Source organism: Prinia subflava, chromosome 8 (genome assembly GCF_021018805.1).
Source record: "Prinia subflava isolate CZ2003 ecotype Zambia chromosome 8, Cam_Psub_1.2, whole genome shotgun sequence".
Lineage (NCBI taxonomy): Eukaryota > Metazoa > Chordata > Aves > Passeriformes > Cisticolidae > Prinia > Prinia subflava.
This window is the reverse complement of record NC_086254.1, coordinates 8,218,189-8,336,994: the sequence shown is the minus strand read 5'-3', so window position 1 is coordinate 8,336,994 and position 118,806 is coordinate 8,218,189. Positions and strand designations below refer to the sequence as shown.

Here is a 118,806-nt window from a genome sequence, read left to right as displayed (position 1 = left end):
CAGCAGGACCAGCCCAGGGGTGTCCCAACCATTTCCATCCAGGTTTGGATACCTCAGTGCCACTGAAAGCGCTGCAAATGGCAGGGATTTATCTCTGAGTGCTGACCTGCAAGGTGCAAAGAGCCAAAAAACCCCAAAGTGCCCTTGGATTAACCAACCCGAACCCATCAGCAGCAACGAGAGCAGCAAATCCTGCAGGGAAGTTTTTCCTGGGATGCTGTGAGCTGGAGCAGCCCCCTCTCCCCTTTTCTCCTGCACACAACGATGCTGCCAGGTCAATAAAAACTCAAATTGTGTTTTCAGGGTCTGCTCACCCAAACCAACCCACTGCCCCTGCTGCTTGCTGTGTCCTGTCCTGAAGAAACTGGAAAAAAAGGAGCATTAAGAAACTGCTCACTGGGGTGAATCCAAGCCTGGGGGATTGGATTGAGAGCCCAGCTCTGTTCTGAGGAAGGTGAGGAAGGTGAGGAAGGCACCCACCACCTTTTCCACTCCCTGCACAGCTTCAAAGCCTGGCATTTAGCACATCTCTGCTTCAGCCACTCGGGCTGTTAAATGGGCTGTCTTCACTCTAAAAGCCATGGTAAGACCCTTCAGGAAACTTTTATCTTCATTTCAAGTGGAGTGCATTGTATTTCACTCCAAAGCTGTTCCCAAATCTGGAAACTTCTGGGCTCACAAAGGGAGAAACACAAACGAACCCAGCAGAGGGGTGGGGGGACCCTCACCTCGACAGCAGGGACACCACGGGAATTTCCCTGGCTGGAAAACTGCTCTGGAGGGGAACAGCCTGCGGCTGGTGGTGCCAGAGCCAGCTGCTGGTGACTCCGTGTCACAGGCAATGAGGAGAAACCCAAAACAGGAGGAGGGAACGTGCTGGAGCATCACTGCCAGGACCTGGGCTTGGGCAGGGCACTAAAAACACCCCTGGGACTCTGGGTGGAGGCCACTGCAGGGTTTGATGGTGGCTCACAGCCAGATACACCAGAGAAGAGGAGAAAATCAACCCCAGCCTGTCCCTCTCTGGGGAAGGAGGGAGGAGAGCAAGGCCAGGTCAGGAGCTCTGCTGCCTCCAGCCCTGCACCTGTCCCAGGCTGGAGCTCAGCAAGGTCCTGGGGGATGTGGAGGTGCAGGATGAGGGGTGCAGGCCCTGGCACGGGTCTGGAGAGAGCCCAGGGAGCAAGGCCGGTGTGATTTCCAGCCCGGGAGGAGCAGGACCAGCCCCAGACCTGGATCACAATAGGGCTGAGCTCCCTGGGGCATCCACCGTGGGCTGGCTGTGCTGCCCCATTGAGCAAAACCCCTTTTCTGCCTCTCCCACCTCCAAAATTCATCAGGACTGAGCTGCAAAAATCTGCTGCACGCCTCCTCTCTCCACAGAGGTAATGTACCGGGCTGCAGCTGATTTCTCCTCTCCCTTCCCAGCCCTTTCACCCTCCTTTCTCTATCTTCCAGGAACAGATGCACCCATTCATAACCACGCAGAGGAAAGTGTGAATTTGCCTTCCCAGCCCGCAGTGCAGCTGGCAAAGCACGGGAGGGAAAAGGATGTTCTGCACGAATACACAAATTATCTGCACTGATCTTGTTAAGCTTGAATGGGGAACCGACAGGAAAAAGAGAAAGGAGGGAAGTGAAAGGCATTGTTTGGGTGTAGCACAACAATAAGTTGATCCTCCCTGAGCACTCCATCATGCTAATGCCAGCATCTCCCACGGTGACAGGTCAGGAGAGGGGTCACAGAGCCTGCCAGAGGGGTGCAAACCTGGCCAGGCACTGCACAGCACCCCGGGGAAGCCTCACCTGAAATTCCCAGACCCAGCATCCAACCCCTCACAGATATTTTTATCAGCGTTGAAAATATTCATGTGGTACCAATTAGCACCTGGGAAGGGCGGGGGTGAGGGAGAAACAAAGGCTCAGGAGCTCCCCAGCCCACACCCCAGCAGGGATATTCTTATTTATCACACGAATAAATTCAGTGCCAAATGCCCAGGACACGAGAGCCGATTCCTCATGCTACAGGCAGCACAGCAACTCTGGCAAAGTACAGAAAAAACAGTCACAAAGTGGAAATTAAAACGGAACACAAGTCACCTGCTAGCAAAACGGGGAATTTGGCAAGTTTCCTCCTTAGCACTTACCACATCAAGGCTGCTCAGTGATGCTAATTAAACAGGTACCTCCCAGACACAGCCTGCAAGATTTACATCCCCAATTTGCATTTGTCAGTTTATTTTCCTGTCCTCCAAGGCACCATTTGAACAGGCACGGTGTGATTGCTTGGAGGGGTTGGATTTTGCACGGGTGATATTTGAAGATGTCCCGATGGCTGCTCCTCCTGCCCCTGCTCTCCCATGGTGGGGCTCAGCTGTTCCCGGAGATTTTCTGGCTCTCTTGGGCTTGGCTTCACCAGCTGAGAAATAAAAAATGCTGGGCTCAGCTGCTGTGGGTCCCAGGGGCTGGGAATGGATCAATCTGGGTTTTTTTTTTGAGGGTGAGTCTCTGAAATACCCAGAGCAGGGCAGAGTTGTTAGGACCAGTCTCAGAGGTGAGATCTCTCACTCAGATCCCAAATCCAGCCCCAAAACCTGAGACCAGGGCAGGTCCCACACCAGGGGCTGCTCCCAGGGGATGGGAACAGAAGTTTTGTGTAATTGTATTTAGCTCAGAGCAGCAGTCCTGTGGTGAATTGTCAGCTCTGGAGTCAGAAATCAGCCACACTCGGGGGAGGTGTCTCTGCCAGCCCCCCTGTCCTGATCAGGCTCTCACTAGCAGCGAGTCACAGCCTGATAATGAATGGGAGGTGACATCTGTGCTCCTGCCGTGGAGTAAAGGCAGGATCCTCACCCTGTGCAGCTCCAGCACCCCCTGAAGGTGCTGCTGGCAGAGGCAGTGCCCAGGGAGGCTCTGCAGGAGCAGCTCGGGATGAAAGCTTCCCACGCTGACCCCTCACCTGCTGAAAGTGTCACTGTGTGAGAGCAGCACCAGCCCTCCCAAAAACCTCCCAAAAACCCACACCCACCTGCAGGGCAGGTGGGAGAGCAGTGCCCAAGGGGGAGAGGAGCAAAGTGAGGGGAGGAAGAGGAGGGAGAGGAGAGCTGGGGAGACACCGCTGCTGCCCGTGAAGGAAACAGCTCCAGGGAGGGCAGGGGAGGAGCTGCTGCCAAGTTTAACTCCACAAACGAACCCCAGAAGTTTTTTGCCAGTTTGTGTCACTGCCCAAGCACTCCTGCTGACCCTCCAGTGGCCAGAACTGCCTTGCCCAAGCAGCAGCTGCTGGCCCCTTTGCTTTGGCTCTTGGGGGGAAGCACTGCTCTCCCCTCCCAAAACACAACCTAAAAACCAACCAGGGCAGCCTGGCAGGCCAGGGCAGCGTTCCTGACTCGCAGAGATCCCACGGGCAGCTCTCCCAGCTGTGGCTGTTGTCATGGCAAGCAGAGAGGGGAGGCAGCCACACAAGAGCTGCTCAGTCCTTGACACGCTCCATCCTTGGGCTGATGGCAGCTCCCCAGCAGAACAATCCCCACAGCAATTACAGAGGGGCTTTTAGAGCTGGGGAAAGCAAGAAAAGAACCGGATTAAAAAGCTGTTTGAAACCTTGAGGCTGAATGCTGAGGGAACAGGAGCAGCCAGGGCTCGGCAAACAATGAGGAGGCTCAGAGACACTTCTGTGTGGGCCAGGTTTGATGGAGCCCGGTTGTCACAGACCCTGAGGAGGCTGTGGGGACAGCGTTTGACAGAAGGACAATTGGTGCTGCTCTGTGAGTGGTGGTTGCAGTGTGGAAAACCTTCACGGAGGGGCTGAGGAGCAAACCTGTGCCCAGCCACAGCCAGCACTGGGCACAGAGGAGGGGACAAGACAAAAGGTGACTTTCAAGTGCAGAATTCAATTAAACTCCAGCATGAATCACAATTCCACTGGCTGGGTTATTGTCTTGCCTTGCTGGAGGATTTGGAGAGTATCTACAAAAAAACCCTTTTTACTGTTTCACAAATAGCAAGAAGTTGTTACTGAACAAAAGCTTTATTGTTTCCAGTAGTAAAACACCACATAAAAGTTGTGAGGGATGGAGATGAGAACAAGAAAACAATAAACACAAAATGACCATGAGCACATTCACTGAGCCCTTCTTGTCCACACTGAGCCAGCTCAAAAGACAGGTACAGGTTAAGGACGATATTCCAACAAAAGCTGCAAAACAACCAAAGAATCACCACGAGGGGAAATGTGGCCTTCAAAAACAGACACAGAGCTGCAGATGTTCCTCAGTCATTTGTGCCTGGATCACATTGCCCAGCACCAGATCCTTCCCTCAGTCCAAGAGAAATCTTTCCACAGCCGATTGAACAATTCTGGCTGGAACTCAGCTGGAATTACCCCACGGAGTTAAAATACAGAGGTAAGAAAGTTCTCAGTCTCGCTGGCACCAGAGCGATGTCAGATTTATCCCTGAGAATGTTTTACAAAAGCTGGCCTCAGTTCAAAATCAAGCTCACAGTGGCACAGAGGATTCCCAGGCTCTGTGCAGAGCTAGCAGTGGGGATGGGGGCACCACTGCCCTGCCACACTGCCCAGGAGTGAGGCACAGGGGACTCCAGGAGGGTTAGAAATGACACTCCCCATTTCAAAGCTCTCTCCAACTCCTTGAAGAGCTGATGATGAGAAAGTAACAGGTTTAAAGAAAACAGAGCCAATTGCTAGAAGTCTTTTTCCTGCTCCTTCTGCTGCAGAATCCACTTTGGCTGGCGGGCCAGGCTGGCTGCAGTAATGAGCAGAGACAAACCTCACTCGGACTCTCAAAAGCTTCAAGGCAAAACACAACTCTTCTTAGTGCCTAAACACTTTGGAAAATGAACACCCTGCAGCTCTCAGAAGAAACAGCTCTGAACCCACACCAGTATTTCAGCAGAAGCTGACAGCTGGAGTTCCTTTTTCAGATACAGCTGATGGTTTTGGCATTACCCCTTCCGTGGATGCAGCTGAATGGCCAGGTTAACAACACAGGCCATAAAATATCCCTCAGTGCAGAACAGCCCCATCCCTTGCTCTCTGCAGCACTGATGGCCTGGATCCCACATTCAGGGGTTTCTGTTCCTGCCATCTCAGGGAGCCCACGGGGCCCAAAGGTTTTGTTTTCATTTGTGAAAGGGCAGGAACAGATCACAGAGGAAGGGCTGGAAGCATTTCACCAGCAACCTGCCACAGCACATTAACTGGGAGAGCAGTGAGGGAATGGTCCTCTGTTGGGCCATGTTCATTTAAAAAGCAAGTCAGGGATTGATTTCCCATCTTCTGCTGGAGTGTTCCAGCACCCAATCTCATTTATCTTCATGCTGCAGCCATCTGTAAGAACACACACTACATGCACACAAAGTGCCCAGTGCAAAGGGAAACAGAACAAAAGAGTAATAACCAGGGGGAAGGGCTGACATTAATGGGCACAGATTGCCTTTAACTCCGTGATTTCAGAGGGAACTTTTTGGAATCCTTTCTTTCTTCAGAACAGACAGGTCAGCTCCGGAGCATTTAATAAAATCTCCTACCAGCCCAGTGTGGGTTTTGTTGAGGTCTTCAAAATTCTAATTGCTCTAGAGATGTGAGGAAATTTGATTTTCCTCATCTGTCAGGCCTGAGAGGGAAATTGTCCGTCCTGGAGAATGAGCAGGACTGGAGCAGAGTTTTCAGCAGCCTGACTCACGATGACAGCACCACAGCCAGCCAGATGCTCGAGACTTCCAGGAAAAAAGGCAAAAGAAAGGCCCTTGCTCATGGCAGGTGTGCAGAGCTGGACAGGATAAAGACATTTGAAAGCTTTTATCCCATTTGGGGACTCACAGGCAGCCAGCAGGGCGAGGGGTGGGGGTGTGCTCCCAAAACAAACACAGCACACCTCCCCTGAGCCTGCACAGCCAAGAGGGGTGGGAAAACCATCCTAGCAAACTCCTTGGAGTGATTCCTTACCCTGAGCAGAGAGAGAGGGAGGGAACAGGGGCACAGCCTCAGCAGCCACCTCCTCCTGCCCCCATCAAACCCACTCCAACCAAGCAAACACAAGGAGCACCTTCCCTGGTGCTGTCCCAGGTGTCACCAAGGCCTGTGGAGGAGCTGGCACCACAAAGTCACCGCTGGCAGCAGTTCCTGCCTGCACTGAGAGCTGAGGAATGGATCCAGGGGAGAGCAGCTCCATCCTCAGCCCCGTCAGAGCCGTGTCCTGCTGTGGACTCGTCGTTTGCCTTCAAAACAAAGAAAGGGAAAAGTTCTGTTGGGGAAGCAGTGGAGGGGAAAGAATCCACAGAGTTGTCCCACGTTGCTTTTGTGTGCTCAGCGCTGTTTTAAGAGCTTCCTAAAAATAATAAAGAGAACATCTACGCATCATTAGTCCGGCAGTCGGGGCACATTAGACTTGATTAAAGGAAGAAAGGACGGGGGAAGAAAATGTGGAAAGAAGGAGGAATGAGGAGTGGTGCTGCTGGGACTGGGCCTTCAGCCCCTGCTCCCCAGCTCAGACAGAAAGCCAAACCTCAGCTCTGAGGGGTGACAGAGCAGATCTGCCCCAAAACCTTTCTGCTGTCCCTGTGCCCTGCAGAGCAGCCACAGCAGGATGTGGCCCCTGCCCATGGCTGGGGACAGACACAGGACAGCCCTGCCCTGGATTTGCTCTCCTGTTGACTGAACAAACCCGAGGTGATCCCTGCAGCCCCCCTGGGCACCCTCAGGCTCTGCTGGGACACACTGCTCCTCCTGAGGAAAGGGCAGGGCAGGAAAATCCTCAGTGTGAAATCCTCAGTGGCACCTGAGGCCATCCCAGCAGCTCCTGCCTGACATCCCTGCTCACAGATAACCTCCCATCAAACCTCTCTGTGTGTTCACAAAGGCTCCAAACCCAGGCTTTTCACTCCTGTCTCACTGCCTTGCCCTGCTCTTTCCTTTCTGCTTTGTTTGCACAGATGACATCAACTCCTGCCTGGGTGATCTGAGCAAAACGCTGAATGGGGAGCCTGAGCAGGGAATGGATTGAGAGGGCACAGGATAAGTCTGAGGAGGTGGGGACAGGAGACCAGACAGGCTGTCTGATCAAAGCCCAGAGCACAGACCTCTGCACTGGCAAGGAAAGCACAAAAATAGGAGTTTCATCCTCATTTCACTCCCTGATATATGGAGTGAAAGAGCCGAGAGAATGGATCTTTGTCATGCCTCTATTTTGAAGGAAGAAGCCTCCAATTTAAAACTCCATAAAGAATTACAGGACTAGTGAAAGTAATTTATTTTTTCAGTTACTCGAGCCTTTATTCACTTAACTTCAAGGCGGGCTTGAAAGAGCTGAAAATGTTTTGCTTCTGCCACTCGAGGATGAAAATATTTTAATTCCCTCAGCCATGGGAGGAGGCACAGGCTTCTCCCGAGGTTCATATTTACAAGTGCATTGTATCTGGAATGCAAACCTTGAATCATTTCCCAAATTTCCTCTACCCAAAGCTATGTTTTATTTATAAGTACAGCAGGACCACTCGGTGCTCTGTGGAGATGAGGAGGCAGAGACAGCTCAAAGCTCCTCAGCCATGAAGGCACAATTCAATTTCTTTCACTTTGGGGAAGACTGACAACTTCTCCTCCTTGGCAGCAGGAAAACTCAATCCCAGCAAGCTCTGAGCATGAGAGGATAAAGAACAGTGTCCAAAATTTGATGAGGCAGCCAGAGAAAGAAGCAGAGGCTTGGATGGGAGAGGCTGGGTGTGGGTGAGGGTCTTTCCTTCATATCTGACCCCTCTGTCCTTCCCAAACTGTGCCCTAAACGCAGGCAGAGGGAGGAAGAGCTGGGATTTCCCACCTCCTCCAGCCTGCTGCAAAGCCAGCCCTGGAAATCCACACCAACAAGGAACAAGTCTGAAAACATTTAAGCAACTTTCTCACCAAGCACAGGACAACAAAAGTCAGCTCCCCAAAGACTGCCATGAAGCAAGTCATTAAAGAAATTACTACCCCATTTGGAGCCTAATTACTGTTAGGACAGGGTTTTTTTTTTGCTTCCTACATGGAATGGAGTAGTCAGACCCACTGAAGCAAAGTGTTACCTCCTCATTGTCCCTGAAGGAGCAAAGCAGACATCTGAGCAGCAGAATGGAAGGGAAAATGGAAGTTAATGCTGTAACTTCAAAGATGCCCACAGAATTTCCTGCCACGAAAATAATGCTGAATGGCTCTGCCTGGATATGTCTTAATAATTTGAATATTTATGAGCAAAAGTGGATGCCTACCCCAGCCAGGGAGGCACTGAGCCCACGGAGAGGCATCACCTCCTTTCTAAATCCAGTCAATTCCTGAACGACAGGGCATAAATCTCCCCAAATTAGGAGAGCTGGAAGGAACATTCCCTGCCCGCCTCCCTCTGCTCTGCCCAGCCTCTCCCAGCACAAAGCAGCTGAGAGGAGCTGCCCAGGGGATGCAGGAGGAGGCTTCAGGCTGGACCTGATGACACCTGGGCGTCTTTGCAGCCACCCTGTGACTGCAAACCCGGACATTTCTCACCAGGCAGTGCCCCCTGCTCTCAGCTTCTGTTTAACGTGGCTCTGTTTAAGTGCCAGCTGCTGCTGCACCACTCTTTAAGTATTAATGATTTAGACAGCAGAGATGGGGAGATCTGCACTCACTCACCAGCTCCTCCAACCTGATCTGTGGTAGGCAAGGACACAGGCGCCGCAGAAGATTTCAGAATGTAACAAGAAAGCAGCTCAGACTCTTCCTGCCCCTCATCCACAGCCTCATCCATAGAGATAAACAAAAAAAGTCCCTCTGAGGTATGCAACTCCCTCTAACTTCAGTAGTTTTCATCTCCCTACTAACTACTAAGACCCACCATCCCTTTGTGACGTAGCGAAACCCCTTCAAGTATTTAACCCCAAGATACAAGCTAATAAATCACCATTTTAACCATCCACCACACTGGTGTCAGTGTTTGTCTATAACCCGAAGAGCTAAAGCGAAGCTCAGCCGCTGTGCTGTCCTTTGATACCAAGTCACAGCCTTCTACCTAAAAGCAACACTGATCCCAGCAGGAACCTGAGCTTCCTCCACCCCTCCCCAGCAGCCTCATGGAGCAGCCAAAAGGATCCCCCATTCCTGGGACAGAAGGTGCTGGGCACCCCACCAGTGCAGAACTCGCTGCTGATCTGAGGGGAGATAACTGTGGCTTAATTCACTCCCTGCAGCAGTCCCAAGCTCAGATTTGTTATCTCCCTTAAAAGCTCTCCCTGGGCTAATGAAAACCACTGTAAAATATTGATTATTTCTTTGTTTCATTCTGTTTAATATTCCCCTTCCTTAATAAAAATGTCATAATCAACACAAGTGAGGGTTTTGCTCTTTTTAAAGGCATCTCTCAGCATCAGAACAAGGTGAGTCACCTGCCCTAGCTGGGAGCAAATAAGAGGGAAAAGGAAGATTTGTGCTTCTTCCATATGTGCAAGTTTAATTTTCTTTAGGATAAGGCATTCTTCAGGAAAATGAGTGTGTGACCTTCCTCTTGAGAGCTGTCATGTCAGAGCAGGCCCCTCCAGGAGCTTCCTCAGAAGAAGAAGAAACACCAGCCCCACAGAAAAACGGTGTTTTCAAAGGCTTTGAGAGCAGGTGGTAAAAAAAATATTTAAAAAAATAATAAAATTGGCAGCCTCTCAACTCACCATTCCTCTGAAACTTTGGCTCACGGGCTGAGGTTGCCTAAATCCCAGCACAGCTCTGACAAGGAGTCATTTTGTGACAAACTCCAGGCTTCACTATCTGCCTCAGCAAACCGGGGCTGCAGCAGCGAGCTGGAAACCTCCAACCCCTCCTGAAGAGCTCCTGGCCCTCCCTTGGCCACCACCCTGCTGCTGGCTTGGCCTGCAGGCTGGAAGGGCTCAGGACTGTCAGAGCAGCTGATTTTGCCCCCCAGCTCCCTGTTCTGGATGTTCCTGGGATTTCGGGATGCTGGAAGCTGCGCCAGAGTTGGGGCAGAGGTGAGGAAAGGAAGCACAGAGAAAATCCCTGGTGGAACAACACCTGAGGGGAGGATATGGAGCCAAAACTGCTCCTGAAGTGCTTCTCTAAAGGTGCAGAGCCTTTCAGAGAATCATCTTTTGACAGCCCCATCCTGCAGCTGAGTTTGAGTGGTTTGAATGCCCTTTGCTCTGCCCTTGGGGCTGGGCAGAGCTCAGGTCTCACAGGCAGGGCAGGGTCCTCCAGCCCTGACATCCAGCACTCATCACCCCCAGCACTCTTTAAACACATCAAGAGCAGGAGCAGCCTCTGTGTGCTGGCAAAGAGAGGCACCCAAGGCACTGAGGCACTCAGGGCTGATTCCTGCCTCCCTCCCCCTGGATTTGGGAGGCCACGGAGCCGCTGTGGCAGAGCTCTTGTCTGAACACAGCAGCCCCTGCTGCAGGAACACTGAGAAATAAATGACCCCAGACATAATAAAGACCTTCACAGAAACTCCCAAGGCAGCCAACCTGGCTTAACCTTTTCCTTAGCAGGATCCTCTCTACATCTCAGGGCCAACTTTAACTGGGCTCAGGAGATTGCTACATTTTTCCTTTTTTAAATGTTTGCCCGTGCTGCCTGTCATTTTAGCTCTCCCTCTCTACGTGGGGAGATCCCACTGGAAAGATCTGACCCCTTGTGCCAAGCTTTGCATACGGAGTTTTTAGCAGGAAAAAGGGTTTCTTTTTCTGTTTTTTGGTTTTTTTCCCTCTTAAATAGTGTCTGCACTGTCATGGCCAGGCAGCAGCTGGCTCAAAGAGCAGGGTACAAAATGCTGAGTACAAACATTGTCCAGGTGTGCATCCACCCACCCATCAGCACCCAAAGGTGACCTGCATCCACCCATCAGCACCCAAAGGTGACCTGCATCCACCCACACCCATTCCAGCCCCACAGGACACCCTGCAGCTCAGCAGAGCCACCCACAGCAGGAACCCACCCCCTCCAATTCCACACAAAACCGGAGCCTGACACAAACCACCCAGTCCAGGCCAGGCTCTGACTCAGAGGGTGGAAGGACAGAGCAGAAGAATCACTTTGGTTTGGTTTGCCTGGTGAAAAACTAAAAGAGAACTGCAAGTCCCTGGAAGCTGGGGAGGGAGGGAAGAGCAGAGAAACAATTCTGTGCTGCCTGTTTCTCTCAGGAAGGGATGGACCTGCACGGAAGGATGAACCTGCTCTGTCTAATCCAATTTACGCCTCAAAATGCCCCAGGCAGGCTCAGGGACAACAGGAGAGGCAATTCAGAGGGCAGGAGAGCTCGGGAGGGAGCGGTGCTGGGTGATAATTTGAGGGGTTAGTGACTAAATTAGCGGGAGCCGCAGAGGGAACACATTTGCATCTCTTTCAGCTGCTTCAGGTGTGATAGGAGCCTCTGCTTTCCCAGTCACTTAATTGTTCTGAGGTTTTTGAGGGGGAAAAGTGTCTTTCTTCTGCACTGCAGAGCTGTGGGAAGAGCCATGCTCGGCTTTGAGAGCCACCTCACTTCAGGAAAAATGTGACTCAGTCTGGTAAAGCTGCTGGACTGCTTTGCTTCAGGAGAAGCTCAGTGTGCTCTGCTGGCTCTGCAGGACAGAGAGGAGCTCCAGGGGCACAGCCCCGGGCCCTGGGTGCTCCTGGCCCTGGGTGCAGGCAGATCCCACCCTGGACAAGGATTCCTCACGTCACAGAAAAGGGCTTTGCATTCAGGGAGGAAAGTGTGACACCGTGACAGCGCCTATACACAATACAAAATATATATACACAATAAACAATACAAAAAAATACAGAAGCAGGGAAAAGTGACTCCAGAGGGTCACTCAGCGTGCCTCTGGGCAAGCTGTGCCAACAGGAATTCAGCCCCAAGAAGCAGGAGGTGCCCAGAGAGGGGCACAGGGAATTCAGACCCCTCAGAAGAAGCAGGAGGTGCCCAGAGAGGGGCACAGGGAATTCAGCCCCCTCAGAAGAAGCAGGGGGTGCCCGGAGAGGGGCACAGGGAATTCAGCCCCCTCAGAAGAAGCAGGGTGTGCCCAGAGAGGGGCACAGGGAATTCAGCCCCCTCAGAAGAAGCAGGGGGTGCCCAGAGAGGGGCACAGGGAATTCAGCCCCCTCAGAAGAAGCAGGGTGTGCCCAGAGAGGGACACAGGGAATTCAGACCCCTCAGAAGAAGCAGGGGGTGCCCAGAGAGGGGTGCAGCTCACCGGGGGTGCCGGCGTCGCGCCTGTCCGGGGCTGGGTCCGAGGCTGGCTCGCTCTGGCCGCTCTCCGTGGGGCTCAGCTCGGGCCCCTGCTCGCTGCCCAGGCTGCTGTGGCTCCCCCACAGCCGGGGCATCCCCGGGGCTCTGCTCAGGGCTGGGCTGGCTCCACTCGTGGGTGCTGCAGGGACAGGACAGAGATGCTGCTGAGGGAGAGAGGAGGGTGCAGAGCTGGATCCTAAAGGAGCAGGGAGAGCCCAGGGCCAGCCAGGAGCCCCCAGGAGCAGAGACACCCCCTGTTCTTGTGCCCTGCTCCCAGCAAACACCAGAGATCCCAGTGCTGCAAGGGCAGGATGAGGAGCTGGCCAGGGCTGTGCTGCCAGGAGCAGCTCCCAGCTGCAAGGGCAGACCCTGGAATGAGCCAGGGAGAGATCCAGGACTGAGCCAGGAGCCCAAACATCCCAGCACTTTGCACTTCCCACCCTCCAGCCACGAGGAAGGGCAGCTCCTCACCCGTTCCTGCTTGGAGCTTTCTCCCTGGAGAGCCCCTGGGTGCCACGGGGACGGGTTTGTCATCCAGGCTGCAGGAGCTGAGCTCCGAGTCGCTGTCGCTGTCGCTGGAAACCACTGCAGGGAAGATCAGGGGGAGGAGAGGAGAGAGACACTCATTCACAATGTTCACAGCACTTCCCCAAGAGCTGCCAGATGGATCCCAACAAACCAGGAGCAAGTGCTGACTCTCCTCTCCAAAGCAGACCCTACCTGCAGCTCCCCCACAGCTGCTCCTCTCCAGCACGACGTGGATTTGGTTTTTGCAGGTGATTTATAACTCTGCTGCTCACACTCCAGTGCCTCTCTCCCAAAGCTGAGTGGCACCACAGGGCTCCTGTGGCACTCTCTGCTGCTCCAGGCACGGGGCTCCCACTGCCCCATCCCAGCCCCCTCCTCCTGGGATTTGCTGCCTCCCACAATGAGTGACCCTCCAAGGGATGGGTCCTGCTCAGCTGCAGCCTGAGGGGTCCTGGCTGCACCTTCTCCACCCCTGGATGTGGGGAGAGGGGTTGTTTCCCTCCAAGCTGCATTTTGAGTGTGGCAGGATCCAAGAGGAAAACACCAGATAAATCCTGAGCACATCAAACCATCCCCACCAGCAAACTCTGTTACTCCTACACCCCCAAAGCTCCAAAGGCAAGGGTCACTCCTTCTCCTCAAGGAGATTTTTCTCCTCTTTCAAAGCTTCTTTTTCTTTCCTCTGTGTTTTTCTTCCCCCTGAATCCTGGCTCTCTTCCTGCTGCTTTCCACTCCCCACATTTTCCAAAAGAGCTGAAGGAGCCTCATTTTGCCAGACACAGCTTCCCAAACTGGCAGGTTCTTTCCACTTTTCCATGCAATTATGCAAACACCTCTCCTGCTTACGCTGGTGTAAAAGATAACTCGACTGCCAGCTGCTCTGGGTAAAATGAGAAAGGTGTTTTTCCCAGTTCCTGGGTTTTTTGGGATGGTTTGATCTCAGAACAGAAATGGTGGGGATAAGGAGGAAGGTAATGGGGGAAAAAAAAAAAATCTGTCATTTGTTTGAGGGATTGCACCCACAGCACTTCTCCATCTGAGCAGGCAGATACCAGCTCTGCTGGCAGCTCAGCAGCCACTTCAAACAGCAGGTCACAACTCTGGTGAAAAGTACAAAATCATGTACTTTTTACCAGAGTAAAACATGTACATCAGCCCATGGGGGCTGTGAAGTGGGTAACACTGCAACCTGCAGCACCTCCTGTGGGAGGAGGAGGCCCCAGGGATTTATTTGAGATCCATCAGGACATCCCTAGAAGCTCACACTCCTGGGAAAAGTGATTTTCCCTGTGCCTGAGCACCCCAGGCTGCCCCCACGCCGTGCTCCTCACAGTGCCCAGCCCCAGTGGGTGCAGAAGGACAAGGTGACAACGCAGAGCTGTCACCTCATCCCTCAGTGCCAGCACAAAGCCTCCAGCACTCCCCAGGGCAGGAGGGTGGGGATCCCCCCCTTGCACAGAGCAGGAGCTGTCAGATATTTCTGCCAAGCACCTCCTGCGTTCGAGGCAGCGATCTGTACTACACAAAATATTTCATTTAAAAAAACCAGAAGTGAATGCCTAAAGTACTGCTAACATCTCTGAGGATATTGAAGCTGGCTGCCAGTGTTATTGCAGAGCGTTATTGAAGTTGCCCTGGCAGGCAGCTCCTCACACACGCCCTGCACAGCCTCTCCCTGCAGGGAAAGGGGCTGTGGGAGGGGAAAAGGATCCTTTATAAACTGGGGGGCTGCAATGCTGGCTAAGAGCCCTCAGAGGAAAGGTTTGTCTAAAAAACATCTTCATTACTAGCCCAGAACTCCCTGGGGGAGGTGGGGAGTTCTATATAAACTCTGTTAAAAACAATCCATACATACCAGAGTGTTGTTTGTTTTTTTTTTTTCCTATACAATCCAAATCTCAGCTGTGAGACTCATTCTGACCCTCTTATTGCTCAATTCTCTCAGAAAATGAAGTCCTGTTCCACTTGGTCATCACTTTCTTTCTTTCTTTCTTTATTTGCTCTCCTGGATTCATAAAAGCCATTGCTTTAGAACAGCTCCTTCCTCCACGAATCCTCTGGAAATGCTGGGAGCCAGGATTTATTTGGAGGAGGCCCCAGTGAATCAGTGGAGGTGACTTTAGCTGCCTGTCCTCCTGCCATCCAGCACCTCAGAGAGAACCAGCACAGGAGGAGGAAAATATTAATGACTCCAAGGCACAGGACAGCTCTGTCTGCTCTCATTTCCTCTGCTGCCAATAAGAGTGTGTTTTACTCACTGCACCAAAGTTTCCCTTTCAGATAATCCTTCATCCAAAGCTCCCACACCTTCTGCTGGCACTTTCCAGAGCCCAGAAGTGTTAAATCTGGTGTTCCAGCAGTTGCTGATATATCAATAGGAGTCGCTGGACAGCTGTTCTTCCAGAGAACAGAACAGATTTATCCCCATCTCCAGCTGACTGTGGAAAAAAAGCTCATAAAATCAAATCTGCCCAGATCAAACTTGCTGGAAAAGCAATATTTCCACAGGGAATGGGTCATCCTGAGGGCCTGGAGCCCTGCAGCTGCTGGCAGAGCCCAGAGCCCCTCCAAAGTGGGAAGGAGCACTTGGCAGGGGCTGGGATTTGTTGTTAAATTTGTGGTTTTGGCACGGGAAGAGCTCGGGCTGCCAGGGCAGGGCTCAGCCTGGCACACACACAGAGCCTGGCACACCCTGCAGTGCCAAAACCACGGGAAAAGCACACGCTGGTGTTGGGAATCACAGCTCCAGCACAAGGGCAGCACAGCCAGGACCAGCACAACCCCTGAGCAGGGCTGTGCCCTGCAGCACCCGCGTTTGGGAGGGCACTGCAGGTGGGGAAAGTGAAACCACTGCAGAAATGAGAGAAGATGAGGATTGTCACAGCCCAGGGTCCCCCTGAAGGCAGCTCCTGTGCCAGATCACACCCAGAGCTGCCCCAAGAAGGAAGAGGTGGGTGCACCCAAGCCTTGTCCCTTCCAGGAGCAGCACAGGTTGCAGCTCTGTCCCTGCAAAGCTGGCGAGTTTTGTGTCCCCCTTGGTGGCCTGAGGAGCTCTGGACACTCCCCAGCACATCCCTCTCTCTCTGCTCCATCCCTCAGGGGTTTGGCCTCCAGCTCCCAGGCACAGGATGATGCCACTGCAGCCCTCTGGCACATCCCAACGCTTGGCAGCACGGATGGAACAGGAAAATCCCCCCGAGGCCCAGGCAAGCCCTCCTGCCAAACCCTGCAGCAGCTCAGGGATCGCCCTTCTGCTTCCCACCCAGCTGCTCTCCACGTTTTTCCTGCAGAACTCAGAGCCTGGAGGAAGGAAAGCCCTGCTGCTCTTGCTCCCACCCCCTGACCCGGCGTGGAATCCCACCCACATTCCAGCACGTGGAGCAGAGCTGCTGCCCAGCACAAGAAATATTGCTGCTATTCTCCTCCTGACAATACATTTGTGCCTTAATTAATAGCAGGGTTCCCATGGAAACTGCTTGTTTGTAACAGAAAAACCAAAGGCACCAGCAAATCCCAGTGTCAGCGAGCACAGGAGAAATCCCGGGCGTGCAGAAATAAAACTTCTGCCTGCTGGAGTTGGCTTTTCTTCCTGCAGGCACATCCCTGCCCTCCCTGTGTCCTGCTGCCTCCCACCCTCCTGCAGTGGGAGCAAATTCCTGGGTTCTGGCACTGATCCCTCGCCTTTGAGGGGGAAAAGGGACATTTGAAGTTTGTCCCATCTCTGCCCAAAGGGAGCTCACGGCATGGAGGGTGTGCAGGATTGTGAGCTGACAAAAGCAGGCACAGAGAGCTGCCTTGGGGAGCTCAGCCCAGCTGCAGATTCACGGGGGATCCACATCTCCACGGGGGAAGGAGCTGCCCTGCCCACGGCAGAGCTGGGGATGACAAACAGCAGGAGTCCCAGCACTGGCAGCTTCAAAAGAGCCAAAAGAGGGGGAGAGGCACAAGCTCCCCGCTCCAGAGATGAATTGCAGCCTGCAGTGCCCACTGAAAGCTGTCCAGAGGACAGGCAGCCTCGCAGAGAAGGGCAACAGGGAGAGAAAGCACCGGAAAATAAAGCTGTAAATTAATATTACCCAACTCATAAAACAGCAGCCAGGCAAACGTCAGAGGGCAGGGACAAAGGCAGCTCATCACCCACATCAAAGCTCACCAAAGGGCACTTTGCTGTCCTCCCCCTGCTCCTGCCTGTATTTATGGGGGAGCCTTCTCCAAAAAACAAAACTCAGCTGAGAAGCTGAACTAAGCAGCAGGCCAGGTCTGGGCTCAGCAGCTTCAACTCTCAATGTTTTCTCTATCATGTGAACAAAAAACAAGCTCATAAATCAGTCCCTCTGCTCAGACAGCTCCTTCCAAGCATCTCCTGGAGGGAAACACAACTGTCTATTGTTGATCTAATTTGTCTTTAATTACCAAAGTTACAGTAGGGCTGGGAGTGCTTTCCTAGCTGGGCCCTGCAGAGGAGGTTTGTAAACCCAGGTCTCCTGAGGTTCTTTTATTAAAAGGTTATTTTCCCCCTGCACCTCTGGTAAGTGGAAGAGTGGTGGTTCACTGGAGAGGTCTTCTCCAGCTGAGGGGATCTAAGAGCAAAAACCAGAAGGGGAGAGGGCAGACAGTTCTGCTAATCCACACAGAGAGGAGGGAAATCAAAGCAGAGCGGCAGCAGCTCTGATGCTGCAGCTCTCACACGCTGGCAGAGCGATTTCCAACTCAGCTCACAGTGACTTGAGGAATCTGTCCAAAAGTAAGGAGCAGTAGCCCCAAGGAGGAGGGGATGAGGCCAGCCCTGGGTCAGCCTGGGCTGGCAGGGATGTCCAGCAGGGCACAACCCCTGGAGTCCAGCGGGAGCGGCTCTTCAGGCTGTCCCTGCAGGCAGTGTCTGCTCCACGGCTCATCCCAGAAAATTAGAGGGGTGAGGGCTGCCAGAAATGAGGGAAAGCAGGGGTGGACTGAAGGATGGGCAGTTCAGGTGGACTGGGACTGATCTGGGCCACCAATGTGTGCTTCAATACCGGTGAATCCTCAAAAACCCACCTCACCGTAAAACTCCAACACCCACCCCAGAAACGCCACGCCTTGTGGGGTGACACCTCCAACAGAGAGCTCCCCTGGCTGTGGGGATCCTGCCAGCAGCAGGAGAAGCCAGGTCCTTCTCCCCGAGTGGGACAACCAACCTTTCCCCCTGGCCCAGGTGAAGGAGCGGCTGCTGCCGACGCTCTGCGGCTCCGGCGCGGCCGCCTCGCCCTGCCAGGGCTGGGGCTGCAGCTCCAGGGCTCTGCTGCTGCTGCTGCTCCTCAAAGGCCTGATGTACTTGGGCAGCCCTTTGTAGAACCACGCCCCAGACCTCTTCCAGACCTGCCAGGGACACAGACAGGACAGCCTGAGCTGGGCTTTTACAGCAGAACATCACAAAATGAGCTCCCCTCCAAGCCGCTCCCGCTGATCCCAAATCCCTCCCCAGTCCTTGTCAGCCCAGATCCATCTCTGGGCTAAAACATCCCAGGTGTGAAGAAGCAGCAGGTGCAGACTGCAGGAGGAGCAGAGGGTGATGCAGAAGTGCTGCCTCGTGCTGTACCTGCAGCACAAGCTCAGTGCTCACCTGGCAGAGCAACCCAGGCCAAGCCAGATCGTGTAAGGAGCTCAAAAACCCCAGAACAAGAACAAAAACAACAAGAACAACTCAAAAAACCTGAGCCTGCAGCAGGAAATGGACCTCGAGCACTAAGCTGTAATATCTGCTGCAAGAACAGCCTCTCCTCTCCAATTTAGCTTTAATGCAGCTTGTGATGAAGGCACTCTATTAAGTATATTTAATATGAAGCCTGCTGGAAGCCAGGGGAAGGGAGAAGGGTGGCTGCTCAGACAAGGAGAAATGGCCTCTTACAAACCTAATTCTTGTGTGCCTTCCAGCAGCCTGATAATGAGCTAATGACACAGCCAGGGCAAAAATAAGTTAACATAGTAAAAATATCATTTTTTATTCCTTGCACTTCTGCTCAGAGTGAAGGAGATCATCGGTGTTTCCCCTCCAGGTTCCCAAAGCATTTCACACACAGCGTCATCACGATGGCAGTGGGTGCAAATGCAGATATCCCTAATTGCAGCAGTATGGATGCAATTTGCCTTTAGAGCTCGATCAAAGCAGAGGGCAGTGACAACACCTGACATTCAGGAGCTGTTCTCAAAGAGCAGGACACCAGCACTGATGGCTCCCAGTCCAGAGCCACCAACAGAGAGAGCTCAGATCTCTGCATTTGGGGTCTTGAAAAACAAGTGCAGGTGATCTGGATTCAGAGGGGGATGTGGTAATTTGGTTTTTAATGTGGTTTTTTTGGGGGGTGGTCACCCAGCAGAAGAAAGAACATTGCTGTGACCCAGCACACATGCAAGGGGGAGGATCTGCAGACCAGGAGAGCATCCCACAGCTGCAGCAACATTCTCCTGTTGTAACCACCCAGCAGGAGGGTGAGCCTGCCATCCAGGAAAAAGCTGGGAAGCCAATTTCCCAAGGCTGCAGGTTGTTCTTCTGCAGGGGGGGTTGGCAGGCAGGACACCTCGCCAGCTCCTTCCCCGCTGTGCCCACAGCCAGGGTGACCCAGGCAGGCGAGGCACAGGCTGGCACAGCTCCTTCTGTCCCTCCTGCTGGCTCAGCAGTTGGTCCAGAGTGTGGAACAGCACATGGCACTGCAGCACTGCAGGAGCAGGCTCTGCCTTCCCAGAAATACGGCAGATTTTCAGAGGGTGGGACAGACATCCCTGCACAGAGCCCAGAGCTGTGGCTCTGAGCTGTGGCTGCAGCTCGGGGACACATGGCAGGAGCTCAGGCCAGGCCTCCCTGAGGAAGGCTGGAGGTTTTGGGAGCAGCTGCACACACAGGGCACAGCAGAACAGGGAATCGTCCATCCCTGACACAAACTGGGAACCCGGTGCTCACACACCTCCCCTGGTGAAACTGCTGGGGGGGAAACAGCCCTGTGGCACAGGCACTCTCTGAACAGACCTTGCAACATCTGTAATTTAATTTGAAGCACTGGAGAGACCTATTATCTTCAGGCGAGCTCCAATTTAGACACACCATAAAACCAATCAGACACAGCACGCATGGCTGGAGCAGAGGCTGGCCAGCCCCAGGTTTCTCACCAGCCCAAAACAAGTCACTACAGAAAGAGTTAATGACACAACACCCCCAGCTCTGATGCGGTAATACTGCTATAAAATTGATTCTCTGCATACATACTCCCTTTAAATTGGTGCTTCTGATAGAGTTTGGTCCTATTATGGCAGCAGGGAAATTGTTTTGAGATCAGCTCTCAAACAGCTGCAGCAAGATGCTCTCCCCTGGATGGATTCAGTCCCTCTGCCCCTCCAGCTCTGCAGCACAGCCCATCCCAAAGTGCTGGGATCACATCCTGCTCTGCAGTGGGGCACTTTGAGCATCCTTGGATCAAAGCAGGTCGGGGTTGATGGCCTGACAGCACAGTCCTTGCTTGATTTTAAATTACTACATCTGTGACAGAGCCTTGAGGATAAAATTCCTGTTTATCAGCAGGAGTTTGCTCTTGCCAAGGAAGGGAGGATGTTTCTCCCAGCAGTTCACATTAAGGTGAAATTTGTTCCTCACAGTCTGTGTTTGGGTGGAGCTGGGATGTCACCAGGGAGAGGGACAGCCCTGGCCACGACAGATAAATGCCTTTTATAACCCTGATAATATTCCCATTAAAACTGCATCAAGCCATTATTGCAGCTGTGGAGTGCCACAGGCAGAAGCAGGTGGGGATTTTATGGGGCATTTTCAGTACAGCCTGGAAATGGGACCCAACAGGGAATCACTGGGACCTAACAGGGAATCCCTGGGACCTAACAGGGAATCCCTGGGACCCAACAGGGAATCCCTGGGACCTAACAGGGAATCCCTGGGACCTAACAGGGAATCCCTGGGACCCAACAGGGAATCCCTGGGACCCAACAGGGAATCCCTGGGACCCAACAGGGAATCCCTGGGACCCAACAGGGAATCCCTAGGCCCTAACAGGGAATCACTGGGCCCTGGTAAGGCCCACATTGCTGCTCAAACCTCCCTGAGCACACAAGTGCCAAAACAAGCTCCTGAACAGGGAAAACATCAGGATTTGCTGCTGAAGAGCTGGACCACAGCTGGGGGAAGGATAACAAACCCTCACAGCCTGCCCAGTGTCCTCCTTACCAAACCACATCCCCTACACAGAGATGCTCTGGACAGATTTTTGCAAAGCCACGTTTTACTCTGCCCCTCCTGCCTGTGCCACGCAGGAGCTGACACAGGTCCTTCTGTCCCTCCTGCTCCTTCTGTCCCTTCTGCTTCTTCTGTCCCTCCCATCCCGCAGCCCTTTCCTTCACAGCAATGTGGGTTTGCTGAGAGGAAAATCAACCCCTTGGGCTTCAGTGCCAGCACCAAAAGTGACACCAAATAATGACAGCAGCACCAAAAACCCAACACCAAATAATGACAGCAGCACCAAAAACCCAACACCAAATGATGACAGCAGCACCAAAAACCCAACACCAAATAATGACAGCAGCACCAAAAACCCAACACCAAATAATGACAGCAGCACCAAAAGTGATACCAAATAATGACAGCAGCACCAAAAAACGACTGCAGCTCCAAAAGCTGGGGAAGCAGCTTCCTGCAGGCTGCAGTGAAGAAAAAGGCTCCTGCAGGTGCAGCAGCCCCGGAGGACCCTGCTGGCATCCCCATCCCCAGGGAGCCGCTGTGCCCCGGCCCCGCCGGCAGCGGGGACAGAGCCAGCGCTCTCTCCAGCCTCGTTATTCGCATTCATCCGCCTTTCCCCGAGCGCAGAGGATTCCAATTCCATTATTTACAGCAATCTGTTGTCGGCTCCCACGTTCGGCGCTTGAGGACGGAGGGAATTGAAAGGCGGTGAAATTAGAATCGGCAGCTTTGTTTCCGCAATAACAAAAATCCATCGCTCCCCCCGACCCCGGCGCCTCTCAGCGCCTGCCAGCCTTCAACCATTTATCATCCCCCTTTCAATCAGAACTCCTTTTTTTCTCCCCCCACCCGTGGCTCTATTCTAGAGGACACTATTTTGAGTCTAACTACTCGCTGCCACCCCCAAAATAATCCTGCAGAGGCTATTGAGGAGCTCTTTCAGTTCCCAACACCTGCACATGGCTCCCGTTCAATCCGGAGTCACCCAAAATAAACACCCCTCTCCTCCCGCGGGCTGCTCTGCCAGGAAATCGCCGTGCCAGGCAGGAATAACCCCGAGCTCTGTGGCTTTTACAGTGTTCCAAGTGGTGGCAGTGGAGATGTGGAAAGGGAAGCCCCGGGGGCAAAAGGGGAGGAGAAGACTCCGTTCCTTCAGCGCAAAAAAAATAAATTTTTGCGTGGTTTATTGTGGTAAACTGAGAAATGCAGCCAGCCTTGAAAATGCTGTGTAGTGGAGGAGAAGGAATGAAAAGGAAAGTGAAGCAGAGAGGGCAAATTAAAACTTCTAACAGGTTCCTGGTAGCTGACGCTCTCTTTCATATTTGAGGGAGTGTTTAAAAAAAAAAAAATAAAAGCTCTCTCCTCCCACCCCACCGAAACTGCTTTCATTATCCCTACAATTCTGGATGTGTCAATTCAAATGTAAATGTGCACGAATGCTTCCAAGAGGATTTTAATTACAATGATAGCATCGCTAATTATGGATATATATATAAAAAATGCATATATAAAGGGGAGTTTTGGGAAGGTGCTCTGCAGAATCTGGCGCTATCAGTCAAAAGAAGGCTGTGCAGAGAGTCAAAGGGCTGGGCAGGGATTTGACAGAACCCAGCAGGTCCCTTTTCCCCTCCAGGCCAGGGGGTGACAGCAGATTTGGGCCAGGCACAGCCAATTCAGCAGGGCACTGAGCTGTCACCGAGCTGGCTGCAGGGAATGGTTCCAGCCGTGCATTCACCCACCAGCACTGCTGCCAGGCAAGCGCTGCTGCCCCGGCAGCTGCTGCAGCCAGCCCTGGGCACTGCAGGAGCTGCTCCCTCTCTGCCCTAGGATCTCCCTCCCGGGGGAGTTTCACTGCAAACCCACGGGCAGTGCTGGCTGCAGCCAGGGATCAGCACCCCTGAGCATCCCCTGAGCACCCCTGAACATTTGTGAGCACCCCTGAGCAGCCCCTGAGCTCCCCTGAGCATCCCTGAGCATCTCTGAACACCCCTGAGCACCCCTGAGCATTTGTGAGCACCCCTGAGCATCCCTGAGCACCCCCAAACACCCCTGAACATCCCTGAGCACCCCTGAGCATTTGTGAGCACCCCTGAGCACCCCTGAGTGCCCCTGAGTGCCCCGAGTTGCCCCTGAGCATCCCTGAGCACCCTTGAACACCCCTGAGCACTCCTGAGCATCTCTGAGCACCCCTGAGCATCTCTGAGCATCCCTGAGCACCCCTGAGCATCTCTGCAGGGATAAATAATAACCTGGGAATGAGGGCTGGAAGCAGGCGTGGGCAGTGCTGGTGCATGGGGATATCCAACCCCGCCATCCTGGGGTCCTGCTGGGCCACGTTTGTTCTGATGTGCCCCAACTTCCTTGCCCTGGCTGAGGTGCCCCAAGGCTGATTGCCAGCTCCCAAATCCCCCAGATGAAGGCAGGCAGAGGGGATGTGTGATCTGCTGTCTGTGTGCCCATGCCGTGACCCTTCCACCCTCTCCCTGCCCAGGGCACCAGCAGCAGAGAAATAAGAGAGGAGACAGACCTGAACCCACCTTGAAGGGAATTGAGAAATAAAGCAGGAGCTAAGTTGAGGGGCAAGTTGAGGCCATAATTGAGTCTAAGAGGGAAAGGTCCATCCATTTTCATCAGGGATGCACTTTGGCTGCATCTCAGGACTCACAGGGTGAGTGCTGAAGGTTACCCTACCCTCACACTCTGCCCACACACAGCACGTGCTGGACACGTTAATACTCTCTGTCCAGTGACCAGGTTGCTTCTTATTTTATAAAAAACAGGAAAAAACCCACAGTGGACCCACGGAGAGATTTAAAAAGACAACAGAATAAAAGAAATAAAAGCAAATTTTAGTCCCTGCGTTTCCCCGCAGAGCACAGAGAATTCCTGCACCTGCCTCGCTCTCTATTTTGGGATCTCTATCTGGAATTCAAAACACCTAGATGATTCAGTGTATCGAATTGTTATCAAAACCCAGGGAGTGCTCTCTTCCTGCCCTACCCACACTGCTGCTGGTAATTTAAAGACCAGCAGCTTCCACCCTCATTTTACCTGGACAGGGACTTTGCAGGTGCTCCCACACACACAAAAAATCCCTCCAATGTAAAAACCTAAGCAATGCAAAGTTTCCACAACTAATAAAATAAAAACAAAGTTCGTCACCTCCAACACCTGCACAAACACTGTCACTGCACTTCCAAATTTGATTTAGCAGAGCACCCAGGTTGCACAGCTGGGTGCACTGCTCAGAAATAGCTGGGCTGGATTGATGCTCGAGGACCACAAGCCAAAGCCCAAAATAAATTGATGGGAACAAGTGAAAATCCATCTGTAATCACAAAACAAATTCACAGACTTCAGCACAGAGCAGCGAGCCCTGATGTTGGTGGGTGCTGGCTGGCAGACAAGAATTGAGGCAGCCCATTCCTTCTTTTTTTTTTTTTTGCGGTGTAAAGTCAAGGATGAAGGATATAAAAATTTAGAGACCTGCATTAGAAGTCTCACACACTGGCAAGTTATGGGATTTTGCAGGCGGGGAGGGAAACAGATTTAAAGGCTGCAATCCCAGTTATTTTTAGTGGGACAAATATTGCAGTTATGCCCTACATCTCTCAAGCTGTATTAAAGAAACCAGCTAGCCAAGTTTACTTGCCACAGAGTGAGGAGGGAAAGGGTGGACAGGAACAATCTCTTCATGGCCAGAGCTAGAAAAATCCCACAAAGCCAGGCCCAGGTGTGGTTTTTCCCTTTCACCCCCTCATAAAACAAAGTTGTCACCACTGTGTGTGTCTGAGCCTGCCTGGCCTCCAGCCAAGCCTCCCAAATCCCATTTTCTGCCTTCCAGGGCCCAGGGCTGTGTTTTACCTCTCTCTGCTCACTGCAGATCTTGCACAACCACAGAGGACGTTTCTGGGCTCCAACAGTTTCGATCCCACACTTGGTGCAAACTTTCTGAAACGAGGAGAGAGAAGAAAAAGAAAAAAAAAAAAGAGGAGGTGGTGTTAGCAGGTCCCCACAGTCCCTGGGGGAGAGAAGGTAGAGAGGAAACAGCTCTGGTTTGTTTTCCTTAATAATTTAAAGCATGGCACAACTTTCCTGTTTTTCCTGACTGCAGGAAGATGCTTCAGGTCTGTGAAGACACGAGCCAAAGGCAAATCCACAGCACAGCCCTTGACTCCAGGGTGAGGAGAGAACTGGACAGGGCAAACCAGACCCCACCACCCACAGGTGTATTCCCAGTATTTCCAGAGTGGCTTTTTTATTCCTCTGAATCCCAAACCCAGCCTCCCTGGTGTGGAAAGCAGCTGCAGCCAGGCACAAGTGCAGGGTTGGAAATGTTCTCCTCCCTCCTCTCACACACTTGTGTAAAATCCCACACGTTCCCCTCCAGCTCAGCTCACTCCCCTCGATCTGTGGCTGTTCAGCAAGTGGGCATGGCCATGGTTACACACATTTCCTCACTGTCTGAGGGCTCTGCACAGTCCTTTTTGCTGCATGAGGGAAATTTCAAATCTCTGCTGGCACGCCGAGCCTTTCCCACCTGAATCACCCAACATTACATAATGAAGCTGGTGCTGTCAGCTGGAGTGAGAAATTGGATGAATCCTTTGATCCTCACAGAGGAAAAGCCACTCACAATAGGAGAGCAAGAGCTTGCTGAGACATACACGAGGATTGGATTTACATCCCCAGATTTACACATCCCCCTCGCCAGGCTGCTCCTGTGCCCAGGGGTGAAGGTCTGATCTCCATCCCACTCTTCCTGCCCTCATCCTCATCCTCATCCTCATCCTCATCCTCATCCTCATCCTCATCCTCATCCTCATCCTCATCCTCATCCTCATCCTCATCCTCATCCTCCCAGAGGAATAATGAACAACCTGTTGAGCCTGGAGCATCAGCCCTCAGCATGGTGCTCCCCAAGCCAAGGGGGATTGGCAGACTCAATTACAGACCTAATTACCTAATTAAAGACCCCGAACTCTGCCTCCCCCGACCCCAAACCGGAGGGAGCAGCTCAGCCTGAGGTGACGATCCCAATCCCCACACGGATAGAGCATTCAAACGCTCCCTCTAGTGGGACTTCCCAACAGGTTTCACTCCCAGCCGTGAATTCTGAATAAAAACCCCGAGATTCAAAAGGTGTTTTCCTCCTCCCCTTCTCCGCAGAGCAGCTGGGAAACCGAGCATCCCTCACAACCCCTGGGAAGAAGAGATAAAAACCACGGGGGTTAAATGCAGCCCCATTTCTCATTAAACACAAGACAGAGCTTTTCCCTCTCCCACTCATCCTTCACCTCTCACACCCCTGCGTGGCAAATGGCACCTCGGGCTCTGCCTCACCCCTGCCATCGTTAACACATCTACCTTTGTCTTGTCACAGATAATATTTATTTCCCAGATAATAAAAACTGATACCCAAAGCATTCCTTATAAAGCAGGAGGTGGCACTCAGAAGATCCATCAGGAATGCAGAAGCCCTGTTCAGCAGGAGGGACTTGCTGCAGGGAAATTCTCTGCTGCTGTTTCAGGTGCACCATTGCAATCCCTGCTGTTGGATTAAATGGGCTGCAATGACACGGGAACAGAGCAGAGCCTGCCAGAAACAAAATGAACTTTAAAAAAATCCATAATTCCCTGACAAATTGCTTGTTGCACACAGCACTCCGTGAGTGATGGATGGCCCTGGACAAGGGGGAACAGGCAGTCCACTCTGTGCTATGCTGAAGGGCTGGCTGTTCCCTCAGTTCACTCCACAACATTAAAAAGCAGAAGGGGAGAAGCCCAGAGCACCCAGGGAGAATTACCTTGGGCTAGCACGGAGCTGAAAAGTGCAGCCAGCCTGAAAGCAGCTGCAAAATGCACCCTGGAAATGCAGGATCTCACTTGAATCAACCTGGATGTGAGTGCTGCTGAGCTGCCCAACAGACTCCAGACAAAATGGGAATAAACATTAAAAAAAAAAAAAAAAAAGAAAAAGTAAAAAAAAAAAAAAAAAAAAATCAAAACAGCTTTTCTCTGGGGTTTTCTGGTCACAGCCCTCCCAGAGCCTCAGGCTCACACTGTCCCACCAGCTGAGGGTCACTCCTGCAGAGGGACAGGGCTGTGTCTGAAGTCTCTGGGTGGCTGCAGGGCTCACAGGAAGTTTAAAATGTTTAAAAGCCCCGGGGCTGAGCTGGCTCCTGACGAGGTGAGAGCAGAACTGCCACGGGAAGGAGGCAGGGATAGAGCACATCCTGTTATTCCACATGCCTGAAACACAGGAAAGAGCCAGGAATCTGCAGCCTGCCACCCAACCCTTTACTCTCCGCGGTGCACAGAGACCACGCTGCTCCCAGAGCTGCTCCCACTCAAACCACACTTTTCACTCCCTGCTGCTGCTTCCCTCCACAGCCCTTCCCTAAAAGCTGCTTTCCCCATGGCTGGGGAGCTCCAGGATTTGTGGTTTTTTCTCCCAGGCACTGCCTTAGAAGGAATCTCCTGCGTAATCCCTGCAGCAGTGCAGGAAGCAGCCCTGCAGCAGAGCCTGCAGCAGCCCGCCCTGCACCACTGCTGTGTCCCACAGAAGGCAGCAGGGCATGGAATGTTGTCCCCCGTGGGAGGGCAGCAGGTTTTGCTCAGCCAAAAACACTCCAGCACCCAGCAGGTGCCCTCACCTAGACAGGCTGGGATGAAGGAACCCCCAGGGGTGAGTTCCTGGGGGAAATGCAGGAAAATCAGCGTCCAAGCAGAGGTGGTTGCCTTGGAGATCATCATCTCCACAGCAGGACAGATGAACCCCTGGGCTGTGGAGCCAGGGGCTGCAGGAATCATCCCTGGGGGCTGGCAGAGCAGGGGGGCCCTCCCTGTCAGCACCACACACCACACAGGCAGTCCCTGAGGCTCAGGGCTGGAAAACTGGCACTGGTTTGGGATTGGGGATGGGCTTGGGTCCTCTTGGAAGGTCCCAGGACAGCAGCAAAGCTCACAGACTCTTGTGAGTGCTCTCTGCTGGCTGCACATTCTCCCCTTGTCCCAGCTGGGAGATGCAGAGGGGCCCATCCCAGCACCGAGAGCAGCTCAGGCACTTCAGGATCCTCAGGAATCTTTTATTATCCCCAGGCTGTGACAGAAAACTCCATGGTCTGACAGCACCCGGGAGAACAAACCAAGTTAACCCTGCAGAGCTCTCCAAGGGGCCTGCTGACCTTTCCTGGAGAGTTCTACTGGCCAGAAAGGGGCATGTGTGACCAGACCCACCTTTTTGCAGTCCTGGCAGAAGACAGAGGAGCTGCCCAGCAGCCCCAGGGTCTCCCCGCAGAGCAGGCACTGCGAGAGGCCGTTCCCCATGGCGTTCCTCCTCATGTTCTCCAGCCGCTCCACCAGGCGCCTGCGGGCCAGGGGAGAGCAGAGGTCACAGCAGGAAAAGCTCCCAGGGCTCCCACCAGGGCAAAAACACTGGGAAAGGGCAAAGGAGCCTTCTCCATCCTCCCATCTCCCTGAAAGTAGCAGTGATTTGCCCACACCCCATTAGAAGCCAGACTGAGAAAGACCAAAATGAGCCAAACTGAAGCCATCAGACCAAAATGAGCCTGGCTATGGCACAGGAGTGCCAGCAGCTGCTCCCTGCTCCATCCCACAGCCCGTTTGGAGGGCAGGAGGCACATCTGCATGCACATCTGCATGCACATCTGCATGCACAGCGCCTGCAGCAGCAGGGCTGGGAGAGGGGAGGAAGGCGGGATGAGCGATTGGGATGCAGGGTGTGGAGAGCATGCAGAGCAAGGCTGCTGTGCCGTGAGGTCACTGCTGGGCAGCCTCCAGGCCTCCATCTGCAGCAGGAGGAGATGGTCCTGCCACCCATGAACCCCACCCTCATCCATGCTCAGGTCCCACCAGGGCCCTTCTGAGAGCAAGGCAGGGGCTGATTGAGGGGGGCCCTGCCCATGGTGGGGGGCTCAGGCTGCACTGAGCTGTCATGGGTGGATTTATGATCAAATTGGCACAAAGGAACTGCTGGGAGTCAACAAGAGGCATTTCAGAGAGTGCTTCAGCACAGGAGCTGCGAGGGTGGCACTTGCTGCAGTCACACGGGAGCAGCCAGGCCCTCAGGTCACTGCTGCTGCTGCTGGGGTCTCCCATTTATCACAAAAATGTCGCTGTCACTTCTGGTTAGCCCTGGCTAATGAGCTCTGCACAGGGAGGGAGAGGCTGGGCCTGCAGGACACGGGCTGGGGGTCCCTGGGGTTTCCAGAGAACACAAACAGTGCTGGGAGAGGCTGCAGGGCTGCCCTGCTCCCCGGCTGGAATGGCAGCAGATCACAGACAGAGCTCAGCCAGACCTCCAGCAGCACTGAGGGCAAGTGGGAGCCTGCAGCAGCAAAGGGAGGCCTGTAAATGAAATAATTCAAACCCAATCCAGAGGGCTCAGCCAACTAGAACATAAACTCACTCTCTGCTCCAGAGGACAAGGGAAAATCTGAGTGTGCTGCCAGCAGCGATCCTGAGCCACCCTGCAGCAGCCCTGGGCACTGCCCTGCCTCTCCCCAGCCTCTCCCTGAGCCTCTGCCTCCTGCATTTTCCAGGGGCTGTGTCAGGGCTGCAGCCTCAGCCGTGCCCCAGGCTCAGAGAGAGCAGGAGGAGCCTTCAGAGAGAAGGAGAACACAACACCCTCCCCAATGTCATCACCTCCAAACCAGCAGTGTGGGAGGGAAAAACCGAGCTGAGGGATGCTCGGAGTGATGGAGGCTGAGCCCAGGCAGCCCCTGCTGCCGGTCCTGCCCTCTGCAGGGAGGGAAGGGGCCGTGGCCGTACCCGATGCGCTGCTGCTCCAGCACCTCCAGCTGCTCTGCCTTGCGGATGACTCCCAGGATGACCTCGAGCTCCTTGGGGCTCAGGGCCTGCATCCTCCTCTGCTTCTCCGTCTGGAATGTGTGCACGGACCAGCCCGTCTGGAGCCTGGGGGAGAGGGGACTCAGCTGGGAAAGGAAAGCACAAAACCCCTGCCCTGCCCTGCCCCAGGGGCTGGAGCTGCCCGGGCACACAGACCCACGCCAGGTCCCACCAGGGACATGTTCCACGAGCAAAACCCAAAGCAGGGGTCTCCCCTCGCTGACCACATCCCCACATCAGCCCCCAGCAGCACCCAGAGCTGCCTCTCCCTGCCCGCTCCCCTCCCTTGTGCCCCTGTTTGTGTCTCTGCACCCCAAGCCCCCATTCCTGTTTGTCCACGAAGAGGAGCAGCACCCCTGGGGCTGCCTCTCCTCGCAGGGATGAGAGCAAACTCCCAAACACAGGGATCACCTGCACCCTCCTCCCTCCGAGATCCCACATCCCCGAGGCCCTCAGCTCAAACAGGAATCTCTGGGAATGCCTAGAAATGTAAATTTGGCAAGGTCCTCCCTTGGTCTAGCCCAGGTTCACACGAGGACTCCAGCAAACCCTCTGTGCCTCACATGCAGCAGCTGATGCCTCTCCTTGGCTCGCTTGGCAACAGGCAGGAGCTTTCACAGCTCAATTAATTAATTACCATTCAGGAGGGGTTTGGAGGTCACTGGATAAAATTATGGCTGTGAGGAGAGTGCACTCCTGGGCACCAGTGCCTCGCTGAGGCTTTCTGCAGGCTGGGGAAGTGGCAGTGGGGTGCACTGCTCCCACTCACCCCAAAAACGTGGAGGGTTCCCCTCTTTTCTAACACTGCAGCAGCAGCTGAGCCCGGGGGGTCAGGCAGGAGCAGAGGAGGCAGGGGAATGAAAGCATCCAAGAAAAATCCACTCCTGGTGCCTGACTCATCCCCATCCTCTCAGCCTTTAGGTTATGCAGTAATTTTAACTCCAGGGGAAAGCGAGGACCGGTGACAAAACAAAAGGGTGCTGGGGGATGCTGCCAATGACACTCAGGGTGCTGCAGGGACCTGATGCTGCCTCCAGCCCTCCCTTTCACCCCGGGGAGGGCTGTGGGGGCTCCCAGGGGTGCAGGGTGAGGCTGGTGCTACACAGAGACACCAGAAGACCTGAGGAGGAGGAGGAGGGTGGGGAGGACTCACTTGGCTCGCAGGGCCAGCTGCCGGTCGTTGGGGCAAACCCAGGGGCCCGTCCCGCTGCCAAAAATCATGTCAGCCATGGGGAGGGGCAGCACTCACACCTGGAAGAAGCAAACGGGAGCCGCTCTTGCAGCAAAGCAAACACAGCATCGCTCACGGTGGGAGCAGCCAGGCTCTCACCCACAGACAGTGATAAAACAAACCATCATCCTCATAAAATGTGAGCCAATAAATACCTTCAGATACCTTGAAGGCAAGGCTGGAAGTTTAGGTTTTATGGTATACTCTTAAAAAAAAAAAAAAGAGCCAGACACCCTCTGTCAGTCCTGATTTTTCATTTCAAACTAGAGAAAAGCGTTGACTGCAGGAATAACCTCTGCCTTCCCACCTCCAGAGCCCCAGTGCTGCAGCTCTGACAGAGAAAACCACTCTAAAAGGACACAAAGAAGCTAGAGTTGCCTTTTTTTTAACCTCTTAATGGGGTAACAAACAAAAACCCACGCGACGATCAGCATGAATAGTGGCAAGTCATTTCCTTCATTAAAACTGCCTCCATAATAGCCTGATATTTATAACTGCAGCCTACAATAGCAGCTTGTTTGCATTCTCTGATGCTCAAGACAGCACCTCTTGCAGCAGATCCCCTGCTGTGGCTCCTGTCCCCGGCGTGGTCACACCAGTGACTCCTTGTGAAAGGAAAATTTCCCAAAATTTTCTGAAAATTCCACTGAGTGATCAGGAAAGGCAGCAAGAACCCAATCCCAGATGTTCAGGGGAGAAAGAGACTCTGCAGCTGGGCGGTTCTGAGCCCTGGCAGCAGCTCAGGTGGATGGAAAGCACCAAGGGACAGGCACAGCCAGAAGATTTCAGGGGATGCTAAACCAGACTTGATGCAGGGAGCTTTTAACCCTCTGGATTTGCTCTCCAGCAGAGCGAGCGTCTCACAAGCCCTGATGCATAAATTCCCGGGTATTACTGCTTGTCCCCAGCACAGACACTTGCCAGCTTTGAAGCCACACCTGCTGGGCAGAGATAAGGTGTTTAATGCTGCTGGGCCAGCAGAAAGCAGATCCCGTGGCAGGCGAGGTGTCTCACCTGCCAGCCGTGCTGGGCTTCCCAAGAAAACACTTTTTTCCACTCTGGGTGCCCAGCAGTGCTGTACCCAGCCCTGCTATCTGCTGCTGCCACCCTGAGCTCTGTGCTGCCGTGCCAGGCACAGCCTGCTGGCTTTGCTCTCACACAGAGCACATCAAACCCTCCCTCCTGGGCTGTCCCCAGCGCAGGGACACTGAGCTGTGGCACTGAGCTGGCAGCTCCCCCCTGCCAAAGCCCAGCACAGCCCCCAGAGCCAAGGCAGCTACAAACAATGAACCAGCTCCCCCCTCTCTGGCTGTCCCAGCTCCTGGGAGTGAGCCTGAAAATGCAGGGATTGCAGCAGGCAGGAGGGGAGAGGGGAAATTCCACACGGATTTCCTCCAGAAAAAGTTGAAATGTGTGTGAAAAAGGTGAAGGCTCAGCACAGTCTGACTTCAGCAAAGGAGATGCAGGAAGGACAGACAGAAGTGTCACACACGGCTTTTTAAACCTTTTACTGCATTAGTCAGTGATGGCTTTTGAGAGGGACTGTCCCTAGAAGAAACCCTTGAGCCCTGGCACCCCCTGCCCTCCCCACTCTGCTCAGTGCCACACTCTGGGCTGGCATTTCCATCCATCCCCAGGACTCCTCCTGCTCTTTTAATCTCCCTCACAATCTCAGGAGAGGAGAGAACACAGAGAGCACCTTCCCCACACACGTCCCCACACCCCGGGGAGCAGCCAGGCATGAACAGCAAAAGAACACACAGGCTTCCACCCTCAGGCCTGGGCTAGAAGCAGGAAAAAAGCTACAATTGGACACAGAATGGCTGGTCTGGGATTTTCCAGAGATTTCCCAAGCCTGTGATGTGTGGTTACAGGATTATGCACACGTAGCCCCCCACACAAACGCATATATTAAATTTCTCTTCAGCTGCACTGTGAGTTCCTCCCTCGCACCCGTGAACACCTGAAGAGCAGCACAGCCCACTCTGTGTCCGTGCAGGGCTCCTGAGCTGCCTGGGATGGGTTTTTGGAATAAAAGCTGCAGCCACAGCACAGCCAGGCCAGGGGAGTCTGCTCTGCCAGCAGCTCTCAGGGTGGAAAGCTGTGCTTTCCTCCCCAGCAGAGCTTTATCTGCTCCACCAGAGCTGCAGGCGAGTCAGAACAGAGCACACGAGCTGAGCATTTTCCTCAGGAGAGGCTCCCAGGCGTTCCCCAGCCTCAGAGCACGGCGAGCTGTGCTCAGCGTGACTGAACAAAAACAAGCAATGTCACGGTCCTCTGCCTCCTGTTACTCAGCAGATGCTCCCTGTCCTCCACCGTCCCCTGAGCAGCATCTGCAAAGAGAGAAGGAAGGCAAAACAAAAGCCTGAAGAGCCACCAGATCCCCAAAGGGTCTTCAGAGAGATTATTCCCTGAAATATTTAACAGGAAGGGTTTTTCTCTCTCTCCACCTCCTCTGCTGGGAGATGCTGGCTTTGCACCTCTGCAAAAAAAAAAAAAAAAAGCCTGCTGGGGACACAGCCTGAGGAAGGAAAAGCAGCTTCCTGCTCCTAGGGAAGAAGGCAGAAGGGAATTTTGGAGAGAATCAAAAGGAATTCAAACATGCAGAGCTGAACGCAAACAAAGCAATTTAGTGCCTTGTCTTTGGGTAGTTCCAGAACAAATTTGGGAGAAAACAACAAAACAGAATGTTCTAAAAGATTTGCTTAGAAATTAAAATTAAAAAAGAAAATACCTCAAATCAAAAAACAACAACAAGACATGAAGTTAAATCAGGTATCCTGTTCCTATCTAGTTTTGTTTGCCTTCAGCAACACAACCTTACCTGTCAATCAACCAAAGAAAAGTTTAAAGATCAGCAGCATCGTAAAATTTCTTTGTTGGATGACAGTTTAAAGGAAATATGGAGTTCTATGGAATTTTATGCTCATGCTTTTCTCTTTCTTGCTTTTAGTAGTGCAAATTTACTAGTTAGACAACCTGAAACAAATATTTGAGAGGTTTTAACCAATGCATCAGGTTTAGATATCATGTGCATTTCCTATACACAAAGACAAAGCAGTCAAAGGGGTTTTCATAGTTCAGAGAGAAGGGGGAGATGTTGGAGCCCTGGAGGGTTGGGATTTGGGGTTTTAGTGTGTAAAGGACTGTCCCTCATGGGCAGGGGAATGATGCCAGAGGAGCAGAGGGCGTGGAGCATCTCCTCCCTCTTATCTCAGACCAGGACAAGAAGTGCAGGGAAATCAGAAACACCCAGATAACAAAACCACGCCAGCCTGGGGAGTTGTGTCCATGTGAAACACCCCCTGGTGCAGGGTGGCATTTTCCCTCAAAAATACTCCAGTTAGCACCAAGCCATGCCCTCCTTGTCCTCCCCTCAACAAACCAAGGAAGGGTAGGAGCAGCCAGTGAGGGAGCAGAACCCAGAGCTGCTGACCCACAGGGTGACAGCAGAGCACCAGCCCTTGTGGTGCAGAAAAACCTCCCACTCCAAGCTCTGCTTTTTACCCAAATTCAGAATTTAAAGGGGAGTTCTTATCGATATTCTGTGACCTGCTTTAAAACCACTCCACCTGCTCGTGCCTTTCCTGCCATGGAGGAAGTCATGTGAGACAAAAACCTCATTAAATCTGAGTGCACCCGGCACAGAGGCACAGGGGAGGAGCAGTGCCCTGCAGGGCTGACCCTTCCCGAGGGGCCAGGAGCGTCCAGGACCCAGCACATCCCTGCCTGCAGCTCTGCCTGGCTCTGCCTGGCTCTGCCTCTGCTGTCCCCAAGGTAAGAGCTGTGCTCTGGCAACCAGGACTGAGAACGTGACTCCAGTCTGGGAGGGAGAAGCTTTCCAGTGGGGCCTGAGTGGAGGGAACAATGCAGGCAGGCACAGCCCTTGGACACGGTGCTCTTCAAGGAGTTTCTGAGGAGGGAGCCAGGTTTTCTCAGCAGAACATCAACAATCATTTATCTCACCCCAATAGCTGAGCACAGACACGGCAGGTCACACCTGCCACCTCCCCTGCTGCAGGAGAGGTGCTTAAAGAAGAATATCAGAGCAAAGCACAGCACAGCAACACTTACCCAGAACAGCCTCCCCTCCTGCAGGGATCCCTGGATCCTGCTCTGCCTGACCCCTCCTGCAGCTCTGTTTAACACCCTCAGCATTTTCCTGGCCTGAATTTACCAGCCTGCTTTTCCAGCAGCCTCTCACTCCAAGTCCCCTCCCTGCTTCATCTCAGACATTTTGACCTCACCTTGGCTACACCAAAGTTAAAACTGGAGGGTCTCACTGACACTGAGGCACTCCTGAAAGCAGAAAAACCTCCTGATGCATCACAGCTGCCCACGAAGCATCAATTCCTCAGATCTTTGCAAAGACAAAAAGTCCCACACAGCCCCACGAGGAGGCCTCCAGTCAGCTTTCATCTGCCTGCCTATTTCAGCTGAGCAGCCCAGGTCTAGATTAATTTGTTTTCATAGGAAATTAATTAGACTACTATTTTTCCCCCTTAAATACTTCATTTTACACACATACACACACACAAAAAAAATCAAAATTAAAACATCTGGCTAGAGCCAAGCTCCCAATTCCGGTGTGATTCCCTCACCTGCTCCCAGGGCATCCCCTCCCCCAGGATTGCCAGGTACCTGTTTTCCCTCCTGGAGGCTGCTCCCTGGAAGAGCTCGGTGTAATCGCTGCCTGCTCCCAGCCAGACCCCATTATCCCCGGGAAACCCTGGCAACGAGGGAGTGTTTGCTCGTGTTGCCATGGCAGGGGTGAACGAGGGATTGAGGAGGTTAACCCAGCCCAGCCAGGCTCCTCTCCAGGGAGGTTCTGAGCTCCAGACACGGCTCCAGGTGTTTTTTCCAAGCCGGGTTTCTGAGCTGGGTGGCACAAGAGCCCCCGGGGCTGCAGGAGCCTGGCAGGAGAGGCTCTGAAGGCTTTGAAGGTCTGGCCCAGTCCCAGAGCCAGAGCAAGGCTGAATCAGGGCTTTAGGGAAGATTTTTCTTGCACATGAACCATTTTGAGCTGCTCGTTCACCCTCATCCTGCAGCTCATCAGCAGGAACCCGCTGTGGGCACCAGTGGAGTGCTGCAAAATGATTTTGGAAGGGCTGAGCGGGCAGGGAGCAGAAGGCCAGCAGGGGCAGGAGATGTCTCGGGCACAGAGACACCTGGGCACGGCTGAGGAGCAGCGTTTTGCCTTCCCTCCACACCCCCAGCAGCAGGTGGGGAGCCAGGAGACACAGGGAACCCAGAGTGATCAGACCTGGGCCAAAACAGAGTCCAAATAAACACCACCAAGCTCTGGCAAGCTTGGGCACAGACAGACAGACAGACAGACAGACAGACTTCCCCTGGTCTGTCTGCCCATGGAAGCTCCATCTAAGCAGAACCAGTGCCAGCAAAATGGATCCAACCTCATTCAAAGCCTCTTTCTGCTCGGCCCAGCCCAAATTAATCACCAGCTAAAATACCAAATAAGAGGAATCCTCATGGTGAAAGGCCAGGCTGGTGAAGAACCGGGTGAGGATGAGGTTTGGGGGGGAAAACCAAGAAGTTTTCTCTCCACCAGAGCTGCTTCCCAATCCCAGCAGCAGCAGCAAGAAGCCAAACTGCTTTGAAGATGGATCTTATAAAGAGATTTTTTAAGATGCAATGCCCTGGAGGCCCATGCCAGTGCTGTGAGTGGGAAGATGAAATCAGCTCTGCAGGAGAGCCGACATCCAGCACCAACAATCCTTTTATTAACGAGAGGCACTCGTTAGTGTGGCTACTTGAGATATGGTGAGCTGTAAAAAAAAACATTAAAAACCCAAAAAAACCCCCAAAAACCAAAAACCCACCAGGTTTTGCCAAAGCAAAGCAGCTCCCGGCACAGGGGAGGAAAGCCAGCGCTGTTCCACCTGCCAAGGTGTATCTTTATTTCTCAGACTTTGGACCTGTTTCCTCCTGAGCCGCGGCCAGGCAGGTGCCTTGTGCAAAGTGAATAATTCATGAAGGCTCGCTCTGACTCCGGTTCCGGGCCAGGTTGATCTGGCACGGGCCTGGGAGAAGCAAATTAGCATCTAAATGGCCAATTAGAGAAAACTCATTTCGCTCTTCTGATAACGCTGAAAAAGCTCGGGAGGGCCGGGGCTGGCGTGTGGCACCTCAGCCTCCAGAGAAGCGTCGGGTTTCTTAGAAAGGATTGGGCAGAGGAGGGGAGCGCTGAGCACGGGCCAGGGTTTGTCAGGGGATGGAGAGGAGGGAGGAGGCTCCTGCCAGGCTCCGCTGAACCGGGGAAAGAACAGCCCGAGGAAACTCTACTGAGCAGCCAGGCCCTGCCAAAAACCTCCCTGTCCTCTGAGCCACCGGCCTGCCGGCACATCTGGAGGATGGAACCGCTTTTTGCAGCATCCTTAAAGGCGTAATTCTGGTTTTAGGCATCCTTTGAGCGGCGCCACAAACGCGCCACAAAGGCTTTTATCACCCTGGACGCGGTTGCTACGAGCAGAAGGAAAGCTCTGGACTTTGACCAGTGCTGGGGAGCACCTGAGCCAACCTGCAGGGCCCAAAAAACCCTGCCGGGGGTGGGCACAGCGTGTCGCTGTGACCTGCACGCCCAACACCCATCACCGGAGTGCCACAGCGCCTAAAATCCAATTTACAAACCGATTTAAAACCCAATCCGCCCTCCCCCAGGCACACGCGGCTTCTCCCCCTCGGGACCTGCACAAGCCCAGCAGCAGCTCCCAAAAGCAGGACGTGGCTGGGAGCTTTTGCACGGAGCTCGTCGCTCTCACCTCTCTCCTCTGGCTCGTTTCCCTCCTCGCCTTTGCCGCTTAATTCCCCTCCCCTGCATTCCCTGGGGGAGGGAAGGGACCTGCGGAGCCCAGCCCAGGACAGGCTCGCAGGGCTCCCGGAGCGCTCCCAGCAGCCTTTCAGGGGGCTCTCCCACCCGCGGGTGCTCCGGGCTTCTCCCCATTCCCATTTCCCACAAATCCCGGCCCCGGCTCTTTTCCTACAGGTGCCCGACAGCCGGTGCGCGCCGAGCGCTCCAACTCAGCCCAAACTCAGCTCAAACTGAGCTCAAACTGAGCTCAAACTCCTCCCGGAGCGCCCCGAGCCGAGCTCTGAGCCGAGCCCAGCAAAGCCGGCCCGCACCCACCTGCGCTCCGGCCTCGCTCCCGGCCGCTCCTGGAGCCGCTGCCCCGGCGGGACGAGGCGGAAACGGAGCCGCGGCCGCGCCCGCCCCCGCCCGCCCTCCGCGCTCCGGGCCGGGGCCGGCGGCGAGCGGGGCCGAGCGGAGCCAGATGTGCGCTGGGAGAGCCCAGCAGGGGATGGGGCACTGCCAGATGTGCGCTGGGAGAGGAGGAAGGGATGTGGGCACTGCCAGATGTGCGCTGGGAGAGCCCAACGGGATGTGGGCACAGCCAGATGTGCGCTGGGGGAGGCTGGAGGGATGTGGACACTGCCAGATGTGCGCTGGGAGAGCCCAGCAGGGGATGGGGCACTGCCAGATGTGCACTGGGAGAGCCCAACAGGTGATGGGGGCACGGCCAGATGTGCGCTGGGAGAACCCAACGGGATGTGGGCACCGCCAGATGTGAGCTGGGAGAGCCCAGCAGGGAACGGGGGCACGGCCAGATGTGCACTGGGAGAGCCCAACAGGGGATGGGGCACCGCCAGATGTGAGCTGGGAGAGCCCAGCAGGGAACGGGGGCACTGCCAGATGTGTGCTGGGAGAGCCCAACAGGGGATGGGGCACTGCCAGATGTGAGCTGGGAGAGCCCAGCAGGGAATGGGGGCACTGCCAGATGTGCGCTGGGAGAGCCCAACAGGGGATGGGGGCACTGCCAGATGTGCACTGGGAGAGCCCAACAGGGGATGTGGGCACTGCCAGATGTGCACTGGGAGAGCCCAACAGGGGATAGGGGCACTGCCAGATGTGCGCTGGGAGAGCCCAGCAGGGGATGGGGGCACTGCCAGATGTGCGCTGGGAGAGCCCAGCAGGGGATGGGGGCACTGCCAGATGTGTGCTGGGAGAGCCCAGCAGGGGATGGGGCACTGCCAGATGTGTCCTCTGTAAGCACATGTCAGCCCCTCTGTCCTCTGCAGGACACCACGGCCACGAGCTGAGCCTCTCCGAAAATCCGCTCTTTGTTTCCCGTTCCTCGAGAAGGGCTCAGCTTGGGGCATCCCCTGTCAGCAGCGCTGGCAGGGCTGCAGGAGGAGGTTGTTATCCCTCTCTGTCCTTGTCACCAGGATATTTAAAATCTCTGGCAGCTGCGATCTGGTGAATAATTCAGAGAAAACCCATCATCGATAAAAGAGAGACTTTGAAGGGTTCTTTGGGTGGAACTGGAAGTGCCTGGCTGCTGAGAAACGAGTCTATTAAAAATTGACTCCGTGCTATCAAAGATAAAACCTGCATTTAGCCTTTAAATTTTTTTTTAATGTAACATTGTATTTATTCCCTGTGCCCCCCGGGCTGCCAAGGCCCAGCCTTGCAGAATCTGTGGGGATCCTGACAAGCAAACCCAGCAGCAGGATGGCTGCAGGCTCTGAGATGTGTGTCATTTCCCTGCCAGCACAGATGGTTAAATTAGGTGATTTATCTTTCTCCTGAAGCTGGCTGAACTGCGTGTTTAATTTATTTATATTATTGACTGTGTGGAAGAACCACCCCGATGCGAAATGTCATCATCAAGTGTTTTCTTCCACAGAGCTGCAGGCTCTGTGTGCATGCAAAATGCTTCCCCTGGTGTATTTTTCAACAAGCTTTGAATGATCCAGGCTGGAACGATTCTGGAGGTGATTCCCAGTTTGGGCACTGGGCTGGTGAGCACCAGGAGGTGAAACTGGCCGGATCCTGGTTTTTGGAGGAATATTTCCCAGGAGAGCAGGCTGAGAGCCGGCCAGGAGCTGGCACTGCTTCCCCCCTTCCTGACTGCCCCAGCTCAGCTCAGCTGCTTCACAATTCACAGCAACGTCCAGGGCTTTTCTCCACGCTGTGGCTCTGATTGCAATCCTCTGATTCAATCTGTGTTCGTCCCTCTAATTACCTCTCCTTAATAAAATGTCAGCGATTCCATCCCTGATCTGAACCAAAAATTCTGGTTTACAGAGCTCAAGGGTGCACAAGACAAAGCAAACGCTGGAAGAATATTGATGCCTCATAGCAAAACCTGCTTCTTTTTTAGCCTGCTTTGAAGAAAAAAATCCCAATTTTGATCCACCTGTTGCTGGCAGGGCAAGGCTCAGGTGTGACTCTGCTTTCCCTGCTCACACTGAGCCTGCAGCACCCACAACAACAATTCAGGAGGGTTCCTTGGTGTGCAGATCCACACACAACCCCTGGGCCTCTGTGGCACAGGATGCACATTTGGGACAGGGACAGGGATAGGGGACAGGGGACAAGGGAAGAGAGACAGGAGACAGGGGACAGGGACAGGGAACAAGGGAAGAGAGATGGGGATGGGACAGGGGACAGGGACAGGGGACAAGGACAGGGGACAAGGACAGGGGACAGAGGGACAGGAACAGGGATAGGGGACAAGGGACAAAGAACAAGGGACAGGGACAGAAACAGGGACAGAAACAGGGACAGGGGACAAAGGACAAGGGACAAGGGAAGAGCGACAGGAGACAGGGGACAGGGACGGGGACAAGGGAAGAGAGATGGGGACAGAGGACAGGGAACAAGGGACAGGGAATGGGGACAGGGGACAGGGGACAGGGACAGGGGACAGGGACAGGGGACAGGGACAGGGGACAAGGAAGAGAGATGGGGACAGAGGACAAGGGACAGGGGATGGGGACAGGGGACAGGGACAGGGGACAAGGAAGAGAGATAGGGACAGAGAACAGGGGACAAGGGACAGGGACAGGGGACAAGGGATGAGGGACAAGGGACAGGGAACAAGGGACTGGGACTGGAGACAGGAGACAGGGGACAGGAACAGTGACAGGGACAGTGACAGGTACAGTGACAGGGGACAGGGGACAGGGGACAGGGGACAGGGGACAAGGCACAAGCACAGCCCAGCCCTGCACAGGCAGGGCCCGAGGGCAGGGCAGCTGCTCCCAGTGGCGAGCCCAGGCTTGTCCCTGTGCCACCACCGCCCTTGGGGACCTCGGGCAGGGCAGGGCAGAGGGAGGGCGCTGGGATGGAGGGGAGAAGGCTGCAGGGAGGAGAGGGGAGAGGTGAGCGGGAGGAACGGGGCTGAGGGGAGACGGAGGGGAAGGGAGGGAGGGAGGGACGATGCAGAGGGGTCAGACAGGAGGGAGGGCTTGAATTTCCTTACCCTGCTCCCTGCCAGGAGCCGCTCCCCTCGGGCAGCACAGGGAGAAGGGCAGGGAGCCGGGCACGAAAGCACCACGGAGAAAGAAGGCAGCAGGCAGGAGTGCCACCACTGCCACCGCTGCCACCGCTGCCACCGCTGCCACCACTGCCACCACCACCAGCACGAGGGCAGGTGAGAAAAACCCAGCTTTTCCCAGGAAACCACCGGTGGCTCTTTAAAACCTTCCCCTGAGCCCTGTCTGTGCACGGATTCCCCTCTGGAGCTCCAAACCCATCGCGGAGGTGGAGCACGTGTAACTGCAGCGAGCCAGCAGCAGGAGGCACAAGGCACCTGCCGGGGACTTGAGATGCTGATAATGTTTAGTGGATATTTAAATATTCTCCCTTCTGCTGGCGTGGGTTATAATATTTAGTGGATATTTAAATATTCCCCCTTCTGCTGGGGTGGGTTATAATATTTAGTGGATATTTAAATATCCCCCCTTCTGCTGGGGTGGGTTATAATATTTAGTGGATATTTAAATATTCCCCCTTCTGCTGGGGTGGGTTATAATATTTAGTGGATATTTAAATATCCCCCCTTCTGCTGGGGTGGGTTATAATATTTAGTGGATATTTAAATATTCCCCCTTCTGCTGGCATGGGTTACAGCACTGATCTGTTGGGGGGTGAGGGGTTGGTAAAACTTACAGGAAAGGAAAGGTGATTTCCAAAACTGTTCTCTGTAAAGGAATAATTCCATTAATTTCCACTATCTTAGTGTAAAAGGTGCCTGAAAGTTTCCAGAAATTGCACTATTAAAACAAAAATAAAATCACACAGCTCACTGTAGTAAAGGGTGACAGCTTAAAAAAAGAATCCCCTACAACTTAAAATCAATTTCCTGCTTAAATTGAGTGAGGCAAAGCCGGTGAGCTTGAAGCCAGTGCAGAAGTGCTATTAATACATTAACAGCTTCAATAAATACATTTTACAGGTGTCACAATCCCTATGCTGGCCAATCGGAAAAAATATCTATTTCCTACTTAAAAATGAGATTTTTGGGTCATTACCACTTTTCCTGTAGACCTGGGGTTTCATTAAGCCACAGCAAGGAGTTGCCTTATTTTATTTCTGTTTTCTGAAATAAAGCAGGGAAGCCTCAGAGGCAACCCTGTTTTATTTTTAATTTTTTTATTATTGTTTTTATTTTTATTTTTATTTTTTTTTATTATTTTTTATTTTTATTTTATTTTTAAACATGTCTTTGGTTTGTGGTTTTTTTGGTTTTTGTTTTTTTGGTTTTTGTTTTGTTTTGTTTTTTGTTTTGTTTTTTGTGGGTTTTTTGGGGGGCGTTTTTTGGGTTTTTTTGGGTTTTTTTTGTTTTTTTGGTTTTTTGGGGTTTTTTTTGTTTTTTTGACAGCATTTATGATTTTAACAGGAAAACAGCACCACAAAAGCAGAAGACAGCGGGCCCACTCTCCTCCAGCACTTCAAACCCCAGCTCCTGGGAGGAACCCAGCCCAAAACACTGCAGAGGAGAAAAAGGAAGATGCAGAAATAAAAGAGGCTGGCAGAATTTTGGGTCTCTGCTCCCAGCTGGGCGAGAGCCTCCGCTGGGATGGGATTGTGGAGGATCCCCGGGCAGAGGAGGAAAGGCTGCGTGTGTACAGGGGGAACAGGAGGAAAAGGTACGAATTTTACCTCCAGGAACAGCTCCCAGCCACCAGGAATTCCTGCAGGGATTCCTGCAGGGGTTTTTTGGAAGAACAAGAGTGAACTGAATGCTGAAGGAGCCTCTGAGCTGCACCAGGGGTGCCACCCAAAAAACCCCCAAAATTTCTGTGTCTTAGCAGTGGTTACTCCCTGGCTGTGTCTCTGTTGAGTAAACAACATTTATATTAAAAAAAAAAATCAAAAACGAAAACCAAAACAAAACAAAAAAACCCCAAAAAACCCCAAACAAACAAACAAACCCCCCAAAACCCCAAAACCAAACAAAAAAAACCCCACCCCAACCAGACAAAAAAATCCAACCTGTTAAAATATGCACCAACAATTAGAAGTGCTCCTTTCCACTCTGTGTGTTTGTCCTGGGGTATGGCTGATTATTGCTGTTGGTTTTTTCCAAATAATACTCTTGAACTTTCCAGGTATTCTCGTTGTTCACTGCAGATTTGTGAGCAGATGAGGGAGCAGACACCTCGTTTAGAGGCTGAAATAATTTCCAGGCAGATGAACTTACCTTCCCTGAGCGGCTGCAGAGTCAGGATGGGAATCCAACCCTCACCTCCTGGCTTTTGAGCCAATTGTTAGTGTTTTATTTTGTTATAAAAACTCCTTATCCCAGGCTCTCAGATGTGACATTCTGGAGGGCACACACAAAAGGGAAACAGCACATGCAGAACATCAGGGTTTCCTTGGAATGGGAGCTGCTAATTAGAAGCTCATTGGGTCAATATTAATTAAAAATCACATGGAACCGCCCTGTACTTCCCTACTTCAAAATTTTAAAGTAAAAGAATATTTAAATTTTTCATACAGAGTGTCATGATAGTACTTGAGGAGAACAGCCCAGCCCTCACTACAGGAAGCATTTCAAACTTAGGTGACATCTGAAAGTCTCCCTGAACTCCCCCGTACTGACTTTTAAAGCTTTTTCTTACTGGCCTTTAAAATAGAGCCTTTTATACAGAATTGATGTTTATGTGTGCCTTTTCTCCTGTTTCATACTTCAGGACTCCAGGATACCCAAAAGCTGTCTCAGAGCCTTTGCTGGAGGCAGCTCCACGGCTCCCCAGACCCCAATAATGTCATTACAGGCAACTCTAGAGCTTCCACAGGCACATAACCAGATCAACAATAAAGAGTGAGCAAAAAACCCCATTAGGAATTAATTAACTGATGTTCAATTACATCCATCCCTGCTCTGCCAGAGTCACTAACGAAATCAGCACGCCTGCAAAATGTGGAAAGGTTAAAAGGAGAGATTAAGCATGCAGGAAAACACCACAGCATTTCTCTCCACACAATTGCTTCCAATCATCTCTTTTGGTTTTATAAAGTTTAATGCATAGCACACTCCAGTCTTATTTACTAATGCAGCATTTGAGCATCCACATTTTAAAAATTAATTCCTGCCTGGTTAAATACATGTTCTATTTGAAAGGGATTAGTTCTTCACTTGTAGGATATGCTGAAATTCATACCAGAAACTCTCCTTAAAAATAAAACTGTACCAGATGAACGACTCAAACCCATTAAGGAGAGGATTTTCAGCTGTCTTTAAAGCACTTTTTCGATGTCTTACTAAACTGACAAATCCACAACATTTGGTGTTGGTTTGGTTTTTAATATAGACAGTTTTATATAGGCAACACCCTCCTAGAATATGTAAACAACAAATAGAAGAGAAAGGAGGGGAGCTGGGATTGGCAGGAAATGTGATGTATTTATCTCTAAGTAACTACCACAATAAACACTGAAAATCTTTGAATGAGAAATAAAGAGACTTCCATGCAGGATGGTTTTCAGATCATTTATTACCAATAAAGTAAAAGACAAATTGAAAATCAGAAGGAGGGGCTGGGAAACATCACAGACACCAGAACACTTGCACAGAGCTAATCAGAGCTTTGCAAATGTTGGAACATAAATAATTTAAAAGGTATCTCTACCAGTTAAAATATTTTTAAGAGGCACATATTAAGTCTGCTTGCTTTATAAAAATCAGGTGCTTTATCCTAAAACCAGAGCGTGAGGGGCATTTTGTGGGTTATTTGGCTTCTAACTGGGAACAACTAATGGCTACAACTTAAAACCTCCTTTTAGACCTGTCCCAAGTGGATTCATTGGGAGAAATTCGTGGGAGCAATGCAGGGTCCCTGTTCTCCCAGCCCTGTGTCCCTCAGTAGCGAGGGATGGAGCAACCCCACAGGGGAGATGAAACCCCTGGGGCTGGGGGGGAGCTGGGGCTGCTGTTACACCACAGGGACATCCTGGGGCAGCAGTTTGGGCAGGATTGCATCATCTGGTTAAGACACATCTCCCTTTGCAGCCTGAGACAAAAATGTTTGAGGGCTGTGCTGCTCTGAGCTCCGGAGCGCCGCCTGCCCGGCCCTGTCCTCTCTCACCCTGGGGTTGCTTCAGGAGCTGCCTTTCTGAGGCCAGCACCAGAGGTGAGGGATGTTCTTTTCTGAGCTAATAAATAAGTAAAAAACCCCAACAACAACAATAAAAAGCCCCCAGACCATACAAAGCCAAGGTTTCCTTCCTGCTGCGCTCTTTGTCTCCCAGCTCCTTTCAGCTCCCTGGGATCCACTTCCACACCGCCCATCACACTTGCACAAACACGCCTCAAGCACAGCCCAGGAACAGCCCCCGAGGCTGCCACGGACCAAACTCACCCCTGGGGCTGTGCATGGCCAAATCCTCCCCAAGAGCTGCTCCAGGGCTGCTGTTGCACACCCACAGCTCGGAGGAGGTTTGGAGCACATGGAAAAGCCGTGTCAGGCTAAGGCAGGTCTGTCAGATATTTCTGAGAGACTGCACCACACAAAAAACCAGCACAACCCACCCTCCCCAAAGCAGATGCTCTCCATACTGCGCTCTGTCAACACAGGAAAAAAAAAATCTGGGAAAAGAGGAAACCTCTCAGTCTTATTTTCATCAAGGCACACGACAAACGAACGCACGTAACACCCAGACAGACTTCCACGGGATCTGAAGCTTTTCCCTTTGGTCCCCAAACTCACCACGCCCTCAGGAGAGGCTTTTCAGCAGCCTGCAGACAGGCAGAGGCTGCCCCATCCCCGTGGCATCCCCGAGCACAAGGACAGGGATTTGTGCCGTGACAGGTTCAGTGGGGAAGAGCAGAGCTACAGCTCTACAGTGGATTTTGCTCTGCACTACAAACCTGCCTGTCCCTGTCCACCTCCTCCCAAGCCCACCACAGCCCTGTCCACACCCCACCCAGCACCTCCTCTGCCATTCTGGGTCCCGTTTGATCTGAACCTTGCTTTGGTTACGGCTCCCTTAGTGCACACAGCCAGTGGTGGGCAAGAACAAGGCACTCGTGGTTTTCCACCTCCACTTCACCAGGGGTCATTCCTGGCCCGGTGTTCTCTGTTACAGGCCCTGCTGCAGGCACAGAAACGCTCGTGTGTCACACAGAGCACAGGTTTGGTGGGTACAGAGACTCCTCATCACCCAAGGAGCTGGAGTCACACTGTGCTGTCTCTGCTGCCTGGAGCAGTTCAGCTCCTCCTGCTCGGATCCCCTCTCCCTCCCAACTCACACCTCCACACAGGACGTGGGTGCCACATGCCAACACTTCTGATGCTTTAAATGCAGAACTCTGGGGTTTTTCTCTGTTAGCCCTTTCCAGCAATCTCCAGGGGATGGTTCTTCTGGAGAAAACACGACCTGAACTGGAAATGCTGCCAGCTCTGCGTGTGACCTGCTGGATCCCCCCAAGAGAGCCGCCCTTGTGTTCTGCACACCCCACGAGGCATCGAACAGATCCCCACCCGCCAGCCACCACCCCACGCCCTCCCTCACCCACCACCCCTCCCCTGGGAATGCCCTCCCCGTGCTTTCCATGGGGGGAAGAGGAGGGACCCCACAGCTTTCAGAGGCGAGGAGACAAAAAACAAAAGAAATCCCCTTACTAAGTGACGTTCCCGCAGAAAACCGCGCTGGGGCCGGCCACGGCGGCGTTGGGAAGCAGGAGCTGAGGGCTGAGAAGGGAGGGTCTGTGCCAGCTTTTAGCAGCACAGTTTGTCAGGGATGGCCGAGGGAGGAGAGGGGCAGCCACGGTCAGCAGCCCTCCAGACCACCATCAGCACCCGGGCACTCGGAGGCCTCCAGCTCCACGCTGGAGAGGAACCTGCGGGCGGCCTTGCGGCAGTTGTAGTCCAGCGTGGTGGTGTAGACAGTCTTGGCGTGCTTGGGGTAGATGATGGTGGTGCTGGTGAAGTGCCGGGGCTGCCGGCGCGGCTCCAGGCGCACCTCGGCCTTGTAGCTGCGCCAGGAGCAGTCGGGCACGCAGACGATGGTCTGGCTGCACGAGGCCACGGCCAGCCCCGGCCGCAGGTAGACGTCGGCGATGAAGCGGCGCTCGGAGCCGTAGCGCACTGAGGAGGTGTACCTGGGGCAGAGACACGGCGTGGGATGGCGTGGGGTGGGGACAGGGAGGGGTTCATGGGGTTCACGGGGTCTGCAGGATCCACAGAATCCACAGAATCCACAGAATCCAGACTCTGCAGAATTCACAGGATCCACAGAATTCACTGAATCCGCAGAATCCGCAGAACTCACAGGATCCACAAGATTCACAGGATTCACACACTCTGCAGAATCCACAGAATTCACAGAATCCACAGACTCTGCAGAATCCACAGAATTCACAGAATCCACAGACTCCGCAGAATTCACAGAATTAACTGAATCCACAGAATCTACAGAATTCCCAGAATTTGCAGAATTCACAGGATCCACAGAATTCACAGGATCCACACAATCACCAGGTTGGAAGAGACCTTCAAGACCATCGAGTCAAACCCAGCCCCAACACCTCAACTAAACCACAGCACTGAGTGCCACATCCAGTCTTTCTCCAAGCACATCCAGGGATGGTGACTCCACCACCTCCCCAGGCAGCCTATTCCTGTATTTTATCACTCTTTCTGTGAAAAATCTTTTTCCTGATATACAACCTGCATTTCCCTTGGTGCAGCTTGAGGCTGTGTCCTCTCCTTCTGTCAGCTGTTACCTGGAGAATTCTGATTCTGTGACTACAGAGGTTTTGTCACAGTAGGGATGGATAAATACACCTGTTTTTTTTATCCATCATAGCCAAATCTTTACTCCTCATATTTATCAGAAGGCATGGTGTTTAATTCTAATTAGTAGCTTATTGCAGCTCAGTTCATTGGTTAGGAATGGCTCAATGTCCATCAAAATCTTCCCTCTCTAGATATGTTCACATTCTCATCTCCTGGGAAGAAGATGTTTCACACAGGTAGAATCTTTCTCCTCCCAGGTGCAGATTGGTTCCCACAGCAATGGGTTGATGTGCAAGCTGGTTCTCAGTGTTACAATTCCTTTCTCACCACGATTTCACAAGGCCTTTCTTTTGTAAGGTTTCACCCGCATGCCACAAGGTTTAACCACAGCACTGCAACTGCACCTTGTAGCTGGGAGAGCATTTCTGAGGAGACCAGCTGCAGCCACAGAAACACAGCCTTAGAACACTGTCAGCCTCATAAATAGAAAAAACTCTGTGTAGTCTCAGGCCAAGGATTCTTTACTTTTATAAATAACTGGAGTCAATAAAAGGACAAGGTTTTGTATTTGTATGAAGGCATCAGCACGACTGATGTCCTGCAGAACGTGGCACATCTGAGGTGGGAGAGGCAGCCTGGGGATGGGCTGTGCAGGGGATTTGTGAGCTCTGCTCGTGGGGGAGAGGAGCTGTGGGTGGCTCCTCATCCCATCTCACGCAGAACCATCTGCTGGTGCCTCACACACTCACAGGATGGGAAAAGAGCCTTCTGTTAGCAGCATTCCCAGGATTATCACCCAGCTGCCAGCACCACCACAACTTCTCCTCAGCCCCGAGCTCTGTGAACAAACCTTCTGCAAACTCCTGAACCCAGAGGCTCTCGACCACCTTTAGGCTCTGCACACAAACTCCTGTGCAAGCACACATTATCTCCTCAGCTCTTCCCTGCCAGGAACCCCACGGGAGTGCTCTGCTATCACCCCTGGCACGGGGCACTCTCTGAAGACAAACCCCTGAAGATTCAGCTGGCAGGAGAACGCTCCAGCCTGCACAGGAAAACCCTCCGTGCCTGGGCTGGAAAGGAAAGTTTTCATCTCTGTGTTGGCTTTTCCACCAACCAAGGAGTTAACAGCCTCCAATTCCACAGCACAGGCTCCTTCCCCACGCCAGGACATAATTCTCCCTACCCTCCCCTGCATTAGGCTTCCATTTGATTTTTATCAGCTTCCCTCTAATTGCGCAGTCATCAACCGGGAGCCTTCTTTTCTCATTACTGCAAATCATGGTGTTCAAAGGAATAATTCACAGGCTGTGAAGTGATGCAGAGCATTAAAAAAAAAGAATTATGCACTCCTCTGAATGTTGCCATTTCCTTTGGTTCACACAACCAGCCGCAGCTGTTAAGATGGAAAGGGCTTATTATAAAACCACGAGGCTGCAGGAACAGAATTTCTTTCCCTTAATGAAACAGTCCTAGAAAAATCTTTGAAGCTCTTCCCTCAGAATTACCTCCTGGCTAATCAGCTGAAGGGCAACGCTCTGGAGCAGTGCAAGGAAGGAAAAGCAGGAGAGTAAAATATTAAAAAGCCTTCCTGGAAAAATAACCAACAAAACAACCATATGGGTGGGATTAAAAGAGGCTGAGCACTCCTTTGGACTGTACAAATGTCCAGGTCCAGGAATGTACAGCTGTGGTGAACAATGGCTCTGCAAACAAATTAACTTGACTCACAGGCACTGATAAGGCCTAGAACTCCTCTGACTCCCTCCAAACGAGACGGCTGTAACACAATATTTACCTTATTTCCTTTGGTGGTAAAGGGTCAAACTCAACTCCTTCGCCAAAGGATAAAGGACACAATCTTGGAGGGCAGCTGGAGAGAACGGGGCTGGGGGAGAACAAGGAGCTCTGCAAAAAAAATGGCAAAATGTTTCATTTTGTATCATATTCCTGTAACTTTGATGTTACAATGCAGTGGTTTCTCAGGAAAACAGATTTATTTATGCCTTGGTATGGAGCTGTTGAGGCTCACATTTATGTGCAGGAGAATCTGCTAGACCAAGATGTGCTGCAGGTGCATCCTCTAGGCCTGACCCCACGCTGGTCTAAAGCATCCTAGAGGTGGCCAGGAGCATTTTTTGAAGATAAAATCCAAACTTCAGGAGTCTAATTCAGAGGAGCCACTCTGGGAAATGAGAGAGGAATTCCACCCCTGGGTGCAGTGTAGCCTCTGCTCCCTGTATTAACCCACGCTCAATTATAACCATTATTTTATGGGTGTGGGAGATCTCTCCTTGCTGAATTCACCCCACACAGCCACGGGCAGCAGGAAATCAGCACAGGGCACCTCGCCGTGAGCCACCTCCTCACTCCTCAGCTATGCCCTGGCTCCAGTTTGAAGGCATTAAACCCAGCCTAACTCACACACCGAGCTTTGGGAAGGATTAACTCACTCCCGCCGAGCGGTGATTCCCTGCCTGTCCCTGTGCTCCTGTCCTGACACCCCGAGCTGACACCGAACCCACAGCCCGAGGAAACCAAAGCAGCCCCGAAGGGATGGAACCCAACCCGTGCGTGGTTTTACAGCCACCTCTGCACGTGTGTTCACTATCCAGGGCTGGGGGGCCGTGAGCATCTTTCCCTCCTCTGGCCTTTTCCAATTTCACAGCAGCACCCCTGCAGGAAAAGGATTTTTCCTCTAAATCTGCATTCTCCAAAGTATTTTGTACCTGCAGCTCAACATCCAAAAGTTGTTTGGTGAAAAAATCAAATTAACTGAAACCATAGTTTATGCAAAATAAAGTTACTGCTCCGGGATAACGGGAATTCACTTTCCACAGGGATTTCCGAAGACGTGCTGCCGTCCCAGCCCCGACCTGGGGCAGCACGGAGAGGAGCTCCCCTTGCAGCCAGAGCTCCGTGAAAATCCCCGCTCACCCCGGTCCCCGGCGGGATCCCTCCCTCCCGGTGCAGCCCCACTCTGGGCCACGACAGAGGGCTCGGTTACACCGGAGACAAACTCGTTCCAACCCATTCCCGCACGGGCCAGACGCGGCTTTCCGCGCTCCTTTCCCCGCGGGATGCGCCGGGCTCCGGGCACGGCGGGCACCGGGGGGAATGAAAGAAGGATTTTTCTCTCTCGGGGCCCCGCACCTGCCGGTGCCGGGGCTCGGGGGCTCGGGGAGGGCCCGGTACTCACCGCGGCGGAGGGCGCGGGCGGCTCGGGCTCCGGGAGCCCGTTGGCGGCGGCGCGGTCGGGGCTGCCCGAGGAGAGCAGCCAGGGCGGCGGGGCCGGCCCGGGGCTGGGGGGCAGCCCGGAGTCGGGGCTGTCGAGCCCGGAGTCGCCGCGCTTCCTCATGTCCGGGAGGTCGGGCACCTCCCGCAGGCTGAGCCGCCCCACCATGGCCGAGCCGCCGGTGCCTGCCCCGGCCCGGCCCCTGCCCCTGCCCGCGCTGCGCTCCCAGCGCCGGCTGCGCCCGGGCGGCGGCGGCGGGCGGGGCGGCCGCGGCCGGGGAGGGGCCACGGCGGCGGCGGGGCGGGACCGGCCCGTGTCCCACCGGTGTCCCATCGATGTCCCCGTGTCCCACCGGTGTCCCACCTCTGTCCCCGTGTCCCACCGGTGTCCCGTCTCTGTCCCTGTGTCCCACCGGTGTCCCACCGGTGTCCCCGTGTCCTGGCGGTGTCCCCGTGTCCCACCGCTGTCCCACCGCTGTCCCCGTGTCCCACCGGTGTCCCCGTCCCCTCTCTGTCCCTGTCCCCCAGGCTCTCCCTGTGTCTCACCGTCTCCCCGTTGTCCCTGTCCTGGTGACCCCATCCCTGTCCCCGGTCCTGCCTCCCAGCCCCAGCGCCGCACAGAATTGGACATTGGAGGGTGGCGGAGTCGCCGGGTACAGACAGACCCGGGTAAAGACAGACCAGACGTGGTGCTCTGGTGTGGTTGACAAGGTGGGCACGGGTCCCGGCTGGACTCGATGATTTTGGAGGTCTTTCCCAACCGGAATGGTTCTGGGATTCTGTCACACCGTGCCCCATGAGCTGCCCTCCACACGTCCTGGTCCAACCCACAGTGCAGCATCCCAATGCGCTGCCAGCACTGGATTTTGGGGAGCACTGAAAGCGCTGCCAGTTCCCGGTGGGCTGCCCTCCCCTCCAGTGGTGCTTTCCCCAGCAGCAGCGATTTTGGCAGCCGGGTTAGGCCCCCAAATTCTCCCTCCAGGCTGCTCCTTCTCCCTCCCCACTCCAGGCTGCTCCCCCTAATTGCATTTTTCAGGCAAAGCTGCCGGAGCTGAAACAAGAGAACAGAAGGAAAACGGTCTCGCTAGCACTACAGGAGACCCAGGGAACCTTTTTTGGAAAATCCTAATGAAATAATTGCGCCATGTCATCAGATTCGGTGGGGGAATACTCTGGTGGAGGGAGAGCAACTCTGCAGCCGGCCAAAGTCAACACTCCCCTGCGCAGAGAGCAGCAGTCTGGGCTGACGGGCCCAGCACAAGTGAACCCAAACCTCCGAAAAAAATTCCTTCCCTGCCCCAAAATTAAAAGCAGAGCAGAACTTTCAGCCGTAGGCGTCTGTGGTTTGCAGCTATGCGGTGCTGGGAACTCCGGAGACTTCCTCAAGGAATTTACATTCCTTTGAAGAAATACTATGAGGCTGTTTGTCTTCGCTGAAAAATGCAGATGGAAAGAAAAAGAACATTAAGAATTCTGACTGAAATGTTTGGGGTCTGAGCAAATGTGCTGGACAGGTGTTTTCTTCCTTTTAATTTAAGTGTATCCCCCCCCAGAAAAAGGGATGCTGGTCTCTGCAAGCAATAGGAAAAATGATCACTCCTTGCTCCAAAATCTCCCATAAAAGCTCTTTATGAAATCAGATGCCTTGGAAGGCACTGGAGCAGTTTCCAGACGAAGACAATCATCATTTCAGAGCTGCTGTGCAGCTCCTGGGTGAAAACCCACGCTGCCAGCAACCCACTAAATGCAATTTAGGAGGGGGAACTTGTGGCACATCCCAGCAGTCGCCTCTGAGAGCTGTGGGTGCTCCCACAGCCACTCCCAAGGGGAGCAGGGTCCAAGGGAGAGGGATCTCAGTGCCTGGGATAAGCAGAGCTCCTGGGAATCGTTCTGCTCCTTACTTACTAGCAAAAAACCCTCCCATTCTGGCACGGCTTGACACACAGGGTGATTTTTGTGCCCTTCCAGGTTCTCATTTCTGGCCTTTGCAGCCAACCCGAGGGTCTCCTGCAGCACCAACATCCAGACCTGCCAATCTGCCTGCTAGGATGAAAAGGAAGTGTTTAAGCAGAATTTTAACTGCTCAATCACTCAAATACTATTGAGTCACTCTGTACAGGGGCTCTGCTTTTCTGGATGTGTACTCTGCCCTCTCCGACTGCTCTTAAAGCCTCTCAAACCGTATCAACCTGTGCCATCCCTGGATTGGAAATCTTTTCCCCTGCCTGTTTGTCCACATTATTTACTCTTTAACTGCCCACACACAGGCAGGACAGGGCAGATACAAGCCTCTTATCAAGATCCTCCTTCCATAAAGGACTTTCCACCAGGCTGGGCGTGCTCGGCTTAATCACCAACCCAACCACAGGCGATGCCACGCGGGGGCTGTCGCTGGGAGAAGCAAACCAGAAGGATCCTGTGTTATTTGAAAACGATGGAAAGTTCTTTCCAGAGGATGGGAATGTCACAGAGGAGCTGTGCCCACCCAGGGATTGATGGTGGGGACAGGCGCCGACAGCACGCGGCTGGAGCTGCTGAGGTTTCATCAGCTTTGACAGCCCTGCTGCCACCGCCCTCGTGGAGCCAAGCAAAGGCTCGTGGAGGCTGGGACAGCATCACTGGGATGCTCAGTCCTGGCTGTAAATCCAGGGAAAGAAAGGAACACCCAGCGCCCGGCGCGGGCGGCTCCTGCCCAAGGGCGGAGGGCGCCAGGAGAAAAGCAAATGAGTCATTAATTCTGCGAGCGAAAGGAGCTGCTCCAGCGTCATGCAGAGCGTGGAAAAAGGCACTACCCCTTAATTAATTTCAAAGGAAAAATGAGGATCTCTCAGAAATCACTCCCGCAGACGCAGACAGAAGAAATGATGTGATTATTGAGGGGCACAGGGTCATTGAGCCACCCACGCAGTGCAGGGAGCTGTTGTGAATGTGGATGCTGCCAGGGAAGGTGCAAAAGGCAGAGGAGCTGCAGGAGCAGAGGGACAGCAGGGACTGCTGGGTCCAGCACATTTTGGGTGAGGTCCATCCCAGCCACTGGGATTTGCAGCCGTACAGGAAACACCCAGCAATGAGCATCAGTAAGCGTTTAATTCATTTTAGTGTCACACCCCACGTACAGGCAGAATTACACCCCGGCCTGAAACCATAAAAAGTGGCATTTTTGTACAGAAAACACATAATCATCATTTATTCCCCAAAGCTGTAAACTCCAAAGAGCTAATGCACAAATAGAGACCTGCCAAATCTAATAAACACCCAAGAGCCAGGGGCACAAAACTCTTACACCAGAAGTAGAAAACTGCGGATCTGTTCTCTGAAAGTGGAATTCCAAAAAACACCCGGCCCTGTGGCGTTCTTCAAAGGCTGGAACGAAAAATTCATTTCTCCTTTTATTTCCTCTTATCTACGGAATGAAATGCAGAGAATGAAATGGGAGAAGCCTTTGGGTAAGACACACAATGATAACTTCAACATCGTCTTCAGCTATTCGTAATTCAGTGAGAGACTTAGCCTGAGACAAAGCAAAGAAAAATTCATCTAAAATAAATTATTCATCCCCTCATGGGAATAATGAATCTCTGCAAACCCCTGTTCCCTCCTCTCCAGCTCTGCAGCGTGGTAGCTCGTGAGGCATCCTGCACGTGCACCTTGACATAATCTGTCCTTGGGGAAAGGCTGCTCAGAATCCCAATGTGCTTCCTCTGCCACCTAGCAGGGAATCAGGAGAGGAAGTAAATGAGGCAACAGCAGATTTGTAGAACTGGAGTGATGAGAAGCTGCTGTCCCTCCCCACAGGTGTTGCTGCTGCTCTGCACTCCCCATCCCAGTGAAGCTCTGGGTGTGGGTGGATGGAGCTCACATTCCTGGAGTCTGAGCCTCCTTCACTGATGTGCAGCAGTGATTTTTACAATCCCTGTGTGCACAGCCCCTAAATAAATACAGTCCTAAGGCCCAAACGTGCCCTGGTGAGGAGCCCAGCCCTCCCAGGAAGGCGTCTGGCAGCACGGCTGTTCCTCACCTGCCTCTCTGGTACAGGACTTCTCCTTCCTGCACATGCAAGTGAAGTTAAATAACGCAGGCACGACTGGCTGATCTGCCCTACACCCATGTGGGACTCACTCATGGCTGGGCAGATGCCTTCAAGGTCTCCCAGAAAGGGCACAGAGGAGTTTGGGAAGAAATCCAGCAGTGCTAAGGAGAAGGTGATGCCTCCCTGCACGGAGACTCCTTGGAAAGCACCCACTGATCCCAACCCTGCTCCACGCTGGCTCTGTGGCTGGGAGCCAGGGGCTGGGCCATGGCAAGAGGGGCCTGAGTTATCCAAAATATTTCACTGCTGGTCCTCCTCCCCTCCGCACTGCTGCAAGCTGAAGCTCAGAGGAGCAGGAGGAGGAGGCCCTGAAAGCCTGAGGCTGCTGAAGCCCTGGCTCCCTGATAGAGCCAACTTTTCCAGCACCTCTCCTTGCAGGGCAGCAGAGGTGCCAAGGTGACACATCCCTTGTGGGGACACGCCAGCTGGAGTGAGCATGAGGGGCTGGAGCAGTCTGACACTTGCTCCATGAAGGGCTCTTTGTGGAAAAGAGGGAGAGATGTGGCCAGGAAGGATGGGAACTCCCACTGGGGACAGCGGGCGAGCCCTGCACACGCCAGGGAAATACCAAGCAGCTGGAGAGGGCTCCACACATGTCCTGCTTGGCCTTTAAGCTCTAACAGCAGCCAAGGCTGCCAGCTGGTTGGCAGGAGCTTTGCCAAGGTGCAGAAGGAATTAATTCAGCCCTTTCCTCCTGTTCTGAAAAGGATTTTCCTTTCTGTTTCACGGTGCTTTATGCATGCCTGTCCTGGGAGCAGGGGAGAAGCCTGCCTCGGGGTGCCCTCCTGGGCATCTCACTCATTCAGTGGAGCTGCAGATGCCAGATCCCAGCTGTTAGAGGGTCGGGGTTTTGGTGGAGGTGATGGTTTGGGGTTGGTTCCCCCCACACCACAATAAATAATGAATCAGAGGAACAGCTCTGCAGCAGGGAGTGAGCAGCAACGCAGAACTGAGGCAAAACCCTCAGTGCTGCAGCAGGAGCTCAGCCAGGGCAAGAGCTGCCACACCAAGTGTATCACAGCCAGCAGCCTCTGAATCCACCCGAACTGTGTCTGTACAGATGCCTCTCCTTTCTCCACCACTGGAGCTGGCAGTGTCCTGGGCTTCCCTCCTGCTAAGCTGAGGGCAAAAACCTTGCTGAGGCTCTTCCTCGCTCTGAGCTCACAAGATGGGGAGGACAGCGCCGGGAGATCTGGCAGGCACTGTAAATCCCCGGCCCTGCCAGCGCCGAGCCCCTCAGAGCCTCTTCTTGATGAGCTTCTCCAGCTTTCGGATGCGGGAGGATTCCTGCTCGGGCGTGGGGGCGCTGAGCGCGAGGGCGGCGCCGTCCCCGCCGGGTGGGGGCGCGGGGAGGCGCAGGCGGAACAGGTCCAGCATGCTGCTCTGCTCGCTCCTCTTCAGGCCCTGCGGGGAACAGCACGGCTGTCACCGACCTGACACCTCAAACCTCAAACCTCACACCTCCAACCTCCTCCTCTGCTCGCCCACCAGCACCTCTGGGTGACCCAAGTGTTGCCGGGAATCAGCCAGAGTAAAGACAGCACTCAATATGTGTCACCCTGGTTTTGAAGACTTTTCCAAGCCTTCTGTAATATTCTTCATATTGGAGTCAGAAATTTCACTTTATCACACTTGCTGCTATAAACACTTGCCATTGTTTTGCTAACTGTCTTTCATTGTTTACATATTTCTAGGTGAGAGGAGAAATGTGATTGACAGTTAGCTCGACCAACGTGGATTGAGAGGTGGAATTCCATCCTCCAATCCACGGGCACCATGGGAAATGTATAAAACTGAATTTTGTAAATAAAATCGGCCCTTTTTCCTGCTTCGCTCACCAGCGTGTCCTCGTGTGGTTCTTTCCGTGTCCACTGTGACACAATATGAGTTAAAAATCTTGCTGGTTTGTTCAGCTATTTGATGTACATTTATATTGTGCTAAGCATATCATGCACCTAACTCTGAACATCATTGGTTAAACCACAGTGTTCACGTGTCCTTGCAGTATATATTATTGGTTCTGGAGCTCTGTCCATGAGGCTAAATGCTGCAAATCTTCCCCAACTTATGGTCAATGCATCCTGTCTAGCATCCTGTTACAGCTATTGCTCCAAACTTTAGTTCCTCCTTATCCCATCTAAGGAATGGTTCAAGGATGTTTTAGATTGTATTCATCCCTCAGGCTAAGAGCAGGATTGTGCACATCCCTGCTTTTCCAGCCATGCACCCACACCTGAGCTCAGGTGCTGACCAAAACCTCTGCTCCTGTCCTGACCAGGAGCAGAGCAGGCATGAAAATGTGAAATGAACTGGAAACTTCAGTGGCAACTCTGCTTTCAGAGTAAAGATACACTTGTCTCTCTACAGTGCTTCTCCCACCCCCAAGCCCCTCAGGATTCACACTGAAATGAAGCCCCCAGCAATCCCCAAGCAACACTAGAGGATGAGCAGAAGCCCTGGACAGGTTCTGACCTTCATGTCGAGGATCTTCTGGAATGTGTCGTTGCTGCAGTCGGAGAGGAGCTTGATGTAATTGTCCACAAACACAACTGGGGGCTCATGTGGAGCCATCACCACCTGCCAAGACAGGGAACAAGAGATCAGACAAATAACAGGAGTTAAAGGCAGTGCTCAGTCAACCCTGCACAGGAGTGACAGCAGGACTGGCTCCTAAAATAAAACGCTCAAGGAACAAGAAAGAGGCTGTTCATGAGAGAGGTAAAGGTGAGTGAAGAGAGGCAGAGTAAGGAGCAGGGAGGGAGCTGGGTCTCCCTCAGCACACGGCGCTCCTGGGCTCTGCATCACGTTTCAAAGAGCAGCAGGGCTTAGTCTGTGGCCTGTGGGCTGGCAGGCACTGGGGTATTGTTCAAGCTCAAGATCTGATCATGTTGCACGGGGAAGACAAGCTGGGCAGTGGCTCAGGGGACAGCGCTGGCAGTGGTGGTGACACTCACAGAGTCCCCGGAGATCAGGCAGCCTGGACTCAGCCCAGACTCTCATTTTGGCTGAGTGTCCCTCCTGCTCCCTCCTGCCTGGAGGCAGGACACACACAGTGTGTCACAGGGGAATGTGACAACACTCTGTGTCACTCCCTGGGTCCCCAGGACAGCGTGGGCCAGAGCTCTCTGCTCTGCAGTTCACCCGTGGGTGAGCAGTGCCACACGCAGCCACTCTGTCCTTGGGGTGCAGCTCTCCTTGGACATCCTCTGGAGAGACTGGGATGGAGGATGGGAACCCCCCACCAACATCTGCCCAGGAGCAATCGTAAAAAACAGGAAAAAAATCAAAATAGCCTCGAAGCTGGTAAGATGATCCCTCACTGATGTGCTTTTCTTACATAAGGAGCAAGCTCCACAGAGAGGAGATATTTTGATAATGCTGGGCAGCCAGGCCATCCTTCTGGGGAGGAGTGTGTCTGTGTGTCTGTGTGTGTGTGTAAATGGGCAGAAACAGCACCAGAGCAGACTCTTCCCTGTCTCCAAAAACATTTCCATATGTCTGCACTGACCCAGCTCACCCCACACTGTATTCTGTCACCAAGACATTTCTTTCTTTCCCTGCTCTTCAGACCACTGAAACATCACAGCCATGTGTATATACACTTATAAATCCTTAATTTACAGCCCTTGTAAAAATCTTCTGCCAAGATGAAAAGCTGGAGCTTCAGCCGGCGTGGCCAGGGGAGAAGGGAAGAGCTCTGCAGGATGAGCATGGCCCGGTGCCCTCCTCCCATCTGTGCTCCCTGGGGCTCAGTGCATTTCTCTGTGCTGTCTGCCTGAATTACCTGCCCCACAACAAGCCTGGGACACACACGGTGGCTCCCAGTGCCTGTGGCTGTTTGATTTGCAGCCACGCTGACACAGAGCCCTCGCCCGGGGCCAGCAGCAGGGCTGTGACACAGCAGTGTCACTGCTGCTGCACACCCTGGGGACCTGCAGCACTCCACGGGATGCTGAGGGCAGACAAATTAACTCCATTACTCTCCTGATTCACACACAAGCTCCAAGGAAAGACCTGCTCCATATGAAACAGGCACCAATCTTCCCTGCTGCAGTCAGCACAAACCAGGACATTTTTAGTCAGGCCATTTCTAAGAGAATTCAGACTACAATTCACTAACAGCTCAGTCACCTTGCTCCAAAAGCGTGGAGCTGCAGAGCTAATGTCTGAATCCAGAGCACAAACTCAGCTGTGACATTCCCCTGGGCACGGGAGCAAAGCCACCACGAGCAGCAGCAGGAGGAGGGACAGCTCAGGCTCCTCTCCCCCTTCCCTTGGCTGTGCTTTACAGGAGGCTCTGCCTGGCAGCTGCCCGTCCTGCCTGACCCCAGGTCCCACTAATTCCCTCTCAGGAATGCCCTCCCAGCATTGCTGGCGAGCAGGGGACAATCCCATCACCCAGGAGGGTACAACTGCACAGCTCCAGGGCACCTCCCGGGACCAAACCTGACTCCAGCACCAGCTGGGAAGGGCAGATTGCTTTGCTTGTTGCTTTTTACGAAGACAACACGCTGCTTTTGGGTCATTTTCCAGGCAGCAGGTCTGGAAAATGAGAAAGGGCTCTGGTGAATACAGTAACCCAGACATGTTTGCACTGGCTGTTACACTAGACAGTAAACAGGTGACTCAAGCACGGCTTGGCTCCCCTGCGTGAGGAGTCTGCACAAAGGCCTGGAGTAACCTGAACCCTGGGGTTTGCCCCACAGCACACACTCAGGGATGCAAACTCTGATTTCCACAACCTCCTGAGGGAACCTGGTGCCTCAGCTCTCCTGGCAAGCAGAGCTTGAGCCTTCGGTTGCCTTGAAAAGTGGGTGAAAACTCGAATGTGGTATCAGAAGAGAGTGGGGGCAAACCCAAGGGGAGTGAGGCAGCTCTGCAGAGCAGCTGGCAGAGCCCCTGGCCAGGCTCACAGAGGTTCCTGTGCAATTGCAGATTGCTGCACTCAAAGGAAGGGCCCCCTGGAATTCGCTCGCTCCCATTCCCAGTCCAGCAGTCTGGCTGGCAGGTTCTCAAAAGTCTTGAGTTACCTTCAGGATCATTTCAGCCCGAGTCATGCCTTTCACCACTATCTTTGTGTAGCTGGCAGGAGCCTTCCTCACCACTTGGGACCCAATGGAGGGCAGATCCAGGAGAACCATCTTCAGAGAGTGAGTGTCCAGCAGCAGCTGCAAGAGTTAACCACACTCTGTTACTGAGGCTCCTTCCACCAAGATCCACCAGCTGCTATAACCCAACATCCTTAAAAGTTTAACACTTCCCAGTATGCAGTGAAACAATCTTGATTACCTGGGGCTGTACCATGATTTAGATATTGAGGTCAAATGAATGAACACCACCCTTCCTCCTGCACCCAGCCACCCACACTGTCAGCTTTTCTGCATTTACTCAGCCCCTTGACTGGGGTTTCTTTCCTCAAAAAGTGTCACACAATATAGCTACACTGAGAACTGTTCACAGCCTGGATGTTGTTTGTTGCTACCCCAGCAAATAAATAAGCAGCAGCTATGAAACTGAGCCCAGACAGAGCAGCACTGTCTCAGGACAAAATGCTGTGGGACAGGGCTCCTCAGAGCAAAATTAACCTGAATCCCACACTCCTCTGACTGCACAAAGAATGTCTGAAGAGACAAGACCAGTGAGGAACAGAAATCTGAAATCAAACTAGAGGAAGAGCAGCCCAATTTACTTAGCAGTGAGTGTAAAAGCCTGCTGGGCTGTCAGCACACCCAGAGCATTTCCTCGAAAAGGGAGCTGGTGGAAGCTCCTTCTGGAGGGACACAAAACATTCTGGGCACTGCAGAACCCCCAGCAGTGACCACAACAATGCGAACACTGGCCTCAGCACGTGTGGGAATTCAAAGGAACACAAAGGACTGGGCTGTGGAGGAGGAGGAGGAGGAGGAGGAGGAGGAGAGGCAGGTCAGGCTGCAATCTGGACCCCGTTATCTGCGGGTTTGTCCTTGCTGGGTGCTGCCTCTCCACGGTTTGCAGGGGAAGAAGTGATGCCATCAACCTCCTCCTGGGAAGCCAGGAAAGCACAGCAGAGAGGAGCAGCTCTGGAGCCCACAGCTCCATTCCTGTGTGTCTACCAGGGATCCCAGAGAGGGAGAGACTCCCCGGCTGGGGAATTCACGTCTTTCCCACCTAAACTCTCTCATGGCTATCAGGAGTTCTGCACACTCTGCAGCCTTCCCCACAGGCACAGCTCTTGCAGACTCTGTCCCCTCACCCCATTTCCCCCCTGTGACCCACTCCAGGTCCCTGGCATTGCTAACTCACTGCCAAAGCTCGCTGGCATCCAGAGTTGTTAAGTCAGAGAGGAAAACAAAACCCCACAGGTCTTGTTCCCTGCACTGAACACTGAACACCTCCATAAATACCACCCCAGTATTCACATTTCAACTGTAATTATCAGCAAACAGCAGGAAAAGCTGTGTGTAGAACCACGAAGGCCAGGAAGATGTACTCCCCAGCATCACCTGCACCAGGGAGGAGAAAGTGGTGTGGAAAGATGCTGGTGGGTGGCCAGGGGGGTTCAAAAGATTTTAGGGGAGCTGGGGTTCTACATGCTGCAGAGAGAGAAATCAGCTGCTGAGACCTCTGTACCCCTAGCCCCAGGGAGGTGTGCCCCACTTCTAATGAGATGTATTCACTGGGAATCAGGCTAATAAAACCCTTCCCATCTGCTTTAAAGAAGCAAATTTGGCCTGTTATTCCCGTACAGGAATATTGAAAGCTTTTAACATTAGACACAAGACCACTGCTGGTTAATCACTTTGAGAAGCTTATTTTAAAAAGACTTCCTTTAATCACTCTCAGGTTATTGCTCATCACACGAGACAAGCAGGCACTGAGCTTTCCTCGTTTGCTTTCCATTAAGGATGAGGAAGGTTTTGATGTAAAGCTCCTGTTTCGTTTTGCAGACACTGCTCAGAACCATCTTTGATGCCTAAAACCCAAGCAGCTTTGAAGGCACCCATTTGAAGTTCACAGCTGTCCCATTAGGGATGCTGCTGCTTCTTTTTTTTTTGCTTTTTCCTTTTTTTTATGAGCCCACAGGGCTAATAAGCTCTGTGTGCAGGGGACAGATGAAATCCTGCCTCTTCCAAATCCCATCCTCACAGAGCAGCAGGGTCCAGCCCATAGGAAGGGTGGGAGATGCCTCAATTTCTTGAACCCAAAAGCCATAAAATCTGACAGCCAATGCACCCATTTCTTCTTACCTGTTCTGCACCCACCATGCTGATAGGTTTGCACTTGAAGAGATGGTTAATGAACTTGGGAATGAAGGAGCTGCAGGGTACAAAAGGACACATTACATAAGAATATTTGCAGTCAGACAGTCTTCTGTGGTGACAAAGCATGCAGAACCAAACCAGAAGGGCTCCCACTCTGAGTGCCAGCTTCCCAAGCTGATTCCAGACATGTTAAATATACTAAATAAAAAAAATCCCAACCCCTAGGCACAGCTCTTTTGCTTTAATCCCTCCTGATCCCAACGTTTATTGAAAAGCTGCACACACACGCTCTAGGTAAATAAATTGCTATAAACGAAATATGAAGAATTACAGTAAAAGGTCAGCAAACAAACTATTGTGCATCATAAAAACAGCAACACACCAGGATTAGTCTCACTGCTCATGAGTGGATGTATCTTGACTGTATCCAGAACCTACATTTTCCTGCACACAATTAATTCCATAACATGCATATTACACACTGAACTTGAGGTCCAGCCAAGGCTGGAGGTCTGCTGGGCCCTGGACACTCACACAGAGGCACCCTTCCAGAAAGCTTCTGGCCAACACAATCAAGACAAGAAAAAGTTTTGTGAGAAGGAAAACACCATTACCATATTTTACTCTCATGGACTCCAGCCTCACAAAAATGACTGCCCAAGCAGAGAGAGCTTGGTGAGGAGGGAAGCCCAATATTCACCACTTCAGAGCATCGGATTTGGTTTTAGCTTTTTGCCTCTTGATTGGAGGCTTTGAAGCAGTTTCATTTCTCAGTGGAGAAGCAGATGCTCCCTCCCAGCAAAAGCACAGGACAAGCTCCTGCCCTGCTACTCCAGCAAGGAGCAGCACCAGGAAAGCTCAGGAGCTGCAGGAGCAACAAACTCTTGGTCAGGACCACACCACTGAACAAGTTTTTTCCTCTTGCTGCCTTGTTTTTAATGTACTCTGCTTCTTTCACATGCCCTCCTTTGGCTGAATGCCTGCAGGGCTCACATTTCCAAGACCTGTCCATGACCTGGTGGCAGCTCTTGGATTTTAATGGCTCTGTCCTAGGAGTGTCACTCTGGGCTGGTTGCTGAGCTTTGGACTGAGGCTGTTTGTGAGGATGATCTAAATCCAGCGTGGTTTCCTCCTAGCATCTGTTAAGCTTTTTGTTTCCTCCCCACAAAGCAAGGAGCATGGACAGCATCTTGTTTGTCCTGCCACCTGTTTCCCAAGCCAGCAAGTCCATTTCTCATCCTTTCTCATGGAGGAGGGACAAAAGTGAAGCTCAGGCACGGAGCGTGCCAAGCTGCTGAGCAAACCCAGAGGAATGGTTCAAGGAAGAGCCCTCCCAGGCAAAGATTCCTTCCCTTCCCTCAGACACAGGCACTACCTCTCTCAGTGAATCATTTTGTCCTGGAGAGGTGTCAAGGAGAACAATTTCAAACTACTGTTGAGAACCAGCTACTGGGCTGCCCCAAGCAGCTTTGAATTTGGCCACCAGAGAAACAACCTTGGCAACAAAACAGAAAGAGGAGGAGGAGAAGGAGCCCTTTCTCCTCTTGCACAAAAGCATTACAGTGCAGATTTAACCTATCTGTTTTAAAAGTCCATTTTTCAGGTCTATAACTAATTCCCAGAGGGCAATTAGAGAGTGATGAGCACAGCTGGAGCTTAGGTGATCCTAGAAAATGATAAATTGGCAGCAACTCTGGAAGCAGCAGCTCACTGCTGGCAGAACAGTGCAAGAAATTAATTGTGCCTTTGATAGTGCAGGCAGATCCAATTGTCCCTCCCTCTGCAAGGTCAGGCATGGAGCTAAAGCTCATCTTGTGTATGAGAAACAGGGCAAGCCTTTCCTCCTGCAGGGTGGCAGCCCAAGGACCCCCTCCCCTGCTGGTTTTTATCTTCTTTTCTATATAACCACACCATCTCCCATAGACAGCATTCTGCCTTGCATGAAACAATTCCCAGGCCCCTCTGCATGGCCACCCACCATCAGAGCAGAGGGGTAGAGTGACCTTCCATCCCCACATGCCTCTTATTTCACGCTGCCTTATTGGAAACAGCTTCCCAAAGCCAGCAGGACAGACAAGACAAACTGTAAGAGCCAAGGGCTGCTCTGGAAATTTTTTCCCTTTTTTTTTTTCTTTGGACTAGCAGAGATCATCAAGAGCAGTTGCACATAACAGAAAAATGCACTGGAGCCTGTTGCCTAGGCTGGACTCGATGCCTGGTGCTCTCAGAGTACAGCAGGCAATCCTGATGTGAATAATACGTGCATGTTCTGGGGTAATGCTCTGCACGAGGCTCTGTGCTCTGAACGCCTTCACTCCCTGCACAAATTGGATGCCAGAACTGATTTACAGCTTCAGCCATAAAACTGAGCCCAGCAAACCCTCCCTAGAAGCAGATAAGTCCCCAGGGTAACAATAAAGCAGCGCAAGACAGATGAGGAACCTAAAGCACAGAAACCACAGCATCTGAGAGGCTCCCATCCAAAGCCTGCATTTCCCTAATCCCCTGCACTGATGATGCATCAAGCACCATGCCTTGCTGAGTGAGGCACAGACAGACATGCAACCACAGTCTGTCTGTCTGTCTGTCTGTCTGACAGCCTGAACTCCTGCAGGACATCCCTCAAAGGTTCCAGTGTCGCTGAGTCACTGCAGTCGAGGAGGGTTTTGCTCTACACCGTGCCCAGGCTGAGCTCAGCCCTGAAACCTCCAGGAGCCTCCACATCCCACCCTCCTTCCACCCAACTCCTCTCACTTTTCAGCTGGAGCACCTGGAAGGCCACGGCACCCACTGCGCTCAGCCGCCGCTCACGGAGGAGCCGCTTCCCCGGCGAGGGGGAGAACTGTTTGTTTTTCCTGTCTCTCAGTTCTAATCTCTTCCTCATTGAGGTCAGGTCACAGACTTCCCAAACACATCCCAGCAGAGCAGCCACGGCTTGGCTGCTGTGGGGTTTGATTTCAAAGGATGAGGTGCGGGGAGAGCTGAGCCCCCTCCCTGCCCGCGCCGCTCGCTGTCCCCGGGGAGCGCCGCTCACGCGTCGCTCAAAACAAAGCAAAAATGACAAATTAGGTTAGAGGATTGATGCCATTTCTGATGGCCGTTTTTCTTCTCTCCAGACTTGGCTCGGATCCCGCTGTTTTAAATTTAGTGACTTTAGCTGCCTTCTCCCCTGTGGTCCTGTAACTCAACACTCGTGCTTTCTACAATCCATTAGAGCTGCGAAGTGGCAGCTCACAAAGACACAGGCATTAACATGTGGAGAAGCACAAGGCCTGTTAAAAGGATTTTCAGCGTTGTGGGGCACACAAAAGGCCAGGTATTTATATTGGCCCAGCCAGCATACTCCATAAGAATTCAGAGTTTTGAAAACACAAATATTTGTACGCATTAAAAGGCGTTTTAAGGAGATCGGTGCTCCCTTACCACCGGGCTGGTTCTCCTTAGCATCAGGTTGCACAGATCCAGCAAAATCAACATTCAGGAACCCATTTTACCCTTCTACATCTGATCCATGGTGCAGTGAGTTCAGGACTGTGTCTTAATTTTAATGTGCTGCAGATCAGAGCTGCAGTTGTTATAAAAAAAATGTTTTGGACAGCAGTGGCTTCTGTGCTCATGGATGAGGACACTCAGATGGGAACTTCACTCAAATCTGAGAGCTGTTTCATCTGGAGTTTACTTGGTATGTGCCCAGCAATAAAGTTAAAAGGGAGGCAACTAAGCTGAGGTATTAAGAGTGTGCTGCGAACAGCTGAATAAATGGGGGGTTTTATTTATCACATAAAATTCAAGTGTAACCACACAGAAGGTTTCCTTACAATAAATTCTCACTGAGACAGCGTTTCAAACAGTGATTATGGGCAACATCACAACGTGATTTATCAGTAACTGCTCCTTATTGCAGACTCATGAGCACCCCGAGACAGAGAGGGAGATGAAAATCCCAGGAAGGGGGATGAAAGCTCCCAGCTCCCAGGATAGCTGCTGCATCCCGCCCTGCTGAGGCAGGAGCTGCAGCTCAGATCTCCAGCCCACACAGCCCCTGCCAGGCCACAGGGCTTATTTCAGGGTGCTGACCTTATCAGAGATGAATGAGGCGTTCAGGTATTTTCGAGTGACACATGACACGCACGCCGCTGCTCACGAGTGCCCCAGCACGGTCACATGTGACACCAAAAGCAGCAGCCACGACTGGCAGAGCCCTCCCGAGGGTTTTTCTTGGGGCATTGCCATGTGGAGCTCAGCCTGGCCACAGGCAAGCAGGGAAGAGCTCAAAGGATCTTCCCAAAGAACGGAATTTTTGTTTCAGACACAGATTAAAGTTTGGATGTTCACCCCGAATCCAGCAGCAAGGGGCATTTCTGTCCCGTTCTGCCACGTCCTGCACGGTGCTCAACTTTAAGTGACTTGCCAGGAAGATAATTTAATACCCCTAACATTTAAATGTGAATTTCCCCTCCTGACTGAGCTATTTTTGCACAGAAAAGCAGCTTTTAGGTTGTGAAGGTAGAATACACTTCTCACACATGCCCTCCTTACAGGGTTTATTGTAAATGTTATTTTGAGGCAAATTTCTCAGTACCTGGAAGCCCCATGGATGAAAAGCAGGTTTTCCCACAGCACGAGTCATATCAAAAATCAGATATTCAAAGTCTTTTAAAGATGCCCAACCCAAACTTTCTGCACCTGGCAAATAACACACAGTGATCACCACACTGGTTTTATGGGATGACCTGAATAAAACGTGTATGTTGGTAACTCACTTTGCAAATTTTATGCAGAACTGGGTGAAATACTTCCTGGTGGAGGCCAGGTTGTCACGGATGATGGGGACATTCTGCTTGATGTGGAGGATCACCGAGGTGACATAAGGACTCTGGTCACCGACGTGCTCCACGTTCTGCCACTGCATCTGCACACAGGGGAAAAAACAACCAAAAATGACTGTTTAATTCATCAGGATTCAAGCAAGAGCTAAGGGAAACTGTACGAGCTTCCTGCCAGGGGATCTCTAAGGAATCATTTGGAGGCTGCCTCTGCAATTCACCACCGAGGTCAAGTTCTTCATCACTCAAGTGACTGGCCAAAACCCTTCCACAAGAAGACACAAAGAAAAGCCAGAGCAGCCCCTTTGGCACCAGAGCAGAGACTGTGACCAGTAACCCACACAAATGGGGACCACTAGGATTAAAAAAGCCTTTGGAGTACACCAGGCTGCTTTAATATTTAACAGTTTCCAATTTGCTGGGATGAAGTGCCCATATAAATCCTGATTACAGGCATTTGAGAAAATATCTGCAAGCTTGCAAAGTCTGGATTCCTGTATGGCAGCCAAGACTTTAATACTGGTGAGACTGATGACAGATAGATGGAAGAGGTAAAAAGCCTTAAAGTCCAAAGCACTCCACACCAGTGTAGCTCACTGAAAACACTGCTGGTGTACAAGCCAGGATGCCCAAGCCCAGCTCTTCCAAATGCAAATGTAAAAGTACAAAACAAGAAGAGTTACTCAACCTCCCATTTTGTTTTCGTTTATTCTCAGCAGAACTGCAAGAGAACAGCCCCTGTGAGCCAGATGTGTGGCTCCCTTGACTTTCTCTGCAGCACACAGGGTACTCCCAATTTAAGTCAAGTGGAAAAACCAAAATTGAGGTGATTTGGTCTGGCCTGGCCTCGTGCATCTGCCAGAGTCTCACTGAGGAACAAAGCATCCACAAAAGCACACTCAGTTCTGCTGCTCAGAATGTTCTCCCAATAACTCTTTGGAGATCTGTTCCTCCTACTGGAGATGAGACAGGAGGAAAACTCATAGGAAATCAGGAGAGGAAACTGGGCACATATGGAAGATGAGCTTCTTCCTTTGAGGGGCTGTTTGTCCTCAAACTTGTTTCCCCAAGCTCTGGATTTTGCATATAAAGTTTTTTTATTCCTGGTTTTAATTTAATTTAATATGGCTACTTTGCCCCCTGCAACTCAGCTGACTCAATTCCATCCAAACAACACGCAGCCTAAGTGACTTAGTGGGAAAGAGAAGCCAAATTCTTTGCAAAACCACAAAGTTTAGTGGTGTCTGAGTCTACACATGTCCCACTAAAGCTGTCTTTATTTAAACCAAACAAACCAACCCCAGCCTGCTGATCTCCCATCAGCTGGGTGGCTGGAAGGGAGATCCCTCTCATCACCTGCACCACAGGTTTCCATATTCACAGAATATCCTGAGCTGGAAGGGACACAAAAGGAGCATCAGCTTCAACCCCTGGTCCTGCACAGACAGCCCAACAATCCCACCCTGTGTCTGAGAGTGCTGTCCAAACATTCCTGGAGCTGTGGCAGCCCTGGGGCTGTGCCCATTCCCTGGGGAGCCTGGGCAGTGCCCAGCACCCTCTGGGGAAAAAACCTTTCCCTAATATCCAACCTAAACTTCCCCACACACAGCTCCAGCCATTTCCTCAAGTCCTGTCACTGGTCCCCTGCTTTTCTACTCCTCATGGTACTGATCACACCCAACCAAAACATTGTGTGCCTTTCTCCCTGATGGATTCACACATTTCCTTCTTGACAAGAGCAATCCTCACCCAGCAGAGTGGGAACGGCCAGAAAGTGGGAAGGGACTGCTGAGCTGAATTATTGCACCAACAATGAAACAGTAGCTTTTTCATTTTGTTGGTCATCATTCCAAAAGCAATACTTTACAACCAAACCTTTAAAGCATGAACAGTAAAAATAGCCCTTTTGTGTGTGTGTGTGTGTGTGCATGTGGGTGTGTTTCACCCAAAAAAAAACCCCCCCACCCAGTAGCTGCAGAGAAAGGAATAGCACACATACTGAAAAGTCATCACAAGAAATATGAGCCCAACTCTGCTGGTAAAGCTTTGTTCCTGTCGTTTTAAATTTATTCCTCTTTTTCCCTCACCCCGTGTTTTTCTTGGGATATACACACACAAGCTGGACAGGAGTCCAAGGAACAGGATTCCTCTGAAAGGGAGAAGCCCAAAGGCACCTGCAGGCTGGGAGGACTGGGGGTGTCTGCTGGTGCTCCCTCCTGCTCCTCACAACAAAACACAGGGTTTGGGTGAAAGCAGCACAACAAAACACAGGGTTTGGGTGAAAGCAGCACAACAAAACACAGGGTTTGGGTGAAAGCAGCACAACAAAACACAGGGCTTGGGTGAAAGCAGCACAACAAAACACAGGGCTTGGGTGAAAGCAGGCACGAGGAAAGAGAAACCTGAGCAAACCTGGCCTGCTTTGGTGCTTCACAAGAGCTGTGCTGCCTCCTGGGAACGCCAGGGGCTCAGGAGTGACGTGGGGCTGTGTCCCCAAAGAGCCACCCCTGTGTCCAGCCCTCCAGCAAAGGGGTTTGGGACTGAGCAGAGGATGAAGGAATCTTCAATTCTCCCTGTTCCCAGCACCATCCCACTGCAGCTCCTCCTCACAGGCTCCACACTGGGCACTGCTGCCTTGGCCTGGGGCTGCTCCTGCAGGGAGGGCAGCAGGGAGCTGGGCTCTGCACCCCCTGCACGCTGCTCCAGGGTTTGGACACTCTCCTGAAGGCTTTTACACTCTCCTGAGGGCTTTTAATTAGCAGCTCTGATTGCTCTGATTGCTCTGCTCTCGGGGTTTTCCCTGGGTGGAGTGCAGGAATGATTAAAGCCCCGCTTTGTCCACTCAACTCTGAGGACATCGGGAGTTGCAGCTGTGCCAAAAGGTTTTAGGGAAATGTAAAAAGCCAGCGAGAGATCAATGTGAGGCACTAAAATGTCCCCCAGCCCCACTTACAGGCAGTTTTACATATAAATCGATGCTTAATTCAGCATGTAAATCAAGCCTTACCCAGTGCAACCCATAAAATTAATTGGGGCGAAAATATCCTGTGCAGATTTTAGCAGTTCCACCATCCCAGAGATTAAAAAGGAAGCACACCAGGCAGTGTCAGTGCCTGCTCCAGATCAGTACAAACACATTAACAGCTCTTTCTTATCCACAATATCACAACAGGGGGTTTAGGGCAAATTCTCCTCCCACCCACATCCCAGCTCTCCATCCTACAGCCACCTTTAATCATCCTACACCTGCTGTAAAGTCTGAGTAAGGATTATCACCCACAAATTTTGTAATATGGGGCCTTCTCTGCATTTACCATTCCTTTCAGAACACTCAAAGTAAAGACTCGTGGAAACCAAGCAGCATTCCCAGCTGAAAGCAATATTCCTCATGCTGTTTTTCTGTGTTAAATCTCTCAACGTGGCCTGAAGCCAAAGTGGATTGAGAGGTTTAAGCATTTCATAATTTACCTCTGTAGTTCCTGAATATTTTTGCAAAGAAAAAAAAAAAACAACCCAAAGCCAGACTCCAACAAAGGACTGGGAATGTTCAATCCTGGAGACACCAGAGTGAAGCAAATGAAAAGAAGCTAAACAAAGGAAGAGCCCTAATGGAGTATGGACCTTGAGAGAGCAAAATTGGAATGGATCAGGCACACAATCTTTATTTCTTTAATATAGGCTGAAATTTTACATTTCCAAATACTAACTCTGTGTTTAAATAATTACATGCATTTCTTATTCAAGGGTCAGAGTAATAACCCAGCCCTGAAGGGAAGAGAGGAGGAAGGAGGGTGAAGGAAAAAAACCTCTTGCACCAAATCCAGGTCTAATAAAAATCACATAAAAGCGACTCTGTCTGCTGCAAACCCTGGAGTGTGTGCACAAGTGACAAGTATTTATTTAGCTAATTTCATAACACTTAAACTTGTTTATATATCATCAGTCCCATCACATGTGCTGCATTTTACCAGTGTTCCAAAGACAAAAATAAATGGCCTACCAGCTGCTGCTTTCCCAAGGTTGGGGTTTACTTGGGTATAAACAGTCAGAGCTAAGTGATTCAAATATTACTGTACTCTGTAGGTTCAGGAGAGCTGAGGGGCTGCCACAGCACACAGGCAACACCTGAAGTGCTGAGCCCTTCCTAGTGGTGTTATTTGACTGGGCAAAAAAAATCCCCTTTCCATTTGGAACCTGTACAAGCTCTATTACCAGCTGCATTCCACTTCAAATATTAGCTGGGGGTGGCGGGGCTGGCTACAGCTGGAATACATCATAAAGCAGAAAGCTATTAAAATTCATGGCAGGGAGACACTGTGTTGATCCTACAAAAATGGAGCTCTATGTTTAATATTTCTAATTAAAAAAAAAATATATATATATATAGTTCAATCCACTTTTGTTGTCTTCACCTCTGTCTAAAGCAAGTCTGGGTTTTCACAATACTTTGGCAAGGAAACGCAGCTCTGCATTTCAAACATATAAAAGCCAGCAGTGTAACTGCAACAAAATCCTTAAGCTCCAGTCACAGGGGCCTCTCCAGGAATGGCTCCATCTGTCCTTGAGAGGATCACAGAAGCAATCAGGCTCAACCTCAATTCCACATCACCTCCATTTGAGCACCTCCATTTCAGAGCCCCAAACAAGCAGGCTGCTAAAACTCCCTGCCAAAGAAGACAAAGGGGAGTGCAAACGTGAAGGTGTATTTGAAATTTCACGCTGACAAAAGTTTTTCCAATTTTAAAGTGCTCTCAATTGGCATTGGGAGTGGAAAGAGAAAGCCTGGAGTACTTACTGAATGTATTGCATTGTCTGTAGGTTTTAATGTGGTACAAAAAGCCTGTAAGCTCTAATCTGAATAATAAGAGGGCTTGGAGTGAGGGATGTATTTATAAATACAGCAATTGCTGCTCTAAAAAGTAAGAAAAAAAAAGTAAAAGAATATATTAGTAGTGAAATCAAAGCACACAAGAACTCCACATGGATCTCTTCCTGAAAATCCACCCCTACCTTGCTCATGGCAGTCAGGGCAGGGTCACAGGCTGCATCCAGGTCCTGCACTAACAGCTGGATGCTGTTGGAGATCACACTGCAAAAGAGGAGAAAAAAAAGAGAATCAAGCACGAGTTTTAGAGTCACACTGAGTAACAGAGTGCCAGAACTGGAGTGTTTGACTGTGAGAGGAGGAAAATCCTCTGCTGGCTGAGAGCAGCACTGTGATGTGAATGCACACAGCTACAACTTGAACTGAGCTGGGAAACTCTGCAGGGAGCTGCACAAGGGGCTCCAGTGGAGAGAGGATGTTTTTACAGTTGACCTTTCTCTGTTCTAACACAAATAAGGGGTTGGGGATCAAAGGTGGCAGATGAAGAGGAGAAATCCCCAAGTATCAAGCCCAGACTGGGCTTCAGCTCCTAATTTAATCCAGTCTGTGTAACACCAATATTTTATCATCCCTCCATTTATTCACAGCCAATGTTCTACTGCTCACAGGACCTTGCACAGAGGATTTAAAAAATGACATCTGCATGAGTTCTGTGTCTCCCATGTGTGAAGATGAAGGCAGATGTCTTATTTACACTATGTCTAGGACTGCTGCCATCCATTGTTTGAGTTCCTGAGACATATACCAGACTAAAGGACACATTAGTCAAACACATTTCCCTCCTTCCCCCGTTCCCTTTTTTTTTTAACAGTATGATATTGCTTAAAGACATATTTAAGGCCACCATCTCATGATGTGCATAAAGGTGCAGCTGATCCTAAAAAAAGAGCCAGGAAACTCTGCCTGCAGCAGCTCAGACCCCCCTCAGGCCCACTGCACTCCCACTGCAGACAGCTTCTGCTAGAAGCAATCAGCAAAACTGATTCTGTTTCACTAAGCAGAGTTCTTTAAAAAGTGTCAATTTTAAATCTGCCCCAGCTGCGTGTTTACAGCCTCAAGATTGTATTTGTTAAGAGGTGGATTTTACTTTTGCTCTTTCTCATGATGGTAGCTCAGATGAGAATCACAGGGCTGTGGGAAATCTGAGGAATGCTTCCTCAAAGCATCTTTCCTCCTCCTCACTGCCTTTGTGAAGTTTTGGATACTGCTCTGGGGTTCACTGTTCAGAAAAGTGTCCACCTTCTCACTGAGATATGGTGTCACCCACACCCCATTCTGACCTGGGTTTTGTTCTCACCATGACCCCAAAAGTGGTGAAGAACAAAGTTGTTCCTCTTCCTACAGCTCCAGCACAAAGTCTGGAACAGGATGCAAAGTAACAGACTTCCTTCAAAGCAATCAATTCATTTGTAAAGGTAAACTCATCCAAAATCAGTCAGAAAAAGAAGTATGGGAGATGAAGAATCTACAGGCTTCAAGTTACACCATCTAAAACTCGCATCGGGATAAAAAAAGCCCGTGACTGTTTGTGCTGGTGCCTCTGCTTCTGCTGGGCACTACAGAATCCTCTCCCTGGGGGATTCCACCAGGCCCAGGCAGCCTGACTGAAATAACCTCCCCGTGGGCACAGCTGACTCCACTGGCTGCAGGGAGGAGCTGTGGGGCAGCACCAGAGAGGAGCACAAAGCTCTGAGGGGATGGAAGGTGACCCCAGGATTTGTGTGTCCGTGCTCAGGGTCTGTCAGAGCTGGGTCACCAAGTGCAGGCTCTCTCCTGAAAGGCACAAATTTGCACACAGGGAGGGGAACCCGTCTGTCTGCACTTCAGAAGAAACGCCTGCTGTGGAGGGATGGAGGTGCAGCAGGAAATGTGATGGGAACACAGAGGATCACGAGATGCTGAGAGGGTTTGGAGCCTGGTTCTGCAGGAAGACACCTAAAATCCTCACCCAGGCAGCAGTGGGTGACTCCTCACACAATCCCTGACAGGCACAGAAGGGATGGGTCAGGAAGCTGAGGCCATGAAGGAGCAGTACAGCAACTTGAGGGGTTCTCTGAATGCTGCCCATAATCTCACAAAACTGATGGACAGGGAAACAATGGATTTCTGGATTGATAACACAGTAAGTTTTCTTTTGTTGAACATCAAGAAGTTGTTCCCATAATTTCTCCCACTTCCCCTAAAGAAACTGCTTTGCTCCCCAAGGGATAAACCCTTCCTTTTCTACACATTTGGGGTGGTTCTGCACTCACCTTTCCCTAAAAGAAGAAACACTTTCCAGGGTGCATAAACAGCGTTTTATCACTTCTTTTATGACTGTGCCTAACAAGACACCAAATCCCAGAAGAAACAACTTGTTTGATGTTGAATAAGATAACACCAGCGAGGTTTATAGCTCTGACTTACCCTGACAGAAGGCTGGACAAAGCCCTCAGCTGGAACAGAATGAAAGTCAATTAAAAGCCTTTGGTACAAGACATATCAGCCCTGTCAGTTGGACTTTAAACCTGTCCAAAGCAGCAAATGTGAGCTATACATTAAATAACTTCCAAAACACTTCAGGTTGGCTGTCTGGGGCCAACCACCTTGTGAGGCAGCCACTGTGGGAATCAAGCAGCCACTCGAGGTTGCTGATTCCTGCTGGCAAAACTCACCCTCCACTTGTCCATGTTGAGAAAACCCCATCTTAAGGCACATTTTATCTCCCCTTCCCTGCTGCCTCGCTTGCTTTGGCTGAGTGGACACAACAACCCTGATTTTCAGGCAGGGATTCACTCTTAAAAAGGTCTGAGAAGAGCCTGAAGGGAAGGGAGTCTCTGCAGCCTGGAATGGAGCCTGAGACCACGTGAAAGAGCTGGATGCAAATTCAGTGGGATCCTGTCCACTGCAGCAGGAGAGGAGGAACCACAGGAAGGAAGTCTTCTGAAAAAAATATCTTACTGCTATCTGGGCTGAATCTTAGTTTTAGGGAGAGGGGGAGCTGGTGACAAGGATTATTTTCTCAGTCTTGCCAAGATATTCTTTTGTCTGATATGAGGCAAAACAACTTTTGCCTCAATTTTCTTGTCTCGAAAAATACATTCAATCTGTCTGTCAGGGGTGGAGAGGAAAGGATGTTAGAGCAGAATATTTTTAGCACCGTTACATGAAAAGTTATTTTAATGAATGATAATCTTCTCTCAATTATAATCCCCAAATATAAGATTGGATCAGTCTTTTATGTCATCTGAAATGGGGTTTGATCATACTGACAAGGCTGCTGATTACCAGGGGGAAGTTAAAGCAGGAAGGAATGTACTGAAATAGCTTCCTTTCTTGAAATGTAACAGCCACCTCGCAGAGCTGCCAAGATGCAAATGATGTTTCAAATGGAAACTCACTATTTCCTTTCCCCTTCTCCAGTGCTCTCGTTCCTTTGGCTGTTTGGAGCACGGGGAGCAGCTAAAGCTGTGCTAGTGCTGCTGCTGGAGCAGGCACAGGACACCATTCCCTGGGCAGGGAAGTGCCTGTGGATCCTGGAGGATGCTGTGACACCAGGATCTCAGGACTGGGATCACTCCAGCACCATCTGGCTGACAGAAGGGGAGGTTTGAAACCTTGTGGGGGGAGGAATGTGCTGCACATACACACTGAAAGTGTCCATCTCTCCTGTCAGGTTGATTCTCTCCATTAGGCTTGCATCCACTTTTTCTTTGAGCTTCTCTTCCAACTGTTGGGAAACAAAACAAGCAACAAGGGAGATCAGGTTTCTAACTCCAAATAATCCTTCTTGAAAACTTATGCCCTGGAAAGGTCAGCTTCTTCAAACTCAAATCTGTGACCAAACTATATCCAAAACTCATCCAGTGACACTGGAAATCTTTCCTTCTTGGCATCCCAGACCCTGTTGATCTGCCAGGATGGGCCATGGTGGCTCCACGTCCTCACAGAATTAAAGCTCCAAGGTCAAATATGTAACTCTAGTATGACATGCTACCGTACTAGCTTAACACTGTGGCATCTGTCCTGCTAATAAAGATGTTTCTCAACACTCTGCCTGTGCCCAAACTGCAGAGGATTGCCAGAGCTAGTGGTGGAGAGGCCTGGATCCAGCCAAACATCACAGCTCATTCCTGAGCCATGGCATTTTGGAAGCCCCTGAATGTAACGAGCGGCGTGGCTGCAAATCACATCAGCATAAATTCCTCCTCTCTCCACTCCACACTGCCCCAATATTTCATGCAAGCATTTTCCCAAAAGCATTTTGAATTATTGTTGTGCTTGTTTTTATGAAGGGGAGATGATGAACTGAAGATCTTTAAAAAAAAACAAACAAATTTGGTCCCCAATCCAAAACAAATGACCCAACAAGCAGCAAAGGATTGAACCCAAAACTGATGCTGCAAGCCAGGATTACCAGCAAATTACTTTTCTCAGGTAGAAATGACAAAATCAATACTTCTGTTTCTTTGAAATACAGATTGAATAATGTAGAGCTCAGTAATCAATGGATACTTTTGGTTGTCCTGGTCTGCACAAAAGAGAGGCTGGTGGCCCCTCAGAGGAAAACTCACCTGCTGGGTGGTGGCCAGGCAATATTCTGCAGTACTTAGGATGCTGCAAATGAGGCAGAGCTCCTCTAAAGTAAACTTTGCCACTTCAGAGCCTTCCTTTTCTTTCAGCAGACTTGTGATGGTGAGCCCACCACTGCTGCTGGTTGTCCTGGAAAACAAAAAAAAACCCAACAGATGAAACCTGTGAGGTTTTTGAGTGTACAGACACCCAAGGTGCAAAATGACTGCTGGATTTTAATGCCATGAAAAGGCTTTGTGACCACAACCCAACACCCTGTGCAGGACATCAAACTCACAACTGCTATTTTGGTGAAGGAATTCCTTTTACAAAGAGCTTTGTACCAGCTCTTCAAGCAAAGGACAACTCATCATTGACAGGAAAATAGATTAGGATGCAAGTGGAACACAGCCTTCCCCAGGTAGCTTCACCTTCACTGCCAGTTATCCAAAATCTAATTAAAGATTACAGAAGGATCTCAGAACTATCAGGAAACTTGTCATATTTATCTCTGCAGCACTAAACAGCTGTCCACATGCATTTGAGACTTTGGCAAGCTGTTTTAAAAGCTGATGGTATCAACAAAGTAAATTACAGAAGATGTGCCTTCCCCTCCCCTGTCTTCCAGTGAGCAACGCTCATGTATCAACAAAGAAAAGACTCAGAGCAGTTTAGAGGCAGGAAATTCCCTACCTCTCAACTCTTTATAGTCCAAATCCATTAAAAAAATAGGACAGTGATATTTATCTTGGACAGCAAAAATGGAGCACTCAAAAAAAAAAAAAAAAACGTGGATAAAGAATGCAACTGAGGTCTGATGGAGAACACACATTAAATTTATCTTTCCACTTGTCTGGATGGAACCCTCTCCCCTTCCATCTGTGAAAGACTTTACTGGTTTCAGAAAGTCATTCTGCTGCTCCCAGGTTTACAAAGGAAACAAACTGAAGATGTTAGACAGCAAATAAAATTATCTGCAGTGGAGTTTTGGCAACATCTCAGGAGCACCTTTAGCCTGGACATTGAATACATATTGGTGCAAACTCATTATGATTTCCTTTCCTTTCACTGGATTTACATCTACAGATCTTATTTATACAGAGAAAAAATGTTCCAGAGCAGAGGGAGGTACAGACAAGCACTTCAGCATCTCACAAACAAAATTACCATATGGATGATGTTGGGCTAAGGCAGCTGAGAATCCCAGTATGAGCTGGGTACCCAAGCAGCAATTCTGAAAGCCAGGCCTCTCTGAATTCACTTGGGCTGGCATTTCAAAAGGAACTTCACAAAACTGCAAATCTGGCTGCTAATCAAAGTCAAATATGAAGCTATTCTCCAGGGGCCCTTAAAAGAGAAATAATGTGTGACTGCCCATTTGCACTCCTGCTTTTTTTCCTCTGTGCAAGAAACTGAACTTTGGAGAAAACCATGCAGTAAATGGAGTGATCCTGCTGCTACCTGGGGTGTTTGACAGGGAAACGAGTGATCACAAGGATGTATTTATTAATTAGCATCACAAATCATCTGCTCCTCAGTGCCGTGGAAGGTCCTGCAGCAGTGGGGAAGCCAAACTCACTTGGGCAGGTTTCCAGAGAGAATTTTCCAGGCGTATTCCCGCAGGTACTTCTGGAAGATGGTGGTCAGGGCAATCATGGGCTCCCCAGTGCTGAGCTGGGAGCACTGCACCATGCACTTCTTGTAGTACACAAAGAGGTCAGCACAGCTGGGCAGGACAGCTCCTCCTTCGTCCACGTTGGGCTTGGGGGGACCCTGAGCCTTGAAGTCAGCCACAAACCTGTCAATCAGCTCGCCCAGATTCCTGATGGGGGGGAAAAAAAAGGGATTTTGAGCCTGTGGAGGGAGGAGTTGGAATGAAAAAGAAGGAATGATCTTACAGTGAGGTGGCCTGTGACACCAGCAAGCTCAGGGTTAGCAGCTGGGTATTCCCAGCCCTTTTTTATCTCCATGCTGCCAGCACAAAGCTCACACAATTCCACAGCCCGAACCTTTTGTGCTCAGGAGTTTTAGTGGCAGCTTCAAATCTGTTCTCCAGCCACACATAAAAGCTCCCAGGTCTGCCAGGACTCGCTTCAGCACATTTGATGCAAGTGCATTAAGCCTGTGCTCAGGTTTCATTCCTGGCACCAGCAGAAGGAACAGCCAGGCTTCCCACCCCAGCAGCCCCAGCAGAACCCCTCAGGGAATATGGATTTTGAAGGGATGTGCTCAAAATGGTGTGTGCCATTTGCCATTTCTTGGTCCCATTTGGACACCACCTGGTTCTGCACAACTTCACACATCCTTTCAAGAAGTTTTATTTAGCACTAGCACAAAGTGCACTTCCTACTTAAGACTCTTTTTAAAAGCACAAAAAGCCCTCTTATTGTCTCCAGTGATTCATTACAGCCTGGTCCTTACTCAAATATTTTGGTCTTTAGGCAACAATAAACTTTACTCCATCCTTTCACCAGGACAAAAAGGCTTTTGAGCATGGCAGAGGGCCAGGGCCATCAACACAGAACCAGAGAATCTTCTGATCTCGGGGAGTTCCTCTGGTCCTGCTCCTCCAGAGACAGCACATCCGTGTCAGAGACCAAGCCCAGCCCAGCTCTGTGGAATAACCTTTGCCAGATGAACTGAATTCCAGCAATAAACCTCCTCCCCAGACACAAAGACACAGCTTTCCTCAAGGAAGCCTGGATTTTGGGAGAGATAGGCCTTTCAGATGAGAGAGGTACTCTGCTGACCAGGAGTTCCTGTGTTTTTTATTCCTATTTTGATCTCCCTGCAGCTCTGCCCTGCCCACAGCACAACCTTCACCCCTCTGAGGGTGCTGGCTGTGCCAGCATCCAGGGCTCCTAAGAGAAAGAGAAATCCTCGGGAGGATGGCTGAGACTGCAGCACATTCTCAATGAAAGGGGAAAAACCTGCCAACAACAGCTTCCCCCCAGTTTCCACCCCTTTTTGCTTTCCTTCTTGTGAGAGAGAAAACCCCTCTGATTCCAGAGAACCCACAAGTCTCTTCCCTGATAAACTCAGAGGCTGCTGCCTCACGATGGATGAGCTCAAACCACGGCTGATCTGGGCCAAACTTCTCTCCAGAAATGTGCCTGGAATATCAGGACTCTCAGCCATGGAGCAGCACTGGTTGGTTTTAGCCAGGTTGTTACAAAGACAAGCAGCCCCTTTTTCCATGCCTGCTGCTTGAGCAGTGCACACAGCTCTGATCCCACACTCCCAGCTCCTCGGCCGTGTTACAAACACTGTAAAAACCTCAGGCTGCTGCACTGATGTGCTAAATCTCCACACTGGCAGCAGCAATTGAAGGCTGAAGCGAAGCATTGATTGTGTTGGGCCACAGAGAAGCAGAATTTACCTCCCTCTGTAGCTGTAGCAGAGCCAAACAGATGGCTGCTGCAGGAGGGCTCACACGTGCTGCAGGCTGCAGATTCCTGCAGCTCCTCAAGGAAAGAGGACGTGGCTCACTCCTTGTCAAACTCAACAGCTGCATCTCCACCTCTGCATCTGTGCTGGCCTCCAGCTGGGCAACAAAGTGGAGCTTTCTTAGCAGTCACCAGTCACTTCATTTTTTTCTTTTTTTGCCTTCTCTCAGTCTCAAGACACGGTCAGGAATGTCAATGGCTTTTGTTTCTTTATGCTTAGCCCACATGTTCTCCTCTTCTCCGAGGCGAAGTGAAATGGATCTGCATTTTCCTGGTCCCCCAAGGTCCTGTCAACGGGGATGCAGGAGAAAATGCAGCTGTTCAGAAGAGCTGGGAGAGCAGAGCTGGGGCTTCACGCTCGTTCTGATCCCAACCTGGATAAAACTGCCCCTCAAACCAGGCTCTGGGACTGCTCCTGTTTCAGAATGGCACTGGTGCAAGCAAAACATCAGGATACTGTGCTCTAAAAGAACTAAAACATCATTAAAGCACACCTTGGTTGATGGCAAACTTTCACATGAGTCTGAGCTGGCCCAAATGTGATATGAAGGCCACAAATCTCTGTGTGGTACAATGGGAGCACAGAGAGTCTGGCAGAAAAAGCTGCTGGGAGATGAAACATGAAGAAGGCAGGAGAGCTACAGAAAATGAATATTTTCTCCACAGACTCTGAGGAAAAGCTCCAAGAAAACTCTCTGGTAGTGTAGATGTGGTATTTCCTAACAGTAGCATATTTATTGGGAGCGAGAACTTGCCAAACCTAACCAAGAGAAAGAACAAAATGAAATCACATAAAGGGAATTCTATTCTGCTGCTTTTCATTCCTGCATTCCTCTTGTTTTTTGTGGGTTTTTTTCTTTCACTCAACCTACTCAGGGTTGTTCTGCACCTTTGGCAATCATGAGAGGAAGCAGCAACTGGTGAGCAGCACGAGAGAAGGACAGGGTGGTGCTCAGGAAATGAGGTGTGAGCAGAGCTGGGCACTGAGGAAGGGCACCTTTAAACTCCTTCTTTCAGGTGTCTCCTCTTAAACTCCTACAGATTTTGGCACTGTGTTTCTTTAAACGGGTATGGAAACAATTTTTTGGCAGAAAATGTCCAGGCTTTTTTCTGCCACAATGATGAACAAAACTATCACACTGCTCTCACTATTCAGAGCTCAAACATACAATTAATGATCCAAGCAACATCTCATTTTCAGACATCGGCAACAGATTCCTCCAAAGTTCCTCCAAAGGAAGAGGAAGAAGAGAGAAAATCATGAAGGAAAGCAATTTTTGGCAGTCAGGGGCAGCATGGGGAATACTGTGGCAGTTTTTCTTTGAACTCCCTGCAGCCTGTGGCTATAAAGCTAATATAAAACATCTCATGATTGTAAAGGAAAAGGAGAAGGGAACAAAAAAAAGCCAAGTGAAGGGTCTAGGAGCACAGTGGGGTAGAATTACCAAAATGGGGATTAAAATGGCCCCCAGTGAGAAGGGAAGAAATACTCAAACAAGTCTGTGCTCAGTTGGCTGAGGGCAGGGGGGAAATATCAGTTTCCCTTTGTTACACTGCAGAGCAGAACCTCAACCCAGCAGGACACAGCACTGTGCAAGGTTTCAGCTATTTAATGATTTTTGTTAAAGCATAAAAAGTTGATGGGACATGGAAAAGCTTTTTCAAGATGCTTATCATGGAGTTTGAGTAAAATCAGGACACTACAAGCCTCGAGTTACACCTTCTGCCATGTGTAAAGCCTTGGAAGATAGAAGAGCACACACAGATGAGACATACAAAAGAGGCACCTCCTCCTTTCCAGCCACTAATTTGTGCTTAAAAGACTAAACTGAACCTTTTCCAACTATTTCCTCTCCCGGGTGGCACTGCAGTTGTTAGTGAGATGTTATTTAAACCCTGGTGTGAATCCAGGTGCACAAGGAAGTGAGGTGAGAGCCTCGAAAACTTCTCAGAGCTCGAAGCTGAAAGCTCCTTTCATTCCAGTTGTTTTGCTGCAAGTCAAAGAGGAAGATGAAGAAGGGTGCCAGGGATTAAAGTCCCAATGTGTGGGCAGTGATAATGTTATCTTACAGCCAGCTCATCTACAGCAGCTTTCATCTGAGGATCTCAAATAACTTCTTTCTACAAAGCAAATCTTGCAGCTCCTCTGCCACGAGGCCACATGTGTATTTTACAGAAAACCCAACCCTGTTATTTGTGGAAGACACGAGATGAAAGAAAGACACATGTCTGCAGTGGGAATTGCAGAGGCAACAGAAGTAATTTCAGGAACTCTAAGCCTCTTCCACAGAAAGGCAGTGGGCACCACTCCTGCAGCCCTTTGCAATTACACACAAAACCAACCTCCACAGCCCTCTGAACACTCATTTTGTCAAAGTTTCCTGAACCACAAACACTTCTCCTGTTGAAATCAGGCAGCAGAGTTCCAACAAATTCATTTTTCTGCAGCTTGAGCACAGAATCCAGCACAACCCAACACATCCAAAAGCAAAGAAACCCTGAAATTCGGGCTGGTTACTCACTTGTCCTGGGACTCGATATACACATAAAGGTGAGGCTCAAAGCACTTGGAAACAATGCCATGGAAAGGATTGTCAGGGACCTTTGGCTTCTTTGGCTGCAAGAAAACATTCAGAATGTTGGTTCAAACCTGCCCTGTAAGACCTTGAAGGAACAGCACAGAAGGATATAAATCTTTGGAGATATTGTAACACAGAAATTTGCTGTCAAGTAATTGAAGCGTATAAATGTCATTATATCCAAATTTTCCCTCCTTCTTAGAGAGATGTTGGAAATCTAAGGAATTATCTTTCCACTTGTAAATATTCTTAGCCTTCAAGAGAAGGCTGCTCCATGCTAACAGATTTCAGCTGAAGAATCTTAATGCAGTTTGCAAATAAAATCTCCCTGAATCCTTCAAGCAGTAACAAGGCTCCACTAGTCCACTCTGAAATCAAATGTAGCAGTTATTGGGAAGCAAGATTGAAGAATCCTTACATTTTAGAGTATCAAGGGCAATAACTCAAAGTTACATGCTTCATCTGAATGAATTTTATTTAGATAAACAGCATGTAATTACTGGAAGAGCCAGAATTATACAGGCAACACTACAGGCCTGCTTTCACTGTGAAACATGTTTCTGGGGATGCAAAGATTTCTATTTTTAAATCACATTTACAGCATTAAGCACATGTGCCATTTGGGAGCCATCCTGTTTACCCTCATTTGAGTTTAGTGCTGCACTTTAACCATGGCCAAGCACAGCTCACCAAAGCCACTGGGACTGCTCACACATTTAAATTTGTGCATGTTTAAGTACCAGGCTGGGCAGGGCCTTTAAGCTCTTTTTTGCCCTACAGCTGGATTGTTATTATTCTTCTGGACTAAGAGGTAATTTCTCTTGTTGCTTCCCAGCAAACCAGCAACTTTTCATTGGCTGCAAAGAGGGCTGTAGTGACTCTGGAATGGAATCCTTGCTTCTCTCTCCACAAAAAGCCAAGATCAGCTCCCAGCCAGTGAAGATATGAATTTTTCCAGCTGATTTTTTTTTTTTTTAGTGCAAGAAAGCCAAACAGAAGAAGCAAAACAAGAGAGCCTAAAGGACCTTCCTAAACAACAGAGGAGGTGGCACTAAGAACTTGGCAGAACTATCAGAGTGTGACAAGGCAAACATTTCTCAGCAATAATTCAGCCCCAAATGATAAATCCCAACTCATGGCTGCAAACCTAAAGTGAGGGAATGGTTTTATGGACACCAGAGCACCTCTGTCTATGAGCCTTGAATGAAGAATTTAAGTTTGAAGAGCCTTGGGACAGAACCACTACCAGGCATCCTGCACCCAAATCCCTCTGCCAGCGCCCGTTTGTGCTGGATGCACTCACTCAAAAAAAAAAAAGGGAAAAAAAAAAAAGGCTGGGAATCACAGGAACATCCCAGCTGCCAAATCCCTGGCATGGCAGTGCCAGCACAAGGCTGCAGATTCACCAAGAGCCAGCTCCTGAGGCAGGCCTGGCTCTCTGTGTGTCTCTGCATCACGCTGCTCCCAGCGTGTCTGGTGGAAGGAATACTAAATCTTTTAACAGTAGCAGTCAAGCTGTATTTCTGAGTGTGCAGCCCTGTCCAAAAGCTGCAGATGTTTAAGCTATTTCCTCCTTGAGTTTGATGGAAATAATAAAAGGTTAGTGTTGTCACAGTAAGGAGGTCTGCAGCTGGCCCAGTTTCCTTTCATTACTGTCCAAAGTAAACAGATTCAATTGAACTGCTAGGATTACCAAAAGAGGTGTTTTTTGAGCATGGATTGCCCCCCCAAAATTCCTGTGCTCCCTCTTAGATTCCCAAGCGTCTTAAATTTTCAGGAGTGTTGTCTTGGAAGGGCTCTTTGACTGAAAACCCTTCATCTCCAACTCTTTGTGTCCCTTCTGTTCCTCACGCAGTGACAGCAGATGAGACCTGCAGCACTCCCAGAGCCTCAGCACGAGCCAGCAGTGCTGGCACTGTGACCCTGCAGTGCTGGAGCCCCCCTGGCACACAGGAGGCTGCAGAGCCCAGCACTGTGACACTGACACTGGGCATTCCCACAAGGAAAGGGCAGCTCCAACACAAACTGCATTTTTAGGGATGCCTCCATGGATGGCTTCACAAGGAACAGGGAGCACTGCAGTGCCTCTCTCAGAAGCTCCTGAGCTGCTGCATTCTGCTGTTCAATAAACACAGCCATGACTGCTGCAATTTTGTCTTCAGCTGCTTCCTAACACCACTGAGTTCTCCAAGGATGTCCTCTCATCTCAGCACTGCACATCCCAGCCAATCTCCCAGTCATTAGGTATTGGAAAGCAAGCTCTTCCCAAAAAATGCATCAGAGATGTCTCCCCAAGTTCCCAACCTCTGTCTCACTGATAAACTCCACACAATACCAACTATCCAAGCTGTATTTTAAGGCAAAGAGCAAAAGCTTCTTTAAATCACTCTGTTTCAGGATTCTGGCTATGGATGGAGGCACAGGGGCTGCCCTGCTCAGGTGAAAATCCAGAGGGGATGCAGTGCACCAGAATGAACTGGTGCAGAGCTCCCACCTCCTCATCTCCCCAGGGCCATGGATTTGAGTAGGTCCTGGGGCTCTGGTCACCCACCAGGATACACCTGTACATGGCCCATTCACAGGGCTGTAAATCCTCTAAATAAGAGGAGAGCACCAGTCACAAGTAACTCACAATTGAACATTTAGAAAACATCCATCTGGTGTATAAAAAAACCACAGGCTTTGATATTGGTGCCAATTAAAACAATTGCATTTACCATTCATCCTTTAATGTTTGCAGAGAGCTTTGGAAGCCCTGTGCTTGGACAAGCAGTTAGGTGTTGCCTGCCTTGCAGAGGTAATGGATGAAAAGCACTGTAAAGATAAAAAAAAATCCCAGAAGTGATTTATCTGGAGTGAAAATCTAAAGCTGACACTTGAAAGTTCAATGACTTGCCTGGTGGCTCCAGACAGTTTGCTTGGCTGACAGGGCAAAATATGAATTGCAACTGTTTGCAGAGGAGCTTCTTTGGGGATCTGAAAACCCAAAGAGCTATTTCATCTTGCTCTGACAGAAATCCTGTAGTTACATTTGGGCTGTTGCTGCACAGGCTGGAACAGAATCCAGCTCACTCTCACGTGGCAGGATTGTCTCTGCACTATTAACTGGAATAAAGATTGCTTTGGTTTCAGTGAAGTGAGCCAGAGCAAAGCATGGTCGTACTGGGAGCCTGAATGCTGCACAAAGGATCAAAACTGCACTAAATTAATTGCTCTGAAAACAAACTTTTCCAATCAATGGGTTGGGAAAAGCTGAGGCCCCACTGGAGATTCTGACAGAGGCTGGAAGCTGAGAACTTCAAAGACTTACTTTGTCCGTATCACTCTTCTCCATCACAATCTCATCTGCCTCTGGCCCAGTTTCATCCTCCAGAAAGGGGTTGGTGGAGGGAGGTGGCACTTCTGGCTTCTTCTGTTGGAAAAGAGGAAGCTCTTTAGAGAACAGCCAGTTTTGTGCCCCCTGGCACACAGCTGCCATCTACATTTTGCTTTCCTGAGCCTTTCAAAGGAAGAAGCTGCCAATGTCCCTGCAAGCCAGAGTGACCCCACAATGTGGGATTGAAAGCTGGGACCATGTGGTGAATGTGTGGTGGCCAGAAATGAGGAGAAGAGGGGACTTTGAGTTATAATGTGTCACTGACACGTAGAGAACAAACATTACAAGGCAGTCACCACACCATAATCACCCTGTGGCTCTCCAAAGCTCTGTGGCTTCAAACAGCACAGGGCCCCAAGAGAACCAAAAAAGCACACAGCAGTGTATTTTCATTCTTGTGAGCCCTGTGCCACCTTCTCCACAGTCTACACAACTAAAAATCACTTTTCCAACTACAGGCCACCAAGCAGAGTCACATTAAACACCCTGAGGCTGCAGGTGACACCTCTTGTAGCCTCCACCACCTGAGCTATGTGTGAGGGGGTTTCTTTCTCCTGAGAAAGGTGCTGAGGAAAGGAGTGCTCTTCAGAAATTCCCTTACCACTGTGCCATCAGCAAGGGTGCAGCCTGAGAAGCGCTTGGCCAGGAGCCCTTCGAAGTTGGTTGTTCTCTGAATTGCAAACAAAAGCAACTTCACCTCAATCTCCTTCGCCCGCGTGCGCATGATCTTAGAGAGCTCTGCCCTGCAAGAGAGAGGAGATGGAGAAAAAAACAAATGTGGTTTTCTATAAAGATCTGAAACCTAACACTGGAACTCGGCCCGCTCCTCAGAGAGACTTTTATCACAAAATTCAGGCGAATCCCTAAGAGGCTCTCTAACATAAAACTGCTTTGCAGATCCCATTTCAAACACAACCACAGTTGTTCCCAGCTCTGTGGGTAACAGGACCCCATCTCCTGGCAGCCAGTTGGGAAAGCCCTCAGGACCCGACCTTGGGAAGCACAGTGACTCCCACTGTGGTCCCAGCACAAAGGCAATGGTGCTGCTGGGACTCCACCTGGCACTCCCCTCTGTTTCCTTGTCTCTGGCTGGCAAAGAGCCTGGTCTGAGGCACCCACACCACAGCCAGCTCATGCTATTCCCCTTGGCCTGAAACATTACAGATTTTCACCTCCGCTACGCTGAAAATTGATTTTCCCATCACTCCAATTTCTCACCGTTTTAGCGACGCCTCTCAGGCTTTTCCCTCCTCGCTTCGTTTTAATCACAAACAACTCCACAGAGAGATCTGCAGCCTCCCTTCAGGCCCTGAGCAGCGTGGCAGGAGCCAAGGCAGGGAGGTGGGAGGCAGCAGGGGCTCACCTGGTGACGTGGCAGAACTCGACGGCGATGCGCTCCGTCATGCACCACTCTGCCGGGAACATGCGCCCGTACTTCTCCTCGTAATCCACCAGCTGCCTCTTGATCCACGCGTAGCGCCGGTCGATCTTGTCCAGCCAGGCCACCTGAACCCCATGGACAACGAGTTTTTAGCACTTTTAGCAGCAGCAGTTGGGAATATTCAGAGCTGTGGTGCTGCTGCAGCTCTGAGGAGGAGCTCGGAGCTGATTTGACACCCATTAAAATCCTCTCAATGCACCAAGGGGAGGTTTAGGGTGGATGGCAGGAAAAATTTCTTCACTGAAAGGGTTATCAAGCACTGGAACAGGCTGCCCAGGGAATTGGCTGAGTCACCAGCCCAGGAGGGGTTTAAAAGATGTGTGGATGTGGCACTCAGGGACAGCGTTTAGCGGTGAACTTGGACACTCAAGGATCTTAAAGGTCTTTTCCAACCGAAATGATTCTGGGATTCCAAGTGCTTAAACACATGCCAGACTGAAAATCCTATCTTGTGCGAATTAAGAGAGCAAGTTCTGTTGAAAATGAGGATAACAGTGCTCCTAAATCATGCAGAGATTATTGAAGACTCAATCCAATAATGTTTCATTTGATCCCACCCTCTTTGTTTCACAGAGAGGTTAAAGTCAACAGTGGGATGAGAGAGCAGGAATTCCTGGATTCTTACATTCAGCCCACATTTAAATTCCAACAAAAATTCTTACAACCTGAGCAGGATGGGATTTTTCCCCCAGTTTTAGTGTTTTCTGGTCAAAAACCAGGAAGATTACCCAAAAAATCCTTGATGGAAAAATGCTATTTAAACTGAGGCATTTTAGCCTTTCTCTATTCCATGTCAAACATTTGAAATTGATAAAATACATTTTGATCTAAAGGTGATTTTGGTTTTTGTGTAGGGGTTTTTTTCCAAATTCAAGAAGGTTATGGTAAACTTTAAAAAAGCTGTTAGTATCAGGACAGGAAGTTTTAAAATTAGCTACAAAGATAATTAACTTCCTAGAAATCCCTCCCCCTCATCTTTCTGAGCATTTTGGGGTGTTTCTTGATTGTTTGAGGGGTGGTGGTGTTGAGTCTGCAAATTTTCAGAGTTTCATTTTTCAGCCCTTTGCAGGGCAGGAAATGAATCTAACCCAAATTTATTTATTTTCTACATGAGAGGAGAAAACATTTCTAGTGATGATCTGAGAAACTGAGGTCTAAGGTGGGAGAATCCTGGCAGAGATAAAACCAACTCCCACCCAAATCACACCCACAATCATTTTCCAAACCCTTGGGATAAAAACTTTTCACCACAGGATCCTGTGGAAGCGTGAATTTTGGGAAGGCCAGCAGAGCAAAATGTGAAATCCAAATGTAGCTTGCTAAGCTTCCCTTACATCTTGATTTTCCTGGAAAAGGACCAGATACTCGGAGAGGTGCTGTTTAATAAATTTCTTGATGATTTCCTGTTTGATCCTGGGATCCAGGACGTTGGCTACCAGGCAGGCATCACGTAGGACATTGCTGGGCCCACCAGTCCTCTGTCAAAATAAACAGGAAGAAAATTATTTCAGGTTAATTAAGTTGAATGGGTGATTGTAAACACATCCAGGTTGTTTTGGGCTTATCCTTTCCTACTATTCTCTTTTCTGTTGCTACTCTTTATTTATTGCTGCAACTCCTGTTGCATGAAAATTGAGCTGCTTCCATTTCACTGACCAGGAAGTTGCTCCATAAGAAAGACAGAAAATTTAGAAGCATTTTTTTTAAAAAGGCTGTTTTGGTGCTGTCTCAGACACAGATTTACCCTTCACCAACTGTTCCAAAGAGTCTCCTCATCCCTGAACTTGCCAGTTGTATGAAACCAGCAGAGCTGGTACTTGGAAAGACAGAACTGGGATTTTCTTGGAAATAAATTCAAATTCACACCTTCTGCCCCTGCTGTTTGCAAATGTTTGGCTGCACAGTGCTGGGGAAGCACAGTTGGTGCCTGAGCCCCAGCCCAGATCTGTATCTGTGCTGAGTGAACCAGAGACAAACTCACTGTGTCAACACCAGCCTGTGCTTGGCTTCCTCTGAGCAAAACACCAATTTCTGTGCCAAACAAATAACCAGGGACAGGGTGAGACCCCAGGGAAACCCCAGTGGGGTCACACAGGTGAATTATTGGGGCTTTCCCTGCCTGGCTGCAGCCCTCAATGCAGAGGGAAGGGGAAGGGGAAGGGGAAGGGGAAGGGGAAGGGGAAGGGGAAGGGGAAGGGGAAGGGGAAGGGGAAGGGGAAGGGGAAGGGGAAGGGGAAGAGGAAGGGGAAGGGGAAGGGGAAGGGGAAGGGGAAGGGGAAGGGGAAGGGGAAGGGGAAGGGGAAGGGGAAGGGGAAGGGGAAGGGGAAGGGGAAGGGGAAGGGGAGCACTTCCCCCCAACATTCCTGACAGGAACAGTGAGAAATCACCCTCTGCCTTCTACAGAACCTCCTGAAACAGGCAGAGACCAAATCAAGAGGAAAAATGAGATTAAACCCAACAACAATCCCACTGAACCGTTCTCACTGATGCTTTTCAACGGGAGGAAGAGGGAAAAGTGAGAACTTTACCTTTGTACCTTGAGAAGGAAAGGCTTCCTCGAAGTCAGCCAGGATCTGCTGCCCCAGCTCGCTCTGCGCTGCCTTCACCCTGAGGGGACACAGGAAGGGCTCTGCAACCTCCCTGCAAGCACCACTGCAAGGTGGCTGCAGCACCACCAGTGCATGAGGGTTTGGGAGGCATTAAAAAGATGCTGAAGAGAAAACATCCACATTGAGAAGGTCTGTGTGTGAAAACTGGGGGAGTGTTTGCTCTCTGAATGACAGCTCTGCACAGCACTGACCCCTCAGCTGCAGCAGAACATGTCCTGGATTCTCCTGTCCTGTTGCCAATTGATATTTCAATAATACATTGATATTTCAATAATACATTGATATTTCTATAATATATTTCAGCTCTTTGAAAATCCTTCAATGCCAGTGTGGTCTGCTTCTAAATTCATTCATGCTGACCACATTTCAACAGAGATATGTTTGTAACACCTAAAAAGCTTCACAATGTCTCAATCTTCACCATGAACCTTTCACAGTTCCAGGTGTACTGATCCACTTTTTAAATGAATACTGCTGGCAGCAGTTCCATCCCATAAATTCTCCACGTCTTAGAAAAGCACAAAAGAGCAAAGGCATGAAATGGGAGTAGAATAAACCACAATCTTGCTCTTTTTTTTTTTTTTTTGTCCGAGAGAATAAAGCTTCCAATTTCCAGAAATAAAAGTCAATACAGCTTAATTGATACTTCTAGGGAAATGGAAATGCCTACACACACTGGAAAGTGCCAAAGCAAACAGTGAGGCTCTCATATCCCTCTGCAGCCCTTGAATTCTTCCATCAGCTTTTATTATACTGGAAACACTTTCAGGTCTAAACTGATCACTCAAACAGTGGATTTTTCCACGGAGATTGATACTTTAACAAGACTGGCGACATTTACTGCTGTGAAAATGTTTGTTCAGAGTGTGGAGAGGAGAATTGGGATTTTTTTTCGTGCTTGTTTAAGACTCCTCAACCTTATCAAGGAATGATCTGCTTCTTTAATCTTCCCATTTGAGTTCCATTAGTAGCAAAAACCAAGGAAATGATCTGACAATGCTGGATTCTTTCATGGTGCCAAATGCAGAAAATTCTAGACCCTTAAAAGTGAAGGCTGAAATATAACTTATATCTTTGATTTAACTGGATGTACAACCTGCCTTCCTCAGGATTTATTTATGGGGATTTTGTTGGAAAAGCTTCCTGCCTGCAATGTCAAAAATAATTCTCACTTAAGCTCTCTGCTTCACAGGAATGTTCAGAAACTCCTCTACTCTTCCAGGTAAAAATCCCCAGTTAACAACTTCATAACTGGGAAACAAAAGGAATTCACTAATATATCAAAATAGGAGTGGGAAATTCAATCAGTAAGGAGGAAGCTACAGGTTTGCTCCTGCTTAAATTCTACAAGAAAACACTTGTAGCTCATGTGAGAAAGCATCACAGAACCAAACCCTTTGATTCTGCAGGAAAAGAAGTGGGGGAAAAAAGGAAAAAAAAAACCACTGAACACAGATGGAAAATTTTTATCTTTTAAATAATCAAGAAACAAGAAGTGTGTAGAATGAGGAGTCACAGAAATTAGTGAGTTTGTATGAACAACTGGAAGCTATTAGCAGTGAGACTTCTTCCCTTCTGGGAGGCTGTGGGGACCTTTCTGTTTGACAACAGCTGCAGTGCAGCACAGTGGAGGCACTGAAAAAGAGCAGCAGCCAGATTCCTAAAGACTCAACAAATTTAAAAGAGCCTCTGTCAAGCAGTTAAAAGCCCTGTCCACAAGCTTTGTTGTTTTAGGCATTGATTCAGGAAAGTACTTAAGGACAGTCTTAATGGGGATTCTCATAGCCTTAAATTAAGAAACTTGTAGGAATGCCTTGCTCAAGTGGGATGTTAAAAATATGTATTTTTTAAAAATAGGTCCTGCATAAAAATCTCTCAAAAGCAGGCAGGGAGAACAAGTTTGAATCTTTTTTTTTCCCTTCATATTTTCTAGGAGAGGCACAGGGCAGAGCCATCCAAGTAGCCCAAAGTTTAGGTGTGTGTGAGCAAGGACAGGGAGCCCCAGTGCCCTCCCAGGAAATACCACATTTTATTTAATCACATGCACAGAAACTCAATTATTTTCACCATTATGAACACACACCCAGAAGCAAGAAAACCTTTCTGCCCCCTCTTTGGGGCTCAACTGCCTTGGGCAGAGAACATGGGAGGCACTTGCTTTAGCCACTGGAGATTATTGCACCCGAGGAAAGCTGTCAGCTTTTCAATAATTCAGGATATTCTGCATACAGTGCAGCACTGGAAGATAAAAGCTTGGACTTGTTTTCAGTGCTGAATGAGCTCCCTGCACGTTCCTGAGGGTGTGTGTGGAACCACCTCACCAAGGGAATTGGCCCAGCAAGCCCAGATAAGAGACTGAGGAGGAGGTGGGTTTGATAAGGGTCTCCTTCCCTGGGTAGGTTCCCTCAGAAATGTGCTGGGATATCCCACACAGCAGGGAATTGCCCTTTCCTGGAGTTGCCAAACCCTCTGGTTATCCAGCTATTAATGATTTCTGTTTCTCTGACTTCTGTGTTATTATTAGTGGCTTTTGTTCTCAGTTTCCCCTGCCTTTGAAAAATAAAAACAAGAAAATCCACTGTTATGTTTCAAATGACATTCAATTAATAGAAACCACAATTCCTTTAGCCAAAGCTACCAGAAATCTTAAACCACGCCTGGCAGCTTGCAGAGATAAAAAGAGGCTGAGCCAGCCTGTTTTCCTGTGGCAAACTTGTAATTATCTTTCTCCTAAATACTTTCCAGGCTTTTTTTCCACTATCTGCTGGGCCTGCAAGACCACTTTTCTGGGTGGGTTTGGGACCACTAATTGTACCTCCCTCCACAGACAGAGAACAGCAGAGGATTGAGAGATAAGAAAATATTCCTGTTTACTACAGCACATCTGCAACAACCAATGCACTGCATTAAAAATGGGTTTAGGAACGCTCTTAGGAAAATATTTACATTTGGCTATGAACTGTGACATTTTTACATCAATACTCAACAGGATCAGCACAAGAAGACAACTAATAGAGAGTTCAGTGCAGGTTTCCAATGAGTCCTTACAGTGGGATTTTTGCTTGGTTGTTTTCAAAGGGACAGAACAGGTGGAAAACAACATTAAAAACACATCATTACTTCTCACAGCATCCAGGAGCAGCATCCTAAATTGAATACCCCATGACAAAGAGCACATCCAACACCACGGAGCAGGCACTTCTCCTTCCCATGGTTTCCCATTCATACTTGGCTCCACTCCATTCACACCATGAAAAAAGAGGCTTTTTATTTCAGAAAGCAACAGAATCTGCTCCTTTAGCAGTGTGTATAATGGGCTTATTGTATATAACAGACATTGGTTACTGTCACAGGTCTGTGCCAACATCTACTAAAGCATTTCTTGCCTTCCCAAACATCCTAGAGGCTTCACTTGTACCATTAAAACAAATCCACGAGATATCAAACCCCAGCAATTTCACAGCCTAAAAATACCCCTGCAAGAAGTCAGGCAAACTTCCTCTGGTGTTTCACAAATCACAAAAGGATTTCCATGCAGAAGAGAGAGAAAAGTCAGCTCCAAAGCAGGTCCTAACACAGAGCCGTGGAGTCCAAGCCCAACAGCAGAATTCTGGTTCCATGGAGGTCCCTGCAGGGATTTTGTGCCTGGATGTGGAGCAGTGAGGAGCTCCCAGCATCACCCCACAGCAGCTCCTTTCACCCCACAAGCAGCCTCCTCTATCACTACCAGATGGTGCAGCTCTCCCTGTATAAACACTGGAAGGAAAACCCTGCTGAGGCAACTCTAAAAATAGGAGGAACAGACTTTCTTGAGCTTTTCAGATCCTTATCTTGAAGGGAGAACAAAACAAAAGTTTTCCTCCGTGTCCTTGCCAGTCTCGCTGGTGGGACTCGAAACCACCGTGCCTTTTAGCAGGAGCCTGAATTGGTTTTTATAACAAACAGCAGCTACAAAAGTATTAAATAATCATCCACCAGAAAGGGAAAACCAGCCAGAATTCTAGACCAAGGCTTAAATTATATTTGGCCTTCAAATGGCCAATGACAGCAGGTTTCTGCCCAAAGGGCATTACCACTCTGGAAGAAAATGAAGTGAGCAATCTTTCTGAGCACAGGGTTGGAACAGACAACAGCCTCAACTCAGAAAAGCACTGACATATGTTTACATTTCCTTGATGTTCATGTTCATTTAAGCAAAAGCTTATGGTCAAATGCTTTGTTAAACAAGGCCCCATCCCTTCTCTAGATTTCGAGTGGATTTTTTCTTCTGCTCTGTTTCATGGATTCCATCTGTGTTTTCTGGAAGAGGTATCTATGCCATAAAGAAACTGCAACAGATTTACATGAAAACATTACAAACAAATCATTCAAACTCTGTTTCCATCACTAAACAACACAGGGAGCCAGCTGCTGTCTTAGCAAAAGGAGTTACCAAAAAAATTAATGACTGTGCCTGGAGGACTCCTTCGAGTACCTCTGTAATGAGCAAAGTCATGTCAGGCAGGGACAGCAGTGTCCCCTGGAACAGGGAGGGCCTTGTTCCTCAAATCCCAGCTGTCACATCCCAAATGAAGCCAGGATTGAGGAGAAATGGTGACCCAGTGATCACTGAGCCCTCACCTGCTACTGCTGAAGGTGGTGGGGACGTGCACCAAACCTCACCAAATCTGTGTAACTCCAGAAAATCTGAACTGTACAAGCCCAGCAGCAGCAGATTGGCTGTAAGCCTCAAATGTCAGCAGAACTGGGCAACAGGAGCAGGTTTTGGCAGAAGGAACTCAAAGAATAACCAAGTTTGGCAAAGGCAGGAGGAGAAATCCTGGCTGCCCAAGCCCTGGGGCACTGCAGGCTGCCAGCAGCTCAGCACCAGTGACGTCCATGGAGAGGCACAGAGGGGCCCAGACATCACCATGGGCATGAACAGATCTGTGCTTCCTGCCAGGCTCCATCCCTGAGCTGCACAGAGCAGGAGAAATCATCACCACAGACACCTGAACACCACCCAGAACAACCTGCACAGCTCCCTCCAGGGGAGAAAATGAAAAGCCAGTCAGTAAAAAGCACAGAGCAAGCTCCATCCACAACAATCCCTGTATTGAACAGAAAGGGCTGCTCCAGATTTAAGCAAACTCTGTCCAGTTTTAAGCTGTTTGTTTTGGCTGTAAAGAAGCTCCAAGGACCATGTCCAGGCTTCACATCCTTGGGACTCTGAGTCTGCCTAAGACATTTCCTACCCTTCCTCCCAGCAGGAAAGGAAGTGCTCAGGGTTTGAACCTTTTACCTTTCAGAGAGCTGTCGAATCTGAGGGATCCCCATGTATTTGTTGAAGTGCTCCAACACATTCACGACACCTTGGAGAAGGTTGGCAACTTCCCCATATTGTCTCCTCCTGGTCATAGCCCTGCAGAGGAAATTAAAGCTTTACAAAGGCAGATTCAATGAAAATCCTGGGTGGTAATTCCACAGGTTACTTCATCCCCACTGGGTCACGCTGGTCCCTGTTGACATTTATTTTTCTAAAATACACAGCTCTTCATTAACATTCCAACGCAGCATTAAAATTTCACTTAAGCCACGCTAAAATAAACCAATCTGGCACACATCTAACAATGCCTCAAAAAAAAAAATCAACCAGAAATGTCAAAAGCAACACTTGGCAAGGAACATGTAAACTACTGAAAGCATCCACTTCCCAGTATGGGTCCGGAGGCAGTAAATGTGATTTGACTGTAATGACCTGAGTGAAGCCATTCGTCATCACACACAAAGTGTGAGTTAAAGCTCCTCTGGAGGAGAACGATGCTGAAAAGCCATTAGCCTTGACTTCTCTCTTAATAACTTTCACAGGGAACTGACAGTGAAAAAGAGAAAATCGAGTTAATTTATTTTTATATCATCCTTTAGGATCATTCCAGTGGAGACAGCAGGCTAAGTAAAATTTTCTTCTCGGCACTTCACGACCCGGCGTTCGTGTAGGATTTGCTACAAACCAAGAACAGGCTGTGCAACTTCACAGATGCAACATGTGAAAAAACTGTGTTTTCCTAGATTGTGTGTTCCTCAAGCATTAAAAAAACCCCACAATGAATTATTAGAAATATTTAACCCCCAATTCACACACAGTACAAGCTGCAAGGTTTCCTTAAACTCATGCTAGAATGAAACCAAACTCATTGCAGTTTTAGATACAAGATTAACAAAAATCCTCCCAAATTCCCAAGAGCACATCCCTAACGAGGATTCCTAATAGGCTGTCCTACTCCTTAACGAAGCCAGATTCATTCCTCATCCCCAAGGATCACCAGAGCAGTTCAAACAATGGATGCTGCAAACTATTAAACACAACAGCACAGGCTGGGGTCACTCAAAGCACAGAAAGGATCTGCCAGCAGAAATGCAGAATTTGAAGCAAAATCCCCTCCAAAAAACCAGGCAGGCTGTGACACACCCATAGAGAACACTGCACAAACTTCCCAGCCAGCAGTGGTGTCAAAGTGCCACTGAGAATTCCCAAACTTACTCCAGGGAATCCACCCCCCCTGCCAGCATGTGCAGGTGGTTGAGGGTGGTGATGGAGGTGGTCAGGTGGCGCTTGGCATGATCCAGCTGCTTGATATCCCGGGTGATTTCCTTCACCTAGAGAAGGAAAAAGGATTCTGGTTAAATATCAAGCCCCAGCAATGATATTTTCAGGAGATAGGAAGCCACTCTCTCCTCTTTGGGACTGCTGAGGTGTCAGCTCAGCAGTGTGAACACTACAGGTTCAACACAGGAAAATTACCAACCAGTCAGGACCAAGGATAAAAATGTCACTGACAGGAAGAGTCAGTGTCCCCTCCCTTTCAAAGGCCAGAAAGTGCTGCTCACCATTTGTTCAGATTTTTCAGCCTTGTCTTTAATATCCTTAATTTTACCGAAGAGCTGTTGAATGGCTTTCTGGGCTTCTTCCAGGGCCTGGAAAAGAAACAAGGTCAGAGTGGAAGGAAAAATCTGCATTCAGTTTTCACCTCTCTAAGAAATACACAGTTGCTCTCAACAATCCCTGGGGCTGGGGCAGTGGAAGGGAGCAGCTTCCTCACAAAGAAAATACCAGCAGCACAACAGAAATCAATGTACCATGTTGGAATATTGAACCTGAGTGGGCCAGGGTTTCAGGATCCATTTTACAATAATGCTTTGGCAAAATTTCATCAAGATATTTTATGAAAGCAGCCCTTTAAGGTTACTGGAGTGTATTTTTGACATACTAAGTGTGGAAAAATAGGTAGAACTTAACTCCCGATCAACACATATTTAGAGCAGAAAAATGAAACCTCCACAAGACCTCTGTGCTCATTAATTATAAATAAAAAATACACATACAGAACTCTGAGTGCTTGCCCAAACCCCTTGCTGAATTAGCAGGACATTATCCTGGTGGAAAACGTGATGCTGATTCCTTTGGAAGGGGCAGCTCCCACACACCTGCAGCAGGAATGGCTCTTTCCAAGCACAGGTAAAGAGAAATGGCTCTCACCTGGATTTCAGTGCTGTTTTTTGGGGCACTGGTCCCTTTTCTACACCCATGACCCCACATAAGCAGCGTGAACCACACGTGGGCTCAGTGAGAGAAGCCACATGTCCAAAATCACATGGCCAAAATCTGCTTTCTGCAGTAATTCAACACGTTCTGCCTTCCCAGCCTGATAACATTTCCAGCTCCACTTTGTTCCCTGCTGTTCAGTGGGCTTCTATCCCTCTGTTTTTATATCCAGCCCCATGACCAAGGTTACAGCACAAGCTACAAGTTCCTTCAGCAAATAAATTTAACACATCTTCGTTTGGAAATGGATGAGGGAACTATCTGCCAGGAGCTTTTGCTGGAATATAGCTGGGTTATAATAAAAGTATAAAAGCTGGACACGGTTTATAATTCATTTTCCAGAGGGGGGGCAGAGGAGGGAAGAAAATTTTCCTCTGAAAAATCTTGTGAATCACGTGAAAGTTAACACTTTATGGATTGGTGTCACAGAGCTGCCAGATGTTCACTGAGGGATATGAACACACCAAAATGTGCTGCAGGTGGCTGTGCCAGGGCTGAACACCCCCAGCAGCCTCTCCCTGGGGCTCCAGGCACCTTTGAGAATTAAATTTTCTCCTCCATTTAAAAGCTGGCGGATTAAGTGCAAAGCAAAGAAGCAAAGAATGCTCTTTTCAACATTTTTAGCTCTGTGTACTCAGGCCTGCAGCACGTCACTCAAGTGGGTTATCAAGCAAGCAGCAACTGCCTTGCATGGTCTGAGCTTTGGATAGATCTGCATAAAATTAAAAAATCAACCTTAAATTCTTTACAGATGCCAATTGCTGTTTCCCCTTTGCTTCAGCACTAATGGCAAATGCTAATTTTTCTGCACGATCCTAGGAATTCAGAGCTTCTTCAAAAGAATCTATTTCTCTAATGGTGACATTTAATAATTGTGATAAAAAACCAGCAGAGTTTTTTATCACGATTATTTTTCCTTTTACAGGAAGGTGGGTGAAGAACATGTTCCTGCTGCTCAGTGGAAAGCAGCACACTCAGAGTGGGCAAAATCCCCACCTAAAAACTGCCCCTGGAACACCGGGCAGAGAAAAATGGGATTCTGTCCCTGAGCACTTAAAACTGCCAAAAATAAGGAAAACTGGTGTCATCACCTGGTCCTGACACTTTCACCTCCTTAAAAACTCTGGAAAAACACACATTTGATGAATTAAAGAGCTGTGGTCTCCTGCTGCTGTGAGAAATGGGACAGGGAAGACCAGTCCTGTTCCAGTCCTGCAGCACAGCCCTCAGAGAAAAGGAAACATTTCCATAAAAATGAAAAACAAAAAACACCCACGGCAAACTCGAGTAAATCAGAATTGCCCATAAACACTTCTTTCATTCCTTAAAACTTTCTTCCAAATTTTTGCTTAGCCATTAAGACATAAATCTTTGTCTATCCTCCTTAAAAAAGTGCTGCATGTTCCTTACATGAGTCAGAACACACTAATTCATTATATAATATATATTTATATAATGAATATATCATTTGTATCATTTACATTTAGAGATAGAAACATTTCTTCCAACATTTGCTGAAAGTAACACTATGTGAAAATCTATTTTTTTTAAAGTCAGGAGGCCCCTGTCAGATAGATCTGGTGGGAAGTTCAGGACTGAACAGAAAATGTTATTTCATGCACATGTACAATTAAAAAGAACCAAAAGACAGTTTAAAGAAATCAGTGAAACTTTTTTTTGCTGTACATTCTAACCGTAGCATCTGAGAGTAAAATATTGTGTGTAGAGGAAACAAATAAAGAAAATTAACTAGTAATGAAAGAAATCCAACCTTACTCTTTCTAGTGACCCTGCCAGTCACTAGAAAGAGTCAAGCAAATAGAAAAAACAAAGGAAAAACAAATTTCAAATATAAGAAAACACCTCATATTTAATAAATGATGTTATTGGGGGATAAGAAACCAACATCTAGGGCATGAAAGTAGGTCTAATTGCTCAAGGTGTAATACAGAAGTTTATTAATGTAACTAATGACTATTCTTTGAGCTGTAAAAGGAGAGGGGAAAACACAACCACCTTGAAGGCTACACAGTATTGGAAAAAACACATTTCCCTTCACACTCTGCTCCTGCTACAACACAGAATCATGAATTTTAAAATTTTAAAAGCATTTTCTTACTGCTTTTTGTTACTATTTTATGAATAGGTTTCTTTCAGACAGAAATTCTAAGGAAAAACAATATCAAGAGGACAGGAGCTGCTTTTATTGCAGTGTGTGTGGTTCCCAGGATGATGCAGGCAGGGATCTCCCAGCTGTGGTTCACCTGTTACTGATTTATTTGTTACTAATTTCTTGGTTATTAATTTCTTGGCTATTAATTTCTTGGTTTCCTCATCAGTGCAACTGGGAAACACGGAAATGCACACACCCCAAAACAGCAACCAGGAGTGAAATTACTGCATTTCCTCTCCTCCAGTTCATCCTGGGGGCAGAGGACCACAGATAAATCAAGAGGTGGATAAATAATCCAACCATTTGTTGTGGTTGTACGAAACAGGGATGTCGAAAGGAAGGTTGTGCTGGAAAAACACCGTATGACTCTAATCAACAACTGAGCCTGCAAGCTACAATTAACCCATCAGCTTTATTTATTCAACTTTATGCAACCTTTGAGGCCCAGCACCAGCTGAGGAACACGGCGTGGGGAGGGCTGGGCTGGCAGCGGCGGCCGAGGCTTTTTCCGTAACGTTTGACCCCTGGGCTCCCCAACTGCTCTGACAAGTGTAAATTTAGCAAAGAGGGCAGGAGCAGCCACGGGGAGAGAGGTTCCAGACACAGAGTGCTTGGTACGAGGCTGCAGGGACAGATCACGTTGCTCCTTCTGTGGTGTAGTGTGTCCTGGATGCGGGAGGGGATGTGGGGTGTCCTGCTTCCAGGGCTGCCCAGCAGAAGCAAATTCCCAAAATTCGTGGAGAGGAACATACAAGGGGCCCCCTCAGATTGTGTTTTCAGCCATCTCTTTGGGTTTTTTCCACATCTGTGGTTTTTCACCCAGTATTTATGCAGCGGGAGCTTTTGTGTTCACGGCAGAGAGGAAAGGCAGAAAGCTGAGACACCTTGCACAGGAGGTGGAAAACTCAACTCCAGCTCCCAGCCTGAGCTCAGGTGAGCTGGGCAGCTCTGCTGTTCACCAAATTCTCCAAAGCTGGAGGGAAAAACACAGCCCATGAATCAGCCACAGCTCTGCAACCTCCTTCACCTTGAGATGCGACAGGAAAAAAAGACTCCAAAGGCGCCGGTGTGAAACAATAGGGAGCAGAGGTAAATCATGAATCACTGAGAGACTGCCTAAAAAATAGCTTTTCTTGGCATTGTCCCAAGCAACTCTTAAGGTCAGACCACACATCATTCCTTGTGTCACCTTTTCACATGAGATCTTCCAAGCAGCAGCAGCAGGAGGGAGGAAAATAACCCAAGCGAGAGGTGGGACAAGAGCATGACTTGTTTGTTAAATTTGGAAGTGATGCATTCTTTAAAAGGTTATGTTCCAGTGACTTACAGTACCAGGCTGACATTCATACACAAAAAAACTGTGTTAGCAACAATTATTCCAGCCAAAAATCCCAAAACAACCCAGCCCAGTGAATTAGAGTCAGTCTGTCCAAATCCCTGCAGTGCTGCAGATGGACACAGCCTCCTCCTCCTCCTCCTCCCCTCCCAGGCCAGGTAAGGAGCTGTCACATCACCCCATCAACCAGTAGCTCATTAGTGGGTGTGTTAATTTCTAAATACCTCTTTGTGCATCCTATCATGGATCTTGTGCAAGGAAATTCTTCAATACCAGGAAATATGCAAATAGGAATGAAGAGGCCTGTGTGTTACTAGAAAATGTTGTTGAAGTGGGAGAAAAAGGAAATTTTCAGATGAAGTTTCCTTGCTTGGGGGTTAACTGAACTAACACTGAGGGTTTTTTTCCTCAGTCATGGTTAAAATACCTCCACGGTTTCTATTTGCTTGCTGGTGTTGTGCTAGAAACATGTTATTTTTATTTGATTCTAGCCAATATATAGTTCAATTGAATGTTGTTATTCACATCAGAAAGCTGCCCTCTACCAAGTGTTTTATAGACACTTGACATCTGCCAAATTCACAGCATCCAAATGTATTTTTAATGTCACAAATAGGGCTGTGGTCATGATGCTGAGAATTTAATGCTCCTGGCCTGGTCCCTGCTCTTGAATATCGAGTGTTAATGCTTCTTTCATTTGCTGCCACACTTACAGCCCAAATCAGTGAAAACCTAGACCACCACTAAAAATAAATTCCCATCCCCAATTCTCTGAGGAGCCTCAGCTGTGGAGATTTCAAAGAAACCCCCTCACACTGGAACCAGCCTCACATTTTCTGCTGCTGGAACCTCACACAAACGAGTCCCTCCAGATTGGGGAAGGGTGGAAATTTCCTTTGATTCTCAGCCTGATTTCATTTCAGAGAAAACCCTCAAGTTTTACAGCCAGGGCTAAACCACTGCCAGCTGATTTCCCTGAGCAGACAAACCTGAAGGGCTCATCACCCTGGGGTTTGATTTCAGCAGATTCCTACCCTGGCAGTTCAGCAAATAGTACATAACTACTACAATTGTCACTGAAGAAGAGAGTTTTGTGTCATCAGCTCCAATCCCAACCACTCAGGCTGCACAGGACACTTTATATCAGCACATTACACCCAACACTGCACCGAGCTTAAAATTGCTGGAACTGCCCCTTCACTTAACCCCAAATCGTGCTTAGAAATCAAACCCCACGCTCCCAACAGCTGCACAAACACTGACAGACACAGGGGGTGAATGAGAGGTGATTTCCAGGGAGTTCTGGCCAAAACCTTGCAGCTTAACTCCTGAACTGCATCCCTGGGCTGGTGCAGCACCTCTCGGAGCTGACAGATTTTACTGCATCACCCAGCCCTGCACAGGGGTGCCTGCACCACCAGAAAGGTGCTGATGTTGCTGTCACAGGGGTTGGAGTGGCCTTGCTCCAGTGAGTAATTTTACACGAGTTTTACACTCACGTGTGGCCATTTAGATGCTAACTGTGGGCATTGCACAACCTAAAAAAGCAAAACCTCTGGACCTTCAGCAGGCTTGGGCTTCATGATGGGTTACTAGAGCTTCACCATCACCTCATGGCAAGTTACTACAGCTTTACCATCACCTCATGGCACGTTACTACAGCCTCATCACGTTGCAGGTGAGCAGCCACAGCCTAGCCCCACGCCCAACATTAAACACTATTATCACGTAAAAACTCGCCGTGCAGACACTCATTATTCTCCTTATCTATTCCAGAACAGCCAAGCTGTGAGTCTCTGCCCTCCTGTTTGTGCTGACACCCTGATTGCAGGTGTTTGCTGCACCTCCCTGTGCCCAGGACACGCCTTGTCCTGCAGGGCCTTGGAGAACCCAGTGCCCCTGGCAAGGCTGCTCACCCTCCCTCCATCCTGGAGCTGCCTAGCTCAGAGGAAAAGCACATCTAAATTTATTTGGCAAGGCTGTAAATGGCTGAGGGACTCCAGATGATTTGTGTGCTGAGGTGTTTGCACACTGCAATCAGTGATATTTGCAATATCAGAGCCACATCTGCAACATCAGAGCCACATTTGCAATATCAGAGCCACATTTTCAATATCAGAGCCACATTTTCAATATCAGAGCCACATTTTCAATATCAGAGCCACATCTGCAACATCAGAGCCACATTTTCAATATCAGAGCCACATCTGCAACATCAGAGCCACATCTGCAACATCAGAGCGACATCTGCAACATCAGAGCCACATTTTCAATATCAGAGCCACATCTGCAATATCAGAGCCACATCTGCAACATCAGAGCCACATCTGCAATATCAGAGCCACATTTGCAATATCAGAGCCACATTTGCAATATCAGAGCTTGACTTCTGTGGGGGTTAAGCTTAGCAACCACTCAAGTTACATCAGATTTGGCAGATGAATCCATGTCCATGCTCATGTGCTGGTTTGGGTTGGGGTAAAGTTAATTTTCATCACAGGTATGGGGCTCTTTCTCTGCCCTGGTCAAAATCAGCACAGATTAAGAATTTAAAGGCAAATATAAATGGGGGGAAAGGACAACCACACCAGGAACCCTGCAAGTAGGGATTTCCAAGTGGAATTCCTGCTAGTTTACCTGCTAGAAGCATGGAAGCAACACAGCAGGAATAAACCACACACCAAAAATGTGAGGCAACAACAAAAAAAAAAAGGCAAAAAATGGGAACGAGGAGAATTTTAAATCTCCACAGTAAGACACCATCTCCTGCCTGCTGGAATTCTATTTTCAGGCTGGGTTTCTTGCTTTGCTGGCATTAAAGCCACACAGGGCTGGTCACAGGCTGCAGCAGTGCCCTCAACAGCACCAACACAGCCCCACTGCCAGCGCCAGGCTCAGCACAGCAACATCCCAGCCCCACGGAAACACAGCACAAGGTCAGGCTCAGACTTGCTCCTGCCTGGCAGCAGATGGCAAAAGTGATGCCAACACGAGAATAAACAGCACCAGCTCCTCCTGGCATGCCATTCACCTGAAACCCTGCTCACTGAACGTGTTCTGGGCAGAAAAAGCTCAGTGTCTCTAAAGGGAAGGACATTGTCCAGCTGTCACAATTCACTAGGGAAATGACTCTGAATGAAACTCACTTTTGATTTATTTTGGCAGCTCAGCTCCTGCTTATTATTCATGGGTTGCAAAAGAATATGATGGGACTTTAATCACTCAGCTGGAGCCTTACAGAATGTGTGGCATGACTTTTCATAAAATATATAAAGTCACACAGCTTAAAACGCCATATTTAACCCCAATCCATTCACTATCTTAAAAAGGTATTGAAATCTAACACTAGTCATATTTCATATGCTCACATTTCAGAATAATCACCCATTCATAAAAATCCAAGAGATAAAGCTTAGCCAGGCAGGAAAGAATGGATATATCTGAAAGATGGTGCTTACAACATCAGGGATTGTGACACAAAATAGCCCCCAAATATTTCAGAGACTTAGGTTTAATTAGTTATTAAGAGCTTATGAGAGTCACTGCAGTCCCAGCAGCAGGGGCACATCAACACCTTCCACGTGAGCCAAGCCTGGGCACTGTGGCCAAGGAAACAGCACTGGAATTTGATGGCTGGAAGCGAGCATGTGTTTAAATAAACAAATAAACAGCAGGAAAGGGCCTAGGCTAGGAGATGTGCAGGCACTGAGTGCCTCAGTTCAGCCTGCAGACAGAAAAGCCACCCCCACACAAGGAGGTGCAGGTAAAGGAGAGGCTGAAGCAACAGAGCTGCTTCTTAGGCAGGTTTATGCACACAGAGCACAAAAGCACCTGCCAGGCTGACACTGCCTGTACCCAGCCCTTGCAGAGCTGGAGGGGACAAGCCACTGACTGTGGTGACACCACCCACCCTGGGGCTCAGACACTGCTCAGAAAAGCAGCACAGGACCCCTCTGCCCTCTGCCATGGGCAGCACCTGCACCCCTCTCTTCTTCTGCTCACTCTCCATCCTCATCTCCTCCTTCCTCCCTGTATTGATTCTGCAAAGTGCTTCCTGATCTCTGTTTAAAGAAAAGAAAAACCAAGGGAATATTTCACACACTTCCAGCTGTGACCTTGTCAAAGCCACAACCTGTGGGGATTTTTTTCTCTGCCAGACACAGCCTCCCCCTCCCACAGGCTCAAACACTGCCAGGCACACCCAGGGCAAGGCAGGCAGGGCCTCCCCACAGCTGCAGAGCCCAGATGTTCATTCTCACATGCCAGGAGAAAGGACAGCCCTGGCTGACCAAAACACGGGATGGCCAACTGAACTGTCTGGGCAGCAAGGATATATTCCTATTATTTGACCACAGCAGCTGCCATCCCTTTTCTTGTACTGCTGGAGTTATGAGAAAGAAAATATATATCACAGTTTTCATGGAGCAAAACAAAGAAGGAGCCAACCAAAGCAATCCAAGTTATCAGCCAGTATCTTCAGCCATGAGAAACATCCAAAGCTTTTCCCAGCCCAGGCACATCCATTTGTTCTTTTAGTTAACTTTGTTCAAGCACTAATTGAGCCAGACCCTGATGGAGTCAGCCACTAAGCAATATTTTAAGCAATAAACCACATTTTTCTTTGAAATACTGTCCTTATTTGATGCAACTTCAGTCATTTACACACGCTGGAAGGGAAAGATGGACCAGAGATAACAGAAAGAAGTTTGTTGGGTTTTATATAGATTCAAACTATCAAGCTACAAATCCATTTGGGATCTTGGGACTCTTCTGGGGTTCTTGATTCTTCCCAAAAATGGATTTTAGCTGAGTCCACCCCACCTTTACCTACCCAGGCACTTCATCCTGGTTGCACAGACACTGTCAAGGGTTAAACCAGCAGCAAATGCAGAGGCTACTTATTACAAGGACAAAAGCCTGATAAGTGAAGCAGCTCCAGCCAAACAACCAGTAAAGGCATGTCAGCAACTGTCAAAAAAAATTACAGCCAGTCCATGCAGAAGCTTCAGCAACAAACACGACTGAGGAGTGACACATCAAACCATACGGAGCGCGTTAAACACGGAAAAATCTATGGGAACTTTTTCTGCTGCACCCCAGGGCAGAGAGGAAATTATGCCACAACTGGACTGCAGCTCTCAGCAAGGTCAGCCCACTCTCCAGTTCAGCAGCAGCAGCTCTGAGAGAAAAAAAACCACCCAAAAAAACCTTCCAGAGGAAAAATCGTGTAGCACTGGCTCCCTAGAAACTGTTACAACTGAGCCACAGCAGCTCCTGCATTCCCAGCCTCTCCCAAGGCATCCAAAATTGTCCAAGTCTGGGAGTCCCAAGGAAAATTTTGTTACGCCCTGCAGAGGAATGTTCCACCCACGGCTGTTGTTTCCTCCCATAAAAGGATCATTAGTGAGATAATTTCTGAGGTTCAGGGCATTGTCTGCAGATTTTACTGAAATATCGCACCAGGAAGGGGAAGCCAAATGAGCCAGACTATTTTAAGGCTTTTGCATTTGGAGGAAATTCTAGGGCAAAAATTCAAGAAGGCAGATGCTTTGAACTGGGAAACGTTATGCTTTGTGGGGAAGGGAGCATTCCTGTCTTTAGAGCTGCTTAAATAACTCTTTTGGGGCCACATCTATTTGATGGCTTTTATTTTTAGACTCAGAATCTGGTTTTTCAGACACCTCACTGCTGATTTATCCACACACGTGCACGTGAGCAAGACAGTTTGGGGAACACTTTAAAAACTGATAGACAAAAAAAAGATACTTTTAGATGTAAATTTCTTACTAAAATGCCTTCTCATAGCTCCTCAAAGCCCTGCTGCATTAGCTCAGTAGGCAGAGGGGCACAGAAGTGTTATCCCAAACATCACCCCAGACAGGACAGGAGGCTCCATCACAGCAGCTGGATCTGCAATCAGGATTTTGGACTTCCTATCCCTAAGGTCTCCCTTTCCTCAAGGAGCATGGAGAGCACATTTCCACAGCTGCACACTCCCCACTGGGTCAGACTGGGATTTAGACTCCTCTGACTGGGACAGTAACAAGAATTTTACTCCCCGGATTTGTCTCTGCTGGCGGAGCTCCCTCGCCATCAATTACCAGCAAAACATCCTGCTCTCAAAACCGAGGCTGGGCTCCCCTCTCCTGGACAGCTGGGAAGGTGCAGCTTTGGAAAGCTCTTTGCTGGGCTCAGCTGGTAAACAACCCCATCTCCTCAAAAAAAACCCCAGTCTGCCACGGCTGATAACCTCAGCTTGTCTTCTAAGAACTGGAGTGTAAAATAGGGATTGGGTAGGTTGATGATACACCCCAGTAATTCGAGCAGCACTTAAATTAAGGGCCTGCACAAGATTCCCAACCATTTTTTGGGCAGCTGTGGCTGACAGGGGATGGGAGAGTCGAGGCTGAGCTCCCTCACCTGCCAGGGACAGCCGAGGGCAGGACTCAGCAAAGAACTCCCTCCTGGCCTGCTTTGACTTAAACAACTTTTTTTTTTCTCCTGCCACTGCATCCAAGGTTTGCATTTCCTTTGGAAGGAAGTGAGAGGCTGAAAGGATGTTTATTCAAACTATTATTTACCCCTCAGACAAGGACATCTCCAACACAACGCAGTCAGGCAACGCCGGCAAACACTGGCCACAGTATCAGGGGTTGTGAGGAGAAAATGTGACTGAAGGGAAGAGGGTTTTTCAAAACAACTTTCAGGCCCAATCCTGCAGTTAAATGCACAGGATCCTGAGCTCCCACTGAAATACAAGCAGCTAGAAAATCAGAGTTCAGGTACACTTTTATTTATGGCACGTGCTTTCAAAGAGATTGCAGTGTTCCTCTTGGATCTCAGTGTGCCAAGAGGGGTAAACCAAAAGCCAGGAATTTTCCAAAAGTTTCTGACTTTTCCTAAAGCTGCAAGTACTGTGCACTACAGGCTGGAGACATCTCTCATGGTAAGAGTTCCAAATGGAAGAAGATTTGAGGTTAAACTTACTGATGTGGCTGCTTTCAAGCTTTGTTTCAAACCTCTTGCAAAAGCCGGTTGCCAACTGTTTCCTCACTAATCAAGGGTGGTTTGCAGTTGTGGTTATGATGATAAAATGCAATAATGATCTTCATCCTGGGCTGCCTAAGGGTGAGGCTCACAGGATGACACTACATCCACGTGGATGTGTCAATCCAATTTTGCAGGGAAATACTGGTCTTGAGGACACAAGCTTTCTACAAATTTGGTAAGAATATAATCAATAGGAACAAGAACCTAATTTTGCTGTGGGACCAAATTACCAGGAAAACTAAACAAGGAAAACAGCAACACCAATTCCCTTCCAAGCACTGCCTTGTTTTCAGTTGTTTCAAAACAAAATTCAAAAATTTCTCATCGTGCACTGGGAAATAAAACCCTTCCTCTCCAAGTGGGAGAAGTCAGGCCTCTTGCTCTATAAAAAACATTTCCAAGTGTCCTTGACTCCCCTGAGAATATGCTGGTAAAACAAAGGCACTTTTCAGCACGGGAACAGGCAGCTGAGGCTGGAAAACAAGGTTTTCACCCCCACAATCTGCTATCAGCAGGGTGGTCATGTGAAAAAAGCTGCCTCACTCCCCCACACAGCACCCAGGATGCTCAGGGGACACACTGCAGGGGTGACAGCAACAGCAAATGTTTCTTCTAGGTTTCCTCTGATTTTGGGGTGACAAATATTAAAGCCCATCTCAAACTTCAATGCCATTCAAGAGTTCCCCAGTTCTGACCTCGTTTGCTGCAGGTCCTGTGACCTCCAAAACCTGAGTTTGCTGATGCTCCTTCACTGCTTTAAACTTCAAGACTCAGCCGAGTCCTGCCACTCCAACAGTCTGGTTCCAGCAATTCCCACAAAAAAATTCATATCCAGGTGTGCAATGATGGGCTTGGATTAGAAACATGGAAAGAAAAAGCTCACAGCATTTCAGAATCAATCTAGTTTTCTTCCCAGAGAGGTAAGACTTTAAATAATTGAATGGTTTCAGTATTTGTTAGGATCTCAAAGTAAGAAATAATAGTTGCACTCCTGGGAGATTGTCTGGCCTCAGCCCATGCAACTGCAAGCTCTGGCATCTGTCTTGAAGTTTGCTTCTACTTTGCAAAGCAGCAAAATGAAGGAAAACAGGAGAATCCACAGCTAAATACAGAATATTTGTGATTAACTGCAGCTCCAGGCCACTTGAAATATGTCCTGCATGAACACACAAGTGAACACCTGAAGGTTTTTACTCAGATCAGGATTTTAACTGGTTCCTTTACAACCAAACTGAAGGAAGGGCAGCACAGCTCTGCCTTCCTGGTGCTTCAGAGCAGGACACTGTGCAGGTCCACCTGTCTGTGCCTTGGAGAACATCACAGGGATGGAAGAGTGAGAAAGCACAGACAGGACAGAGCTCTGAACAAAGCTTGCAAATCTCCACAGCACAGAAATGCTCCTGTTATCCCCCTGATCATGGATGGCACTGCTTGTGCTCATCCTTTTCTCCAAGTCCTGAGGTACTCCAGGCAATCCTCACCCACAGCTCTTCTCAATCCCACAATTTGTGGTCTTCTCACAAAATTTACCCTCTCAAATGGCCCAAAAGGCTACAACAGCACCAGCTTTCCAATCACAGCCAAACTCTCCAAGCACTGCCCCAGCTTCCACTCCCTCCTCAATTTCTGTAATTGCCTCCCCTCCTGATCCCTTGTCTCACTCCTGCACAGCAATTACAGCACCACTCCCAGGCAAGCCACGTCCCAAACACATCCCCAGTTTAACAGCAGTGCTTAGACACCCATGATCAAACTGCTTCTGCTGGGAGAAATGAGCATGTCCCGTTTTTCTAAAGCAACACAAAAGCACAGGCAGGTCAAATAATTCCCTCGAGGGCTCTGTGGCAGGGATAGGATCAGAAATAGATACCAAGTGCTGTGACAGCAAGGAGTGGAAAACAGAGAGGGAAATAACCCCATGCCAGTCTCAAGGCAGGGATTGAGAAGTCACTGAGGAACCCTGACCGATGGTTCGAGGTTCAATGTCCCTAAAACAGGATGGGAATGGAGCCAAACCAGGTGACACCTCCAAAGCAGCTGAGACAGGGGCCAAGCTGAGCACTGCCAACCCTGCAGCCCCCAGCAAACACCTCTGCCAGCCTAAAAACAAGTGAAAACCTTGGCTGAACAGGAGCTGCAGGAGGAAGAGGCAGGCAGTGATCAGCACAGTGACCAACAACTCAGTGAAAAGGGCAAACAGCCTTGTATTGATCCCTACCCAGGATCAAATGTACTTGTACCTGTTCAGGGCTGCTCATTTTATCAGCAGCTTCTGAGTGGCACACAGGCCTCCTGCTTTTGATTTTTAGATCAATTCCTCATTCCCTTCCCTTCAGAGGGTGAGGCAGGTCAGAGCAGCTGCTGAGCGAGCAGCTCATCAGTGTAAGGGGCACAGAAACATCTCAGTAACAACAGCAGGGGAGTTTTTCCTGCCAGGGCCATTCCTCAGTGTGACATCCCAAGCTGAGAGCCCCTGGCACTCGTGGCTGCACCCACCTGCCTGCCATCCTGTCCCACGTTGGTCTGTCCCCTCACCACAGTTCGAATGTTGTCATCCAACCTCCTGCAGGAAAAACCCCAGAGAGTCAAACCCAGTCCCTGTGAGCCCGACCCAAACAGCTGGGGGAATCCTGAGAGCTACAGAACCAATTTAAAATTAAAAAAAAAGCTGATGTTGCCAATGCTAAATTCATTATTTCCCCCTCCCACTCTCTTCAGTGGCACTATTCTGCACAATTTAAAAGTCCCGTTGCAAAAATAAAAATCCATTTCCTAATTTAACCAGGGTTTCTTGCATTCCTGTTCCCTTAAGCAATACTGTCAGCTCTCCCTTGTCTGTTTGCATTTCAACTTCCCACAGATGAAAGTGCTCTCTCAATCACTTCATGCTGACAATATCAGCCAGCACAGAAAATTTAAGTATTTCATGCACAGTTGTGTTTATTTTGTAGTTTTAGGACCAATAATGACCAAAGTGAGAGTTTTTACAATTGATATTCTGACCCCAAAACCAATGAATTCTTGGCAACTGAGTCTCTTGGACAGTTTGCTTACTCAGCCTTCAAACTGTACTAAAATTTGGTACTTTTTGATTCTCAGTTGTTTTTCAAAGCTGCACTTTGCAACCTATCAGTTTAAACAACCTGAAGGGCACATGATAGAGGTGAAATATAAAAAATTTTAATTGTTTCTGTGTCACTATTAGACTCGAGACTGGTTCTATCCATGCCTTTTAAACAAACTAAATCCTGTCAGCAGTAGCAGAAAGGCTGCATTTATGAAGCCTTGGTGACAATCACACCAGGCCACCTGAGATGCAATGAAAGGGAGAAATATTCACCTTATTTTCAATCTGATCTTGTTCACGACTTCATCGATGTTTGCCAAAGACTGGAACATAAAAAAAATCAGAGAGAAGTGAAATGGTGAATGTTTTACAGAGGAATACACCAGCTGTGATCCCAAACACTTCACACAGGTGTCTTGAGGAAGAGGAGAGGCTTCGTTTTACAGGTGGAGGAGCTGAGAGAACAACTCAGCTGCTTCTGTGTCACATCATGAAGAGCAGAAAAAGGTCAGGGCTCAGGGCTTCCCCCATCCCTGAGCTCTGCCTTGTCCCTTGCCAGCAAAACTGTGTGACAGTGACCTCCAGTGGGCAGTGGGGATGGGGACAGAGCCTTTGCCTTCGGGCTGAGACCCCCCTGCAGAGCCCAGACACTCCAAAAACAGGCTGGAAGCAGAGGCAGTGAAGACACTGCTGGGGAAACAGCTCCTCACTGCTGCCAAAGGGAAAAAAGCCAAGCCAAGCCACGAGAAAAAGCTGCAGGCCAAAACCACCGGTGCTGCAGAGGATCTCACACAGGAGCAGCCTCACAACACAAACCTCACCTGTAGAAACATCTCTGTTCTGCAAGAGGTTAATCCAAAACTCCCCCTGGGGCCGGAGTTGGGAACACAAAGCACGGATGTGGGCCCACAGCAATCTCACTCTTTAAATCTCAAAAGAAACAATTGAATTCAAACTCTCCTGTGACACTGCACAGGCAACACCTGCCTGATCTGGCTGAAAACCCCAGGAACTCACCAATGACTGATACGTGGCAAGTTAGGAAATTTACTCCATCTACACAGAAAATGAATTTATTTCCACAGATCAAAGCAGGACTTTAACAGCAGCACCACTCTGGGTGGAATGACACCACACAATGACAGCAAATCCTGTGAGCTGCAAATTTAAGAAGTGATTATTGTTTAAACTTTATTTCCTGTGCTAGCGCTTAAATGAAAATATTTGGGTGCAGGTTTTAACACTGCTTTGATCGTTTGCTATCAGGTTATCCTAATAGTAAAGGGTGGAAGTAAAATCTGATAGGAAGTAAAATCTGAGAGTATTTGGAGCACTACTTACTTGCTCAGTGGGAAAGAGAGCATTAATATACTCCACAGCATTGAAATCTGCTCTGTCCAGTGGATCTTGACTGGGAAATACCTGCAAAGAGGGAGGAAAACAAGCACAATCAACCATGATCAGTGATTTCTGTAACTTTACACAGTTTCTACTTTTAATTCCTTCAGCACCCACTTCCAGTTGTGTTTCAAGCATTTCTCTACTAAGTGGCCAGGAGTAGAGCAGCCACGTGCTCTGCAGGGCTCTGACCTCCCAAAATTCCTGTGGAGATCAGCCTGGATAAACACAGGTAATTCACAGTCATGATTCCACACACAATCCATCCAGGAATCCCCAAGGCACACGAGTCACTAATCAAGTATCCCAAACCATCCTGATGCTTCTGCTGCTGTCTGGGAACAAACTGAGGCTCTGCCCTGCTCTTGGCAAGAGCTCTGCCAGGGCTCATGGTGACAGACAGAGGGTTTGCTTTCCACAGCCGTGTAAAAGGAAACCTGATGAACTAAGGAGTGGTTGTACGAGTTCTCTGGAGACTTGGGTTTGCCACTTTTGACAGAAGAGGGTGAGAAACACAATCTGCTGAATGATTGGGGAAGGGGGAAAGAGCAGCTGTGGTGCAGACAGATCTCATCTCTCCTCAGAAGCTCAAACAACACAAACACGACTGGCAGGCTTTGCTTTTTGTCCCCACAGAGTGAAGTGTGGTGCTTTCCCTTCTCTGAAGCTGTGGGTGTCCCATCACTGGAAGGGTTCAAGGTCAGTCTGGATGAGGTTTGGAGCAACCTCGGATGGTGGGAGGAATGAGATGGTCTTTAAGGTCCCTTCCAACCCAAAGTATTCCATGATTCTGGTATTTGTTCTGTATTTACAGAGCCATCAGCTCTGCACTCCATGGCCAACACCTGCTCTGGCAAAAGCAGAGCTGACCCCACAGCCTGCCCCTGCTCACTGAAAGCCTTCACACCTGGGCACACAGAGCATTGATGCTGTTTTACACATTCTGCCCCGCAAAATCGGTGATTTTGTGAGATAAAAGCAAATTCTGCCTGAACCAGCCCTCCTGGGAGGCTTTCCCAGTCACCCTGTGCCCGAGGAGAAGCAGGCAGCAGTTAAACACCCCCGAGGTCGTGGTGAGTGAGGAAAATGCTCTGACATCACCCCCTGTAAGAGCACAAGTGCAGCATCACACCCAGCCTGTGCTGCTCACAACTCACACTCAACCAACCTCCACAACCCCCAAATCCCCACAAGTATTAAGAGCAGATGAAACACGAGGTGAGATGGGAGATAAAGGCTGCTGAGGAGCTGCAGATAGGGATCAGTGCTGCAGGCAGCTGGAGCAGCTGCAGGAGCTGTCCCTCCCAGGAGTTTGTCACAAGCAATTAATCAGAAATGCTAGCCTGGGTTTGGTGGGGCACCAGTTCTGCCTGTGCTCCCCACCCTGCTTCCAGCACGGCAGCTGAGCCAGCTCTGCTCATTCAACCAGAACTGGGCAGGTTTTGCCCCAAACTGGTTAAGGAACACTGACAGGTACAACGGGATTACTGGGCTGAGAAGTGTCAGAGAGGAAAGCAGCAGGTGGTGTGATCCTCAACATCTCCCAGCACTCAGGATGTGAATATTTTCCTACTGCTTTACTGTTTGTTAAAATAATTCAGCCAGGCATGTGGTGGAAGCTCCACTGCTCAAAAATAAATGTCTACAAGTGCAGAGGATTCTCCCTCTGGACAAAGTCTAGGTCCCCTTTAGAAGCTGCCATTTAATTTGTTAGTTCCCAAGGTCTCCCGTTGCTTTTCGAGGAGGGCACCAGAAGTGACCCACAAGCCTCAACACTCAGGAAAGTGCAAAAACTTAAATTTGAGTGATGCTTTGTGAGACAGACACTGCTGCTGCCCAGACCTCTGCTAGAGGTAAAACCGTGGCTCTTGTCCTCTGTGACTGAGCCTAACATCCTCAAAATGTTAGGGTGGGCTGCAGGCAGTGCAGGCTCAGCCACAGAGGACAAGAGCCACGGTTTTACCCTGGGTCCTCACGGGATTCTGACGGGCTCCAAGTGCCACCAAGGGTTTCAGGGAACACTGCAACACAGAGCCATGGAGTATGATGAGTTGTGGGGGTCCCAAAAGGATTATCAAGTCCAGCCCCTGTCCCTGCCCAGACCCCCAACAATCCCACCCTGGGCATCCCTGGCAGTGCCATCCAAAGGCTCCTGGAGCTGTGGTAGCCTCGGGCCGTGCCCATTCCCTGGGGAGCCTGGGCAGTGCCAGCACCCTCAGGGGGAAAAACCCACGTGTATTCACCACAAACCAAACCAGGACATTTCGCTTATCCTTATTTCAGCCGAGCCACGGGCTCTGGGCTGCACTGGGCTGTTCCACACCACGTCTGCAAATAGCGACAGAGACGCCGCGGCACCGCCAGCACCGCGCCGCTGACGGGGACGGGGACACGACGAGCCGCGCTCGGCCCCCAGCGAGGACCCGGCCGGTCCGAGCCCCCCCGGCGCTGACGCGGCTCTGCCCACAGCGGGCACGGCCAGCCCGGGGCTCCCCGGGCCCGCAGCGGAAGGCCCGGAGCCGGCGGGGAGGGGCTCAGAGCCGGCCGCGGGCTCTCACCGAGCGGCCCCGGGCCGCGCCCGCACCTGTCCCCTGAGCGGGGGGACCCGCCCGGCGCACCTGCTCGATGGCGGCCTGCACGGCGGGCGCCAGCTCCAGCGCCGCCTCCAGCCCGGCCTCCAGCTCCGGCTCGTCCTCCTCCATGGCGGCGCCGCTTCCGCCGGCAGCGGGCGGGGCGGGGCCGAGGGGCGGGGCTTGAATAATGAGGCGGGGCTTGAATAATGAGGCGGTGCATGTGTGGGCGTGGCCCCAGAGTGGGCGGGGTTTGGTCGGACGGGGGCGGAGCCTCCGCCCGGCGGAGCGGGGCGCGTCCCGACAGCGGCGGGGCTGGTCCGGACCGAGCCGAGCCGAACCGAGCCGAGCCGAACCGAGCCCAGCGGAGCCGGGCTGGGCTGAGCCGAGCCGAGCCGGGCTCTCCCGCCGCCCGGCCGGCTGTTGACAAGCGGCGGCGGGAGACAACGCGCTCGTCCCCATGTGGCGGACGCTGGCCCTCGCCTCCGCCTTCTTCCCGGGGCTCTTCATCCTCTGCATCCGGTTGCTGCGCTGGGCCGCCCCGGGATGGAGCCTCAAGGACCGCATCCTCCTCAGCGGCAGGTACGGGCGGGAGCGGCGGGAGGGGACGCGCACCGCGGCGGGACCCGCCGGGACCGGGATGGGCACCGGGAGCGATCCGGGCGGGCCGAGAGCACCGAGTCCCGCCGGCCCTCAGCCTGGGCTCGGGGCTGCCGCGACGCTCCGGGGGGCGGTCCTTGGCTGTCCCGGGCCCAGATCCCGCGAGGGGAGCAAGGATCGGCGGCAGGAGCAACACTCCGAGCATGGGCATCCCCCCGAGTGAGAGCATCCCCTCCGAGTGAGAGCATCCCCCCAGTGAGAGCATCCCCCCCGAGTGAGAGCATCCCCCCCGAGTGAGAGCATCCCCCTCTAGTGAGAGCATCCCCCGAGTGAGAGCATCCCCCTCTAGAGAGAGCATCCCCCTCTAGAGAGAGCATCCCCCCCGAGTGAGATCATGACCCCCGAGTGAGATCATGACCCCTGAGTGAGAGCATCCCTCCGAGCGCGGGCATCTCAGCCCGGCCAGACCCTCGCACCACTGTCGGGGTGGGGATGCTCCGGTGCAGCTCTCCCTCTGTTCACGGGGAACCGGCAGCGTTACCAGTGACCCACGGGGGTGGAAGGGACGGGACCTGGCACGATTCCCCCGGGAGGCAGCGCCTGGCACAGCCACCCCTCGCCGTGACGAGACGCTGGGGTGTGCACGGAGTGGGCGTTCAGGTGCCACCAGCTCTCCCTGTGCCTTGGTCCCTGTGGGGTCACTTTTGGGGTGACCCCTTTGCTCTCTCTCCCTTTCAGGCTGGTGTCAACGGTGCAAGCCACGATGGCAACGGTGTCGGGGATCACGGTTGTCCTCAGCTGCAAGAACGTGGTGCATGACAGGTAACCCTGAGCTCCACTGTCCCCTGGGGAGCGTGCCGAGGATGGGCTCGGCCAGCTCGGGGCTGGAGGGTTTTCTGCCAAAGGCTTGCATGTACAAAGGGGAGAGGAAAACTGTGTTCCTCTTTCCTCCACTTGGGCTGGAAGAGTTGGCTGTACACCCCCTGAACAGCAGCAGCTTGCTCAGGCCTGGGGGTGCTCTGCCAGCACAGTGTCCTCCAAAGGATGGGCTGGAACATGGGCTGTATACGAGAGAAAAATACAGACACCACCAGCTCTGAAGGGGTAGGGAGTCTCTTTGCTGGAAGCTGAAATTGCTACAGAGTCAAGCAGACCCGGAGAGAACAGATTTTAGAGGTGCATCAAGGCGTGACAAAAGGATTCTGAAAGAGTCCAGAAATGGTAAAGTTGGAATGGAGTTTGCTCTGAAGGAAAATCCTGCTGCCTTGCCCTCAGTGCTCCGAGATAAACTGCCCAGAAGTAGCTCTCAGGAGGAGTGATAGCGTAATCTGGGTCAGAAGACTTAAAAACAGAGCTATTATCCAGACTGGCAGAGAAGATTGCAGGAGGGAAGAATATAATTGCACCAAGCTGGAATCCGACCGTCACACACCGATTTTAGGGCGATTTTTAGGAAGGCTTCCACCTTGACCATAGCAAACATTCTTTAATACACAGATATGAACTATCTTGCCTTGCTCTAGGTAGTGCTGTCCATCCAGGCTGCTCAGACCTGCTTAACCCAGGCAGTCTATGAGTTAGATTTTGCTCTGAAATCGAATTTCTGCTGTATAGATAAGGCAGATGCTGAATCCCAAAGCCACACAGACAGAAGGTGCTGCCAGCAGCCCTCCTTCCCCCAGAGCTGTCTGCCTGCCCGGGTGTACTCAAGGCCAAGGGCTCTGTGCAAACACTTTGTGGGCAGAGACCTAGATTTACTTTGAATCTGGAGGAAATTGAGCCCAGTGCTCAGCAGGGAAAGCCTCGAAGAATGACAGCAAGACAGCAAGCCAGGAAGCATCACAAAGGTTGCAGTAAAATTTGCCAATTTATTTACAGAGGCAGACAATCATTATATTGCTGTAATTGCCCTCCACAGCCCTGGGCAAGTTTTGCAAACACAATCACTTGCCACCCCCTGCTTCACACCACTTACATCCTTCCCTCTGGAGTAGGAACTCCGGCAACAAATTTTTTCTTGGGATGGCAGGAGAGCAAAACGAGATCTGAGCCCCAAGCTACATTTCTCTGAGCAACAGCATAGCGTGGTTTTGTATTTTTTATTTTTTTTATCGGTGTGATTTCACACAGGACTTTTTAAGGAGGCTGGTGTCCCTGCAGAGCAGGGCTTGCTGCTGCCCAGATTGTGCAACCAGGATTCCAACATGCTTTGGGAACAGGCAGCTGCCTGCAATTATTTCCCAACTGACAAACGCCTCATGGGGGTTTATTGCCTGTGTTGGATATTTTGCTCTTCTCTCTCCAAACTCCAGGCCAGCCATCCCTGGTTAACTCTGAGTTTTCCATGTGCTTCCCAAACATTCCCTGGGTTGGGCAGCCAGCGATGCAGTGTGACAGGCAGGAGAGACCCAGGATTAGGGGGTTCCACCACCAAGCACCAGCTCTGGGCGTCCCAGGGCTTAGGGGAGGAGATCACCTGTGCAGAGGTGTCAGCTTGGTGCTGGATGCCAAAAAATGCTGTGCTCCTGGCCCGTGCAGCAAACACCTGGCTGTGAGGCTGATCAGGATCCTTCTTTAGCTCCGTGTTTGTGCTTGGCCAGGCTGAGCTCAGTGCCTGGCACAGCCCAGCAG

General features: G+C 50.1%; 3 protein-coding genes and 2 long non-coding RNA genes across 9 annotated transcripts; 1 reads left to right on the top strand and 4 right to left on the bottom strand.

Annotated features, from left to right (window-relative positions):
• Nucleotides 1–1,546: 1,546 nt before the first annotated feature.
• LOC134553300 (uncharacterized) lies at nt 1,547–2,966 on the bottom strand. Its single transcript, XR_010081064.1, has 3 exons — nt 2,851–2,966; nt 2,145–2,416; nt 1,547–2,039 (listed from the first exon to the last, which is right to left on the bottom strand). It is a non-coding gene; the product is annotated as an uncharacterized LOC134553300 (long non-coding RNA).
• Nucleotides 2,967–4,007: 1,041 nt separating this feature from the next.
• Nucleotides 4,008–38,284, bottom strand: RPH3AL (rabphilin 3A like (without C2 domains)). Of its 3 annotated transcripts, none has more exons than XM_063402790.1 (9): nt 38,220–38,284; nt 30,998–31,095; nt 29,767–29,910; nt 28,213–28,342; nt 24,838–24,924; nt 17,936–18,116; nt 12,705–12,818; nt 12,199–12,372; nt 4,008–6,347 (listed from the first exon to the last, which is right to left on the bottom strand). In XM_063402790.1, exons 2-9 carry the CDS (start codon nt 31,072–31,074, stop codon nt 6,337–6,339), a joined length of 918 nt encoding a protein of 305 aa, XP_063258860.1. In that variant the 5' UTR covers nt 31,075–31,095; nt 38,220–38,284; the 3' UTR covers nt 4,008–6,336. The 3 variants fall into 3 exon arrangements, with proteins under 3 accessions (XP_063258860.1, XP_063258858.1, XP_063258859.1); XM_063402788.1 differs by having other exon boundaries at nt 4,008–6,237; nt 38,220–38,282; XM_063402789.1 differs by lacking the exon at nt 38,220–38,284 and adding an exon at nt 35,717–35,834 and having other exon boundaries at nt 4,008–6,237.
• LOC134553299 (uncharacterized) lies at nt 33,417–43,294 on the top strand. 2 transcript variants are annotated; one of them, XR_010081063.1, is made up of 2 exons: nt 33,417–34,852; nt 41,374–43,294. It is a non-coding gene; the product is annotated as an uncharacterized LOC134553299 (long non-coding RNA). The 2 variants fall into 2 exon arrangements; XR_010081062.1 differs by lacking the exon at nt 33,417–34,852 and adding an exon at nt 40,949–41,257.
• A 1,566-nt stretch (nt 43,295–44,860) lies between these two features.
• RFLNB (refilin B) lies at nt 44,861–51,619 on the bottom strand. The gene is made up of 3 exons (XM_063402791.1): nt 51,321–51,619; nt 49,920–50,029; nt 44,861–47,484 (listed from the first exon to the last, which is right to left on the bottom strand). The coding sequence occupies exons 1-3, from the start codon at nt 51,522–51,524 to the stop codon at nt 47,154–47,156; spliced, it is 645 nt and encodes a 214-aa protein (XP_063258861.1). The 5' UTR covers nt 51,525–51,619; the 3' UTR covers nt 44,861–47,153.
• Nucleotides 51,620–54,423: 2,804 nt separating this feature from the next.
• VPS53 (VPS53 subunit of GARP complex) lies at nt 54,424–116,157 on the bottom strand. Of its 2 annotated transcripts, none has more exons than XM_063402780.1 (22): nt 115,624–116,157; nt 112,949–113,029; nt 111,881–111,930; nt 111,037–111,103; nt 97,267–97,353; nt 96,920–97,035; nt 95,681–95,800; nt 90,319–90,397; nt 89,125–89,268; nt 87,713–87,855; nt 86,951–87,092; nt 86,284–86,385; nt 82,917–83,011; nt 78,528–78,770; nt 76,951–77,098; nt 76,024–76,106; nt 72,523–72,601; nt 67,450–67,598; nt 62,672–62,741; nt 60,476–60,613; nt 57,918–58,022; nt 54,424–56,849 (listed from the first exon to the last, which is right to left on the bottom strand). In XM_063402780.1, exons 1-22 carry the CDS (start codon nt 116,140–116,142, stop codon nt 56,682–56,684), a joined length of 2,928 nt encoding a protein of 975 aa, XP_063258850.1. In that variant the 5' UTR covers nt 116,143–116,157; the 3' UTR covers nt 54,424–56,681. The 2 variants fall into 2 exon arrangements, with proteins under 2 accessions (XP_063258850.1, XP_063258851.1); XM_063402781.1 differs by having other exon boundaries at nt 86,284–86,382.
• Between the last annotated feature and the right edge of the window lie 2,649 nt (nt 116,158–118,806).

What these genes read in the sequence shown, in the direction of transcription:
- RPH3AL (XM_063402788.1), bottom strand. Translation starts at nt 31,074, where the DNA reads ATGGCTGACATGATTTTTGGCAGCGGGACGGGCCCCTGGGTTTGCCCC. An exon ending in TCTGCCAGGACTGCAAAAAG is followed by an intron (nt 24,925 to 28,212) that starts GTGGGTCTGGTC and finishes TCCTCGTTTCAG; the next exon opens with AAAGTTTGCACCAAGTGTGG. An exon ending in CACCTGGGCCAGGGGGAAAG is followed by an intron (nt 12,819 to 17,935) that starts GTTGGTTGTCCC and finishes TCTTCCCTGCAG; the next exon opens with TGGTTTCCAGCGACAGCGAC.
- RFLNB (XM_063402791.1), bottom strand. Translation starts at nt 51,524, where the DNA reads ATGGTGGGGCGGCTCAGCCTGCGGGAGGTGCCCGACCTCCCGGACATG. An exon ending in CGCCCGCGCCCTCCGCCGCG is followed by an intron (nt 50,030 to 51,320) that starts GTGAGTACCGGG and finishes TTTTTTTTGCAG; the next exon opens with AGCTCCTTGTTCTCCCCCAG. An exon ending in TTACCACCAAAGGAAATAAG is followed by an intron (nt 47,485 to 49,919) that starts GTAAATATTGTG and finishes TCTCTGCCCCAG; the next exon opens with GTACACCTCCTCAGTGCGCT.
- VPS53 (XM_063402780.1), bottom strand. Translation starts at nt 116,142, where the DNA reads ATGCGGTCCTTGAGGCTCCATCCCGGGGCGGCCCAGCGCAGCAACCGG. An exon ending in GGGGGGGTGGATTCCCTGGA is followed by an intron (nt 95,801 to 96,919) that starts GTAAGTTTGGGA and finishes TTTCCTCTGCAG; the next exon opens with GGCTATGACCAGGAGGAGAC. An exon ending in TTTTCCAGGAAAATCAAGAT is followed by an intron (nt 87,856 to 89,124) that starts GTAAGGGAAGCT and finishes CATGGGGTTCAG; the next exon opens with GTGGCCTGGCTGGACAAGAT.